Here is a 144,179-nt window from a genome sequence, read left to right as displayed (position 1 = left end):
TTCCCCACCATCCTGTAGCATGTAAGCCCGAAAGGGCAGGGTCCTCTCTCCCCTCTATATCAGTCTGTGATTGTTGGTTTGTTTCCTGTAAGTGATATCTGTAATTTGTATGTAACCCCCTTCTCATGTACAGCATCATGGAATCAGTGGTGCTATATAAATAAACTAGCTGAAGAGCCCGGCGTTGCCTGGGCATAGTAACCAACTGTGGTTAGTTATAACAAATTATAATGATTATATTGCACATAAAAACATTTCACATCATATATTCAACACTACAGATTTGCAACACAAATTAACTAAACGATTACCCAAGTATTGACAGTATTTTATTTTCAACTCATTCAAGATTTTTGGTTTTTCCTTTCGGTGCAAAGATGAAGATTTTTGGCAGTTCCAACTCTTGAACAGACCACGTAAAGTTGACCATGAAGAAAAGCATGGAGATTGCAAATCAATCCCTACTACTTTCAAGGACTGTCCCTGAGCATTGTTAATGGACATTGCAAATAGCAGTTGAACTGGAAACTGGAGGCGTTTAAAATAAAAAAACAAATTAGATGGAATGAGTGGAATTCTTGGAATGAAAATGTCCTCTCCTTTGGCACATCCTGTTTCTGAGCTGTGTATCTAACCCTATCCTGTTTGATATTGTCTGTTGAGCTGTGTACCTAATCCTCTCCTGTGTGATACTTTCTGCTGAGCTGTGTATCTAATCCTATCCTGTATGATACTGACTGCTGACCAGTGTATCTAATCCTATCCTGTGTGATACCGTCTGCTGAGCCGTGTATCTAACCCTATCCTGTGATACCGACTGCTGAGCAGTGTACCTAATCTTATCATGTGTGTTACTGACTGCTCAGCCGTGTATCTAATCCTATCCTGTGTGATACTGACTGCTGAGCCGTGTATCTAATCCTATCCTGTGTGATACTGACTGCAGAGCCGTGTATCTAATACTATTCTGTGTGATACTGTCTGCTGAGCTGTGTATCTAATACTATTCTGTGTGATACTGTGTGCTGAGCTGTGTATCTAATCCTATCCTGTGTGATACTGTCTGCTGAGCCGTGTATCTAATCCTATCCTGTGATACTGACTGCTGAACAGTGTATCTAGTCATACCCTGTGTGATACCATCTGCTGAGCTGTGTATCTAATCCTATCCTGTGTGATACTGTCTGCTGAGCCGTGTATCTATTCCTATCCTGTGTGATACTGACTGCTGAGCTGTGTATCTAATTCTATCCTGTGTGATACTGACTGTTGAGCTGTGTATCTAACCCTATCCTGTGTGATACTGTCTGCTGAGCCATGTATCTATTCCTATCCTGTGTGTTACTGACTGCTCAGCCATGTACCTAATCCTATCCTGTGTGATACTGACTGCTGAGCTGTGTATCTAATCGTATCCTGTGTGATACTGACTGCTGAGCCGTGTATCTAATCCTATCCTGTGTGATACTGGGATCCCCCTGCAGTCTGTGTCAGAGGGTGGTCTGAGTTGGCATGGTAATAAATTGCGTTATTTCCAGCTTTACAGAAGGACGATAACACCATGTGGATCTAGTGGAGTGAGCCCTTAGGCCCGTAGGTGCCGTCATGTTCTGGGCCAGATAAGATTCAGTTATGGCCCTTTTTATCCAGTTGGCAATTGTACTTTTCGATACTTTTTTGCCCTTGTTCTGACCAACCAGATGGACAAAGAGGTTTTGGTCAATCCTAATGGGTTTGGATTGTTCCAGGTAGTATAGGATTATACGCTGAACATCCAGCATGTGGAATTTTTCTTCCTTTGAATTCACCTGGTTTTGGCAGGACGGGAGGACTACGTCCTGTGATCAGTGAAACTCCGGCACCACTTTTGGAAGAAATGACGGGTCAGGACGGAATACGATGGAGTCGTCTCTGATGTTCAGGTAGGGCTCTCTGACCAATAGCGACTTTAGCTCTCCCACACGCCTTGCCGTAGAAATGGCCACCAAGAATGCTGCTTTGCACAGGAGGAGGTGGGGAGTACAGGAAAGGGGTTTGAATGGAGGTCCCGTGAGAACCAAGTTTAAGTCCCAGGATGGGACCGTGATTTTCCTACTGGGATGAAGCCTGAGCGCTGAGGCCATGAATCTCCTTACCATCACTGGAGCTGCTGCAACCCCCCAACATACTGTCTCCTTTCCCCACCATCCTGTAGCATGTAAGCCCGAAAGGGCAGGGTCCTCTCTCCCCTCTATATCAGTCTGTGATTGTTAGTTTGTTTTCTGTAAGTGATATCTGTAATTTGTATGTAACCCCCTTCTCATGTACAGCACCATGGAATCAGTGGTGCTACATAAATAAACTAGCTGAAGAGCCCGGCGTTGCCTGGGCATAGTAACCAACTGTGGTTAGTTATAACAAATTATAATGATTATATTGCACATAAAAACATTTCACATCATATATTCAACACTACAGATTTGCAACACAAATTAACTAAACAATTACCCAAGTATTGACAGTATTTTATTTTCAACTCATTCAAGATGTTTGGTTTTTCCTTTCGGTGCAAAGATGAACAGATTTTTTGGCAGTTCCAACTCTTGAACAGACCACGTAAAGTTGACCATGAAGAAAAGCATGGAGATTGCAAATCGATCCCTACTACTTTCAAGGACTTTCCCTGAGCATTGTTAATGGACATTGCATATAGCAGTTGAACTGGAAACTGAAGGCGTTTAAAATCAAAAAACAAATCAGATGGAATGAGTGGAATTCTTGGAAGGAAAATGTCCTCTCCTTTGGCACATCCTGTTTCTGAGCTGTGTATCTAACCCTATCCTGTTTGATGTCTGCTGAGCTGTGTACCTAATCCTATCATGTGTTACTGACTGCTCAGCCGTGTATCTAATCCTATCCTGTGTGATACTGACTGCTGACCAGTGTATCTAATCCTATCCTGTGTGATACCGTCTGCTGAGCCGTGTATCTAACCCTATCCTGTGTGATACTGACTGCTGAGCCATGTACCTAATCCTATCATGTGTGTTAGTGTGTTACTGACTGCTCAGCCGTGTATCTAATCCTATCCTGTGTGATACTGACTGCTGAGCTGTGTATCTAATCCTATCCTGTGTGATACTGACTGCTGAGCCATGTATCTAATCCTATCCTGTGTGATACTGACTGCTGAACAGTGTATTTAATCATATCCTGTGTGATACCGTCTGCTGCGCTGTGTATCTAACCCTATCCTGTGTGATTCTGTCTGCTGAGCCGTGTATCTAATCCTATCCTGTGTTACTGACTGCTCAGCCGTGTATCTAATCCTATCCTGTGTGATACTGACTGCTGAGCCATGTGTCTAATCCTCTCCTGTGTGATACTGACTGCTGAGCTGTGTATCTAATCCTATCCTGTGTGATACTGACTGCTGAGCCGTGTATCTAATCCTATCCTGTGTGATACTGGGATCCCCCTGCAGTCTGTGTCAGAGGGTGATCTGTGTTGGCATGGTAATAAATTGTGTTATTTCCAGCTTTAGAGAAGGACGATAACACCATAGAAATGATAATAGGCCAAATTGTTTGGTGAATTGGAATGCGCAGGGTTAAAATTTTGCCTCACAACATAGCCTTTGATGCTCTCGGGTTCCAGACGTGTGACTGTGCAAAATTTTGTGGCTGTAGCTGCAACGGTGCAGATGCCAATCCTGGACATACAAACATACACACACATTGAGCTTTATATATTAGATGATAATAATAATAATAATAATAATAATAATAATAATAATCCATCGGTGGTTGGCTACATCCTGGTCGAAAACGGAGCTTAGAGCGGACACCTGAACTTTTAAGGTACTCGGCTTCAGACCCAATTCTAGCCCTTTTTGCAAAAAGTCCAGTATCTGAGATATATTTGGGTGGAAGGGGTCTGGTGTATTAGGGTGACACCATGAAGAGAAATTCTTCCACACTTTATTATATATGGCGTTAGTAACGGGTTTCCTGGACTTTTGCAAGGTGGCTATCACTGGGTCCAAGAGACCTTTAGCCCATAACACTTGGGCCTCAGCAGCCAGGTTCAGCTTCCGGGGATCTGGGTGACAAAGGGGCCCCTGTAGGAGGTCGTGTGACAGTGGTAGAGGAGTTGGTCCGTCCACCTGGAGCTCTATGACTAGATGGTACCAGCTCTTTTGGCCATAGTGGGGTAACCAGGATAGTTGTTACCTGATCGGCCCGGATTTTTCGCAGGGTCCTTGCTAGCAACGGTATCGGGGGAAAGGCGTATGCCAGTCGAAATTTCCATGCGTGGGCGAATGCGTCCACTCCCTGGGAGGCGTCCCTGGGATTTAGCAAGAAGTAGGATCTGGTTTGCGCATTCTGGCTTGAGGATAGCAGGTCCACTTTGGGCAGACCCCATCTGTCTATCAACATGTTGAAGACTTCCTTTTTTAGACTTCATTCTCCTGGCTGAATGCTCTTGCGGCTTAGAAAGTCTGCCTGCGTGCTTGCGGACCCCTTCAGGTGTACCGCTGTCAAGGAGAGATGTTTCTCGGCCCAGCAGAATATTCGGCTTGAGACTCCTCTCAGACTGTTGAATCTTGTGCTTCCCTGGTGCTTGAGATGGGCTACAGTAGTCATATTGCCCGAGCACACTTTGACGTGGTGTCCTGAGATCAAATTGTCTGCTGCCAGAATGGCCTTCTCCATCGCCCATAATTCTCTGAAATTTGAGGATCTGGTGCTCTATTGTTGACTCCAGAGACCCTGGAATGGAATATGCGACACCACAGCCCCCCAACTTTTCCTGCTGGCATTCTTTATAACTGTCACTAGGGGGGATTGTATCCAGCGTATTCCTCTGCATAGGTTCACTTGACTTAGCCACCAGGTTAAGGAGGATCTCACCTTTGCCGTCATCTAGATTCTTTTGTTTAAAGAGTTGGGATTCCCATTCCAGTTTCCCAGAACGTGAGTCTGCAGGGTCCTTAGCCCAACACACCAACTGTATGCAAGCCGTCATTGACCCTAGCAGAGACATGGCAGTCCGTAGGGTGTGACCTCTGTTTTCTGAAGTTCGAGAACTTTGCTATCAGATTTTTGCAATGGTCTTCTGGTAGGAAGGATGTTTGATTCGCTGAATCTTGGATGACCCCCAGAAATCTTATTGTACTCGAAGGCTGAAGCTGGGATTTCTTTTAGTTGGGCACCCAGCCTAGGTCCTGGAGGATTTCAAGAGTTTTGGACACCTGGACCCTGAGGATCTCAGCGGAAGGACTAATAATTAGCAGGTCGTCTAGGTAGGGTATGATGGCAATACCTTGTCTTCATATGTATACCATCTCTGCCATGACTCTGGAAAAGACTCTTGGGGCCGAAGAGATCCCAAAGGGAAGCACATTGTATTGAAAATGCGACACCTCCCGATTCAACCAAACCGCAAATCTTAGGTACTTCCTGTGTTGAGGGTGTATCGGGATATGGAAGTAGGCATCTTTTAGATCTATAGTCACCATGAAGGAATGAGGTCCTATCGGGAATGGCTGATTTTATGGACTCCATCTTGAATTTGCGGTAGGTGATATAGCGGTTGAGATTTTAAGTTTATTATAATCCGGGCTTGTCCCGTGGGCTTTTTCACTATGAAGAGACGGGAGTAATGCCCTCTTCCCAGTTCATTCGTTGGAACTGGGGAAATTGCCCGAGACCACCAGCTCCTGCAGCCCTGATCTCATTACGACCTGAGCAACCCGAGAGGGAGGGGAGGTGACTCTCAAGACCCAGAGAGGGGAGGCTTCGAATTCTATTAGGAGGCCCTCTTGGATGACTTTCATAACCCAGCCGCTGCTGGCAATAGCCTGCCAATTGTGAGCGAACCTCGAGAGCCTCCCCCCACACCAGGTCAGTTTCTCTGGTTGTGGTTGTTTGGGGATGAGAATATTTTTTGGTTTCCCCTTGGTGTTGCTGCAACTTCCTGTTTTTCCTTTCCCTTTAGACTGGGAAGGCCGAAAAAATGCTTCCGAGGTGGTCTTTGTTCAGGAAGTTTTCTATCTGTGGCCTTTTCCAGGATTTGATCCAATGCCAGCCCGAACACGTACTCTCCTTTGAAAGGAATGGAACATAGCTTTATTTTTGACGTTACGTCCCCGCTCCACATTTTCAACCAGAGTGCCCTTCGGGCCAAATTAGTCTGGACTAAGGTTCTAGCAGCAACACGGATTGACTCCGTTGAGGCGTCCCCCAAGAATCCAGTTGCTTTTTGGAGGATGGGCAGAGTCCAACAAATCCCCCCAGGAGTTCCCTGGGAGATGTGGTTTTCCAGCTCCTTGAACCAACAGAAGAGGGACCTGGCTACACAGGTGGATGCAATATTAGACCTGAGGGCTGAGGTGGAAGTTTCCCAAGATTTTTTCAAGAAGTCTCAATTTTCCTAACCATGGGATCCTTTAAGTGGGAGGAGTCTTCAAAGGGTATGGCAGTCTTTTTTGCCACCTCGACATCCACCTTGGAAACACCCCAGGTGATTAGATCTTCATTAAGGGGGAACCTATGTTTGAAGTCTGAGGGGGTGGTTAGCCATTTTTCTGGAAGCTCCCATTCCTGATTAATCATGTCTATGATACCTTTATGTATGGTAAAGCAAATTTGCTAGTCCATATGCAGCCCACTAAACAGTTCATCCTGAATAGATTGGGGCATGTGTTCCTCCTCCAATCCCATAATGCTTCACACAGCACTTACTAACTCAATATGTTCTGAAAAAAGATATTTCCTGATCTCAGGATTTTTACAGGGTAGGGACTCTACCCACCTACCCAAGGACAATTCATAAGAGGCATCTGATCCTGACTGATTGTTCCACCTGAAGCCTTCTTTTTAGGCATCGATGGGCCAGGTGAAGGCGGTGGTGGGGGAGGGGTGAGTGCAGCTAGAGGTTTGAATCTCCTGCTTCACAAGCGTACAGATCTCCTCAATTAGTGAGGGGTGCTCTGCTCTGACCACTGTCTGTACAAGACCGGCATAACTTTTTTGTCGGATCCTAGGGACAGCTTTACATTGCAGATGGCACATTTACGCCTATTCTCGTCTCCCTATAATAATGGGAGATAAGTATAAGTAGGGGAGCTGATGTTTTAGCCATATCCTCTATCAGGACCCATCCCTGCCACACTTACTGGTGTGGCACTGGGCTCTGCAGGTGCAGGGCATATTCTCCATGCTGGGAATCAGTCTTATCTGGGAGAAGTCTTCAGGCAGGTATATATAAAATGCTGCCCCACTGTGGGCAATCTGCCCTCCCCTCCGGGGTCCAAAGCAGGAGTCGGCATGTTCAGCATGCTTTGCACGCCATTCGCAGGGCAGAAAACCCAGAAGTGACATATACCTCCTGGGTGATACAACTTCCAGGTTACTGAACAGCACACAGGGAGGGGGGAGCCAACAGAGCTCAGAGAGGCCTCTGTGAAGGGGATCACCAGCCCGCTTTATCCCTGCGAGGGGACGCAGGTGGGCCAGGAAACGGTCCTAGAGGAGTCAAGGACAAGCCCCCAACCACCACTGCCCGGCAGGATCAGACACGTGACACCACAGTTGCCGGCCACACAGCATACCAGGAACCTCTCTATGCCCCATGGGGGAACAGGAAAGACACTGGCTTATGGGAGGTGTTTTTAACCTCTTGTGCTTCCTGTCCCCCATTAGGGTATGGAGACAACCTCCCATGCTGTCGTAGAACACAACTAGAGAAAAATGAGCTAGATTATACTCACCCAGGGGTGTTACAGGTCCAGAGGGAGTCATGGTCTGGCACCTCCCATCTTGCAGCAATGACGTTGTCTTCATTCCTGGCCATTACGGCTCTGGTGCATTGCTCTACCCTGTTGAGCAGAGTCCTGCAGCGCGCAGGACCTCTTCCGGCACCTGCGCACTGCAGTAATCTGCTCTGCCCTCAACAGGGCAGAGCAATGCACCAGCACCAGGCAGGGATGTAGAGCACGTCATCGCTGCAAGATGGGAGGCACTGGACCCAAAACGCCTGTGGGTGATTATGTTCCAACTCATTGTTCTTCTCTTTCAGGTTACATCAGGGGCTTATCTTCAGCATTGCATATCAGGGTTCCCCAACATCAGACCATGTTTTCAGGATTTCCTTAGTATTGCTCAGGTGAGCAATACAAAGGAAATCCTGAAAACATGATCTGTTGGTGGACCTTGAGGACTGAGTTGGGCAATTAAAACATTGCATCTGCACATAAATAGTATCCTTAAAAACATCAGCTCGGCATGCAAAAAAAAAAATAAGCCCTCACTCGAGATCACAAAAAATGGGAATGATACAGGTCTCTGTAAATGGAGCGGTTTTTTTTTTTAGCAGTCTTGGAATTTTTACTCACCACTTTAGATAAAAAAACCCTAGACATGTTTGCTGTGTATGAACTTGTAATGACCTGGAGAATCATAATGGATGGTCAGTTTTAGCATTTAGTAAATGGAATTTTTTTCCCGTTTGAGAACACGACATGCTAAAACCATGATGTCTTCGAAAGTACAACTCGTCACGCAAAAAAAAAAAAAAAAACCCTCACATGGCCATGTTGATGGAAACAAAAAGAAGTTAGGGCTGTGGGAAGAAGGGGAGCGAAAAACGAGAAAAGCTGGGGTCATTAAGTGGTTAAAGAGGTTTCCCACTGTATGACATCTGCTGGTTTGCAATATTGGTCTTTGATTCCTAAAACATATTGCCCATTTGTATCTTTACTACTTATAAAAGTAACCTTTATTAATACATTTTGCAGTGTTCCGCTTTATTGGGTTTTGCCAATAAACAGAAGACTGCTTACTATGGTGTATCAAAGGCTAGTTTCACACTAGCGTTACCAAACGCAGCGTCGAGTGGCAGCCCTGCGCTGGGTAATGCTAGTGTGAAACTAGCCTTAATTGACTCAGGCTGGTTCAGAGCACAGATTATATTTTGGAAACGAAAGCCATCAGAAAGAATTTCTGCACAAAAAAAAAAATAGAGACTCAAATGTTAATTTTTGGAATGCATTAACTTTAATGAATTAAAAAACAAAAAGTGCAGCAGAAGCATGATTCAGAGTTCTAGGACAGACAGCAATGCTTCAGTTACCACCCCTCAAACGCAAGACAAGGTGAAGAGTAGACTCCTTCTGAATATTATAGTCTGATAAAGTGCGCCCATCTTCTAGCTGCTTTCCAGCAAATATCAATCTCTGCTGATCTGGAGGTATCCCTTCTTTGTCTTGTATCTTGGCCTTAACATTCTCAATGGTGTCACTGGGTTCTACTTCTAGGGTAATGGTTTTGCCAGTCAGGGTTTTCACAAAGATTTGCATGCCACCTCTCAATCTGAGAACAAGATGTAAAGTTGATTCTTTCTGGATGTTATAGTCAGAGAGGGTGCGGCCATCTTCAAGTTGCTTACCAGCAAAAATTAACCTCTGTTGGTCAGGGGGAATTCCTTCTTTGTCTTGGATTTTAGCCTTCACATTCTCAATAGTATCACTGGGTTCTACTTCTAGGGTAATTGTTTTGCCAGTTAGGGTTTTCACAAAAATTTGCATGCCACCTCTTAAACGCAATACCAAGTGAAGAGTGGATTCTTTCTGAATATTGTAGTCAGAGAGAGTGCGGCCATCCTCAAGCTGTTTACCAGCAAAGATCAACCTCTGTTGGTCAGGGGGAATTCCTTCTTTGTCTTGGATTTTAGCTTTCACATTCTCAATAGTGTCACTGGGTTCCACTTCTAGAGTGATTGTTTTGCCAGTCAGGGTCTTCACAAAGATCTGCATGCCCCCTCTAAGACGGAGGACCAAATGCAAAGTTGACTCTTTTTGAATGTTGTAATCTGAGAGTGTACGGCCATCTTCCAGCTGCTTCCCAGCAAAGATCAATCTCTGTTGGTCAGGAGGTATGCCTTCTTTATCTTGGATTTTTGCCTTTACATTCTCAATGGTGTCACTGGGTTCCACTTCTAGGGTGATTGTCTTCCCAGTAAGGGTCTTCACAAAAATCTGCATGTTCTGAAACAAAGTTATTTAGAAATTATTAAATCTAGTGAGATTAACACAACAGGGAAAAACATAGAACATTAGAGTCAGAAGGGACCTCCAGAGTCAGCATCCAACTCCATGTACAATTCACTAAACCCATCTCAGACAGATGACTGTCCAGCCTCGGTTTTAAGACTTCCATTGAAGAACTCACCACCTTTCGTGGCAGCTTTTCCCACCCATTGATCAAGCTCTGCTCACAGCCCAGTTTCTCAGTGATTGGACCTATAGAAATGCCACCCGAGTGCAAAACAGCCGTTGTCCACCTTTTCTCCCTGCCATACCGTTTTATGGATGTCCATACGAGATGAAATAAAGGAATTTTTAACCACCAAGGAAATGGTCAGTACCACTCCAAAAAACTGCACATGATTACTGTTTGCTATTGCACTACAAAAAAAAAAAAAAAAATATATATATACTTATCCATCTCTGGCAAACAGAAGTTATACTAGTGCCTTTTAATTTCCTACATTACATTTGTTCTTCTAAAACTACCCCACCCCCATATAAAGAACTCCAAGCTTTCAATAGAATCTGTACCCCGCTGTGTGCCAGCTGAGCTTTATTTCTATATCAATGTAAATGCAGATTTCTCAGTAACGGACTGGCCAGGTAGTTATTACTGGACCAGTACATGAACGAAGCTAAATAAACAGTTTGAGCCTGAGGTGTGAAGTCATGCTGTGAGATTCCTTTTTAAATGAGTTATTAGTTTTATATTGATGGCCTAGCCTTAGGAAGTGTCACCAATATCAGATTACTGGGGGTGCAACACATGGCAACTGCAGTTTAGCCATTACCTGCTAGATTTGATAGTTTCCAGAATGGAACAGCATTGATCTGTCAACTTTATAGCACCCTGCAGAAGGTTACTGCAGGTCAGCCTTTTATCATTTAACTAGGGGCAAGCCTGCAGTATACAGGTGACAGATATGCTGTTCCACAACTGATTAGAAGGGGGTATCCAGTGTGACATCCCCAGCAATTTGGTATTATGACTTTTCCTTTGAAAAGAAACAAAGGTTTGATCTGTAACAAAGCCAACACATGGAAGGTCAGAGCCGCAGCCACCATGGCTTCATATGGATGTTTCATTTCTTTAGATTAGACTATGAAGCAGCTGCTGGGATCACATCACTTGAGCTTGCAGGAGGACATTGTGAGAACAGCACCTGCATCACATGTGAAAAGGGCCATTTTGTAAGCAGGAGACATGTTGAGAGAGGAAAGTTTTTCCCAACAGTGGAAAACCCCATTAACAGTTTTAAGAGTGTTTGCTTAAAAGGGGAAACCATCATCAGGTTTGGCTGATATGAGTTATGGCCGTTACCTTTCATGACTGATACTCAGCATTATAGAATTGTGGTGGGCTTGCCTCAGAAAAAGCAAGCGACAGGTTCCCTTTAACAAAACGATTAATGGGCTACAGAGAAAGTTCTAATAATCATAGGAGTCAAAGCTAAACATGAAGTCACTGATTGAGTTGTCAGGAAACGTGCATCCTGACATGCTTCTATGTGCTGGTAGTGCCGCTCACTGGGCCGATCATGGCGTGAGCAGTCCGAACCCTTTAGTCTCCACCCCGGCGACGGCAGTGATTCACATCACATACGCGGCCAGTAGTCACAGCTGTGGGGCCGGCAGCCCGGAACCATTAGAGGGGCCTAATCACCAGGTCGGACCCCTTAGAGCCGTGCGCACACACCAGCCCGTAACAATGAATTCAACAGGTGCCTTGCACAGGCGCGAACTCCTCCCCCTTGGGACACGCCCCCATTGTCCTCCCGCTTACGTCACAGCCAACGGTCATGGCGTGAGCGGGCGGATAGAGTCCCGACCGCGCACCATAACGTCTACAGCAGGCGCGCATCAACTACACTGACGACCAATGTGCCCACTACACAGTCCGCGGAGCAGGGGAACCTCGTGGCGTGGTAGCCCTCAATATACACAGCAAAGACCCACGAAAACGTCTCGTAAACATTTCATGACAAAGTATTACAGTCTGTCTTTATAGAGGTCGCTAGCCAGGACGGGAAAGAGCAGAGCACGTTAAAGTATACTCACTGTCAGCTGTAATGCCGCCGTCAACGAACAACCGTGTCCTGTGAGTCAATTGGCCTCAATTCAACGGGCGGTGCTTATATAGTACGCTCCGGTATCCATCCGCGGAACCACGAGACTGGGACTATTTGACAGCATGCTGTGGCGCTGCTTACAACGTCACACAAAGGGATATAGAACATGAAAGACGGCCGGGGGGTTATCGGGGCGTGATTATTACAGTGCGGTAATGTGTCGGTCACTGGTCCTATGTAAACGATACACTATGAAGAGAGGTACGTCGGCGGAGGAAGACAGAAAAGTGGCGCCCTGTCACTCACTGATGTGTGTGTGCTGCTGACACTTCACTAGTGTGCTGCTGACACTTCACTAGTGTGCTCCGCCTCCCTGCACAGCACGTGACGTGCCGGGCCCTGTGTGCGAGTTACTGAGCTTCATCCACAGACTCAGTCAGAAGCTCATTGTGTGGACATGACACGGGGTGTTCCTGACAGCACGAAAATAAAGTGTTCCTAGACATCTCATAATAGAGGAGTAATGTTCCTAGACATCCCACAATAGGGGAGTAATGTTCCTAGACATCCCACAATAGAGGAGTAATGTTCCTAGACGTCCCACAATAGGGGAGTAATGTTCCTAGGCGTCCCACAATAGGGGAGTAATGTTCCTAGGCATCCCACAATAGGGGAGTAATGTTCCTAGACATCCCACAATAGGGGAGTAATGTTCCTAGACATCCCACAATAGGGGAGTAATGTTCCTAGACGTCCCACAATAGGGGAGTAATGTTCCTAGACATCTCATAATAGAGGAGTAATGTTCCTAGACATCCCACAATAGGGGAGTAATGTTCCTAGACATCCCACAATAGAGGAGTAATGTTCCTAGACATCCCACAATAGAGGAGTAATGTTCCTAGACATCCCACAATAGGGGAGTAATGTTCCTAGACATCCCACAATAGAGGAGTAATGTTCCTAGACATCCCACAATAGGGGAGTAATGGTCCTAGGCATCCCACAATAGAGGAGTAATGTTCCTGGACGTCCCACAATAGGGGAGTAATGTTCCTGGACGTCCCACAATAGAGGAGTAATGTTCCTGGACGTCCCACAATAGGGGAGTAATGTTCCTAGACATCCCACAATAGAGGAGTAATGTTCCTGGACGTCCCACAATAGGGGAGTAATGTTCCTGGACGTCCCACAATAGAGGAGTAATGTTCCTGGACGTCCCACAATAGGGGAGTAATGTTCCTAGACGTCTCATAATAGAGGAGTAATGTTCCTAGACATCCCAGAATACGGGAGTAATGTTCCTAGACATCCCACAATAGAGGAGTAATGTTCCTAGACATCCCACAATAGGGGAGTAATGTTCCTAGACATCCCACAATAGGGGAGTAATGTTCCTAGGCGTCCCACAATAGGGGAGTAATGTTCCTAGACGTCCCACAATAGGGGAGTAATGTTCCTAGACGTCCCACAATAGGGGAGTAATGTTCCTAGGCGTCCCACAATAGGGGAGTAATGTTCCTAGACGTCCCACAATAGGGGAGTAATGTTCCTAGACGTCCCACAATAGGGGAGTAATGTTCCTAGACGTCCCATAATAGGGGGAGTAATGTTCCTAGACGTCCCACAATAGAGGAGTAATGTTCCTAGACGTCCCACAATAGAGGAGTAATGTTCCTAGACGTCCCACAAAAGGGGAGTAATGTTCCTGGACATCCCATAATAGAGGAGTAATGTTCCTAGACATCCCATAATAGAGGAGTAATGGTCCTAGGCATCCCACAATAGGGGAGTAATGTTCATCCCACAATAGGGGAGTAATGTTCCTAGACATCCCACAATAGAGGAGTAATGTTCCTAGACATCCCACAATAGGGGAGTAATGTTCCTAGACATCCCACAATAGAGGAGTAATGTTCCTAGACATCCCACAATAGAGGAGTAATGTTCCTAGACATCCCATAATAGGGGAGTAATGTTCCTAGACATCCCATAATAGGGGAGTAATGTTCCTAGACATCCCACAATAGGGGAGTAATGTTCCTAGACATCCCACAATAGAGGAGTAATGTTCCTAGACATCCCACAATAGAGGAGTAATATTCCTAGACATCCCATAATAGGGGAGTAATGTTCCTAGACATCCCACAATAGAGGAGTAATGTTCCTAGACATCCCACAATAGAGGAGTAATGTTCCTAGACATCCCACAATAGGGGAGTAATGTTCCTGGACATCCCATAATAGGGGAGTAATGTTCCTAGACATTCCATAATAGAGGAGTAATGTTCCTAGACATCCCATAATAGGGGAGTAATGTTCCTAGACATTCCTAGACATCCCACAATAGAGGAGTAATGTTCCTAGACATCCCACAATAGAGGAGTAATGTTCCTAGACATCCCACAATAGGGGAGTAATGTCCCTAGACATCCCACAATAGGGGAGTAATGTTCCTAGACATCCCATAATAGGGGAGTAATGTTCCTAGACGTCCCACAATAGGGGAGTAATGTTCCTAGGCATCCCACAATAGGGGAGTAATGTTCCTAGACATCCCACAATAGAGGAGTAATGTCCCTAGACATCCCACAATAGGGGAGTAATGTTCCTAGACATCCCACAATAGAGGAGTAATGTTCCTAGACATCCCACAATAGAGGAGTAATATTCCTAGACATCCCATAATAGGGGAGTAATGTTCCTAGACATCCCATAATAGGGGAGTAATGTTCCTAGACATCCCATAATAGGGGAGTAATGTTCCTAGACATCCCATAATAGGGGAGTAATGTTCCTAGACATCCCATAATACGGGAGTAATGTTTACTAGAAGGGCAATGCTAAAAAAATATTTGTAAAAAAAAAAAGTAACAAAAGGAATGACCTCCCCGTCGGGGAATCGAACCCCGGTCTCCCGCGTGACAGGCGGGGATACTTACCACTATACTAACGAGGATTGGCTTGGGATGTTGTCTGTGCATGCCTCACTTGATCTGCAAGAAATTTTGTTAAATGAAATGAGTTGTCTAAGGGGAAAAAGGGAAAACGGAGAAAAGAAAAACAACTTTAAAACACGAAATGATACAAAAGTGTATTTTATTAATTGATCAAAAATACATAGACAAAACAACGGTAGGAGGGAGACAAATATTCCGGAGGCGCACAGAGGACGCACAGCCCAAGGGATTGTAATAATAGTAGCAGCATGAATATAATAATACAACAAGAAAGAGCAAGTGTGCAATTAATTCAGTGGAACGCTGCTGCTGTATCATAATGTGAGTATATATGGACAAAGTGTACAAAAAGGACCCTCAGAAAGAGTAAGGCTGTGTTCACACACAGTGTTTTTTAGTGGTTTTTACTGTGGTTTTCACTATAAAACCGCTAAAAATAAGCTTCCCAGTCATTTCTATGCTTTTTGCACTTTTTGTGCACATTGATGCGTTTTTTTACCGCGAAAAAACCGCATCGCGGTAAAAAGCTCAGCATGCTCATTAATTTTGCAGATTTTTCCGCGGTTTTGGCTTCTTCCATGCGGTTTGAAACCGCTGCGGAAAAAAACGCATCAGAAACGCATCAAACCGCTGTGGAAAAATAGGTGCGGTTTCTGGGAAGGGATTCAGGTTTTTGAGCAGAAATTTTCTGCAACGTGTGCACTTAGTCTTATACCATGTGGCCGAGAAATCAAGTGAAGTGCAAATGCTGCCTCTAAATGAAGTGGCCGTATAGAAAACACCAAGTGTACTGACGCCACAGTGAGGTGGTATCAAAGGATCATCACATGATTACCTATGAAGGTAATCTTCCCCTGACGCCAAAACGCGCGTCGGGGTGGACTCACCCCTGGGACTGTATTGGACCCCCACTCACCATCCTTCATAGGTAATCATGTGATGATACTTTGATACCACCTCACTGTGGCGTCAGTACACTTGGTATTTTCTATACGGCCACTTCATTTAGAGGCAGCATTTGCACTTCACTTGATTTCTCGGCCACATGGTATTACTCTTTCTGAGGGTCCTTTTTGTACACTTTGTCCATATATACTCACATCGTGATACAGCAGCAGCGTTCTATTGAATTAACTGCTTACTTTCACGTTATATTACTATATTCATGCTGTGCGTCCTCTGTTGCGCCTCCGGAATATTTGTCTCCCTCCTACCGTTGTTTTGTCTATGTATTTTTGATAATTAATAAAATACACTTTTGTATCATTTCAGGTTTTAAAGTCATTTTTTGCCATGTATTTTCCCGATATGCCCGTCATTACATCCATGTTATATGTGTTTTGCCAGTGAAATCATTCTACCTTTAGGCTGTGTGCCCACGTTGTGTATTTTAGCGTTTCTGCAGCGTTTTTTCCACAGCAGAAACGCTTAAAAACGCTTAAAAAACGCATTCCCATGGGATTCCGCTGTTGCTGTGCCAATGCTGCGGATTTATTCGCTGAGGAATCGCATAGCGGTAAAATCCGCAGCATGTCCATTAATTCTGCAGAATCGCAGCAATTCCGCACCCATAGCATTGCATTGAAACGCTCACTTTACACATGTGGCTATGCCCACCATGCGTAAAGTGAGCGCTTCATGTGCTGTTGGTACCCAGGGTCTGGAGGAGAGGAGACTGTCCTCTCTAAAAAATAGAATTAAAATAAAAAATAGGGATATACTCCCCTTCTGATGGCCCCCGCAGCCCTCCCGGCTCTCAGCGGTGCTGCCGGCATCTTCCGTTCCCAGGGATGCATTGCGCGAAGGACCTCTGATGACGTAGCGGTCTCGCATGATGCTACGTCATCAAAGGTCATTGTCGCAAGGCATCCCTGGGAACGGAAGATGCCGGCAGCATGGCTGAGGGGCGGGAGGGCTGCGGGGACTGACGGAGGGTAAGACTATCCCTATTTTTTATTTCTTTATTTTTTTTATATTCTATCTTTTACTAGTGATGCCGCATAGGCAGCATCAATAGTAAAAACCTGGTCACACTTGTCAGCACTATGCTTGACAAGTGTGACCAACCTGTCAATCATTTTTCCAAGCAATGCTTCAAATCGCTTGAAAAGTGCTAGCATTCTGCAAGCTAAAAACGCTTGTGTTTTGCGGAAAACACATGCGAATCCCGCATGCGGTTTACCCATGGCAGGGAGTTGCGGCAATGCTGCAGACATTTCCGCAGCATTTTTGCAACGTGGTCACTTAGCCTAATTGTTGTTGTCATTTATGATTATTGCTTTTGCACTTTACATGTATATTTTGCCTTCTGAGTTGTGAACTAAGAGGAAAAAAAGGTGAAATTGTGAGCGCAGTGTGAGTAAGATTGAAAAGTAATAGTTGAAAAATAAAAAAATAATTTAATAGAAACCTCCCCGTCGGGGAATCGAACCCCGGTCTCCCGCGTGACAGGCGGGGATACTTACCACTATACTAACGAGGACTGGCTGTTGTTTGCAATTCGAGTCTTTGTACTGACACCGAAAACACAAATGGAGATGAAACTACAACTTCATGTGTGAGATGCTGTTTTTCTACTGAATCCATGTGGAACTAATGACATTAGAGTAAACAACAGTATCAAAACAAAATCTGCCGAAACCCGGGATCGAACCAGGGACCTTTAGATCTTCAGTCTAACGCTCTCCCAACTGAGCTATTTCGGCAATGTGACTACATTTTACACTAGATTCTATTATTCTACATGTGACAAACTATCATAGTGCAAGAGTAATCCAAGCCCGTATATGTTGAGTTCAGCGTTGTCTTTTACCGAGAGAAAGGAAAAAACAAAACTGACCCTCCCCGTCGGGGAATCGAACCCCGGTCTCCCGCGTGACAGGCGGGGATACTTACCACTATACTAACGAGGACTGGGTGGTGAGGTCTGACATTCACTGTCCTCTTCCATACACATTTGCTTCTCCCTCACATAGTTTCCAATACAGCGTACAGTGATATGTTCTGCACGCAAAGGGGATGTAGCTCAGTGGTAGAGCGCATGCTTTGCATGTATGAGGCCCCGGGTTCAATCCCCGGCATCTCCAGGGGAAATTTTTTTTTTGTTCTCTCCTACTTTCTATAAGGCTGGTACTATAGGCTAGTACTATACAGTTATTATGGATGCAACATGTCAAGCAGTCAAAGTTTCCTCACTGTTGCTACACAAATGAACCCTGAGGGTACGGAAATGGCAACAAACAAGTTGCAAAAAATTCAATAACGTATTTATGGTGACTTGCTTACCGGGGTCTAAGCACCTTTTGGGTTGCAATGAGACCCCATTAATTTGTATGGCTCTGGGAGGGCAACTCCTAAAGAACCTTAGCCATGTGACCAGGGCCGGTTTTAGGCAAAGTGGGGCCCTAGGCAAAGTTTAAAATGGGGCCCCAAATGCTAACGTATTGCACATCACAGAAGCATTTCGATTGTAGTTACATGCGCTGAGTTCAGGCTGCTAAATGAGTGTGATCAACAAAATTGTTCAACACTTGTTTCCCGGCCTCTTTCCACCGTCTGAGAAAGAATGATAGGAACAGAACAATCACTAATGGATCACTAAGGGTGTGTGCACACGTTGCGGGTTTTGCTGCGGATTCACAGCAGTTTCCATGCGGTTTACAGTACCATGTAAACCTATGGAAAGCCAAATCCGCCGTGCACATACTGTGGAAAATTCTGCAGATTTGTTGCGGTTTATTTTCCGCAGCATGTTACTTCTTTTTTTGCGGAACCGCAGCTGCAGTGTACGTTCCGGGACATACAAATCAATCTCTCATCCGCACTGCCAAACCGCACTAGAATCTGCATCAAATCCGCTGTACACATGCTAGGAATCCGCAGGAAAAATGCATGTGTTTTACCTTGTGGTTTCTGCCAAGAGATATGGATTCTCTGCAGAAAAAGCTGCAGACTAATCCGCAACGTGTGCACACACCCTAACAGATCACCATACAGTATCATGTTATCAGCAGCACATCTACAGTTTACACCAAATAGTCCTCCATATAATATAATGTGCCCCATAGTCCTCCATATAGTATAATGCAGCCCTTCCATAGAATATATGGCAAACCCCTCATAGGAAATAATGCAGCCCCTTATATAGCATAAAGTAGCCCCTCCATAGAATACAATGTAGCCCTCCTCATAGTATAATGCAGCCCCCCATCGAATATAATAAATATAATACAGCTCCCCCATAGAATATAATGTAGCCCCAAATAGAATATAATACAGCCCACCTCCCCATAGAATATAATGTAGCCCCCCATATTATATAACACAGCCTCCCCCTATAGAATATGATGTAAAATGTACCCCCCATGGTATATAACACAGTCCGATAGTATATAGCCCAGCACCACATGGTATATAGCCCAGCACCACATGGTATACAGCCCACCATGGTATACAGCATAGCATGGTATACAGCCCCCCATGGTATAATACAGCCCACCATGGTATACAGGCTGTATACCATGCTGGGCTGTGTACCATGGTGGGCTGTATAATACAGCCCAGAATGGTATAATACAGCCCAGCATGGTATAATACAGACCAGCATGGTATAACAGACCAGCATGGTATATAGCCCCCCCAGAATGGTATAATACATTCCATCATGGTCTAATACAGCCCAGCATGGTATATAGCCCCCCGAATGGTATAATACAGCCCATCATGGTATATAGCCCCCCAGCATGGTATAATACAGCCCAGCATGGTATATAGCCCCCCCAGCATGGCATATAGCCCCCCAGAATTTAATAATACAGCCCAGTATGGTACAATACAGCCCAGCATGGTATATAGCCCCCCAGCATGGTATAATACAGCCCAGCATGGTATATAGCCCCCCCAAAATGGTATAACACAGCCCAGCACACTATTATACAGCCCAGCATTGTATATAGCCCCCCAGCATGGTATGATACAGCCGAGCATGGTATAATACAGCCCAACATGGTATATTGTCCCCCCAGAATGGTGTAATACAGCCCAGCATGGTATATAGCCCCCCAGCATGGTATATAGCCCCCCTAGACTGGTGTAATACAGCCCAGCATGGTATATAGCCCCCCAGCATGGTATAATACAGGCCCTCCCCAAAATGGTATGATACAGCCGAGCATGGTATATAGCCCCCCAGCATGGTATAATACAGCCCAGCATGGTATATGCCCCCCCCAGAATGGTATAATAAAGCCCAGCATGGTATGTAGCCCCCCCAGCATGGTATAATACAGCCCAGCATGGTATATAGCCCCCCCCCAGCATGACCCCACAGTCCAGTACTCACACTGATTTAAAAAAAAAACAACAAAACACTCCTTACCTTCTCCTTGTGCCCGCACTGCTGGCTGCTCCTGTCTCCTCCTGCTCTGTCTGGCACACAGTGAGAGCGCGATGACGTCATCGCGCTCCCGCTGTGTCAGAGGCAGGGCGGGGAATGATGGGAGAGGGAGCGTCAGCTGACGCTCTCTCCTCCATCACTGCCTCCTTCAATGTGGCGGTGGCGGGAGTCGGCGCTGGGGGCAGGCGGGCCCCCCTGCCTGACAGGGGCCCCATAGCGGCTGTGTGATGTGCCGCTGGCTGGGGGCCCCTGGAGGAGCGGGGGCCCTAGGCAGCTGCCTGGTCTGCCTGCCCATAACGCCGGCCCTGCATGTGACAGATGTCACAGCCAAAGTCGGATAGTTGCCCGACCCCAAAGACTTACAATTACAGGCTACCATTAAGAAGACGAGCACAATACACAGAAAATATCTTTAATGTTTTTAAAAGTTCATGAATTAAAAAAAATATAAAATACCATTACAAAGAGCTCACATACACTTCTGGTGAGACTTCTGCTTTCACTTCTTTTTGCATTAAAGGGTTTGTCCAATACTCAGTCAACCCCTTCTCTATCCTTATGTTTCCCCCCCCCCAAGTAAAATAATTTTTGCGGACTAGGCTGGCACCACTACTGACCTGAGCATGATGTAGCTCAGTGTCTGCCCCCTTATAAATCCCATCTGGTGCTGTTCCAACAGTGTCAGCACTGGATCTCCCAAGGCGACATTGTTATGTCACGCAATCCCTGAGGCAATCAGTGCTGGATTCACTCTACTCTCCTTAGGATAAATCAAGACATCTAGAGGAAGTGAGCGCTGCTGCTCTCTCACTTTCTCCAAATGTCAATTACGTCCGTAGTAGAGTGAAGTCATGGCCGATTGGCTGCAGTGATCGCGTGACGTAACGATCTGATGCAACTCATGGGAGAGTCAGCGCTGACACCAAATGTGAGTATGCGTGTTATTTTACTGGAGGGAAACAAAGATTAAGAAAAGGTTGTCCGAGTAGTGGAAACTAAAGGATTTGGATGGTAAAAAGGGTTTTATCTCAGCCTAAGACACAAAGGTTAAAAGGGACCTAAAGCTGATCATACACACGTGATAGCTGTGAGACACTTGTTTGGCTGAAAGCTTTATCTGCCAACTCCACGATACATTTGAAGAGTTCACTTGGTAACGCATTCACGCGTTTCCAATGGAAGAGTGAGAAAAAGAAGCAGCAGCTTATCTCTGTTGGCACAAAGGGTCTGACATTGGTATTCAAACTGCATGTTACCTATTGGAGGGGTCTCAGGAGACCCCCATATGTTTTAGAGGGTCAGGTGCTGTTCCTGACATGTAGGGCTCGGGTGCTGCACTTAGGTGCTGTACTCTGGCTGATTATGGACAAGTCATTTCTACACAACATCCGTCCTCATCAGACAGTGTGCTCTGCACTATAGAGGCAAGGTGATCACCTACACCACCTCAGCTCTGACAATGGACCCTCTCCTGTGGAGCTTCAGTATATGACTCACTCGAACAAGCAGGACAGAAAGAAAACTGATTAAAACATGCCTAATGAACTGCGTCAAAATTGTCATGAAACATGCACCATAAAACGTGAAACAATTTGCCGAGTTGTAAATTCATGCGTCTTTGACAAATATATAATATACATCTTCCCTATGTGCTACCACTACTCCTAATTAGAGATGAGAGCCTTTTTTAGGGTCGAGTCGGGTTTCATGAAACCCGACTTTCGCAAAAATCGGGTCGAACGAAATTGGCCGACTATCGGGAAAAGTCGGAGGCCGACTGAAACACGAAACCCAATGCAAGTCAATGGGGAAGCAAAGTTGGCAGGGAGTGGAGGACAGGAAACACACCTACAGTGCCCATTTCAATGCCAAAAACATCAATTCTTATTACTGAAGCTTGTCAACCTTAATTTACTTCGTAATAATAGTTACGCATTGAAAACTGGGGGTTATTTGGCTAAAGGTGTGGGGGGGGGTAGGGCTGGCTCCAGGTTTCCATGTGCCCTGGGCCAAAGAGTGTCAGTGCGCCCCTTTAACACATACCACAACTCATGATGCTCCGATACGGCACAGAAATATAGGTATAGTACAATGACAAATACTTCACTGCTTACATGACATGACTGATCTATTTTAAATTGTACAACAGCTCAAAAAAAGGACAGTATATTACTCCATACAGTATTATGGCCACCACATTTTGCACCATACAGAATAATGAGCCCCATATATTTCTCCATACAGAATAATTGGTCACATATAATGTTCCATACAGTATATGATGAGCTCCACATAATGCTACAGTATATAATGGTCCCTATGGACGATCCTCCAGTGTGTTATGGGCCCAAATAATGCTCCATATGTAATGGGCCCCATTTCTAATGCTCCAGTGTATAATGAGCCCCATAAATGCTGCTCCAGTGTATGATGTGCCCCATTTGGAATGCTCCAGTATATGATGGGCCTCATGGAAATTGCTTCAGTGTATGGATGGGCCCAAATAATGCTCCATATATAATGGGCCCCATTTCTAATGCTCCAGTGTATAATGTGCCCCATAGATGCAGCTCCAGTGTCTGATCTGCCCCAATCTGGAATGCTCCAGTATATGATGGGCCTCATGGATGATGCTCCAGTGTATGATGGGGCCTAGTAATGCTCCATATATAAAGGGCTCCATTTCTAATGCTCCAGTGTATAATGGGCCCCGTAAATGCTGCTCCAGTGTCTGATGTCCCCAATCTGGAATGCTCCAGTATATGATGGGTCTCACGGATGATGCTCCAGTGTATGATGTGCCCAAATAATGCTCCATATATAATGGGCCCCATTTCTAATGCTCCAATGTATAATGGGCCCCGTAAATGCTGCTCCAGTGTTTGATCTGCCCCATTTATAATGCTCTAGTATACGATGGGCCTCATGGATGATGCTCCAGTGTATGATGGGCCCTAATAATGCTCCATATATAATGGGCCCCTTTTCTAATGCTCCAGTGTATAATTAGCCCCGTAAATCCTGCTCCAGTGTCTGATGTCCCCCATTTGGAATGCTCCAGTATATGATGGGCCTCATGGATGATGCTCCAGTGTATGATGGGCCCTAATAATGCACCATATATAATGGGCCCCATTTCTAATACTCCAGTGTATAATGTGCCCCATAGATGCTGCTCCAGTGTCTGATCTGCCCCAATCTGGAATGCTCCAGTATATGATGGGCCTCATGGATAATGCTCCAGTGTATGATGGGTCCTAATAATGCTCTATATATAATGGGCCCCATTTCTAATGCTCCAGTGTATAATGGGCCCCGTAAATGCTGCTCCAGTATATGATGTCCCCAATCTGGAATGCTCCAGCATATGATGGGCCTCATGGATGATGCTCCAGTTTATGATGGGCCCAAATAATGCTCCATATATAATGGGTCCCATTTCTAATGCTCCAGTGTATAATGGGCCCCGTAAATGCTGCTCCAGTGTCTGATGTCCCCCATTTGGAATGCTCCATTATATGATGGGCCCCATTTTTAATTAACCCAGGCATGGTATGTGAAAAGAGTTCCATTGAGTAATCTGAAGTGTGTGCTGCCGCATCCTTCACTTTTGGTGTGGGTGAAGGACACAAGGAAAGGGGTTGCTCCTGACCAGAAGCCTGCACTGACAACTCAGTGCTTGCATTTTTTAAAACTTCAGAAGAGGAGGCAATAAAGCTGGAGGCTGTGTCAGCAATGTAAGCCAAAAACAGTTCCTGATGCTCCGGCTTTAAAAGCAGTCTACCTACTCCCAGAAAAGGGAGCCTTACAGGCCTTCCAGAGCTACACCATGATGCAGGCTCAACACCTCCTGCCTTAGCTGGTATTGTGTTTTGGCACTACCAGCAGATGCACCACCACCATCAGTACCAGGTAGCCCCCCACGTCCACGTCCCCATCCTCTTCCACCATACTTCCTCATGTTTTGGAAAATGGACCAAAAATACCAGCAGATATATGGTACTGTATCAGAAGCGTACAGCTCTATACAGTCTAGGGATAACAGTAAATCTCTGTATATATTTCATGAGTCATACACAGACGCTCACAGGCTCAGTATGGATTACACAATAAAAAAAGTTGAAAAAGGGTACAGTATCACCAGATACAAGGTATATATAGTATAGTGTAAACATTATGAATCTCCGTATACATTTCAGGAGGCAGACACAAATGCTCTCAGGCCCAGTATGGATTACACAAGAATATGAAAAGCTGTAAATGGGTAATGTAACACAAGCGTACAGCTGTATACAATGTTGGGGTAATCTTAAAGCTCCAAATATATTTCCGGAGTAACAGACAGACATTCACAGGCTCATTATGGATTGCACCAGAATCTAAATAGCAAAAAAGGTTACTGTATCAGAAGCGTATAGCTGTATACAGTGTTGGCCAAATTTGAAATCTCGGTATATATTTCCGGAGTAACCCTCAGACACTCACTCAGTCAGGGTTTGACCATAATGAAAAATGTTGTAAAAAAGGTACTGGATAACAAGATACCAAGTATATATTATAGGGTACAATTGAAATCTCCATATACATAGTCCCGTAGTCACTCTCAGACGCTTACTCAGTATGAATTTGACCGTAATACTAAATGTCGAACAAAGGTACTGTATAACAAGATACAAGCTGTATCGAGTATAGGGTAAAAATTGGTATCTCCGATTCACCGTGTATATAGAAGGTGTAAACCACACACGCTCACTCACTATGGATGATACCGTAATAAAAAATTTTGAACAAAGGTACTGTATCAGCACACACCAGATGTATCCAGTCTAGGGGTAATTGTAAATTTACGTCTATACTTCCGGAGTCAGACACTCACAGGCTCACTATGTATTACACCAGAATTTAAAAAGTAGAAAAAGGGAAAGGTATTCGAAGCGTACAACTGTATACAGTGTTGTGGTACTTTTAAATCTTCGTATATATTTAAATCTCAGAAAGCCAGAACAGACTCTCCGCTACTGGAAACTACATGGATACAAGTACAGACGGAAAGTCGAGTGTTAGCAGAAATTTGGGAATTACTCATAGCGGGAAAACCTCCCAGTAGATATTGAAGAGGCGATGCAGACCCTCAATTACTGTGTCTGTGGAGACAGCGAAAATGGTTCTTTGTGAAGAAAGGATTGCTTTATCGCAGTAGCGTGGATCACATCACTGTAACACGTCTCCATCAAATTGTGATCACAGGGAGAGATGTAGACATGGTCCTCACTGCCAATCATGATGTGTCTGGTCATTTTGGAGTGCAAAAGACAGAAGCCACAGGCCGTAGGCGATTCTATTGGATTGGCATGAGAGGAGACATTGTCTTTTGTAGGTTTTATATTTTATGGCCAATGTCAACATGCATTTATACGCTACATGTGTATCATCTCAAACCAAGCTCAATTTTTGTGTTTTTTCTTTGTATTTTTTGCATTCTGTGCAAGCTGGGGTGTGGCCTCCCTCTCCTGAGCTGGAAATTGTATATAAGGCTTCCCCAGACTGGTGTCTACTGTTTGGGACCCAGTCCTTTTGTCTGCCCTTGTTCACACACTGAGGTCAACTTTGACACAAAGCAAGGTTTTTAATATTAGACAGTGTAGGACTATCCCGAACAGAGTTACCTTGTCGTGGTGGGATGGCTTTCATGCTACTTTTGATCAAAAACAGTATTACTAAAAACTCTGTATTATTTAGATGCACTGTTGCTTTTACTTATTTAGTTACAGCAGGGTTTTTGCTCACTTTGTCTTTTGCAGGTTTTATATTTTATGGCCAATGTCAACATGCATTTATACGCTGCATGTGTATCATCTCAAACCAAGCTCAATTTTTGTGTTTTTTCTTTGTATTTTTTGCATTCTGTGCAAGCTGGGGTGTGGCCTCCCTCTCCTGAGCTGGAAATTGTATATAAGGCTTCCCAAGACTGGTGTCTACTGTTTGGGACCCAGTCCTTTTGTCTGCCCTTGTTCACACACTGAGGTCAACTTTGACACAAAGCAAAGTTTTTAATATTAGACAGTGTAGGACTATCCCGAACAGAGTTACCTTGTCGTGGTGGGATGGCTTTCATGCTACTTTTGATCAAAAACAGTATTACTAAAAACTCTGTATTATTTAGATGCACTTTTGCTTTTACTTATTTAGTTACAGCAGGGTTTTTGCTCACTTTGTCTTTTGCAGGTTTTATATTTTATGGCCAATGTCAACATGCATTTATACGCTGCATGTGTATCATCTCAAACCAAGCTCAATTTCTGTGTTTTTTCATTGAATAATGGTGGCAGGAATGTCACACGTCTGTGACTATCACAACTGTGAAAGGTCATCATAAAGCACCACTGCATCCACTTGTAAGTTGATGTCCATTACAAATGGTAGCCATTGATCATCTGAAGGTAGAGGCCCGCAGTACAGGCCATAGCTACATCTTAACCATCATCGATCAATACACCAAATTTCTAGTGGCCGTCCCTGTGAAGGATTTAACTGGCCAGACTACACAGCGGTGGAGCAGGGAGAGGTAAGTATTGCACCTTGCAAGTGCTGTGGCCATGATCAAGCACGGGGGGCACACTCGCGGGCTACAGTACTGGCACAGGGCCCCTCATAGTACGCTGGTGTGTCTGACGGCGAGTGGGCCCCCCCACCATCAGAGACACTGTATTGTACTATGAGGGGCCCTGTGCCAGTGCCGTCGGCCATCAATGGGCCCATCCACCTGTTCAGAGCAATGGCACTTGCCCGGGTGCGCCAGGTGTTGACCCCAGCCCTTGGGGGGGGATGTGCAGCCCAGTTAGGGAGGTTTAAAAAATGGCATATGTTGATGTGTAGGCTGGACATTCAGGTGCTGCAAATGGCGGAATTGTGCAAGTCCGAGGAAGAGGAGGACAAAAGCGAGGCAGTTTTCTGGCAACCTATGTGTCATCAGGGGAAGGTGGGACAAAATCCTTTGAAACCCATGCATGGTTCATTTTAATGAAGGTTAGATCTTCAACATTTTAGGTCGACAGACGAGTCCTTTTTTCTGTCAGGATTGATCCAGCAGCACTGAAGACTCTTTCAGATAACACACTAGCAGCAGGGCAAGCAAGCTTCTTGTAAGGCATAGTGTGCCAATTCAGGCCAGGTGTCCAGTTTAGAGGTCCAATAGTCAAAGGGGAATGACCTGTGAGGGAGAACATCGATATGGGAGAGAAGTAGTTTGTAACCATACTTTAGTTGACAGCAGTCGTGAGCGGTACTTGAGAAATCATTCCACAACATGGTCTTTAAACCCCTGTCTCCAACGCCACTTTGGCTGTGTTCACCACGAACACCTCTTCCATTGTGCCCACTTCGGCTCGTGGGTGAACCAGCACCGCTGCTGTGTGCTGGGAAAGCCTCAAACAAACGGTTTACCAGAGTTGCTTGTTTGTTAGCCAATATTATCTCTAGGTTCTCCTGTGGCTTGATGTTGTGTAATTTGCCTTTGTAGCGTGGATCGAGGATGCTGGCCAGCCAGTAGTCGTCATCCTTCATCATTTTGGCAATGCGGGGGTCCCTTTTGAGGATCCGCAAGGCATAATCACACATGTGGGCCAATGTTCCAGGTGTCAATAATGCACTGCCACTGCTGGGTGGAGGAGCACTTTCTGGCAAATCCACATCCCTACAGTCACGCACAAACACTGTACCTGACCTTGGAACGCCAACATTTTCTCTTGCCCCCTGAGAAGCATCCTCCTGCCCAAAATTATCACCCCCCTCATCTCCCTCCTTCCTCTTCTTCCTCCACCTCGTCCAGGACAGTTCCCTGACCAGACAATGGCTGACTGTCAGCAAGGCTTCCCTCCTCCTCCTCCTGTTACTCCTCCGCTGCAGACGCCAGATCCTTAATGTGCATCAAACTTTGCATGAGCAGACGCATAAGTGGGATGCTCATGCTTATGATGGCGTTGTCTGCGCTTACCAGCCGTGTGCATTCCTCAAAACACTGAAGGAATTTACAGAGGTCTTTCAGCTTTGACCACTGCACACCTGACAATTCCATGTCTTCCCTCAAACTGCCTGCCCGTGTATCCTCCCACAAATGCATTACAGCCTGCCTCTGTTCGCACAGCCTCTCAACCATGTGCAGGGTGGAGTCCCACCTTGTTGCAACGTCTATGATTAGGCGGTGCTTGGGGAGGTGGAGCAATCGCTGCAGCTTCTGCATACGAGTGGAGTGGACGTTTGAGCGACGGATGTGTGAGTACAGTCTTCGCACCTTATGGAGCAGGGATGTTAACTCTGGATAATTTTTAAGGAAGCACTGCACCACCAGGTTCAAAGTGTGAGCCAGCCAGGTATGTGTGTGAGTTTTGCACGGGCTATGGCTGCCACAAAATTACATCCGTTATCATTGACTACCTTGCCTGGCTCAAGATGTAGAGTGCCCAGCCATGACTCAGTTTGTCCCTGCAAGTAGTCGGCCAGTACCTCCGCGGTGTGTCTGTTGTCGTCCAAAGACATCACCTTTAACACAGCCTGCTGACGCTTACCACTAGCTGTTCGATAGTGGGACACCTCGTGTGCAACACCGCCAGCTGTGGATGGAGTGCTCGTGCGACTGCGCTCTGTGGACGAGCTTTCGCTTATGGAGGAGGAGGAGGGTCGAAAGCCTACAGCCAACTGTTTCCTATACAGTGGGCTAGGCAGCACTGTTCCACCGCCGCTGTCCCCTGTGGAGCCTGCATCCACCACATTAACCCAGTGCGAAGTGATGGACACGTAACGGCCCTGGCCATGCCTACTGGACCATGCATCTGTTGTGAGGTGCACCTTTCCACTCACTGATTGCTTGAGTGCATGGACAAAGTGGTCTTTCACATGCAGGTGGAGGGCTGATATGGCATTTCGAGAAAAGAAGTGCCGACTGGGTAGGTCATAGCGTGGGACTGTTTAGGCCATAAGCTCGCGGAAAGCTTCGCTTTCAACCAAACGGTAGGGCATCATCTCTAATGAGATTAGTTTGGCAATGTAGGCGTTCAAAGTGTACGTGGATGAGAGGATGAGGATGAGTACTTTCTTGTCCTACTCAGAGTGTCTGGTAGGGTGAGCTGGACTGGAGAGCTGCATATGGGGGAAGTAGCGGTGGACCGGACGGAGTGAGAGGGGGTTGGTGATGGTATTGGTAGTGATGGCCTAGATGCAGTGTTGTGTTGCAAAACCATTGGATTCCCTGAGTGCTTTGGCCTTGCGACGACACCTCAACATTTAGTGCTGGTGGTGTGCTTAACGGTGGCGGTGGTCTTACAGTGGGGGAAGCAATGGAGCGTTGCTGGCTACCTTCAGTCGGAGCAGGTGCACATGTGCTACCTGAGGTTTTGTAGTCCGTCCACGCTTGCAAGTGCATGTTGATTAAATGTCTAAGCATGCAAGTGGTATTCAAATTTCTGAGTTGTTTACCTCGGCTAAAGGTCCTTCCGCACTTCTTACAGGTAACCTTTGCCTTATCAGTAGGATATTGGACAAAGAAGTGCCACACTGCACTCTTCCTACTATGGTATACATTTTCTGGCCTTGCACGCTGTGCTAAGTTGACCGTCTGGCCAAGCTGTCCTGCAACTCTTTTAGTTTTTGGTCCACGTTTTTGGACAGCTACGGGCCTGCCAGATAACCGCTGCTGCGATGTCAATGCCTGCTGCGGATCCTTCTCCTTATCTGAACTATTGCCAGCGCCACCCTCCTCCACCAATGGATGCCAATCCAGGTCAAGAACTGGGTCATCCATCACCTCCTCTTCAAAGTCATCTGCACCTTCCTCTTTACCTTCCTCTGTGTCACCGTGTAAGGTGGTATAGTACGCGGGAAGGGGCACCTGAGTTTCATCAGGGTCAGATTCTGGCTCAATAGACTGCGAGGGCAATGTAGTGCTCTGTGTCAATGTACCAGCAGAATCATCTAGCAGTGTCTGTGCATCAGTGCACTCCATGTCAGATTCATCTTGGACTGGGGAATTCAGGATTTGACTGGATAACCCAGGCATGGTATGTGAAAAGAGCTCCATAGAGTAATCTGAAGTGTGGGCTGCCGCATCCTTAACTTTTGGTGGGGGTGAAGGACACAAGGAAAGGTGCTTTTCCTGACCAGAACCCTGCACTGACGACTCTGTGCTTGCAGGTTTCGAACGTTCAGAAGAAGAGGTAATAGAGCTGGTGGCTGTTTAGGCAATGTACGCCAAAACCTGTTCCTGATGCTCGGCTTTAAAAGCGGTTTTCCTACTCCAAGAAAAGTCTTAGTTACTCACCGGTTAACGGTATTTTTCGGAGTCCATGACAGCACCACCTGAAAGAGGGGATCCGCCCTTCAGGAACAGGAAACCTACAGATACAAAAAGGGCGGCACCTCTCCCACGCATCAGTTGGATTACAGAGCACAAGAGGACCTCCAAGGTTAATGGCATGATTTATGTACAATACTATTACCACTTAATTATTTATCACCAGTGGACATATACAAGAGGAAGACGTGCACACCCAAACTAACTAAGGGGCGGGAATCTACGGGTGCTGTCATGGACTCCGAAAAATACCGTTAACCGGTGAGTAACTAAGACTTTATTCGGTCGTCCATGACAGCACCACCTGAGAGAATTACAGAGAGTAATAACTACTTTAGGGTGGGACTACAGCCTGCAGCACCCTTATACCAAAGGAGAGGTCTGTGGAAGCACCCAGGTCTAGCCTATAATGACTATAAAAGGTGCTCGGAGAGGACCAAGTAGCCGCCTTACATATCTGGTCAATGGAGACTTCCGATCTTTCGGCCCACGAGGTCGCCATGGCTCTGGTGGAATGCGCCCTCAGCTTCCCAGGTGCCGACCTGCCTTTTGAGGTGTAAGCTATTGCAATCCCCTCTCTAATCCACCTGGCTAGTGTATTTTTTGAGGCTCTAAGACCTTTCCTAGGGCCTTGATGGGAGACAAACAGGGCATTATCTTTCTTCCAGGGATCGGTAACTGCCAGATATTCTATGAGGCATCTCCTAACATCCAGGGAGTGTAGTTTCTTTTCCTTCTCGTTAGCTGGATTAGGGAGGAAGGATGGAAGGACTATTTCCTGTGTCCTATGAAAGCTATAAGCTACCTTAGGTAAGTACTCTGGGTCAGGCCTAAGTATTACCCTATCGTCTTTAAACTGTATATAAGGAGGACGCCTAGATAAAGCCTGGATGTCGCTTACTCTACGAGCTGACGTCAGAGCTACCAGGAAGGCTACTTTGAGGGACAGGAATTTTATGGAAGCTGATGAGATAGGTTCAAATGGAGCTTCCGTCATAGCTGTGAGGACTAGGTTCAATCCCATGGCATGAATCTATCTTTCACTACTGGTCTGGATCTACCTGCCACCTTAATGAACCTACTGAACCAGTAGTTTGCAGCTAAAGAGGGCCCCCAAGGCTGATACCTGTACTTTAAGGGTACTGGTGGAAAGCCCCATGTCCAGACCTTTCTGTAAAAATTCTAAGATTTGAAGTATAGGCGCTGAATCCCCAGGTACTACTCCTGAGTTCTGAAGGAATTTTTTCCAAATTCTGACGTAAATTTTGGTCGTAATGGTTTTTCTACTTTTAAGTAGGGTGTTAATCAGGTCTGGGGAGAAACCTTTATCTTTTAGCAGTGACCGTTCAAACTCCACGCCGTCAGATGCAGGCCAGTCACCTGAGGGTGGAAGACTGGCCCCTGGGATAGGAGATCCGGGATGTCCGGAAGAACCCAAGGATCGGACACCGACATGGTCCTGAGGCATGAGAACCATGCCCTCCTGGGCCAAAATGGAGCGATAACTATAACCCTTGCCCTGTCTTTCCTGATTTTCCTCATCACCAGGGGTAGTAGAGATAGGGGAGGGAAGGCGTAGGCTAGCCTGAAGTCCCACTTTATCAGAAAGGCATCAACCGCCAGAGGATTCTCTCTGGGGTTTAGGGAGCAGAATTGTCTTATCTTCTTGTTCTCCTTGGTGGCGAAGAGCTCTACCTCTGGTTGCCCCCACTTTTGTACAATCAGGTTGAAGATGGAGGTTTTTAGGGACCATTCTCCTTGCTTTAGCAGATTGCGGCTTAAGAAATCTGCTGTGATGTTTTCTTTCCCTTTTATATGTAGCGCTGTTAAAGATAGAAAATGCTGCTCTGCTAGCTGGAACAAACGCTCTGCTACATTCACCAGGCGTTTGGAGCGAGTCCCGCCTTGGTGGTTGATATAAGTCACGGTGACTTGATTGTCGGAGAACACTCGCACGTGATGGCCCTGTAGATACACAAGGAACTTTTTAGCTGCCTGCTCCACTGCTGTCAATTCTTTCAGGTTAGACGACATTTCTATCTGATGATGCTCCCATAGGCCCTGGACCAGAATGTCACCCATGTGAGCCCCCCAACCGGAAGGGCTTGCATCCGTGGTGACTATGCGGGTTATGTTATACTCCCAGGGCACCCATCTGGATAAATTATCCTTCTCTAGCCACCACTCTAGGGACTCCCTTGTGTTTCGGGACAAGGTTAGCTGGCCCTCCAAGTAACCCCCAAGGATTCTTTGATGTAATAACACCTCGCCCTGTAGTTTCCTTGCATGAAACTGGGCCCACTTGACTGCGGGAATACAGGACGAGAGAGAGCCCAGAAGGGACATGGCTTTCCTGAGGGACATGGTGGGGTTATTGGAAGCGTTCAGGACCTGATAGTGTAGGCGAACAAGGTTCTCCGGAGGCAGACGGCATTCCTGTTTCTCAGAATCTAGGATTAGGCCTAAGAATTGCTGGACTCTCATCGGCTGTAACCGAGATTTTTTGATGTTAAGCAACCATCCTAACCGCTCTAAGGCAGACATTGCCCTTTGTAGCTGTTCCAAACAATGTTCCGCCGTTTTGCCTACAGTAAGGAAGTCATCCAGGTAGGGGACTACTAGAAGAATGTCTGATTTATGTAGATGGGTCATAACCTCTGCTATAACTTTAGTAAACACCCGGGGAGCGACTGCCACACCAAAGGGGAGGGCCGCATATTGGAAATGTTGGACTGACCCATCTAACTGAACCGCCACTCTGAGGAAACGCTGATGAGCTGCATGAATGGGTATATGGTAGTAGGCGTCTTTCAAATCTAACACCACCATAAAGCAATTTTGAAACAGCAATTTTATTGTGGAATTGATTGTTTCCATTTTGAACGGACGTATGACCAGAAACTCGTTGAGGGACTTAAGATTTATTATAGTTCTGAAGGAGCTGTCCGGCTTACGGACCAGGACTAGAGGGGAGTAGAAACCCTTTCCCCTTTCTCCCTCTGGAACCTCTGTCAGGACTTTCTTGCGAAATAGATCACGGACCTCGGCCTCCAGGGCAGCTTGTTCTGATGGGGGAAGACCTGAGTGGTGTGACCTTAAATCGATCTTGGGGAACCCGGGAGAACTCTAGTTGTAGTCCCGCAGCTATCAATCCCAGTATCCAGTTGCTGCTAGAGATTAGCAACCAGGCTGGGTAGAAGGCAGCTAGTCTCCCTCTTACCGGAGCAACTAGTCATTGGGGCGGCTTTTTAATGTCACGTGCTGGACCTTCCTGGCGCCCCCCTCCTCCAAACATAAATCCTGTACCTTTCCTTCTTTTTTCATCCCATCTGCTTTGATCTCTGGACGGCCTTCTACGGAAATATCCCTTCCTGATAAAGGGACGTCTATAGGAAGGGTTCGGCAGACTGGGGAATTTCTTTTTATCATCCCCGGATTTTTCTAACAGTTCGTCCAGGACTAGGCCAAATAGATATTCCCCCTCACACGGAATGGAACAGAGTCAGGACCTGGCTTGGATATCTCCCGGCCAGCACTTTAACCAGAGCGCCCTTCGAGCTGCATTAGATAACCCCGCGGTCCTAGCCGCCATCCTTGCGGAGTCTGCCGAAGCATCAGCTAAAAAGGCAGCAGCATTTTGGATTATCGGCACAGTTTTCCGGATGGATGCTCTCGAGGCTCCGTCTTTCAGCTGAGAATCCAGTTGATCTAGCCAGACCATCATGGATCTGGCTGTACATGTGGCAGCTATTGCTGGTCTTAGAGCACCCGCTGACATCTCCCATGTTCCCTTTAGAAAAGAATCCGCTTTTTTATCCAGTGGATCCTTTAAGAAGGCCATGTCATCAAAAGGTATGGAGGATTTTTTGGAGGCTTTGGCTACTGCCGGGTCCAGCTTAGGGGCCTTATCTCATCTGCTTACCACTGGGTCATCAAAAGGGTACCTCCGCTTGAAGGCTGGTAGCAAGGTGCCCCTTTTTTCAGGCCTCTTCTATTCTCTATCTATCAGGCTCTGGACTTTATCATTCAATGGAAAGGCCCTGCGCTTCCTGGGGTCTAGACCCCCGAACATCATGTCCTGTGCTGAGAGTTCCGGCTTTGTGTCTGCTACCCCCATGGTGGACCTTATTGCTTTAACTAGCCTATCCATTTGGTCTAAGGGGAAGCAGAACCAGCTAGAGTCTTCATCCGAAGAAGACGAAGAGGAGGCCGGGGACTCCGAGGAGTCAACGTCTTTCCTAGGGGCGACCGAGGACTCCGAGCCTGAAAAACTAGCCTCTCTTCTCCTAGAAGATTCCCCTTGTGATAGGGCTTTCATCTCTGTCCTGATTATCTCCCTCAGGCTTGAAGTGAAGTCAGGCGTCTCTTCCACTACCTGTATAAATGGGGGAGAGTGTAAGGGCCTGCCAATCTACCCATGGACCATCGTTCCCTTTTAAACCCTACCGTCTGTTGCACGCATGGCTGACACAGCTTTTTAGGGTGGCCATCTGGCAAGGGGCAACTACAGAGGGCACATTCCCTGTGCTTCTGTTTTCCCGTACTTTTCTTCCCCTGCGAAAATATATAAGGGAACACTGCATCAGGGTACATTCACGGAGATCTCTTACCCATGCAGATGAAGCAGGTACCGGATCATGGAGGGAGGCAGGGGGATCCTTCAGTCTGGAGGAACTTCTGCAGCTCTGTCCGCTCTTGCTTCTTTTGCTGGCCCCTTGTATGAGGCTTCACTGTGGCCTGTTTCTGCAGGCGCTCCTGCACCTCGTCCTGCTGATCTATGGGGGCTTCCGTTGTCTCCATAGCTGCAATGTGCCTTCAGAAGCACCCCAGCAGTGTCCCCACCTGCCTTATAATGCCTCCTCCTCCTGGTCAGCAGGGTTCTGGCCGAGGGCACCTCCCACCCGGGACCCCCCCCGCGACCTTCCCGCCCCGTGCTCCGACCTCCCCTCCCCCCCGCTCGCCGCACGCGACCCAGTACAGCCGCGCTTCTGCGGCGCACACCGGAAGCCGGCCGGCACCCGACTTCCGGTTTCGGCGTTCCCGGCTCCGCCCCTCTCCTGAGACCGCGGGAGCGCGCGGAAAGGAGCCGGCACGGCGCCCCCCCGGCTCGGCGATGCCTCCAGCCCCCCCGTGCACCGCCCTGCGCCCGCCGACCGGGCGCTAACATCAGCCCGGACGAGAAGACCGGACCCCGGGGGAATGCACCAGGAGGAGCCCAGGGCATACATACCTCCTGGTGCTGGCACTCTGGAGACGGCTGTCCTCCAGACCCCTTGCTCCACCTGCTCCGTCCACTGCCGTGGAGACTTGCCCGGTCCCACCGTGGCGCTTCCAGGGACCCCCCCCCGCTACCTGGGTCGGTCAGCCAGCCTGGGAATATCTTCGGCGATCCATGACGGACGATCTGTAGGAAGTCCTGTCCTCTAGGAACAGGAAACCAACTAATGCGTGGGAGAGGTGCCGCCCTTTTTGTATCTGTAGGTTTCCTGTTCCTGAAGGGCGGATCCCCTCTCTCAAGTGGTGCTGTCATGGACGACCGAATAAAGGGAACCTTACAGGCCTTCTTGGCACACACGATGACGCAGGCTCAACACCTCCTGCCTTAGCTGCTATTGTGCTTTTGCCAGAACCAGCCGATGCGCCCCCCTGCTCACGTCCACGGCCTCTTCCACCATACTACCTTATGTTTGGGAAAATGTACCAAAAACACCAGCAGAGAGATGGTACTGTATGAAGAGCGTCCAGCTGTGTAAGGTGTATTAAAAAATTTAAATCTACATATATATTTTGTTAGTCAATGACTCTCTCCCAGTATGTATTTGACCGTAATCCAACAGCAGATATACGAAACTGTATCAGAAGTGTACAGCTGTATGTTTTTTGTGTAACTAACAATCTCCGTATATATATTTACCGAGTGTCACACACACGCTGACTCTGTATAGATGTGACTGTAATGCGAAAGGCAGATATACAATACTGTTTGAAAATCGTGACACACGCTGTCTCTGTAAAGTTTTGACCGTGATCAAACAGCAGATATACGAAACTGTTTGAAAAGCGGACAGCTCTATAATGTGTAGGTCTGGAAAAATGGAAAACCTCCTCGGTTTGTTTTTCCCAGAGTCACACATAGATAGCATGTATTTGTCCGTGATACCAGTCGGTACACGGTAGTGTGTGAGGAGCGTACACCGCTATACGGTGTCTGTATGGAAAATTGACAATCTCCGTCTATTTTTATATGGAGTGACACGCTGTCTCTGTATAGTTTTGACCGTTATCAAACAGCAGATATATGAAACTTTGAAAAGCGGACAGCTCTATAATGTGTAGGTCTGGAAAAATGGAAAACCTCCTCGGTTTGTTTTTCCCAGAGTCACACACAGATAGCATGTATTTGTCCGTGATACCAATCGGTACACGGTAGTGTGTGAGGAGCGTACACCGCTATACGGTGTCTGTATGGAAAATTGACAATCTCCGTCTATTTTTATATGGAGTGACACGCTGTCTCTGTATAGTTTTGACCGTTATCAAACAGCAGATATATGAAACTTTGAAAAGCGGACAGCTCTATAAGGTGTAGGTCTGGAAAAATGGAAAATCTCCTCGGCTTGTTTTTCCAGAGTCACATACAGCTTGTATTTGTCTGTGATACCAGCCGCTACACGGTAGTGTGTGAGGAGCATACACCGCTATACGATGTCTGTATGGAAAATTGTCAATCTTCGTCTATTTTTATATGGAGTGACACGCTGTCTCTGTATAGTCTTGACCGTAATCAAACAGCAGATATACGAAACTGTTTGAAAAGCGGACAGCTCTATAAGGTGTAGGTCTGGAAAAATGGAAAATCTCCTAGGCTTGTTTTTCCAGAGTCACACAGATAGCTTGTATTTGTCCGTGATACCAGCCAGTACACGGTAGTGTGTGAGGAGCGTACACCGCTATACGGTGTGTGAAAAAATGAACGCTCGGTAACTCACCAGAACAAAATATTAAAAGTTGGAGTACTTTGAAAAAAGCAGTTTGAACAGCAGTGTGCACACAGCAATGCAGCTATCAGGTAGCCTAATCACCACCCTTTAAATGTACACTAACTGTACAGTGAAAAGCGCTATCAGCAGAAGCAATCTTTTTTTCTTCTTCCCTGCCCAACGCTCTCCCTTATTCGGAATCAGCAGCAGCACCTCTCCCTATTCTAGGATCGGCAGAAGATGGCGGTCGGCGATCACGGCCTTTTATAGCCACTGTGACGCCACACAAAGCCAGCCAATCACTTCAGTGCCCTTCTCTAAGATGGTGGTGGCCGCTGCCCATGTCATCGCGTTGCCCACAGTGTGCGCCCTCCATCATTGGCTGAGAAAAGGCGCTGGAAGCATTATTTGAAACGCGACTTTGACGCTCGGCTCAGGGACCTCATGGCCGACCTCACGCTATGGTCGGGTTTCGATCGGCGAAATCCGACTTCAGCTAAAGTCGGCGATTTTTAAATTTGACCGACCAGTTTCGCTCAACTCTACTCCTAATGTAGAATGTTCTAACATGTCTGATTTCTAAATACCAGGGAAGGAGGACATAATGTGTACACCCATGCCAGTGATGGCAAACCTTTTAGAGATCGAGTGCCCAAACTGCAACCCAAAACCAACTTATTTATAGCAAAGTGCCAACACGGCAATTTAAAGATAAACTGTCACCTATTTTTACCCTATGAGCTGCTGCCATCGCAGGCTTATCTACAGCATTTTGTAATGCTGTAGATAAGCCCCCGATGAAACCTGAAAGATAAGAAAAAAGTGTTAGATTATACTCACCCGGGGGTTCGGTCCGGTGCGATGGGTGTTGCGGTCTGGTGCCTCCCATCTTCTAGCGATGACGTCCTCCTCCTTACTTCTGCAGCGGCTCCGGCGCACTGCTCTGCCCTGTTGAGAGCAGAGTACTGCAGTGCGCAGGCGCCGGACCTCTCTGACTTTTCCCGGTGCCTGTGCACTGCAGTACTTTACTCTGCCCTCAACAGGGCAGATAAAGTACGCCTGCGCAGAAGCCCCGGCAGAAGTAAGAAGGACGTTATCTCTAGAAGACGGGAGGCGCCGGACTGGACCGCGACACCCACCGCACGCGCCCCCCGGTGAGTATAATCTAACGTGTTTTTCTTATCTTTCAGGTTTAATTGGGGGCTTATCTACATCATTACAAAATACTGTAGATAAGCCCCTGATGGTGGCCGCTGCCTATAGGGCTAAAAATAGGTGACAGATTCCCTTTAACCTGAATACTGAGGTTTTAGTTTACAAAAAAAGTTTTGAGAGCAGGTGGAGGCAGCAGAGAGCAGACACAGACAGGAACAGGGGTAACACATGGCAAATATAAAGGAATATGCTTCCTGGTATATGCACACCCCCTAATCCACGAGTATGCTCCCTATCCATGTATATGCTCTCCCCCAATCCAGTCATATGCCCTTCATCCCTGTAAATGTCACCCAGTCATTGTTTATACGCCCCCATCCTTGTAAACGTAACCCCATCATTGTTTAAGTGCCCCCATCCTTGTAAATGTGACATCATTGTATATGCGCCCTTATCCTTGTAAATGTCATCCATCAGTGTTTATACGCCCCCATTCTTGTAAACGTAAGCCCATCATTGTATAAGTGTCCCCATCCTTGTAAATGTCACCGCATCATTGCATATGCGTCCTTGTCCTTATATATGTCACCCCATCATTGTATATGTGCCCCCATCCTTGTAAATGTAACCCCATCATTGCATATGTACCCAATCCTACCTGCACCACTGTTCAACTCAGAGAAAGAAAAAAAACACTGCTTCTCCCCTTACGTCCTTCCTCTCCCCTGCCTACGTAGTCTTCTTAAGCCGGCAGCTGATTTCAGCATCCAAGTCATGGAGGCGCATGATGTCACTGCCATGCACCCAGTCGCGTGTACGCCGTCAGCTGCTGGCTTCTGATTGGCCAGCTGCATATATTGCGGTGCACGGACCTGGCAAGTTTGTGCGTTGCAATACACTGCAGCTGGATGTGTGTCTGAGGACAAAGATCCGGCTGAAGGGCTGGCGACACAGAGTTCCTCACCCGCCTGTCCCGGTACACTGCTGACCTATGCCCTTTTATTGGAAAAGGAGAAACTGTATGTATTTGAGGTAAGCAAGTGGGCAAATGATGACAATGCCCAGGCACCTCTGTCCTTCAGTTCAGCCACATCAATGCCCTCATCCAAAGCAGACGTATGATGAAATGAAATGATGCAATATGTTAGGTGTAGGGTCAGAGCAGACCATTCAAGATAATTCAGCCTCGGCACTAGAGACTTAACATGCTGCCAACAGTAACTTACCAGGACCTATGTAGAAACTGAAAGTTGAACTGGCATTGGCCGCTAGAGGCAGCAATATTCTGCAGGAGTTTGGAGCTTGCAGAAGCTATCCATAAAATCTTCCCCTGAATAAATTGTTAATACTGATGTGCAGGCTAATGAAGATGCAGGAGGGTGACACTGGTGGTAGTCGTTGCGGTCATCCACCTATCCCTGGAATGGGTATGCCCAGTTCCCTATTCACACCAGGTAGGCGGCTTCTTAGGATATGTTCACACGTTGCATTTTTATGCTGCTTTTTTATACAAGTTTTAAGCTTCGTTTTACAGGACCACCAAAAGCTATGAGATATCAGAAATCTCATGCATACACATTTTTTTCCTGACTGAATTGGAAAACTGCTACGTTTTTGAAAACTTGAGCATGTCACTTTGTGTTTTTTCATTCATAGAAAGCAATGAGTAAGTGCCAAACGAAGGAAAAAACACAGGTATCAGGTGGTTTTGCTGCGTTTTTGGGGCAAGAGTTTCATCATGTTTTTTTTGGGGGGGGCGGGCACTAAACTTTATCTGCATGCACAAGAGACAATAAAAATGCAGCAACAAAGCGGTGGCAGAAAAAAAAAAGGAGCAAAAACTCAACATGTAAACATAGGATTATAATGAATAAACAAGATGGAAATTGGTGGAGTCCTTGAAGAGCATGTGGCTGTACAGACAATCCTCATTATTTTACCAAACAAGATTAAACAAAAAAATATTTTAATATCATTTAGTATTTACATATTTTACAATAAGTAGCACATAGGAGAAACATGATTTCATGAAAAGATGTGATCCAATTACATTGTAAAAATGTATTTCCTGCCAAGAGAAGGGCAATGTCTGATAACGGGATTAGAAATTAGCAGCAATCCAGTAACGAGTCAGCAGCCATCCCTGTACAGTACAAAAAACATAAGCTGTTCATTTGTCCTTCAGATAGAAACAATTCCTGAAGTTTGTGTCTCAGGAAACAACATTCAATATGTTTCTTTCATGTATTCAAGGAGAGACTGGAGGCCAGGCTCGGGCGACATCTGCGTGTACAGCTTCTGGTATCCACTCACAAAACGCATGTAAGAGGTCTGAAAAAGAAAAAAAAGTCAATGTGTAAATATATTAAAAGACTAAAAGCAAGCTCTACATAGGCTACACCTCCACCTTGTTGGGAACCTGTTCAGTTTTCAGTACTCTAAAATTTGAACAGTCCCCTCCCAAAGCAATCTTCCAAATTACTAGATTTTTATTCCAATGAATGTAGGACAGCTTTCCAAGCAACCAAGCTGCACAAAGAAAGTTATGCTTTTTCACAGCAAGGCTCAGGAACAGGACCTATCATGTAGTAAGGAACATCTCAGCAATGATCAGCAAGGCTCAGTGGTCAAACCATACATTAGTCAAACAGTACAAAAGGGGAACGCTAGTGACCCATACATTCATTATGCCCAGACATATGCAAGAAAACTCCCCTACATTTCCCTAATGTACACCATTTAACTTTTCTAAAACTGTAATATAGTACAGTCACTATAGATATAAATGCCAATGGGGGCCAGATCATATGTCAAGCAGTATGCTTTTCATAACTGTGTAAGTCAATGGAAGATATAGGTAATGGAAAAGAATTACAAATGATTACATCACAGACATATCAAGTAGCGAATTTAGAAACTGCAGCCTATAGTAGGAGTGAACCTGGTCTAATCGATACTGGGATCCCAATGAGAATGAATGAAGTGCTGGCGTGGATGTTCGACGTCCGCTCCATTCACACAGGGGGGTTTTTGGAATATCATTTTTTGGATCTGTGGGGACCCTACTTGACTGGTTCCCCCAGCAACCAACAATGTACCTCCTATCAAATGAATGGGGGTAACCTCCTATCTTGGTACAAACCCCTTAATTGGCTGTGTAAGCATACTCTCCTGCTGATCTGACATCAGGTGTTTTAAGATGCCATTGTGCAAAGGACATAAGAAATGCCATGGCACGTTTGAAGCATGAGTGGTAATAACTCAAACTGTAGCCATGCACAACACTCCCTGGGCATCTGATGAATTCCCCCGGCAACTGTACCACCCAATGTGCAGCGGTGTCTCAATACACCCGAGGTCAGATAATGTGGGAGGATACAACTACACAACACGTTTAGCAATTATGAGTGTTAATAATTGTTAGTAGTGATGAGAAAAAGTGCTCGAATAAGGTGTTACGAGCGACTTTGCCTTTTTTAGGGTTGTGTCGGGTTTCATGAAACCCGACTTTCTCAAAAGTCGAGTCGAACGAAATCGTCCGACTATCGGGAAAAGTCGATGGTCCGACAAACACGAAACTCAATGCAAGTCAATGGGGAAGCAAAGTCGGCAGGTCTCTCTCTTTCTCTACGCTGCACATGTCATCTCGTTGCCCACAGTGTACGTCCTTGCTCATTGGCGGAGAAAAAAAAGTCACGCGGAAGCATTCTGTGAAATCCGACTTTGGCACTCGGGTCGGCGACCGCATGGCCGACCTCGCTATGGTCGGGTTTCGCTCGGCTAAAACCGACTTTGCCGAAAGTCGGCGACTTTTGAATCTGACCGACCTGTTTCGCTCAACTCTAGTAATCAAATATGTTCGAGTCCCGGTGGCTGCTACCAGTCAGGCAATCCCTGTGTGTGTTGCAGCTGTCTAACAGCCGTGGGGACTCGAACACATTTTTCAAGTACGCCGAAAACAATCGGATAGCACCTGACCAAACTCGGATAACATCTTATGTTTGCTCATCTCTAATTTTTAGTTAAAAGGTAAAAATAGCTTTGAAAAGAAAAAACAGCTTTTGAAAAATGAAAGAAGAGCAAGAAAAACAAAAACTTACATTTAGGATCATTTTTCCAGGCTGCAAGTAATGAGGATAGATTGTCTGCCTTTGCAGAAACCAATGCTCTTAATAAAACTTCAGTTCTAGGCTGAAGCCTATGAGAAATACAAAATGTTAATTAAAAATCACTAACATAAAACAAGTATATAACATATACAAGATATATACAGCGTCCTGTTCTTCTTGTAAGCCTGTGCCTAGACCCATGTAGCAACTACCTCTACAAGTACAGTGGGGAAAATAAGAATGTGATACACTCTCCATTTTGCAAGTTCTCCCATCTACAAAGAATGGAGAAGTCTGTAATTTTTATCGTAGGTACACTTGAACAGTGAGACAGAAGCTAAAAAAAAAAAAAATCTAGAAAATCACATTGTATGATTTTTACATAATTAGTTTGCATTTTAATGCATGGAATAAAGATTTGACACAATAGAAAAACAGAACTTAATATTTGGTACAGAAACCTTTGTTTGCAACTACAGAGGTCAGACATTTCTTGTAGTTCTTCACCAGATTTTCACACACTGCAGCAGGGATTTTGGCCCACTCCTCCATACAGATCTTCTCCAGATCTTTCAATTTTCGGGGCTTTCACTGGGCAGCATTGAGTTTCAGCTCCCTATTGGGTTCAGGTCTGGAGACTGGTAAGGCCACTCCAGGACCTTGAAATGCTTCTTACGAAGCCACTGCTTAGATGCCTTGGCTGTGTGTTTCAGGTCATTGTCATGCTGAAGACCCAGCCATGACTATCTTCAATGCGCTTACTGAAGAAAGGAGGTCATTGGCCAAAATCTAGCAATATATGACCCACCCATCCTCCATTTAATACGGCACAGTAATCTTGTCCCCTTTGCAGAAAAGCACCCCCAAAGTATGATGTTTCCCATCATGCTTCATGGTTGAGACGGTGTTCTTGGGGTTGTACTCATCTTTCTTCCTCCAAACATGGCGAGTGGTGTTGATACCAAAAATTTCTATTTTGGTCTCATGACCTTCTCCCATGCCTCCTCTTGATCATCCAGATGGTCATTGGCGAACTTAAAACAGGCCTGTGCTGGCGTGAGCAGGGGGACCTTGCGTGCCCTGCAAGATTTTAATCCATGATGGCATAGTGTTACTGATGGTAATGTTTGAGACTGTGGTCCCAGCTCTCTTCAGATCATTGACCACGTCCTCCCGTGTAGTTCTGGGCTGATTGCTGACCTTTCTCAGAATCATCCTTAACCTCAAGAGGCAAGATCTTGCATGGAGCCCCAGACCGAGGAAGATTGACAGACATTTTGTGTTCCTTCCATTTTCTAATAACTGAGCCAACAGTTGTTTCCTTCTCACCAAGCTGCTTGCCTATTGTCCTGTAGCCTATCCCAGCTTTGTACAGGTCTGCAATTTTGTCCCCAGTGTCCTTAGACAGCTCTTCGGTCTTGGCCACGGTGGAGAGGTTTTGAGTGTGATTGTGTGTGTGCGCAGGTGTCTTTTATACAGGTAACGAGTTCAGACAGGTGCAATTAATACAGGTAATGAGCGCAGAATAGGAGGGCTTCTTAAATAAAAACTAACAGGTCTGTGAGGGCAAGAATTCTTGCTGGTTGGTAGGTGATCACATACTTATTTCATGCAATTTAATTATTTGAAAATCATACTATGTGATTTTCTGGTTTTTATTTTTAGATTCTGTCTCTCACAGTTGAAGTGTACCTACGATAAAAATGACAGACCTCTCCATTCTTTGTAGGTGGGAAAACGTGCAAAATCGACAGAGTATCAAATACCGTACTTATTTTCCACACTGTATATAAGTAAACGAGATTTCATGCGGTAAACAGTTGTGTCTGCCTCATTTCCTAAAAGCATGACTTCCAACTTTCAATAGAGGCACTGGAGGTGGAGAGCTGTACTAAGTATTACTCCTGTGAATCCAATACTTATTGCTTGGTTACCCCACAGATTACAGCTGAACATGCAGATATAACCCCACTGCATTCAGAATTTATGGCTTAAGTAGAGCATTAAATATCATACTTGATCAAAACGGATTGCCAAAAATTAATGGATAACACACCACAGTAAATACAGATAAATCACTTACTTGGCCCATGTTTTAATCATTGTTACAGGGCTTGATAGTAAAATACTGGTGTAGGATCCTAGTTTTTGAATTATCTAAAAAGAAAAAAATTATAAATAAGAAATTGTGATTTACATGATGATCAGGTAAGTAAAATGACTACATCTTTATACCTTTCCTTCTAGTAAAAACTTTGCAAAATACTTGTAGCGCTCAAGACCTTCCGGAAAATCAACCTCCACAGTAGGCAGCTGCCATCCAACACGATCTGATATAAGATTACAAATTCAAGGACATCATATAAATTATATACCGACTACATCCACGTACTGATAATAGTACTCTAAGAGGGAGAATAAATCATTTTTCTTTCTTTTTTTTTTTTTAAATAGCTTGAATAACAATACCCAACATTGGAATCGCCTTATAGACATTTTAGAAAAATCCTTCTGAGAAATGATATTTTTATGGTATTATAATCACTGAACCAGGTTTTGCCATTAGCCTTTTGGAACATAATATATTTCATGTATTTTTGGACTATCAGACGCACCTTGGTTTTAGAGGAAGAAAATAGAAAAAAAAGAATTGAAGCAAAAAATATGGTCAATTCTGTACTAATATCCCATCCTGGTATACACAGTTGAAATCAGAAGTTTACATACACTATATAAAAAGACACATCTGCATGTTTTTCTCAATATCTGACATGAAATCAGAATAAACCTTTCCCGTGTTAGGTCAATTAGGATTACCATAATTATTATTTGCCAAATGCCAGAATAATGAGAGAGAGAGAGAGAGAGAGAGAGAGAGAGAGAGAGAGAGAGAGAGAGAGAATGTTTTAAGTCATTTTTATTACCAAAAGTTTACATACATTTCATCAGTATTTGATACCATTGCCCTTAAACTAAATGACTTGGGTCAAATGTTTGGGATATCCTTCCACAAGCTTCTCACAATGGTTGGTGGGAATTTGGGCCCTTTCCTCCTGACAAAACTGGTGTAACTGATCCAGGTTTGTAGGTCGCCTTGCTCACATCTGCCTTTCCAGCTTTGCCCATACATTTTCAATAGGATTGAGATCAGGGCTTTGTGAGGGCCACTCCAAAATATTGACTATGTTATCCTTAAGCCACCTTGTTACCATTTTGGCAGTATGCTTCCGATCATTGTCCTTGTAGAAGACCCATTTCCTCCCAAGCTTTAACTTCCTGGCTGACGTCTTGAGATGTTGCTTCAGTATTGCTACATAATCAACTTTTCTCATGATGCCATCTATTTTGTGAAGTGCACCAGTCCCTCCTGAAGCAAAACGACCCCACAACATGATGCTGCCATCCCCGTGTTTCACAGTTGGGATGGTTTTCTTAGGCTTCCAAGCTTCTCTCTTTTTCCTCCAAATGTAACAATGGTCATTATGCTCAAAAAGTTAAATTTTAGTTTCATCAGACCACAGTACATGTCTTCAGAAATTAAGGTCTATGTTCCTGTGTGCATTTGCAAACGTTAATCTGGCTTTTTTATGTTTCTTTTGGAGTAATGGCTTCTTCCTGGCAGAGAGACCTTAACTTGCCTTTTTGATACAGTACTCGTTTCACTGTGTATATTGACACAATATTACCAGCTTCCGCCATCATCTTCACAAGGTCTTTTGCTTTTGTCCTTGGGTTGATATGCACATGTCGGACCAAAGCACGTTCATCCCTGGGACACAGAAACGGTCTCCTTCCTGAGCAATATGATGGCTGGACATTCCCATCTTGTTTGTACTTGGGTATGTATAATTGGTTTGTACAGATGAACAAGGCACCTTCAGGTATCTTAAAATCGTACCCAAGGATGAGCCAGACTTGTGCAAATCCACAATTCTCTTCATGATATCTTGGCTGATTTTTTTTTTTTTTTAGACTTTCCCATGATGCTACACAAAGACGCAGTGTTCTTCAGGTGTGCATTAAAATACATCCACAGGTGTGTGTCTAACTCAGATGCGGCCAAAACATGGATTTTTGTGAGTACTCACCGTAAAATCCTTTTCTCCGAGACGCTCATTGGGGGACACAGAGACTGTGGGACACAGAGACTGTGGGTGTGTGCTTCTGCCGTCTGGAGGCCGACACTAAGTGTACAAAAAAAGAGTTAGCTCCTCCTCCGCCGCATACACCCTCGCCCCTAGGCCGGGCGTAACTCAGTTTAGTGCATAAGCAGTAGGAGAACGCGCCTTAAACTCAGGCAAGAAACTATATGTCTGAAAAAGGGGGCCACCCTAAACCTTGTACAAGGATTTGTAAAACTCAAAATAAGTAAATGCCAACTGGCTGATAGGGTGGGTGCTGTGTCCCCCAATGAGCGTCTCGGAGAAAAGGATTTTACGGTGAGTACTCACAAAAATCCATGTTTCTCCTTCGTCTCATTGGGGGACACAGAGACTGTGGGACGTCCTAAAGCAGTCCTCTGGGCGGGATCTTAGCTCACCCAATCCCTGCTAATTTGCGCCCCTGATTAGAGGTGCGCAACTGCTGCCTGGAGAATCTTTCTTCCCAGGCTTGCATCCGAGGATGCCTGGGTATGTACGTTATAATGTTTGACAAACGTATGTAAACTGGACCAGGTAGCTGCTTTGCATACCTGCTCCGCTGAAGCCTGGTGTCGTAGTGCCCATGAGGCACCCACTGCCCGTGCCGAGTGAGCCTTGATCCCTGCCGGAACCGGCGTGCCACTGATTTGATAAGCTTCTTGGACCGTCAGGCGAACCCATCTGGCCAAAGTCGCTCTGGACGCAGCGAGCCCCTTCCGCCGTCCCTCTGGAACCACGAATAGAGCGTCTGTCTGGCGGAATGGCGCCGTCCTTGTCACATACCTCCTAAGAGCTCTTACCAGATCCAGGGTGTGCAAAGCCTTCTCTACCCTGTGCACCGGTGCCGGGCAAAACGAGGGTAAGACGATGTCTTCGTTGATATGAAATGCAGACACAACCTTCGGCAAGAAGGGGGGAGCTGGCCTTAAAACTACCTTATCCTTATAAAAGGTTAGGAACGGTGGTTTACAAGATAAGGCCGCCAATTCCGAAACCCGCCTAATAGACGTTATGGCTACTAGAAAAACGACCTTTCTGGACAGGTAAGGTAAGGAGACCTCTTGCAATGGTTCGAAAGGGGCCTCCTGAAGGGCTCTGAGCACCAAGTTCAGGTCCCATGATTCCGTCGGCGCCTTATAGGGGGGTACTAAATGTGCGACCCCCTGCATAAACGTCCTAACCTGCCAGACGGAAGCGACTTTTCGTTGGAAAAGTACCGACAGGGCCGAGATTTGCGTTCTGAGGGAACTCGGGGCCAACCCTGCGTCCAGCCCTGCCTGTAGAAAAGCCAGTACGTTGGGGATCGAAAAAACCAGAGGAGCCACTTCACGATCCCTACACCAACGGAAGAAAACTTCCCAAGTTCGATGATACACCCTCGCCGAGGAAGGCTTTCGGGCACTCACCATCGTGGCCGCCACATCGCGTCTGAATCCTGCCTGTGTTAACAGCCAAGATTCAATGGCCACGCCGTCAAACACAGGGCCCCTAAGTTCGGATGGCAGATCGGCCCTTGGGACAGTAAGTCCGGCCGATCTGGAAGACGCCAGGGTACGTCCACCACTAGTTGGACCAGATCTGCGTACCAGGCCCGCCGGGGCCAGTCTGGGGCCAGCAGAATTGCTGGAACCTTCTCTCTCCTTATTTTCCTGATAACTCTTGGAAGCAGCGGCAGCGGGGGGAACAAGTACGGGAGACGAAACTGGCTCCACAGGAGCACCAGCGCGTCTGCTGCGATTGCCTGCGGATCGAGGGATCGAGCGACAAACCTTAGTACTTTGGCATTCTCTCTGGATGCCATAAGGTCCACGTCTGGTGTCCCCCACCGTTGGCAGATCTGCTGAAAGATCTCGGGGTGCAGGGACCATTCCCCTGCCGCGACCCCCTGTCGGCTGAGAAAATCTGCCGCCCAGTTTTCGACTCCTGGAATGTGCACCGCTGAAATTACCACGCGGTTCTTCTCCGCCCAACGTAGTACCAGTCCGACCTCGCGCATGGCTGCCTGGCTGCGCGTGCCCCCTTGATGGTTGACATATGCTACTGCTGTAGCATTGTCCGTCTGGATGCGCACCGGCCGGTGTCTCAGGAAACACTGGAAATGTTGTAGGGCCAATCGTATTGCCCGTATCTCCAGAATGTTGATCGGGAGAACTATCTCCTGAACGGACCACCGCCCCTGGGCTATGTGACTCTGGAAAACTGCTCCCCAACCTTGCAGGCTTGCATCGGTCGTCACCACCAACCATTGTTCCGGGGGAAAGGGTTTCCCCTGGACCAGAGACGAGTCGCGAGTCCACCACCGGAGTGAACCCCGTACCAGCGGAGACAACTTGCACTGATGACTGAGAGACAGCAGCCTCCGGTCCCATGCTGTCAAGAGCGCATGCTGAAGCGGACGGAGATGGAACTGGGCAAACGGGATTGCTTCTATCGCCGCCACCATTCTGCCCAAAACACTCATGCCATACCGGATGGATCTGGAGCCCGGCTGTAGAAGGTTCCGTATCCCTTGCTTGATTTTTTGCGCCTTGTCCTGAGGGAGGATCACCAGCCCCCGGGAGGTGTCGAAAATCATGCCCAGGAACACGATTTTTTGGGCTGGAACCAAAGACGACTTGCTCCAATTGATCAGCCAGCCCAGACGGGCCAGGGTATCCAGAGTAATACTGACATTGTCCTGGCACTCCTGAAACGACGGCCCCTTTACCAAAAGGTCGTCCAGGTAAGGTAACACCGTTATGCCCCGTGCATGCAGGATGGCCATAACCACCGCCATTATCTTTGTAAAGACTCTGGGGGCAGTGGCCAGACCGAAGGGCAGAGCCACGAATTGGAAGTGACGTCCTCCGATCGCAAATCGCAGGAACCTCTGGTGTGGGGGGAATATCGGAATATGCAGATATGCATCCTGCACATCGATTGAGGCCAGGAATTCCCCTGGATCCATGGCTGCAATGACCGAGCGGAGGGATTCCATCCGGAATCGCCTGACCCTGATGAATCTGTTTAGGATCTTTAAATCCAGAACCGGCCTCACAGTCCCGTCTTTCTTGGGGACCGAAAAAAGATTGGAGTAAAACCCCTGCGACTCTTCGCCCTGCGGCACTGGGGCGATGACCCCTTTGTGCTGTAGCGATGTTACAGCCTGTAACAAACTCTCTGCCTGCGAATCTGTTTTGGAAAGTCGCGAACGGAAGAATCGCTGAGGTGGCCGTCCGACAAACTCTATCTTGTACCCGGACGATACAAGTTCTGCCACCCAAGTGTCGCGTGTCACTGCGACCCAAACGTGGCTGAACCTTAGTAGGCGTCCGCCCACTCTGTCGTCCGTAGGTACGGAGTGCCTCCAGTCATTTAGCTGGAGGCTTTTGGGGCTTGGCCCCCTTCGCTCTGGGTAAATGGCCTCGGCCTCTACCCAGCGGATTGGCCCTGTAAGAGACTTGTTTTTCCCTACTCTGGCCATCGTTTGCGGAGGAGTACGCCCTGGCCGAAGTCCCCCCCCAGGGGCTACGAAAGGGTCGAAAACGCCTTTGCGTTTGCCTGAATGCCGGGCAACTTCTCTGCTGCGGAAGGAAACTACTTTTCCCCCCTGTGGCTTCTGAGATAAGCCTATCCAGCTTCTCACCGAACAGTCGATTGCCCTGAAACGGCAATGAGGTTAAGGATTTTTTAGAGATAGAATCCGCTTTCCACAGTCTCAGCCATAATGCACGCCTAATGGCGATCGCATTCGCCGCCGCCACCGCCGAGCACTCGGCCGCGTCCAGTGAGGCGCTGACAAGATAATCACTTGCTCCTGACATCTGATTTGCCACCTCTAAGACCTCCGCGGGGAGATCCCTGTCCTGGAGGGCCTTATACAGAGCGTCCCCCCACGAAACCATGGCCTTAGCCACCCAAGTCGCCGCAAAGGAGGGGGCCAGAGCCGACCCTGCTGCCTCATATACCGAGCGGGCAAGCCCGTCCATGAGGCGATCAGTTGGGTCCTTTATAGAGGAAACACTGGGTATCGACAATAGCGATCTTGATGCTAAACGTGATACCGGAGGGTCCACTACTGGCGACTCTACCCAAGCCTTATGGAGCTCAGGAGGAAACGGATACTTTGCCTGCAGCGCTTTTTGCATTGCAAAACGCTTATCCGGGTGATCTCTATGTTTCTGGACTAGCTCCTCAAACTCCGGATGCGTGGCAAATCTTCTATGTGGTCGCCTGGATTTCTTAAAAGAGACCTTGTGACCTGAGGCTGTGGGCACATCGTCCTCGATCTCTAATGTCTGGTTGACTGCCTCAATGAGACTGTCCACCGAATCCTGGAACCCCAGACTTTCTAGATTCCAGGCCTCTTCCTCCTCTCCTTCATCCTGATCGCTCCCAGAGCTCAGTGACGGGGAACGGGATGCCCTAATACCCGCCGCCGAAGCCCCGGAGGGTCCGGCTGACGGGGAACGAACCCTCTTGATATGAGCTTGCCTGGTACTGGAGCGACCTCTAATGGTTGGAGGGTCCTGAGACGAGGACGAGCTCTCTTCCGCCGGCAGACCCCCCTCCCTGCTCCTGCCCGGGCCCTGAAGGGATTCAATTGCCCTTGTAAGGGACAGCATAGACTGCGATAAGGACACCGCCCATTCCGGGGGGTCCTGACCCCTGGGTTCAGAAACAGTGGGGGGCTCCTGGGCGCGCTCCGACTCACAGGCTTCACAATATTTACCCGCCTGTGCCTTTGGCAGCCTGACCCCACAGGACACGCAAACCGCGTAAAGGAAAGAGTGAGCTTTCCCTTTGGCAGACATACTTGCACAGGCTGAAGGCAGAGTAGAAGGAGGAGGAGGGTAACCTCTTCCCTGACAAGCAGCGTGGTTCTCCAAACGGAGATACACTCACCCACCGGCTCCTGTCTGCAGTACCCCTGCGTGGATGCGAGGTGTTAGGGCGGAAGTCTCTCCGGAACCTATATCGCGCGTCTCCGCATTCGCCGCCGCCACCGCCGCGTCAGCGGGCGGGATTTCCGGCTACCACCGGAAGTCAGCGGGCGGGACTTCCGGCTACCACCGGAAGTCGGCGCGCGACTTCGCGCGATTGCAGCGGGGCCGCGACCGCCGGCGGGCTTCCGGCCGCGCTCCGATACACGCGGCGTGCGGAGCCCGGGTGCAACGCCAACTTGCGGTGCGCTCCAGGGGCGGATCCCCCATATATTAAAAGGTGAGCAGGACCATCCGCCGTGCAGGCGGGGGGGGGGGGGGGGGGGGGGGGGGGGCTCTGTCGGTTTTACTCGCGGCCTCTTCCCCCTGTACCGGAACCCCCGCTCCCGCTCTCACCTGCGCCTCCGATTCAGCCCCCTGGACTCACAACCAAGGGGTGGACGGGGCCTCCATACACTGCTGTTGTAGGAGAGGAACAACGTGGAGGCTGACCACTGGTTCTGCTCACACGCGCCTGATGAAGTTGTGGGGAAACCGAGTCCTCTAATCAGGACGCGTTGCCCCTCTTTCGTTAAAAAATAGATGTCTGGAAAAAAGTCCCAGATGTGTCCCTCGGTGCGGGAGAGGACACGTGGAGGGTTACTCACACGTGGTCGCCCGTTGGTGATTTGGGGAGATCGGATCCTCTCTATAGGATCCGTCGCCCCTATCTTATCTTCATAGAAAAAAGGGAAGGGAAAAAAAAAAAAAAAAAAAAAAAATCTAGTCTGGAACTCCAGACTGCGTGTGCCTCCATCAGACACTAAGCAAAAACTGAGTTACGCCCGGCCTAGGGGCGAGGGTGTATGCGGCGGAGGAGGAGCTAACTCTTTTTTTGTACACTTAGTGTCGGCCTCCAGACGGCAGAAGCACACACCCACAGTCTCTGTGTCCCACAGTCTCTGTGTCCCCCAATGAGACGAAGGAGAAAAGTTATTAGAAGCTTCCAAACACATGACATCATCATATGGGCAGTCCAGAAATGTTTAAAGGCATATTAATCTTAGTGTGTGTACATTTTTGACTTTGAAGTAATAAAAATGCCGTAAGACATTCTCTCACTCTCATTATTCTGGCATTTGGCAAATAATAATTATGGTGATTCTAATTGACCCAAAACGGGAAAGGATTATTCTTATTTCATGTTTAATACTGAGAAAAACATGCATATGTGTCTTTTTATATAGTGTATGTAACTTCTAGTTTCAACTGTATATGTCCCCAATCCAGGTATATATGGTTCCCTCATCCCCATTCTGGTAGGCATGCATGGTCACCTCATCTCCATCTGACAGGGGACATAGGGAATAAAGCAGAGGGCTTCAGAAACCCAGTATAGATTTTTTTGTAATATATTTAGAACCTTGGTCCCTTAAGTAAGGATTTCCAGTAGTGGGCAAACTCTTTAAGCCTTTCATCTACAACATTACCAACCATCCAAAGTATGTACAAATTCAGAATTAGCTACTAAAACCAAGAACAAATCTGAAGGTATCTTCACTTTTACATACAAAAGGTGCTTTGTCTGTGACACTTCATCTTTCCTGATGCTTGACAATAGGTGGGAGATGGATCGTCCAGTGGGTCTCCAAAATGGCAATACTGTGGAAGTAAGGCAGGAATCCACTCTGGTTCAATGGAGGAAATGCCTGGAAACAGAAGATGGTTCAAATGATTGCTGCATTTTCTAACTAATAGATACAGAAAAGTTATAAAAAAAAAAAAAAAAAAAAAAAAAAAGCACGGCAATGTGACCATGCAGCCGACTAAGTAACACCTCCAAATTCTGACCCACTAAATAATGACGTCAAAGTGATACATTTGTCATCCAGTCATGTAAACGGGAAGCACCTAGTTGTTTTTTTTGTTTTTTTTTAAAGTGAAGGTTTAGGAATTCGAAACATGCATCTGGTCACTTAAGTTTCTAGCAAAAGCTAAGACGTTTCAGAAGTCCTGTTATGTCTAATTAGACAAATATATGTATCCTTCATAAAGTAACGGTCGTGGAGCATCATTCATGTAACTCTGCAATGCACAGTTATGTTCCAGAATTGTTGATTCATGGAGAATACAGTTTCTTACTAAAACAAGTCAGGAATGGTTCCAGCTACTTCATAAAAACGATACAGGAAAGAAATAGAAAGTGACATTCACTATGTTAAGCAGCTGTTTACCCTTCATGTACATCTTGCTTGTTTCCAAAATTTCTTGAAAAACTACAAAATCAGGAAGTTGTCTGAAGAGAGCAGAATTTGGATGAATAAAAACAGGATCTTCCAGAAGAGGAGTCTGGGAAAAAAAAAAAGAACAAAATCATTTATTGATGGATTCAAATATATAAATGTAAAAAACAAAATCAGAAAATCGGACTTGTCCTCTACAGAAAAGGAAACATGGCAAGATTACTACTATTGGTCAAAACACTGCGCAAGTTGGACAAAGGCGATAAATCATTATCAGATGATGGAAGAAATGCATAGCAAAACAACAAAGCTGCTGAATGCCATGAGTAGGTCTGCACACCTTATAAGCGTTCCTCCATTTCTCATCAAGAAGCTCTTCAGGACGAATCCGTCTGGCTATGTGATCGCCCAGACCAGACATTACAATCTGCCTCAGATAGTTCACTTGGCTTTCTGTAGGGGGTTGCATCTTTGAGTCAAGAAAAATGGAGACTTCAGGGCACAAGGAGTTAACTGTAGAAGGAAGAAGACCATTTACTAGCTATAACATAATATATATCTTCCTCTAGCATTCTAGATCAGTTCTCCTTACCTGCTGTGGTTAGCTGTCCTCTTAAACGCCTTATCTCCATCATGGCTTTAAATCTGAGGCCATTACGTTCACAAAATTTGGGCATTAGTCCTGAGAATTCACAAGCACCCACAGCTCCTGTAAAAGGGAGAAATACAAAAAAATATATACAGGGACATTTATTCCCATAAAGTTACTATATCCACACATTATATGAAATATTTAATCAACCAAACACATAGTCATGATTCCAGAACACTTCAATTTTTACATGGGAACTCACTCTCTCGAAAGTCATTATTCAGACAAGGCCTATAGGTAAGAGCACGGAATATACACACTTTTGTGCAGATCCAGTATTGTTTTATACAGAGGGAAAGTGCTGGAGATAAGAAAAGAGGCCTGGGCTCAGCACTGTATCACCGATTACTCTGAGTATATGATTTTTTTCCCATTTCCTGTTTATCAGAGGTGGAAGTGGATGTTTTAGCCATATTTTAACAGCAGGCATTGTCATCAGCTCAGTATGACGGATACCCGCACTCCTGTGGTGACCACAGAGGTCACCATTCCGGATAAGCATTTCTTGCAAGGAAAGAATTCATTTTTTGTACTCAAAATCCTTTTTTCATCTAATACATTGGGTGACACAGGACCGTGGGAATACACCCTGCCACTAGAAGGCGCAACACTAGCTTAAAAAAATAAAGTGTTGGCTCTGCTCAGTGGGTATACCACCTCCTTAGACATAAGGCACTAAAAACCTGAAAATTAACCTGCGCCATATAAACCTAAAATAAAAAACAATCTGTGACCAACATGACCTCAACCCGGGGAAGAACAGCACATTGGCCTGGGACACCAGGAATAGGATGGGAGCTGTGTCCCTCAATGTATTAATGAGAAAAAGATTTACAGTTGTGGCCAAAAGTATTGACACCCCTGCAATTAGACCATTTTTCTTTGGCAAACTGCTCCAGGTCCCTGATATTTGAAGGGTGCCTTCTACAAACTGCCATTTTTAGATCTCTCCACAGGTGTTCTATGGGATTCAGGTCTGGACTCATTGCTGGCCACCTTAGAAGTCTCCAGTGCTTTCTCTCAAACCATTTTCTAGTGCTTTTTGAAGTGTGTTTTGGGTCATTGTCCTGCTGGAAGACCAATGACCTCTGAGGGAGACCCATCTTTCTCACACTGGGCCCTACATTACGCTGCAAAATTTGTTGGTAGTCTTCTGCCATGCACATGGTCAAGCAGTCCAGTGCCAGAGGCAGTAAAGCAACCCCAAAACATCAGGGAACCTCCGCCATGTTTGACTGTAGAGACCGTGTTCTTTTCTTTGAATGCCTCTTTTTTTCTCCTGTAAACTCTATGTTGATGCCTTTGCCCAAAAAGCTCTACTTTTGTCTCATCTGACCAGAGAACATTTAAAAAACGTTTTAGGCTTTTTCAGGTAAGTTTTGGCAAACTCCAGCCTGGCTTTTTTATGTCTCGGGGTAAGAAGTGGGGTCTTCCTGGGTCTCCTACCATAAGTCCCTTTTCATTCAGACGCCGACGGATAGTACGGGATGACACTGTTGTACCCTCAGACTGCAGGGCAGCTTGAACTTGTGTGGATGTTAGTCGAGGTTCTTTATCCAACATCCGCACAATCTTGCGTTGAAATTTCTTGTCAATTTTTCTTTTCTGTCCACATCTAGGGAGGTTAGCCACAGTGTCACGGGCTTTAAACTTCTTGATGACACTGCGCACGGTAGACACAGGAACATTCAGGTCTTTGGAGATAGACTTGTAGCCTTGAGATTGCTCATTCTTCCTCACAATTTGGTTTCTCAAGTCCTCAGACAGTTCTTTGGTCTTCTTTCTTTTCTCCATGCTCAATGTGGTACACACAAGGGCACAGGACAGAGGTTGAGTCAACTTTAATCCATGTCAACTGGCTGCAAGTGTGATTTAGTTATTGCCAACACCTGTTAGGTGCCACAGGTAAGTTACAGGTGCTGTTAATTACACAAATTAGAGAAGCATCACATGATTTTTCGAACAGTGCCAATACTTTTGTCCACCCTCTATGTTTGGTGTGGAATTATATTCAATTTGGCTTTAGGACAATTCTTTTTGTGTTTTTTCATTTAAGACAAATTAAATGAAGATAATAATACCAAAGAATTTGTGTTTGCAATCATTTTCAGGAAGAAACTGAGTATTATCTGACAGAATTGCAGGGGTGTCAATACTTTTGGCCACAACTCTAAATGGCAAGTACCAAAATTCAACTTTCTCGTTAATAGCATTGGGGGACGAGACATCCTAAAGGAGTTCCAATGAGTGGGGAAAAAACTACAGATAATGCAGACCCTTCTAGTAGTCAGCGGCCTGAGGTATCCTACACCTCAAACTGGCATAAGCAGATGCCATAGAGCAGAACTTGTGGAACCTGATTAAGATGTGGATGGAGTCCCAGAAACAGCCTTGAGGGCTTGACATGCAAGGCCTGATTCCTGACTGCCCAGGAGGGTCTTACTGCCCTAGTGGAATGAGCAGCCGGGTTGCTGATGGTCATTTGCCTTTTGCGCAATAGGTTTCCACATCACAGACATGATTCAATCTGAAATGGTTGTCATGGAGGCTGACAGTCCTCTTATGTGGCACATCAGGGATCACAAATAGAATCTAAAACATCAAAAGGGCTTCTAATTAAAGGGATAGGCCACAATGTCCTGTTGCAGATACAGAAGGTGGAGTGAATGCTCACAGAGAGAAATAGGGCTGGGGACAGCCAAAGAGGAGGAGGATGCCCTCACTGACATGGAAGTCAGAGACCAATTTGGTAAGATAGTAAGCGGTTGCAAGACCACCTTATCCTAAGGAGGACAAGAAAAAAAGCGAAGCAGGAAAAAGCAGACGGCACAGAAACCTAGCTTATGGAGGTTATGTTCCCAAGAAATGCCACCTTCCCCAAAATCAAAACTTTGGGGGAGATGCAGTGGAGAAGCTCAAAGGAGCCTCTGGGAGTACAGACAGAATAAGGATAAGGTCCCAAAGTACCACTAGATGCCTGAAGAAGAGGAGGAATGCTATACTCCCTGAAGGATGGTCTTATCCTGTTAGTGAAAAGCCACTGAATGCTGGAAATGAATGAAGAAAGCAGAAAAACCTGAATTTTCAAGAAGGCAAGTAAGAGGCCTCCATATAGACTGAAGTCAAGAAAAATAGAACTCTAGGAATGGAACGAAGCATTGGATGGAAGTCCCACTGTTCACACCAACCAAAGAAGGATCACCAGGTTTGGCAGTAACTCTCAGCAAACTGTGACTTATGAGCCTTCAGAAAATCTAGATGACAGAGTCAGACAGACCCAAAGAATTTTAGAACCTTGTCTTCAACTGTCATGTCTACAAATGCAGTGGGATGGAATAAGGTAATTTAAGAAGAAGGTCAGGATAAGAAGGGTGGGGGCCCATGGAGCATCTGCTACTAAATGGATAAAGCCAGAGTACCATGCCCTGCGAGGCCAATCCAGAACTATACGAATCGCCCTTCTCCTTGAGCTGCTTGAGAAGAGGCGGAAAAAGAGGGAAAAATAGGACATTGAGAACTTTGTCCATGAAGCGACGACAGTCTTACAGCAAGGCCTCCTTGACCTGGGGCGAATCAGGAAGGATCTACTGGTGATGGCAGGACTTGAAGAGGTTCATCTCCGGAGTTCCTGGAAAGGTCATAAATGGCTGAAAAGATATGGGAAGAAAACCACTCCCTGGATTTGGAGTCTTGTATCTCAGAAAAGTAAGTGGCCCTGTTTTTCACATAGACTGTAAACTGGGACACAGAGCAACATCCAAATAAAAATCTTGGTTTTCCCAATGCTGCAAAGCTTCTGGTGTCCTACTGATGGTTTAGGCAAGTTGTTGGTCTGTACTTAAAAAGAGAGGTCCTTGAAAAGGGAGGACCAGTGAGAGAAAAACATAAGATGGATCTCAGTTCCAGTATGTTGATCTATGGTGGGCTTCCTTCGGAGAGCCATGAGTAGAGAAATTCTCCATGCTGGTCTCCCATTCAAGGTAGAACCAAGCTCACTCTTGTTTAGCTTCAAAACATAGGGTGGATCACGTGAGTGAGGCTGCTGGCTATGACTGTCAAATGCTTCTCAAGACTTGTGTTGATAAATACCTGCCATTGAAGGGTAAAGAATATTCTGCTAGAAGCATAGAGGAGACCAACAACCACTAAGAGGTTTGCACATGGATCAGGAAATAGGATGCGATGATTAAGGAACCTACTGATGTGTTTCAGATGGAGCATGAAGAACAATATCTGAAGTAAGACACTAACTCAAGAGGGGTGAGAGTCTAGTGGGAAAAAAACACTCAGATGTCAAAAGACATGTCCAAAAATTCCATTTGCTGTTACAACATCAGTCTTCATTCTGTTGGTTGATTATTCAACAAAAAAAGTAAATCCAAGGAGAATTGAAGACCATATACATATTCATCCATGGATTGATCCTTCACCAGAAGATCATCCAGGTAGATGGTTTGCTACTTCTCTGGAGTGGAGGAATCCTGTTAAGGAAGCGATTACCTTGGTGAACACCAGGGGGCTGTTGTAAGCCTCAAGGATAATATGATAAATTTGAAATAGAAGCAGCGAATCAAGGGAACCACCGGTGGAACTCATTGATGGTTAATGTGACGATACATATTGTGTATGCCTACTGAAGAGAGGGATTCTCCTCGTTCCAGTGATGTAATAACAGACCAGAGGGTGTTCATGTGACATCTTCATACAAGTGCCAAGTAGCTGAGCCTGTTGAAGTCCAGGATTGTTTTCTAAGTTGCCCTTCTTGGGAACTGTGAACAGGTTGGAATAATATCCCTGGAAAATGTTCCTCACTTGGAAAGGACATGATGAATTCTTGACTTCATGTAGTTGTTAGCTCGAAAAAATGCAAGCGCAAGGAAAGACCCTTCAGAGGAGCCGAAGGAAAAATCTGTTCCTTTCACTGGCTGAGATTTTCCCAGTTCGGTGAAAAAGCAGTAGAAGTATTAAACAAAGAACAATAAACTATGTCAAAACCAAGGACGACACAACAAGCCAATAGGCTAACAGGGTGGGGTGCTGTGTCCCCCAATGATTGGCTCAGAGAAAAGGATTTTACGGTGAGTACACAAAAATCCCTATTTCTCCTATGCCTCATTGGAGGACAAAGGACCATGGGACATCCTAAAGCAGTCCCTGGGTGTGGAGCAACACAACTGCTAATACCCCATGTACCACTGGCTTACAGCTGTGGTACTGCCGATTGCAGAATGCACCTGCCAAGAGCTGCATCTGCAGAGGCCTGAGAATGAATGTGGTACTGTTTTGTAAATGTATGCAAGCTGGACCAAGTTGCAGCCTTGCAGATCTGTTCTGCTGACGCCTGGTGCCAAATGGCCCAAGAGGCACCCACTGACCGAGTAGACTGCGCCTTAATCCCTGCTGGGACAGGTGTGCCCCTGACATGGTAGGACCCCTGAAGAGCCGAGCGAATCCACTTGGCTAGTGTAGCCTTTGAAGAGGCTAGACCCTTCCTATGCCCTTTTGGAAGCATGAACAGGGCATTTGATTTGCGGAAGGGAGTCGTCCGTGAGATGTACCGTCTAAGAGCCCTAACCACATCCAGGGTGTGGAAGGCCTTCTTGATACGATGGACTGGTGCCGGACAGAATGAAGCAAAACAATCTCCTCATTGAGATGAAAAGACGACAACTATGGGCAGAAAAGACGGGGACGTCCTCAAGACTGCCTTGTCCTGATGAAAATTCAGGAACTGAGGCCGGCAGGACAGGGCCGCCAACTACAAAACTCGTCTGATTGACATAATCGCCACTAGGAAAACCACTTTCCATGAAAGAAAGGCTAGCAATACGTCCTGCAGTGGTTCGAAATGGGCTTCCTGTAAGACTCTGAGGACCAAGTTAAGATCCCATGATTCCGACGGCCTTTTATAGGAAGGCGCCACGTGGGAAACTCCCTGAATGAACGTCTTCACCTGTAATCTGGTGGCAATCTTTTGTTGGAAAAGAACTGACAAGGCTGAAACTTGTCCTTTGAGCGAGCTAAGAGCGATACCCGACTCTAATCCGGATTGCAGGAATTCCAATATGGAAGCAATGGAGAACACCAGAGGAGATCATCCATGGTCCTTGCACCACGAGAAGAAGGTTCTCCAGGTGCGATGATAAATGCGCATGGACATGGGCTATTTAGCACTAATCATGGTGGAGATCACTTCAAGAGAGAATCCAGCTTGTGCTTAAATCCAGGATTCAACGGCCACGCCATCAAAGACAGGTCCCCAGAGTTCTGGTGGTAAATCGGGCCCTGCAAAAGTAGATCCATGCGATCTGGTAGTCGCCAGGAAACGTCGGGGACAAGTTGAACTAGTTCCGTGTACCGTGCCTGGCGGGGCCAGTCCGGCGCAACTAGGATCACTGGTACCCCCTCTGGTCTGATTTTCATGATGACCTTTGGGAGTAAGGGAAGAGGGGGAAAAATGTACGGGAGTCGAAACCGATGCCAAGGCAGAACTAGGGCGTCTGCTCCGATGGCGCATGGATTACGTGATCGGGTAATGAACCGGGGGGGGACCTTATTTAGTCTTGAGGCCATGAGATCCACATCCGGAGTCCCCCAGCGACGGCAAATCTGCTGAAAGACTTCCGGAAGAAGAGACCACTCTCCCGAGGCAAGGCCCTGGCGACTGAGAAAATCTGTTGCCCAATTCTTTACACCCGGGATGTGGATCGCCGAATGATTGGTCTCGGCCCAACGGAGGACGTGACTCACTTCGTGCATGGCCGTCCTGCTGCGGGTACCCCCCTGACGGTTGATATACGCCACAGCCGTGGCGTTGTCGGATTGGATCCTGATGGGGTGACCTGCGAGATGTTGAAAACTCAGTAGGGTTATAGCCTGATCGCTCGTATCTCCAAGATGTTGATGGGGAGACTCGACTCTCGAATGAACCAATGATCCTGTTCCGTATGGTGGCGGAAAACCGCACCCCAGCCAAGAAGACTGGCGTCGGTGGTCACCACCAACCAACGTACTGGGAGAAAGGACTTTCCATGGTTCAGGGAGGACTTCAGCGTCCACCACCTGAGGGTCTGTCTGACCCGCAGAGACAGACGGAACCGACGGTCTAGGGAGAACAGATTCTTGTCCCAAGCCAACAGCAGCGCAAGTTGCAAAGGGCGGAGATGGAACTGTGTGAACGGGACAGCTTCTATCGCTGCTACCATTTTTCCGAGAATCCCCATGCTGAAACATATGGAGTGAGGAACCGGGCGGGCAAGACTCAGTGCTCCCTGTTGTTAGTACAAGGCCTTTTCTGGAGGGAGAATGACCAACCCACGGGAAGTGTCCAGGATCATTCCCAAGAAGGAAATTTGCTGAGCCGGTACTGGATAAGACTTTTCGAAGTATATTTTCCAGCCCAGGAGAGAAAGTGTATCCACCATGATACCTACGGTTTCTTCGCAGGCTGAAAGGGACAGGCCCTTGACGAGTAGGTCATCCAGATACGGAAGTACCACCACTCCCCGAGTGTGATGAATGGCCATGACAGCTGCCATGACCTTGGTGAAGACTCTGGGGGTGGTGGTGAGACCGAATGGCAAGCCAACGAACTGGAAATGTTCTTCGCGAATTGCGAAGCGTAGGAACTGTTGATGGGATGAAATAATTGGGATTGGAAGGTAAGCATACTTGATGTCGATGGATGCTAGGAACTCTTTTTTGTACCTTGACAAACCTGTTCAACAGCTTGAGGTATGGGCCGCAAGGTTCCGTCCTTCTTCGGAACCACAAATAGGTTTGAGTAAAAACCCTTGAACATTTCATTTTGAGGGACCGGAATAATGACTCCGTCCCTTTGCAGCGCAAGTACGGCCTGAACGAAAGCTGTTGTCTTTGTTTTGGGAGGGGAGGACCGGAAAAACCATGTCAGGGGGGGGAATGAAACTATCTTGTACCCGGAGGACACCAGCTATCTGACCCACTCGTTGTGGACGACCGCGAGCCAGGCCTGACGGAACGAAAGTAGGCAACCGCCTACTTTGTCGGTGTCCACCGGATACCACGAGTCATTGTGTAGAGGATCTATGGGATCTGGCTCCCTTAGTTCCAGATGCCCTTGGCCTGGGTTTCCAGGTGCGGTTAGGTCTGTATGAGACCTGGGATCCCCTGTCTCCATGTGGGGCCTGACCTGATCCAGAAGAGAAGGTTGTGGAGGACCAACTGGAATTGTTGCGAAAAGGCCGAAACCGAGTCGGATGTTGATTCCGAAATGGCCGGACGGGCCTTTGTTGGGGAAGGAATTTACTCTTCCCTCCGGTAGCGTCAGAAATGAGCTGGTCCCGTTTCTCTCCAAATAGGCAACCTGTGCAGCGCAATTGGCCGCATCTAGAGAAGCGTTAAATACAAAGTCTCCGGCATAAGCTATCTGACTGGCGAGGCTGGCTGCCTCCGGGGGAAGATTGCTATCCTGAATGGTTGTGACTATCACCTCTGCCCAAGCGGCCATAGCCTTAGCCATGCAAGTCGCTGCGAAAGATGGAAAGAGCACCGCTCCGGAAGCCTCAAAGACTGAGCGAGCAAGGTAGTCAATTTGACGGTCAGTAGGGTCCTTCTCCTTAGATTGAAACATAGTGTAGCCATAGAGGTTATAGGCAGAATATGGGCCGCAGGCAGAGTAACGCACGTGCAGAGAAGGGGTTAATGTCACTGCTGTGGCACAGGGCAGCTTACCCAGGTCCTGTTCTTGATGTCCCCAGGGGAGAAATTGTGCTCTCCACAGTCCTTTTGAGGCTCCTTCCAGCGTTATCCACGCAGCAAATAAGTGCCCCCCTCAGCCGTCAGGAAGCAGGCTGAGTGAAAAGGTATGGCCACAGAGATTAGGAAAGTGCTTCTCGTTCAGAACGAGAAGCGCCAGTAACGTGGGCGGCATCCGCTCGCGGTGGGCGGATCTAAGGGACTGTGTTGTGAACTCATTTTTTGCTTTACCTCTGGCTTCTGGTGAGGGTGGTGGAGCTGGCTGTGTTGACAGAGGAGTCGTGAGTTCTCCATCCGGGCTCCCTCTAGTGGTGACAGTAGGTAATGAAGCTGATCTAAATGGCAGAGACCTGCCACCTGAGGAGGACGACTGTGAGTGGACATCAGGAGTCTCTGACTGGATTTAAGACAGCCGACTCCTTAATTTTGTGCTGGTGATTTTTTCCTGCCCTGAGGTTCTGGTTTCCATTTCTGTTCCTGCCTTCTCAAGCTAAGTGTGCTCTGCTATTTTTTCACATGAGATTTGGTCTGGTTTACTCAGTTTTTGCGGTCAGCCAGCCCCTGCTGGGGCTGTGCTGAATTTCCATTCTTATGTCTCTGTTTATGCCAGTTTGCTTTTTGTCCCTGATCAGATTGGTCTCTTTTTGCTCTGTCTTCAGAATATACCAGAGTGCTGATATAGGGAATTGAAGGCTAGCGACTTCAGGGTTTTTGTTATCAGAAAGCGTTGGACATTTTTTGGCAAGGTTTTGTGCGTGATTGCAGACAGCATCTTTCCTTTCCTGTCCTTTCTAGTTAGTGTGGGCCCCATCGTTTGCTCAGCCTATTTTTCTATCTTTGTTTGTGTTTTCATCTTGTCTCACCGACAATACATGTTTGCAGGCTGTCTATTGCTTTGGGGTCTGCTCTGGGGCAGTTTAGATTTCCCCTTTTCTTGCTTTAGGCTTATTTAGTTCTCCGGCTGTGACGAGGCATCTAGGATCATCGTAGGTATGCTCCACGGCTACTGCTAGTTGTGTGGATAGGATCAGGGGTCTGCAATCCGCTTAGTTACCAACCTCTCTGGTTTTCTGTGGCTTAGCTTGTTTTTGTTTTTCCTGCTCGGTGACTCATTTCATAACAGGACTGCGACCTAGACTGGCTAGAAGCCGGGAGCTCAATTTATAACGGCCGCCGGCAATGCGCGCCGGCTGAAAAGGGGCCGTGGCGAGACACAGCGCAAACGCCGTTGGACACCGGATCAGCGCTCCCCCTGCCCCCCAGGGACCAGGACCCATTGCCTGTTGCGCGGTCATGACGGCTGTGCAGTGACAAGCCGTCTCAGATCAGCCCGTCATACTCACGGAGGTGGCATAGCAGAGCTGGAACTGCGCTGTCTTTAAAGGTATATTGCTCAATCGATCCCCCTTTACATAGGATGGAGAGGTTGCCGATTGCATCGGTGGGCTGCAGGACGTCATTACAGTGCCTGGGTCCGGGGGAGGAAACATGAAGGTGAGCCTCCATTTGCCTCTGCTGCCGTTGGGAGACTGGTACCGGCAGGAACCGTCGCCCTAAATGAGCCTAGGCATGACCTCTTTGTCGCAGGAGAGGGTACGGGGAGGTATACTCCGCGTTCTCACCTGTTGATGTTTCTTCGGAGATCGGACCCCAGAAAAGGCCCGTGGCCCCTTTCACTCCGTTACTTAAAAAATAAAAATTTACAGAAAAAAATTTAAAAAGGAAAATAAAGACGGTGGGGTCTGAAGCCAGACCCAAGTGCCTCCTACAGACACAAATCAAGAACTGGGTAAATCTCAGCCAGCGATAGGGTGTATACTGCAGAGGAGTTGTTAACTTTTTCTGTTATTCACTTAGTGTCCTCCTAGAGGCAGCAGCATAACACCCATGGTCCTGTGTCCCCCAATGAGGCGTAGGAGAAATACCCTCTTCCCGATCTTGTGAGCCTTCAAATCTCTCTGAGGGAGTGATGCAAGTTATAAAGACCTCCTTTATCCATTCCGGATATATGATGTGTACAGTTATGCCATATGCAGACTCCTTTACTTTGATGAGCCCGCACATTTCATGGTGGATCATCTGCCTTTAACAGTCTACAAACCCCATCGGTTTGGGAGGCAGATAACGCTCGTTCTTAGTGGCATGATTGCTGATGTCGTGAGAACGCTTCAACGTGCCACAAGGTTTCATTGGAAGGCATGAGACACCTGGGCGTTTTTGCCCCTTCGCTGGAAGATTGTCAAAATCCTTATAGGGAAAGGCAACTTGTTGCTTGTAGCATCAACAGAAATACGTTTCCTGGGAAGTGGAAATGGACTCTCATACTCAGAGTCTGAGTTAGAGGTGTTCCTCGGGGATTTTGACCAGGCGGGGGAAGGCGGCTTATCCACTGTGGCTCTCTCCCAGCAGTGGCCCAGGCAGGCTGAAGAGGAGCTGTGAGACGACAACCTATGTTTCAGGTGACAGTGTCTGTGGGGAGGTGCAACAGATACCACAAGTTTTTACTGCAGAGGGTGCTGATTGAGCAAGACAATACTCAAAGATGAGCTTGGCTGGCAATTGCTCCAGGGAAACAAACATCTATATGGAGAGGCCTGAGTGAAAGACCTCACACCTTTGGGGAGACTCAGGTCCTGAGGGGGGGTCTGCGCGGTTCTAGGTGGGTGGGAGGTTCAGGCACGTGGGCAGAGAGGTAAATTGTTTGCCGCTATGATAAAGTATGTAATCAGCATAATGGGGTCTGCGTAGGTGGGGAAGTTTTCAGATAAAGGACATCGGTACATGGAAACAACAATGTAAATAGGTACAGAAGAGTGCCTACCGGTACCATGAGTTGCTGGGTCCAGAAAACCACAATTGCACAAAGGTGCACAGTGTGGACAGGCAGATGGATCTTTGGTCCAGATGAACTTGCAACTTGTTTCAAGGAAGGGTGCCAGTACAGGTGAAGAGAACCCCAAAAAGAAGCCTCTTCGAGCATGCAGGCACAGCCTGGGACGAAATCCTGAATAAATAAGCTTCTTTTTTAAAAGTGCGCAAAGTGCTTATGTGGTCGAGGAGACAACCCACTCTCCGATTGCCCCTTAGCCCAGGTACTGGGACTGTGGGAGGATGAATGTTGGGACCTAGCTGCATGAAAAGCCGAGGTCTTAATTAGTAAGGTATCCCAGCATCAAGGCACCCCGAAAGTTGGAAAAAGGCCCCTCCATTCAGAGAAGGTTGTGGGGAGGCACAGTGGGACCACCAAAAATTGCTCGGACAATAGATGCACAAGGTTGACAAAACTAGTAAAGTAGCCGCAGAATGCAGCAAAAGAAGAAATAAAGTCAGGCAAAAGGGAGACAGGCAAGATGGTCCAGGTGGAGAAAGAGGAGGGAATACCCAAGAAAAACATTACACGGGCTGGGGAGAGGGGGGTAAAGAGAAAAAAGACCCTTAGGTGAGAAGTCCTAACTAAAACCCATGGAAAATTTGGGGAGTGGGAGAGTAATTATGAGGGGATTATACTCACCTATCAGTCGTCTTTGATCACCCACAGAATCACACCTTCGGTGGCCTCACACTGTTGTGTGGACACCAGCACTCCACTGCGGCAGCCGCCATGGTGGATGGGTAATAGGCGACAAGTAGTGTCTACAGAGAGGTCCTTTACTGTGGAATGCACGCTTGGGCCATTCCTGAACAATAAGAAAAGTGGAGGACACCATAACATGGTGAGGGGAAAAAAAAAAAACATGCACAAGATCTGATACAGATCATGTCTGCCTCCTACGGTCAATAGGTTTAAATGGAGCTGCCTCATGTAAGGAGAGGGTACATCTATTTTTTTTCTTCTTTGTGTCGAGCCTCCTAGTGGCAGGGCATATATCCACGGTCCTGTGTCCCCAATGGTATTACATGGACACAGAGCACCTAGTGATAAGTAAACATGCAGCTACCTAACTATCACATAGTCCTCCAATTGCATACCTAGCATAACCATAAGATCACCAAGTTTTTGTGCCGGGCCCTGTCCTGCCCATATCTTCTGCATCTGCAGCACTCGGGCTTTCTTGCCTTTTAATACTATGTTCTCGTCATCATTAAGTGCAGGTCTAAAAAAAAAAAAAAAAAATCAAGTCACATAACATTCCTTTAAGCTTATTATTGAATCATCCAGTAGTGAATCCTTCGGCCATTACATTAACCCTGTAGATATGCTTTGCGGACTTACAAGCAGAATCTTGCTAATGTCTATAAAGATTAAAAAGATTACAAGCGTCTCACTTCTCATCACACACGTACACAATATATTGTGTTATCTTCCATGTGTAAAGAGTAGAGAACCTTTATAGCTGTAAAAACATTCTAAAGGCCCCTTAAGGCCCCTTTACATTTAGCGATGCACCAGCGATCCTGACCACGAAATGACCCGGTCAGGATCGCTGGTGCATCGCTAAATGATCGCTAGTGAGCCGCCATACAGGCAGATCTCACTAGCGATGCAGCAGCGGTCGGGGGTCGTACTTACCTTTCAGACGCGGCGAGGGTGTCCGTCTTCAGCCTACGTCCATGACTCGCTCGTCGACGCCAGCAGGAAGCAGACGACGAGAAATGGACCAGGCCGATCTCGCGCGATAGCCAGCGGGGGAGCCGGTCGGAGGTAAGTATCACATGTAGCGATATCGCTAGCAATATCGCTGCTGCGTCACAAAATCGGTGACGCTTTAGCGATATTGCTAGCGATATCGCTATGTGTAAAGCCCCCTTTATTGCAAAGGGCATTACATTGTCTGGGCAAGGTAAGTCACTGCACACAGAATAGACAGAAATGGAGACAGGAAAACAACGGTGTCTAGTTTGCTAATAATATACAAACTCTACTGAAATAATAACTGAAGCTATTAATATATTGAAATCATAGTCTAGAAGCTATATATACACATACAATTTAAAAGGGTTGTACAAATTTTGAAAGGTACCCCCTATCCAAACTATAAATGATAACTTCCCAAGGGATTATCTTGAGAACCAGGGTAAATGTAGTGCTGGTTTATCATGCACACTGCCGCTCCATTCATTCACCTTAATTCTCGCGATCTGGGAGTTATCCCCTAATCCTGTGGATATGGGATAACTTGTAGACTTGGTACTATGTTTTTAATAGTGAAAAAAATGACAACGTATCACCTACCTGTCCAGCTCTTCAAACAGCTCTCTGACCGTCATGGCGGCCACAATAGTGATAACGTATGGTAAACAATCATACTGCTTTCCAAGAGAAAGCATTTTAGCATATCGTGGTGCAACTGGAAAAGATGCCATTGTCCTTCCTAGGGGTGTAATTGGGCAACTGAGTTTAGCTTTCTGCATAGCTATTAATCTGTAGAAAAATGAATATTTTCTGTTAAAACTCATCCGTAGCATAAATAATGTAATCTTTTGATGGCCATAAACATTAAAGAGGGTCTCCCACAGTTATAACCTCACAGGAAAAGTGATTTGTTTCATTGATTGGTGATCCCTCACCAACCAACAATAGAGAGATCCTGCAAATCCTGATTGAATGGTGCAGTGGTCTCGCATGTGCACTGGAACACTATTCACTGTCTATGGGAACAATGAAGAATATAATGCAAATATTGTTCACACATTGTGTCTGATATTTCAGCTCAATCAGATCTAACTAAATGTTACTGTTCAGCCATAACAAGGAGTGATGGTGTTTGTGGAGATAAGGCAGACTTCAGTTCCTAATGACAAACCACCTCCTTAGATACTTATTAGTGTGTATGCAATGACAGAAAATATCCGAAAGTGACACCATTCTAAAAACTGCACCCATCAAGGTGTTCAAAACCACATTCATAAAGTTTTATTAACCCTTCAGGTGCTTCACAGGAATTTTTGGAATGTGGAAGGAAAAATAAACATTTACTTTTCTTTCACAAGAATTTTCCTTTAAACCTAATTTTTTTTTTTACTTTCGCAAGGGTAACAGGAGAAAATGGACTATACATTTTGTTGTGCAGTTTCTCCTGAGCATGCCGAAACCCCATAAGTGGGGGAATTCTGCTGTTTGGGCGCACGGCAGGGGCTTGGAAAGGAAGGAGCGCCATTTGACTGACTTTTTGAATACAAAATTTGATGAAATAATTAGCAGACGCCATGTCGCGTTTGGAGAGCCCCTGATGTGCCTAAACAGTGGAAACCCCCCCACAAATGACACCATTTTACAAACTAGACCCATTTGGGACCTTATCTAGATGTGTATTGAGCACCTTGAACTCCCCAAGTACTTCATAGAAGTTTGTAATGTTAAGCCGTAAAAATTAAAAAAAAAAAAAAAAAAGTGTGAAAATTGCAAACTGCCGTTGTAGCGACTCGTACATTATGCCCAGCTCATGCTTCTGGAGACACTCAACTGTAAACTAGGCAGGTTCTCATCACTACAGAAATGCCAAACGTGGGCGCTAAATGTGGTTTAGAAACACTGGGACTCAAACGGGAGGGGGGCATTTGGATTTGGGAGCAGAGAATTTGCTGAATTTCTTTTGGGTGGTGAGGAGTCATTTCGCTTTTTCAGAGCCTTTTTGCTACCAGTAACGTGGAAACCCCCTACAATTACATTAACAGATGACAGATCTGAGTGGAGACTTGCTTTTTGTGTGGATTGAGTGGAAGCTTTTATTGGGAACATTTTACATAACGTTTGGGATCACAGTTATCCGGCGCTCTACACTGACCATTTACTTTGGGGTTTCCATCTAAATCTCTGCGTGACGTGATTCAGATATAACCCCTAAGGGATCCATTCACTATAATGAGGCAGCAGCGTTACTCAGGACTCTTTCTGGCCTCTGCTCCGCGGTGTCCTTTTCAAATGTACACAGAACTGTGGCCAACGGCACTTTTATGCAGTCCTAAAAAGACGAACACTGCCGGATCACAGGTCAGACAGCGTCCACAGCTGCCTCCATCTGCCTCATTATAGGGAATCTTCTGCCAGGAGTTCTGTCTGAATCACGTATTTCAGAGATTTACATGGAAATCCCGGTGTAAAGGCCCAGTCACACATAGCGAGATCGCTGCTGAGTCACAAGTTTTGTGACACAACAGCGATCTCAACAGCGAGATCGCTGTGTGTGACAGCGATCAGCGACCAACCCCCCTGACGGTATCGCTGATCGCTGCAGGAAAAAGTCCAGGACATTTCTTTGGTCACTGGGCTCCCGCTGGCCAGCACGCATCGCTGCGTGTGACCGGCGGGAGCCCAGCGATCAGCTGGTAACTAATGTACACATCGGGTATCCAAGGGACGTGCGTGCCTTGGACACCCGATGTGTACATTAGTTACCAAGCGCGCTGATGCAGGTACCTGGTAACTAATGTACACATCGGGTATCCAAGGGACGCACGTCCCTTGGATACCCGATGTGTACGTTAGTTACCAGCTGCCTGCATCAGCGCGCTGGTAACTAACAGAACACAGCGATGCTGCGCGCTCTGCATCGCTGTGCTAATCGCTGGTGAAGCTGTCTGTTTGACTGCTCACCAGCGATCACATAGCGACTTACCAGAGATCCTGACACGTTGATATCGTTGTCGGGATCGCTGGTAAATCGTCATGTGTGACGGGGCCTTAAGAGCTCAGCTCAGAGCGCAGGATAAATGTGCACCGAGCCTTACTGCGATCTTTGGGAAGCAAAATGAAAAAAAAAATCAACAGCAAGTGAAGAATTGGTTTTATTTTTTTTTATGCCGTTCCTCGTGCGGTGTAAGTGATTAGGCGACTTTATTCTTTGGGTCGATGCGATTACAGCGTTACGAGATTTATATCAGGTTTTTATGTTTGGATGCTGTCACACACTAAAAAATGCTTTTTATTGCAAAAAAAAAACAGCAATTCAGATTTTTTTTTTTTTTTTTTTTTTAATACCTTTCCGCGTGTGGTAAAATTGGTAAGGCAGCTTTATTCTTCGGGTCAGTATGCTTTGGTGCATTTACACAAAAACTATTTTATAGAAAAAATAATTATTTTTGCATCGCTTCAGTCAGAGCTATAACTTATTTTTCTGCTGATGGAGGAGCTGTATGGTGGCTTATTTTCTGCGGGACAAGATCACGTTTTCAGCTGTACCATATTTATTTACATCAGTCTTTTTGATCATGTTTTATTGCACTTTCTATTCAGCGGAATGATGATAAAGTATTGTTTTTTGCCTAGTTTTTTATGGTGTTCACTGAAGGGGTTAACTAGTGGGACAGTTTTATAGAGCGGGTCGTTACGGACGCGGCGATACCAAATGTGTGTACTTTTATTGTTGTTTTTATTTACATGTAAATGTACATTAAAATGTATTTATTGGAAAAAGAGGGATTTTTGGTACTCACTGTAAAATCACTTTCTTGGAGCCTTCATCCAGGAACAAAAAGTAACCATGGGGGTGTGATTGTGTCGCTAGGAGGCTGACACTAGGCAAAAGGAAATTAACTTCTCAGCAGTATACACCCACTGACAGACACAAAGCCCTTCAGTTAGTGTTAAACCAGTAGGAGAAGCAACCAAAACTCAACATATGTACCAACCTAACAACGAAGGCACATAGGCCCAATAAAGGTACAAACAGTTAGGGAGGGTGCGGTGTCCCTCAATGAAGGCTCCAAGAAAGATTTTACGGTACCAAAAATCCCTTTATCGCTTCATTGTCGGTCACAGGTAACCATGGGACGTCCTAAAGCATTCCCAAGGGTGGGAACAGAGAGAATGCAAAGAAAAACAGACTTTAGGGAAACCGCTGCCTGCAGCACCTTTCTTCCTAGGCCTGCATCAGACGAGGCATGAGTATGAACCCTGCAAAACCTCGCAAAGGTGTGCAGAGACCACCAGGTCACAGCCTTACAAATCTGTAAAGCCGAGTCCTGGTGACGATCTGCCCAGGAAATCCCACCGCCCAAGTGGAGTGAGCCTTCAACCCCGGAGGAGGCTGTATGTCTTGAACACGGTATGCCTCCAATATTGCCAAACAAATCCAATGGCAATAGTGGACTTAGAAGCTGGAAGCCCCTTACAATGACTTTCAGAGATGACAAACAAGGAATCAGAGTGGCGAAAGGACGCAGTCCTTGACAGGTAGACTCGGATAGCTCTTACCAGATCCAACTTGTGAAGGGACTTCTCCTGGAGATGGACCAGAGAGGGGCAAAGAGAAGGAAGAAAAATGTCTTCATTAATGTGAAATGAAGAGACCACCTAAGGCAGGAAAGAAGGAACAGGTCTGAGAATTACCTTGTCCTGCTGTAGAATCAGGAACGTAGAACAGCAGGATAATGGCAACTAAGAAGGCAACTTTCCAAGACAGAGAAAACGCCTTGAATGGGCTCAAAAGGAGCACGCTGGAGTGCGCCAAGGAAAAGGTTAAGATCCCATGGATCGGGGAACGATAAGGAGGTGTCAGGTGGGCGACTCCTTTAAGAAAAGTCTCAACCTGGGAACGAGATGCCAGATTTTGTTGGAAAAGGTTTGACAGAGCAAGGGGCCCCTTAAGGGTAGTGAGTGATAGACCCGAATCAAGACCCGCTTGTAGAAAACCAAGCATGGAAGGAAGGGAAAAGGACATAGGAACCAAATTGTTGTCCTCACACCACCAGAAAAAGGCCTTCCAGTATCTGTGGCAGATACGCGACGATGCTAGCTTTCTCGACCTAATCATGGTCTGAATGACCTGATGGGAAAAACCAGTCTCCCTCAGAACTGCGGCCTCAACAGCCATGCCATTAAACTCAGACTGTGAACTCTGGTGGAAAGAAGATCCGGACGCTCTGGAAGCCTCCAGAGAGTATCCATGAGCATGTTCACCAGCTCCACGTAGCGGGCCCGCCTTGGCCAGTCTGGAACGATCAGGATTACAGGAATCCCTTCTGCCTTTATCTTTTTCACGACTCTCGGAATCAAGAGGAGAGGCGGAAAAAAAAAGGCAGTTGGAATTGTGACCAAGAGATTACTAGAGTATCGCAACCGATGGCTACAGGATCCCGAGAACTGGCTATGTACTGAGGAGCTTTATGGTTCATCCGAGATGCCATCAGGTTGACGTCCGGTGTGCCCCATTTCTGACACATCTGGTTGAAAATGGTGGCACTGAGAGACCACTTGCCCGATGCGAGACCTTGACAGCTCAGAAAATCGGCTGCCCAATTTTCCACCCTTCGGAATGTGCACTGCTGATATGGCGGGAACGTGACGTTCCACCCATCACAGAATCCTTGCTACTTCTAGCATAACCTGTTTGCTGCGAGTCCTGACCTGATTGTTTATGTAGGCCACAGCGGTGGCGTTGTCCGACTGTACGCGGACCGGCTGGCCTGCAAGAAAAAGAAAATTGCCCTGATCTCCAGGAGATGGGGAGAGTAGCTTCTTAGGCATTCCAGCGACCCTGCGCTGTGTGATGTAGAAAGACCGCTCCTCAACCGAGGAGACTGGCATTGGTGGGGATTACCTGCCACTGGAGAGGAAGGAAAGACTTTCTTCGTAGGACTGATGCTGATAGCGTTCACCAGGTCAAAGACTGCCTCACCTTGAGAGGCAGAAGCACGGGTCGGTCCAGGGAGATGGCTTGGGACAAGAGAACAGACAAGAGGGCCAGCTGAAGAGGTCGGGTATGAAACTGGGCAAAAGGCCCGGCTTCCATAGCGGCGATCATCTTCCCCAGAACTCTCACGCAAGACCGTAGAAGACCGGGGGAGAGGAGCTGGTCGCTTTAGAGTGCGGATCCCCTGGTAGAGAGGAATAAACATCTCCTTTGGAAGGAAGACACGGGCTTGGGCCATGTTGAACCTCATGCCCGGAAAGACCCGGTGCTTTGCTGGGGTCAAGAAGGACTTCTTCCTGTTGACTATCCAGCCAAGACAGACCATAGGCTCCAAGGTGATCTGAAGACTCTAATCGCAATCTCGACGGGACGGCCCCTTGATCAGAAGATCGTCCAAGTAAAAGTACTGTCACACTTAGCGATCTACAAGCGATCCCGACCAACGATATGACGCGGTCAGGATCGCTGGTACATCGCTAAGTGGTCACTAGTGAGCTGCTACACAGGCAGATCTCACCAGCGACATCGCAGGGGTCGGAGGTCGCTACTTACGTATCAGACGAGGCGATGAAGACGTCCTCCCGCCCGCGTCCACGCGTCGCTCGTCGTCACAGCAGGAAGCTGACGACGAGAAACGGTCCAGGACGTTCTCGCGCGATCAGCGATAACCAGCGGGGGAGCGGTCGGAGGTAAGTATCAGACATAGCGATATCGCTAGCAATATCGCTATAACGTCACAAAAACCAGAGACATTATAGCGATATCGCTTAAGGTGACAGGCCCTTAAGGGATTATGAGAATCCCCTTGCAGCGAAGGATGGCCATGACCTTCGTGAACACTCTGGGGCAGAGACCAGGCCAAAGGAAGGGGCCGTGAACTGATAGTAATCCTCCTGGATCGCAAACCGAAGAAATCTCTGATGCTGAACACAAACAGATATGTGAAGATAAGCATCCTGAATGTCTACAGAACAAAGAAATTCTCCCGGTCCCATGGAGGCGATTACTGAACGCAGGGAATCCATTCTGAAATGACGGTTCCGAACGTGATGGTTCAATCGCTTGAGGTCCAAAATTCGGACAGAGCGATCAGTCTTTCTTTGGGACTATGAAAAGATTGGAGTGGAACCCTGAAAATCGTTTGTTCTGGGGAACGGGTACAATTACTCCTGTGCGTAGTAGGGAAAAGACGGCCTGTAGAATCCCTGGGCCCGAGACGGATGTCTTAGCGGGCGAGACCGAAATAAATGTCTTCCTGGGGTGGAATAAAAGTCGATTTTGTAACCAGGTGTGACCATCTCTCTCACCCAGGCATCGCTGACCACCGACACAGTCTATCCGTAGAATCGCTAAGGGATGCACCATCCGGTTGAGACAGAACTGTCTTAGAAGACAGGCAAGAAACTGGCGGATCAGCATTAGGGTATTCTGCCCATTTGCCAACGGAGTCTGGGCTAATGGGATAGAGAAAATCGAGCTGCTTCCTTCCTGGGAAGCGCTTGTCAGGGTGTTCCCAGTGTTTGGACATAATTGCTTCAAATTTCCTGTGATAAGGGAAATTCCAGGAAGGATGTTTTACCCGTTTGAAGGAGACGTAGTCCTGAGCAGGTGCCTCGTCTTCCTTTATGTTCACAGTTTGGGTAATTGCCAGGATAAGGCTATTGACCATATCATGCATCTTTGAGGTCTGGTCCGTATCAGACTCAGACTGGGAATCCACATCTGACTCAAAAGCCGCCTCCAAGGAAGGAAAATGGGGGGAGGAGTGTATCCAGGAGGATGCAGAGGGACCCGGAGAACTGGAGGAAGAGCAGGAAAGAGCTCGCTTCCTTTGCCATGTACCTATGAAGGTCGTGGTCAGGTGCGTGCGAAATCACCAGGAGAGGCATTTGGAGTACTGGTGGCATTGGACAAATGTGAAAGTCGTTCCAGGACCTGGACCAGGGACTGTGAAACTTTGTCAGGTTAGACACCGACTGTGACATGGCAACAGCCCACTCCAGAGGGAGGGGAGTGCTCTCATCCCAGGCGTTAGAGGGCCCCTGTGGGGCAGACAAGGCAGAGGAGCTGCAAGACAGGCAGAAAAGGGAGGACTGGCCTGAAGACCACTTTCTTTTGCAAAGGGCACAGGCGTTCTGAATCACAGTGGGCTTAGGGGCAAGAAGAAGCTTCTCTAGGTTTGGGCATAAGTTGAGCCTTGAGGATACTGCTGTGGAGGAGCCAGACAAAAATAGAAACAGAGCCTACCCGATACCAGCGACGACCAGCAGAAGGAACTGTGGAAGCTATGTCCCCTTTGTACAGAGCGCCCACAGGTCTGTAGAGAGCGCAGGATTGCAGAGCGCACAGTGATATGCAGAGTCTCCTCGGCCTGTCCCACAGCGCTGCAATCCGACAGGCTGACACGTCAGGGTTGTGAACAGCCAGGAAGGAGAAGCTCTGTGATAGGAGCAGAAAAAAGCACCTAAAGAACGCACGTTGCGGAGTACATGACCAGACTCAAACGAAGAGGCGAAAGAAGACTCCTATTGGACAAAAAGAGAATGCGATTTAAATGAGCGACGGTGACTGGCTAAAAGAAGACAGGAAAGGGGAGCGGCCAGCAAAGGGAGGGGGAGTGTCCGCGAGTGCTGGGCATGGGAAAAATGGCCGCGGATGCCGGGTGAACCCTACCACTAACACCGCCCTGTCCCTGAAGGGACAATGTACATTTGGATGGCGCCTTCTGCTGCGGAGGGAGACATACGTGCGGCGAGTCCCAGTCCCTCTGCAGTGATGAGGATCACATCCAGGAGCCCTCGGATGGGAGAAGGTCGCTGGAATCCGGGATTCTCCATCTCGCACCATCTCCAGACGGTGCAGAAGACTGCATCAACCCCTTACAAGAAGGGGGGAGGCCACCGTTGGTCACCACCGTCTACCTACCAGCCCGCTCTGAGGATAGGGGTTGGGTGGGAAAAAGGCAAAAGGACTAGCCACCGGGGATCACCATGAAACACCCGTAAGGTGACAGGGGATTAGGGCCTGCCTGCGGAACTGAGAGTGGGCGATGTGGGTGACACCAGACTGCTCTCTAAGTCGCAAAAGTAAGGGAAAACAGGGTGAGAAATTACACCCTGTTACCCTAAGAAGAAGAACCAGAAAGACAAAGGGAAAATGTTAATAAACACAAACAGGTAACCTGAAAAGGAAAATGCAGTAGCAGATCCAGGTCCGCCTCTTACAGACATTAAGCTTAAACTGAAGGGCTTTGTGCTAGTCGGTAGGTGTATATTGCTGAGGAAGAGCCGCAATGCTCTGACGAGGTCAAGCGTATGCAGAACCTTCTCCACTCTATGAACTGGAACTGGACAAAGGGATGGCAGTGAGATTTCCTCATTTAGGTGAAAGGTGGACACAACCTTCGGAAGGAAGGTACAGTACGGAGAACCACCATGTCCTGGTGAAAAGCTAGGAAAGGCCGTCTGCAGGAAAGTGCTGACAATTCCGACACTCTGCGTAGCGAGGTGATTGCCACTAGAAAAAACACTTTCTGTGACAGAATGCAGAGTGGAACTTCTTTAAGGGGTTCGAAGGGTGGTGCCTGCAATGCTGTCAGGACCAGGTTGAGGTCCCACGTTTCCAGTGGACGTCTGTAGGGGGGGAACCAATCGGGAAAGTCCCTGGAGGAAAGTCCTTACTTGCGGTTTGGTAGCAATGCGCCTTTGAAAAAGGACTGAAAGCGCTGACACCTGACTCTTAAGCGAGCCTAGGGATAGCTTGGCGTCTAGGCCCGATTGAAGGAAACCTAGTACCTTCGGGAGGGAATAAGGGAGTGGGACTTGTCCGTGAGATTCGCACCAGGAAAAGAAAGCTCTCCAGGTACGATAATAAATCTTGGCGGAGGCTGGCTTCCTTGCCCTGATCATGGTCACAATGACATCCGGTGAGAACCCTGCCTGGGTTAGAATCCAGGTTTCAAGGGCCATGCCGTCAAATTGAGAGCCCCTGAATTCTGATGGTAGAACGGCCCTTGTGACAAAAGGTCGTGACGGTCGGGGACATCTGTAAGTTGTACGATGTCGGCGTACCATGTACGTCTGGGCCAGTCCGGCGCGATCAGGATGGTTGGAACTCCCTCTTGTTTGATCTTCCTCACGACCCTGGAGATCAGGGGGAGGGGTGGAAAAATGTACAGGAGCTGGAACTGGGTCCAGTCCTGGACCAGGGCATCCGCTCCGAGCTACCGCGGGTCATGTGTCCTGGCCATGAAATTGGAGACCTTGGCATTGAGATGGGAAGCCATTAGGTCCACATCCGGGGTTCCCCAGCATTGACAGATCTGGTAAAAAATTTCAGGGTGGAGAGACCACTCTGCCGAGTCCATTCCTTGCCTGCTGAGGAAGTCGGCTTCCCAGTTTTCCACACCCGGAATGTGGACCGCAGAGAGTACCAACCTCGTGTCTTCCGCCCAGTGGAGGATATGTGCCACTACTCTCATCGCCTGGGTGCTGCGGGTCCCGCCTTGGTGATTCACATATGCCACCGCCGTGGCATTGTCCGACTGTATCCATATGTGCGAGGCTGCAAGCAAGTGATGAAAGGCTCTCAGTGCCAGGAAGGAGGCCTGGATTTCCAGGATATTGATGGGCAAGGTCGCTTCCATTGGTGACCACTTGCCTTGTGCCCTGTGATGCAAGTGCACCGCACCCTAACCTGTTAGGCTTGCATCGGTGGTCAGGACCTTCCATTGACCTGAGAGAAAGGGTTTTCCTCGTGCAAGCGAAGTTGGCTTGAGCCACCAATGTAGGGACCTCCTGGTTGACTATGTCAACCGGAACTCCCTGTCGAGGGAGAAGGGATTCCTGTCCCAAGATCTGAGGATGGCTAGTTGAAGAGGCCTGAGGTGAAACTGGGCAAATGGCACTGCCTCCATTGCTGCTGCCATCCTGCCGAGGACTCTCATGGCAAACCGGAGAGATTGGGGAGGATTGCGGAGGAGTGTGCGAACTCCCAGATGGAGGGCCAGTGTCTTGTCCTTGGGAAGGAGCACCAGACCCCTGGAGGTGTCGAATAACAATCCCAGGAAGGTTAGAGTCTGACTCAGGGTAGACGATGATTTCTGAAGGTTGACTAACCATCCCAGATGACTCAGTTTGTCTATTGTGATTGAGACACTGACCTCGCAGTCCTTGAAGGTGGAAGACTTGATGAGGTCGCCCAGGTATGGAACGACTACACTGCGTTCCAAATTATTATGCAAATTGGATTTGTGTGTCATAAAGATGTAATTTTTTGTTTTTCAAATAAACTCATAGATGCTATTGTGTATCAGGGCTCTTTGGATCACTGAAATCAATCTCAAACGCCTGCGATAATTAGTTTACCAGGTGAGCCCAATAAAAGGAAAACTACTTAAGAATGATGTTCCACATTATTAAGCAGGGCACAGGTTTCAAGGAATTTAGGAAAGAAAACGGATCTCTCTGCTGCTGAAAAGCATCAAATAGTGCAATGCCTTGGTCATGAGATGAAAACATTAGATATTTCCCAAAAACTTAAACGTGATCATTGTACTGTTAAGAGATTTGTGGTTGATTCTGAGCAAAGACATGTTTGTGCTGATAAAGGCAGAATGAGGAAGGTTTCTGCCAGGCAAGTTCATCGGATTAAGAGAGCAGCTGCTAAAAAGCCATTACAAACCAGCAAACAGATATTTAAAGCTGCTGGTGCCTCTGGAGTCCCTCGAACCTCAAGGTGTAGGATCCTTCAAAGGCATGCTGTGGTGCATAAACCTACTATTCGGCCACTCCTAAACAGTGTTCACAAGCAGAAATGGTTGCAGTGGGCCCAGACATACATGAAGACTAATTTTCAAACAGTCTTGTTTACTGATGAGTGTCGAGCAACCCTGGATGGTCCAGATGGATGGAGTAGTGGATGGTTGGTGGATGGCCACTATGTCCCAACAAGGCTACGACGTCAGCAAGGAGGTGGAGGAGTCATGTTTTGGGCCAGAATCATGGGGAAACAGCTGGTAGGGCTCTTTAAGGTTCCCGAAGGTGTGAAAATGACCTCTGCAAAGTATATAGAGTTTCTGACTGACAGCTGTCTTCCATGGTGTAAAAAGCAGAAATGTGCCTTCAGGAACAAAATCCTCTTCATGCATGACCCTGCACCAAGTCATGCTGCAAAGAATACCTCTGAGTCATTGACTGCTATGGGCATAAAAGGAGATAAACTCATGGTGTGGCCACCATCTTTCCCTGACCTCAACCCTATACAGAACCTTTGGAGTATCATCAAGCGAAAGATCTATGAGGGTGGAAGGCAGTTCACATCAAAACAGCAGCTCTGGGAGGCTATTCTGACTTCATGCAAAGAAATACAAGCAGAAACTTTCCAAAAAATTCACAAGTTCAATGGATGCAAGAATTGTGAAGGTGATATCAAAGAAGGGTTCCTATGTTAACATGTAACTTGGCCTGTTAGGATGTTTTGGAGTTAAATAGCTTTTTTGTTCGGTGAATGTGACCTCCTAATGCTGCAAATTCCACAAATGAGCATTTTCAGTTCTTTAAAACATATCAAATATTTAGAAATTCTACTGTACATAATTTGGAACAGTGCAATTTGAGTTTTTATTCATTTTGGAGATTATACTGTTATCATTGGGAGGTTTCTTCAATAAAATTCGATGCATACTCTAACGGGTGATGACTTTTATTAGACTGACTGTCATTTGTACCGACTATTTAGGAAAATCAGAGAAAAATATCATTTGCATAATAATTTGGAACACAGTGTAGAATGCCTCTGGAGTGTAGAACGTCCATGGTGGCTGCCATGACCTTGGTAAACGTTCTTGGAGCCGTGGCGAGTCCGAACGGGAGGGCGACAAACTGGTAGTGGTTTTGGTTGACCGCGAACCTGAGAAACCTTTGATGGGTGGGAGCAATTGGTATGTGCAGATATGCGTCTTGTATGTCTATGGAGGCAAGGTATTCTCCCTGCTCCATGGATGTTATGATGGACCGGAGGGACTCCATGCGGAAATGACGGACCCGTACATATTTGTTGAGCTGTTTTAGGTCTAGTATGGGCCGGACGCTGCCTCTTTTCTTGGGAACTACAAATAGATTGGAGTAGAACCCTCGGAATCTTTAGTTCGCAGGAACCGGCACCACGACTCCTGCTTGAAGGAGAGAGGAGACCGCTTGGTGGAAGGCACGAGCCTTGTCTGATGGTGTTGTGGAATAGAGAGGAAGAACCGGTTCGTTGGAGTGGAAGTGAACTCTATCTTGTATCCAGAAGACACTATTTCCCTGACCCACCTGTCTTCTGTAATAGGCAGCCAGACTTGCTGAAAGAGTAAAAGTCGCCCGCCTACTGGTGGGATGTATTCCGGAGTTCGTGAGTCATGATGAAGCGAAGTTCTGAGGTTTTCCTCCCTTGGGTTTCGCTCGGCCTGCTTTCGACTACCAAGTCTTGTCCGGTTTCTGCGCCGTCCGTGGGTTGTCCCTGCATGGAGAGCGGTTACAATTTTGCGCTGGGCGCGAGACGGACCAGCCCGAAGAGTTCCGAAAGGATCGGAATCGTGTCTGGTTTCTCCGTTTAAACGTGCGTTTAGGTTTCAGTTGAGTGAGAGTTTTGAGGAGATCATTTGCATATTCCCAGTGCCTTCTGGGATAAGTGAAGAGTCTCCGCGAGCTCAACGATCACTGGGTTTTGGCCGTTGCAGCTGAAATGAGGAAATCGGAAAACCAGGGGAAGAGTTTTGAGGAGATCATTTGCATATTCCCAGTGCCTTCTGGGATAAGTGAAGAGTCTCCGCGAGCTCAACGATCACTGGGTTTTGGCCGTTGCAGCTGAAAAGAGGAAATCGGAAAACCAGGGGAAGAGTTTTGAGAAGATCATTTGCATATTCCCAGTGCCTTCTGGGATAAGTGAAGAGTCTCCGCGAGCTCAACGATCACTGGGTTTTGGCCGTTGCAGCTGAAAAGAGGAAATCGGAAAACCGCGCGCCGAATTTCGGCTCATCTTTCATCATTTTTAAGAAATCTCAATATGGAAGAGGCCAGGAGCCATTTGGTGAGCTGCATTTCTTGCTACATGTTCACAGACTTACCAGTGGAAAAGCCAAACTTCACATGCCACAAATGCAAGCTTGTGTCCCTGTTGGAGGAAAAGTTGCAAAATTTCGAAGAGAGGTTAGCTACATTGAAGATCATTAAGGAAGGTGAAGAGTTCTTTGACAGAGCAGAATTATCTCTTCATGTTACAGAAAGAGAAGAAATTCGAAGTGCACCTGAAGAAACAAAGGAATGGAGACATGTGACCCAGAGAAGCAGGAGGATCAGGAGGCAGTCAGCACCCATACTGCTCAGGAACCAGTACCAGGCTCTCACGCAGGAAAACGATGAAGAAATACATCAGGATAAGACTTTGCCAACAAACAGCAACCTTGTACGCCTTCAGAGTCCTCCTGGATAGAGAAAGAAAAATGTTGTGAAGAAGAAACGGAGAGTGGTGGTCATGGGGGATTCCCTGTTGAGAGGAACAGAGGCCGCTATCTGCAGACCGGATATAACTTCAAGAGAAATGTGCTGTCTTCCAGGTGCAAAAATTAAAGATATGTCAGATGTGTCTGACAGGATATCAGGACTCTTCAGACCTACAGATGACTACCCATTCCTGCTACTACATGTGGGGACAAATGACACCGCAAGAAATGACCTGGAAACTATCTGCAGAGACTTTGAAGACTTAGGCAAGACAGTGAAAGAACTGGGAGCGCAGGTGGTCTTCTCTTCCATCCTCCCAGTGGATGGCCATGGAACAAGGTGGTGGAATAAGATTCTGCAGGTGAACAACTGGCTACGTCGATGGTGCCGTCAGCAAAGATTTGGATTTCTGGATCACGGAGTGAATTACTTATACGATGGACTACTTGCTAGAGATGGGGTGCACCTTACGAAGACTGGAAAGCATGTATTTGGAAGTCGCCTTGCTACACTTGTAAGGAGAGCTTTAAACTAGAACAACATGGGAAGGGAAGCAAAAGACCAGAAAAAGTCATACACCTGACAAATGCTATTGAGAACTCTGCTATTAGAAGTGGAAAGGAAGAACAAAGACAAAAGAATCTAATTAATAAAAATATTGGAGAAAGAGAAACCAATCACAAACTAAAATGTTTCTATACTAATGCACAAAGCATGGGCAACAAACAAGGAGAATTGGAACTACTAACGCAGGAAAAGAAATATGATGTCATTGGAATCACTGAAACTTGGTGGGACAATACACATGATTGGAATACAAGACTAGAAGGATACAACTTATTTGCAAGAAACAGACTTGATAAACGAGGAGGAGGTGTCGCATTGTATGTTAGAAACGCGTATATCTGCACAGAGATTGAAGATTCAGAGACTGGGAGTTCTGTGGAAACTGTTTGGGTAAGAATACAAGGACAGAACAATGGAAAGGACACCATTGTAGGCATTTACTACAGGCCGCCTGTGCAAGCTGAAGATATGGATAAACTCTTTATGCATCAAATGGCCAAGTTCTCCAAAAAAATATGACATAGTTGTCATGGGAGATTTCATCTATCCAGACATTTGTTGGGAATCTCTCTCAGGCAAAACTAACAGGTCAAGGAAATTCTTATCCTCTCTTGCTGACAACTTTATCTTCCAAAAGGTAGGGGAGAAAACAAGGGGAACTGCTACCTTGGATCTAATCCTTATAAACAGGGAGGAAATGGTTGAGGAGGTAAAATTGGCTGGGACCCTAGGAGGTAGCGACCATGCTATTTTAGAATTTTGGATAACTAGAGGCGGAAGACCTGCGAAGACTCAGACGTCAAGGTTAGATTTCAGAAAGGCAGATTTTAAGGGATTCAGAAAGAGAATTGGAGGGATCCAATGGCTGGATATCCTTAAAGACAAAAATGTCCAGGAAGGATGGGAAATCTTGAAAAATGAAATTCTCAAAGCACAGTTGTTAACAATTCCGAAAAGAGGGAAGAATAGGAAGCATTTAAGGAAACCAGGATGGATGAACACAGAACTTAAGCACGTGCTAAAAAGGAAGAAAAAAATGTTTATAAAATTGAAAGAGGGAGGCATATCTAAAGAAGAATATAATGCTGTCTGCAGAATCTGCAGGGCACAAATCAGATTATCTAAAGCTGAAAATGAATTGAGGCTTGCAAGAGATGTCAAAAGCAATAATAAAGGATTTTGGGGATATGTCAAAAGTAAAAGAAAAGTCAAAGATGCTATAGGATTTTTACAGGATGGAAATGATGAAATGGTAAGACAGGATGTTGAGAAGGCTGAACTTTTAAATTCCTATTTTGCATCTGTTTTCTCTCAGAAAGGAAATGTAACATCAACTGTTCTTCACTGTCCTATTAAGGGAATAGAAGAATCCAGGATATCTATAAACAGAAAGATAGTGAGGAAACACTTAGCTAACCTAAATGAATTCAAGTCTCCAGGTCCAGATGAATTACACCCCAGAGTACAGAAGGAGATAGCAGAAGAAATTTTTGAACCCCTCTCCATAATCTTTGAAAATTCTTGGAGAACAGGAGAAGTGCCAGAAGACTGGAGAAGAGCAAATGTTGTTCCCATCTTCAAAAAGGGGAAGAAGGTGGACCCAGGCAACTATAGGCCGGTGAGTCTGACTTCTATACCGGGAAAGATCTTTGAACAAATTATTAAACAACATGTATGTCAGTACCTGGATAAGAATGAAGTGATTAAACAGAGTCAGCATGGGTTTGTAGCTAATAAGTCATGTCAGACTAACTTTATTTCCTTCTATGACGGAATCACTGATTGGGTGGATCAAGGAAATGCTGTAGATATAGTATATCTTGACTTCAGCAAAGTATTTGACAAAGTATCTCATACAATCCTTATTGAAAAAATGACTAAGTATGGAATGGACAAGGCAACTGTTAGGTGGATTCATAACTGGCTTAGTGATCGGACCCAAAGAATGGTCGTAAATGGCTGCACATCCAGTTGGAAGAATGTCTCAAGTGGGGTACCACAGGGCTCTGTCCTGGGCCCTGTATTGTTCAACATCTTTATCAACAATTTAGATGAAGGAATTGAGGGTAAACTGATTAAATTTGCTGAAGACACAAAGCTAGGAGGGATAGCTAATACTAGAGAAGAGAGAGAGAGGATTCAAAAAGATATAAATAAACTGGAGAAGTGGGCAGCAACTAACAGAATGGTTTTTAACAGGGAGAAATGCAAAGTACTACATCTGGGCAATAAAAATGAAAAAAGCATATACAGAATGGGAGGAATAGGGCTAAGTGACAGCACATGTGAAAAAGACTTGGGTATACTAATAGATCACAGACTGAATATGAGTCAACAGTGTGATGCAGCAGCAAAAAAGGCAAATGCAATTCTAGGATGTATTAACAGAAGCATACAGTCTAGATCACGTGAAGTCATTATTTCCCTCTACTCCTCTTTGGTCAGACCTCATCTGGAATATTGTGTCCAGTTTTGGGCACCACATTTTAAAAAAGACATCAACAAACTGGAGCAAGTTCAGAACAGAGCGACCAGAATGGTGACCGGTCTGCAAACCCTGTCTTATGAGGAAAGGTTGCAGGATTTGGGAATGTTTAGTTTGCAAAAGAGAAGACTGAGAGGAGACTTAATAGCTGTCTACAAATATCTAAAGGGCTGTCACATTGTAGAAGGATCAACTTTATTCTCATTTGCACAAGGAAAGACTAGAAGCAATGGGATGAAACTGAATGGGAGGAGACACAGATTAGATATTAGAAAAAACTTTTTGACAGAGTGATCAATGAGTGGAACAGGCTGCCACGAGAAGTGGTGAGGTCTCCTTCAATGGAAGTCTTCAAACAGAGGCTGGACAGACATCTGACTGGGATGATTTAGCGAATCCTGCTTTGAGCAGGGGGTTGGACCAGATGGCCCAGGAGGTCCCTTCCAACTCTACGATTCTATGACTCTTACCCCCAGTGGCATTGGATATCATTGTGTCCAACTTTTCGTCGAAAAGCCTTCCACTAAGGTACGGAAGATGCGTGAGGGACTTCTTTGAGGCCGCATCCGCTTTCCATTCTCGCAGCCAGAGGATATGCCGAATCGTAATGGCGTTTGCCGCTATCCCCGCTAGACCTCTTGCTGAGTCTAGGGCTGCATGCAGCATGTAGTCTGCTACCACTGCTATCTGAACCGCTTGGTCCGAGAGCCCGGTATTTGAAGCTTGAAGACCTTCCTGCAGTTTTTTTGGCCCAAGCCAGGATGGCCTTGGCCGCCCAAACTGAAGCGAACGCATGGGCCAGGGAGGCCCCTGCCGCTTCGAAAACGGAACGAGCCATGCGTTCTACTTGCCGGTCTGCTGCGTTCCTGAGGGTTGAGCTATCTGGCAGAGAGAGTAGGGTCTGCGCTGCTAGTCTAGATACCGGGGGTTCCACTTCGGGTGGATCTGTCCACTGTTTGGTGTCCTTCTGTGAGAAGGGGTACTTCGCTTCCAAATATTTGCGATTGGCAAATTTTTTCTCAGGCTGCGAAAACTGCTTAGTAAGTATCGTCTGAAACTCATGGTGATTAAGGAAGACCTTAGGTGGTTTCAGAACACTTTCGAAGCAAATCTTATGTTCTGGGGCTTCCGGGGCTGGCTTTCCAGCACCCGATGGATGGCAGAGATTATGTCCTCAATTAGCACTGTATTGCTAGAGGGAGAAGGTACCACGGACCTCTCCGTTTCGTTGTCGGAGTCACAGATGCCTTCCGAATCCTGTGTATCGCTAAGGCTAGTTTCACACTAGCGTTTATGAGCGCAGCGACGGCCTGCGCACGGCCGCCGCTAAGCCCCGCCCCCTGCCGCGCCCCGCCGGTAGCTCCGCCCACCGGCGCATGACGCTGCATGCGCCCTGCGTCCCCTATCTTTATCACAGGGGGCGCAGGCCGTGCGCAGTATGCGTTTGGCGGCCCATGCGTCCTTTTGACGGTGCGCCGACCTGCGCCAAACGCAACCTGCTGCAGTTTGGTCGCGTCGGCGCACCGTCAAAAAGGCGCATGCGCCGCCAAACGCATACTGCGCACGGCCTGCGCCCCCTGTGATAGAGATAGGGGACGCAGGGCGCATGCAGCGTCATGCGCCGGTGGGCGGAGCTACCGGTGGGGCGCGGCAGGGGCGGGGCTAAGCGGCGGCCGTGCTCAGGCCGTCGCTGCGCTCATAAACGCTAGTGTGAAACTAGCCTAAGTTGTTCCCTGGTGGGCGATCTGGGGCGGAGGTCTTCTGTGGTGGGGGATCTCTGTGGTGAACTGCATTGTCTGTCTGACAGGGGACTGCCTAGGAGACCTGGAATGACTGTGTCTCTCCCTGAGGGGGGGGGGGGGGGGGATGAGCTTGTGCTACAGGACGACTCAGGTGATCGTGACCTGTGGGTCCGCTTACGTCTGTGAGAGTCGGAAGCAGCATGTTCCTGAGACAAGCTGTCCGTTTGCTGGGTAACGTTCATAGCCGGGACACGACCCTGCAGAGCTTGCAGCAATATAGCGGTTAAGTTATCTATGGACTGTGTCATAGACTGCGACATCGGAGTAGCCCATTCCGGCGTGGTATCTGACACTGAAGCGTTGGTAGGGACTCCCTGGGGTTCTGACCCAGAGTTCTGGATGCAATCCCGGCAGTGTGGATACGTGCTGCCACTGGGGAGCGTGGCTTTGCAGGCTGTGCAGAATGCATAGAAACATTCCTGCCTGGTTCTCTTTCTTGAGCCCGGCATAGTGCACAGAGGCTGGATATCAGGGATCCTACAGGGGTGACTACGCAGAGGGAACCCATAGAGATCCTTATAGGTAGAATGGATTCACAGCTGAGTAAAGAGAACCCAGCTGTGAACTTACCCCACCAGTGTGCCCCTAGGTCCAGCGCCGACAATTCCCAGTTCTGTGCCCCCCGGAGACTGCTGTGGTTCTCCTTCTTGCTGGAGGCGTCCGTTGTCAGGATGTCTGCAGCCAAAAAAATGGCCACCGGGACGCTGAGGAGAGGGAGGAGGGGGCGGAGAGCTGAAAAGGGCACGCTGGGCTATGTAGAAACGCGCCCTTTCTGCCTCAATCCGTCCCTTCTATGACACTATAGAGTGACATTTTAGTCATCCGGGGGCGGAGAAAAGGCGGCGGCTTCAGCTAGGCCGAAGCCGCGGTCTCAAGTAGAGGTCTGATGCCCAGGAGGGCTCCAGGGCGGCACGGTAGTCCGGGAGGGGGTCGGATCTGTACCAGACCCCCCCGGAAAGGGCGACTCGCTAGCGGTGGGGGCAACAGGGGTAGCGGTTCCTGTTTGGGGGGGTCCCTCTGGAGCACTATGAAGCCGCTGCTGCTGCAGAGACAGGGGCACAGAAAGCCCTGTCTCTGCTGTGCCATGTCTGCCTGCACCCTCCCCCGGCCCCAGCAGGATCCCACAGCTGGTCTGGGGTCCCTGGTGCAGAGTGCCACCTATTCACCGACCCTACCTGAGGTGTCTCAACCTAATGCCCCCTGAGGGGGATTAGGGAGGGTGCGTCTGTCACCGTCAGGGGGTCTTCATCCTCGCCTCGACCTCAACCCAGACCCCAAAGGGGTTGGGGAAGGAGGGGGGGTCTCAACTTCGGACCAGTACCCGAGGGACTGGGGAAGGAGCGACATGGGAAATAGCAGTCTCCACTTCAACTGGGCACCCCTAAAAAGGGGGCCAAGGAAGGAGCCATGCCGGGATTCTCGCTGGAGACCCACTTTTCTTCATCTGTATTCCGGACGAAAAAGGAAAAAAACAGACGAAAAAAAAGGTGTGCCTCCTTGCGACACTAAGCAAAAACTGGAGAAGGCTGACACTGTCCAGGGGTGTATACTGCAGAGGAGGAGCCATAGTTAATCTTTTTCAGATTATGCATAGTGTCGCCTCCTAGTGGACAGCAGCATAACACCCATGTTTCTGTGTCTCCCAATGAGGAGTAAAATATTTTTACACTTTATATTTTTTTTAACTTTATTAAATTACTATTTTACATCAGATCACTGATCTGACACTCTTCACAGCAGAGTATCAGATCAGGATCTGACAGGTAGGGAAGGAGGCATACCGGCGCCTGCTGAGAGCAGGTGCTCACAAGTCACCTTCCCTGCAGGATCTGGAAGGACTCTGCAGCCATCTTAGTGCTGGGGGTCTCCATGGAGACCATCAGGACATCGCGACTGTATCGCGATGTCATGATGGAAGCGCACAGGGAGCCCCCCCCCCCAGCGCGATGCTTCTCTATGTCGCTGTCACTACTAACAGCAGCATCAGAGGGGTTAAATGCCCATGATAGGTGCTAGCACCGATCGTAGGCGTTGCTGCGGGTGTCAGCTGTCACATACATCGCGGTTGGCACGAATACACCTCCCGCCGAGCAGTACTAGAATGGCGCATGTCGTGAAGGGGATAATACAAGTTGGATCGAGCAACAATGTAATGCAGTGAAGTCCATATAGTCCCCACACACTAATTACTGAACTTATAAGCACAGAAATACCATTGCATTGAGTATCAGTTATCTGGACATACCTGCCAGTTTTCGGGGGGTCCTGTAATGCACCAAGAGCAATTAATAACTCCTCTGCAGCTTTCAAAGCGTCAGCTGAAGGTGGAGTGGGAAAAGGAAAGTTTACTACCTATGAAACAAAATCATTAGGTAAATTATAAAATATACAACATTAACTTATCAAACAGAGGACAATAGATAGCTGTTCATCACATAGAACTAGGCTATGCACTATTGTGTTCTCAATCAGGAGCGGAGAAAATGCCTCAAGACACCCCTAATGGTGAGTAAAATCCTGAGACATGGCAGCTCCTTTTTTTTTTATCCCTCAACATATGTTATAGGAGGAAAAGTCTGGATTCCCACAAACATTAGGTCAGAATCAGCCAAACTCGTCAATTTTCAATTTCACGTGTATGTCCACCCCAAGATATATTGCTTATATCCGTGAACAGTATATCATATATCTACACTTTCTATGTTGATATTGCGATCATCTTTAAAGGAGGGTGACCATCCGTGTGGACTTTTTTCTACTTAAATGTATGGAGGACGAAATTAATTTTTTTGCAATTCAGTTTAATTAAAAATGTGAGATTTTGCCTTTTAAAGGGTTTGTTTCCCTGCATATTTAACTTTGATGTGGTTTGCAGTCATAAATCAGCTGAGGAGCACAACACAGACAGATAATAAAGTTAGAAACGTTCCCATGGGACAGTTAATGAGACATTCTCAGTTAACCCATTCTGCAGTCAGCAATAGACAGTAAACAAAGGCCAAATGGTGCAAATATTATCGAAACCCAATTGGAAAAATTATTTTTAGCCAAAATACGTTTGAAAAAAAACCCAATTGCCCTCAAAAGGTGGACGACTCCTTAAAATGTTTATTTCTGAGCATTATTTAGCAAGATTAGCTTTTTGTAGCTGAACTACAACAATATAAAAATAATACATCAGTAGTATTTTTCTCTCACCTTCTCAATGTTCAAATCTTTCATTTGAAGAACTAAATCTTCTACAGGACGTCTTGTTATTTCAGGTTGTGAAAACTGTTCAAAATCACTGAAGATGGCTGAAGAGTACAACCTAAATGTGTGAGGAAAGCGGATATTGGGGTTATACCAACCGATTGGCCTTGGATTCATAAAAATATGTCAAGAAACAGAAGCATGGTACAAAATGATATGACTGAGAATACTGAGATTGTTTAACTGATACAAGCTGAAAATAGGTAGATTGACCATATTCATAGACATGAAGACGTCGGTGGCCGAGTAAGTCACCTGTAGCAGTGGCCGGGCTCTGTACGTCCTGCTCTTCCTGCTCTCTGATCAGCTGAAGCTTGTGAAGTCCAATCCACACGGAAGGAGGAAACACCAGTGACTTTATCATAGTATCTTTTCTTAACTTTTCCACAGTCAACAACATATTTTATCCCAGGAATAGTAAGAGATGTTTCGGCTACATTGGTTGCCACAACGCATAGTCTAGTTCCACTCGGAGGAGGGCGAAAGACCTGCATAAAAACACGCGTCAAAGTATAAGACATCAACTAAAGACAGTATGACTTGCATATTAAAAATTTTACTTTAAGAAATCGATTACCTTGGCCTGCTTTCCAGGAGCCAGCAGAGAATACAATGGTAACACATAAAGAGGGAGGGAAGAGTCCGATTCTTCAGCTAGGGAAAAAAAAATAAAATAAAATTGAACAATTGTCTAATATTGCCTAATTAGAAGTTTAATTACAAAAATAACCCATGTATCTAAAATCTGGGTCATTTTCTATACAAGCCATTATGAATACATTGGCACTCATTATGCATAAAACAATCAGAAATAAGAGTAATCAATACCATCATCTGATCCCGCATCTCCTAAATCCAGGTCAAAGTCTGACCCCTCTCCCTCTTCATCTCCACCAGTCTCTCGGTCTTCATCCCCTTCATCCATGGGCAAAGCTGAATAATTGTCTAAGTTGATTTTAGGCAGGTTCTAAATAAAAGTAAGAAATGGAATGGCTTATAGGCCAATGTACAGACATTAAAAGAAACGTGGTAGTTATCAGAGAAAAAAGTCACATCATAGGGTTGCCAGGCTAATACTGATGACCCAATCTTGGGGTTGGTCATCATCATTATATCGGTGGAGCCGTGACACCCCACTCATCAGCTGCTGAGAACTGCAGCTCAGCTTGTGTTCTGGAGTACAAGATCTGGAGCCCTCCGCAGCCCTGGGGATGTTCTGTCCAGCTCCGCTCATGGTTTACAGCCACCCGCTGCAGCTAATAGCAGTTGATTGTGGGTTTCATACCTGGCATCCCCACCAATCTAATATTAACAACTCATTTTGTGGATAGGTCATTATTACTAGCCTAGATACACTCTTTAAGTTTGTTTTGAATCCAATATAAAAAAGATCCACCTTCTTTCTTTTTGACTTCTTAAACTCTTTCAGAGCTTCAGCATCCCGGGCATCCTCGTAATTTTCAACTACAAATGAAAAACAATGTTTGACCCACCACTTGGTAAAATTACTAAAAACACATTTTAAAATATTTTTAAAAAAAAGTTATCAATTTTGTAGATTAATTAAGTCAATCAATGCATAAATGAAAATTATCTAATTAGCAATGAGTAAAGACTAGGCTAGTCAGCATTAAGAAATTATAGGAACTTATTTGCATTCCACTTTATGCAAGAGTAGCATTGGCATAAGGGCAACAAAAGTAACTTCATAGAGTACTTCTATGGAGCACCCCTTCTGAGGAAGATATCAATAGAAACGCGCGTCAGGGGGTCCCTGGGTGACACTGCATTGTGGTAATTATAACTTACATTTACTTTTCTTTACAGCCATGAGGTGCACTCTTTTATACCCGGCTTTCTCAGTTTTTTATTTACATTCTTTATTTAAGGGTCCTTTGATCCCTTTCTGAGCAGGCTGGATTTGGGTATAATCAGCAATATCAACATAGACTAATATAGATGTTTAAGACTTTTTAAAGGATATATTTGCACTAAGGCACTTTACATATATGTATATAATTGTCTTGATGTCAATTTTCTGTGCTCCTACATGTGCCGTTTATAATGTAATTCATTTTTAATTACTTATATAGTCACCCAGTGTACTTATTTCTTGCTATCTTATTTCTGTATGGTCTGCCTAGTCTTATTTTATCTTGCATTTACTTGATTAATAAAATGTATAATTTTTAAACCTTCTTTGGAGGTCCTTTTCTCTTGTTCTTTACTTCTATGGAGGCTGAAATAGACAGGGGAAGTACATGCAACAATTCTTGCTACTAATATGGCCATTCAGAGGTTAAATGGGTCATCTCAGAAGAGGTATTATTGGCATATCACTAGAATATGTATAAATGTCTGACAGATGCAAATCCCACCAGAAAAAGGGTCCCTGATTTGGAGACAGATGTTGATCACTGCTTTGAGACCTGCACTTATCAAGCATTTATGGCTAATCTAATTGACATGTATTACTTACCGGGCTGCCTGTGACAGTTTTGATAAAATCAAGCACTTGTCTTCTGCAGACCCACTAGTACTTTGAATTATGAGAGCTGCACATCCCTGCCCACACCATTAATTTACAGCTTTCTGTGTACACTGTGCATAGGCAGAAAGCAGACAATCTGTGGTGTGGGTGGGGTTATACAGAGCTCATGATTATGGAGGACTGCATAGAAGAAGGTTTAGGGTGTTTCCTTCTGATAAAATAGTGATTTTATCAAATCTACAACAAGTAGCCAAGTAAGTGATGCACTGCTGGAATCAGGGTCTCTTGCCACAATCTGAAAACATGTTCGAGAGAGAACCTGGTGACACATTAACTTTAATATCTCTCGTGAGATGACCCCTTTAAATCAAGCTCTTTCCTCTACAAAGTGGGGCATTTTCCCATTATCGTTCAAATTTGTTTAAACAGAATAACCCACAATACTTTACAAATCAAAAGCTCTACAACTTTCTATGTACTTTATGACTGATTAATCAGAGATTCTACGCCATCAAACTGCTGTAAACCGCTTTAAGATACAGCAAACTTGGAGCTATGCAATCATTTTGCGGCTTTTGAAGTTTTCATACCTGTTTAAAAAAGCTTCCCCATAATGGGAAGACCCTGGACAAATGAGAGCGTAGCTACATCTACCAATCAAATTCAGCAAAAGTGCAGACACCAGAAATGTTACTTCAGTCCCTGACCAGAGTACCCATTCTTGTGAGGCGTACGCCACTGAGAAAATGCAACAAACTCATTGAGTGTTGGAGGCGCAGCGGACAGTTGCTGTGAAACTCCGCCCCCTGTCGCGCCTCCTCCGGTCAGCTCCGCCTATGGGCGCATGACGCTGCATGCGACCTGCATACCCCATATTTAGCATTGGGTACGCAGGCTGTGCGCAGGTATGCTTTTGCCGCTGCATGCGTCCTTTTGATGGTGCGGCGACGTGCGCCAAACGCAACGTGTGGCATGTTGGTGCGGCTGCCGCACCGTCAAAAGGACGCATGAAGCGGCAAAAGCATACCTGCGCACGGCCTGCGTACCCAATGCTAAAGATAGGGTACGCAGGTTGCATACAGCTTCATGCGCCCATAGGCGGAGCTGACCAGAGGAGGCGCGGCGTTTCAAGGCGACCATCCGCTGCGCCTCCAAACGCTAGTGTGAAACTAGCCTTAGGCCCATAATCTGGGATATAGCAGCGTTTTGAACGCAGCGCATGTTCGCTATTGAGCACAGGTAAATCCACATGTGTTCACTGAGCAATGCGTATTTACCGCATTCAATACATTTCTATTAATGCAATTTCTGTTGCGGAGACTAGCGTCACCACAAGAGAAATAGACATGCTGCGGGGTCTGGAAAGACGCTCCGCATGTCCATCTCCGTGGGTGAGCCACAGGCCTCTGTGCATGCATAGTGGACACAGGACTTCTAGAAATCCCATCCACGATGCTGTAACATCTGGATGCTGCGGTTTGACGCCACAAATACACAGCGTCAAAACTGCAGCAATTCCTGATCATGGGCACGTACCCTTAATGAATTTGGCACATTCGTACTCCATGGAGCGCTTCATTAAGATTACCATGCACAACAGAAGTCTTAATACATCCGCCCCTTGGTGATTTACTTTACCACCTTCTCAATATAATTTTGCACTCAATAGTAGAGAATGTTCTTGCAGAGGCAGGAAACATCCTGCTAACAAATGAGAAAAAGAAACAATTGTATCTAGCCTTGGCAATGTTCTATGTGTGAGCTACATACATCAGCAGTAGCCCACAAATCTCCCAGTTGGTTTGCTACAATGACTCTAAATGCAAACAGAAATTTCTCACTGACAGTAATAATATCTGGAAAACTGTAATTGAAAAAAGTGTATTAGATAGGTAAATGAATGTTCAATTTTTTTAAATGTAAATAATGATTAATCACGATTCTCATTAATGAGAATCGTGATTAATCATTATTTACATTTAAAAAAATTGAAAATTCATTGACCTATGCGCACCTGCAGAAAAAGCAAGTGCTCTGAAGCCCTAGGAATGCAGGCTTCATTGTAAAATTGATCTCTATCCAGTAATCATCAATTTATTGAGAGAACAGTACGGTGCTTTCACATTGCGTACGTGGGTCCCATTGGGGAATACATTCGAAACCACCTCCCCCTCACCTGCAAAATGGGGTTCCGATGTATGCCCCGACGGGGAAATAGACTGTAAAGGTGATGGCAGAGCGAACGTGCGCTCTGACATGCACCATATTCGGGGGTATATGTCCACAGGAGGCAGACATTCAGTCTTACTATTGTGTATACTCCTTAAAATGGGGCACGTTTGCGCTGTCTGCATCATAAGAGCCTATGGCCCCATCGGCGCATACCTATGAATCCCGATTTGCGGGAGGGTTTGGGCATATGTCCCAACAAGAACCATGAACACAACGTGAGCAGGGCTGTGGAGTCGGTAAGCCAAACCTGCGACTCCGACTCCTCAATTTCCCTTACACCGACTCCGACTCCAACTCCGACTCCACGACTCCGACTCCCACACATATTGCTTATATTTAAGTGAAAAATTTATTGTAGTACAATGTGAACCTCAGACATTTAATCATTTTTATGATCCAATAATCAAGATATTTAGATAGAACAGAATATATATTGGTGTACTACCCGGTTTTCATTCTTTTTGGTACAGATACGATATGGATAGACAGATATGGATAAATGGATATATAGATAGAGCAGATTTCTAATCTGCTTTTGCTATTGAAAACATTATCTATGAGCTCAAAAACCTTTCAGGTGATGCAGTTTTTTTAAAAAGATGATCAGCTTTTGCAGCTGAAAAACGTATCCTCAAAAAACACAGGAAAAATGCTGTGTGTGAATGTAGCCTTAGATCAGGAATATAACAGCCATTTATAGGACATTTCATAACTTTCCCAAACTCCTATGAAAAAATATTCAGCACATCCTGCATTGAACTACTGTACTCAATTTATTATATATTTTAGGAGTCGGTCCATTTTATACCGACTCCGACTCCACCAAAATGAGCACTGACTCCGACTCCGACTCCACAGCCCTGAACGTGAGAGCACCCTAAGATAAAATACTAGCAGACAAGTAAAAAAAAACTATTATTCCTACAATTCTCACCAAATATGGGAAAAAATTTTAAATTTGAGAGTCCTCAGTGGTTGATTCATTTAATGGCTAACTGATCAGATGATAAACAGCAAGCTTTTGAGGCTACTCAGGTCTTGTCATCAGAGACTCATGGAATGTTAGAGTTGCAAGAAACCTCCAGGGTCATCGTGTCCAACCCCCGCTCAATGCAGGATTCACTAAACCATCTCATACAGATGTCTGTCCAGCCTTTGTGGAAGACTTCCATTGAGGAGAACTCACCACCTCTCATGGCAGCCTGTTTCAATCATTGATCACCCTCACTGCCAACAGCTGCTCAACAACCAGCTCAGTAGAACACAAAATCTAAAGAGTCACATGTTTATACACAACAGGACATAGAATAGTGCAGTAATAAGACAAGTGATGTGACGTATAACTATCAGTGTGGGAAAGGGAGAAACAGTGGTGGCAGTAAATATTAGAGCAGTTCATAGATAAGGAGTACAAACAAAGAAATTCAGGTGAGGACCCCAGAAGTCTTGAGGAATATATTCCGCAATATGGAACAGCGTGTGCAGGTGTCATTGAATGTGAATGGTGGACATTTTCAGGAACTACTTTAAAACATCAATTTCCCATGAACCAAGGTGTGTACAGTCCTAATTTCAGTACGATAGATCGTCTCTTTTAAAGGTTACAGCACTATTTGCGGGTGAAGTAGCGAGTGAATAACCCTGTACTATGACTCATGAAGAGACCCAAGTTGTCTCAATAGCATGCTATTTGTTACCTTTTCAGGGTGCCAATAAAAAGGCATCAACCACTGAGGATTCTTAAAATTTATTATGTTTCTATCTCCTGGCTAACACAGAAGATAGATATATTTTCCTGAATATAATGGGGGGGGGGGGGGGGGGGTTGTGACTTTTTCAAGACCAACATGTTAGGCTATAGGTTGAACTTGATGGTCCTGTGTCTAAATTCAATTTTACAACTATACATGAATCTTACAAACAACACATATTCACAGCTCAGTTTTGCATCTATGTATACGCCAAGAACAGCGGCTGAACAGATCTTTCTCCGGCCTCCTATTTTCACTCCTGCAGCCTAACAAACTGTTAGATGTGTGAGAGCAATGATCGGCAAGAGCCATTTTCAGTCCTGCAAACTTGAAAGTCTTAAAGGGTTATTCCCAAGACAAACTAGTTACTTTCTAAACTCTGGGGTCTGACCACTGGGACTCTCAACAATCCTGAAATTCATGGCTCTGCTAACACGAGAGTGGGGCTGCGAGTACTGTCTTGAATGATGGCAGGGTTGCGCATGCTTGACTTTGGCTCCGTACATTGTCAATGAGTCTGTCGAAGCCAAGCACTGTACTCAGCTTTTTAAGGGGAAATTGGAAACAGTATTTTTCTATGATATCTTAGAACAGTGGGATGTAGGGACTAAGAGCCTGATTCCAGTGATGTGTCACTTATTAGACAATGTATTGCTATTTTATTGAAACAAGTGTTTTATCACCAGGAGATAATCACTGTAGGACTAGTTGTGCCGTACCATGTTGTTCTCCTACTTACTCATACCCCTATCTATGATTGGCCGCTTTCTACCAATGTACATTGTAGAAAGAAAACTGCCAATCAATGAGGAGGACAGGGCAGCATTCAGAAAACTGGCAAACATGCAGCAGAGAACAGTAATTTTTATTGAAATCATAAGAAGTAGCCCAAGAAGTGACACATGGCTGTAAGCAGGGTCTCTGACCCTACATCACGTTGCTCTCAGATTAAATTGCAAAAAGCTGCTGACCAATTCCCTTTACAGCAGTCCCACTCACAATTTATGCAGAAGAAGCATGCATGTCCCCGTCCCATTCAACACAGGCCAACTGTTGACAAGCAAACTCACCTTTAGATACTTGTTTTCCCTGGCAAGGGAACATTTTTCTCAACCGCCTACAAAGGGAATGTACTTCTGCTTGACCTGTGAGAAATACCAAGATGCCCCCTAAAGATAAAAAAAGATTTTACATGTAATAAACCTTCTCTTTTAAATCATTGGGTTACAGTTTACTACTGCCAGAAAAAAAATCAGCACATAAAAACTGTATATATATCTGTCTTATGAATATCTATGGCGCCTTTTAAGGAATCATCCATAATGCAAGGGTTTCAGAAATTAACTTTAATACTACCTGATGGGAGCATTCTGTGAATCTTGCAGACCTTTCTGAAACATTCCCCTGCATAGTCATCTAGTGGAGTACGTTTATTAAAGTGGACCGTGACCGGAAACTGCCTGGAATCCACCTAGAGATAGATATATATATGACAGTGAGCAACACATTCATAAACAATTGGGATGAGAATCAAAGAAATCTGAAAATTAGGAAAGCAGTTCCATTTTGTTAAGTAAAACATATGATTTGCAAAATGTACTGATCGTGTGGAATATTAAGGTGTTAGCATGAATTAGCTGTAATGACAACAGACAGCTAGAAGCCTCATATTCAGGCTGTGTGCCCACGTAGCGATTTTTAAGCGTTTTTGCCGCGATTTTCGGTGCGAAAACGCAGCGAAAATGTTTAAAAATCGTGCACAGAACGCCCCCCATGCATTCCTATGGCATTCCGCACATGCTGTGTTAATGCTGCGCTTTTTTCCGTGGCGGAATCGCATCGTGGAAAAAATCGCAGCATGCTCATTCTTTTGTGCGGAATCGCATAGAATTGCCGCGATTCCACACCCATAGGAATGCATGAGAACCGCTTACTTCCCGCATGTGGCTAAGCCCACCATGCGGGAAGTTAAGCGTCTCATGTGCGGTTGGTATCCACGGTGTGGAGGAGAGGAGACTGTCCTCCAGGCCCTGGGTACCATAGAAGGAAAGTTCTGCTCCAGCTGCTATTAAAATCTTCTTTAATGAAAAACCATTAAAACATACAATGGTGAAGACTCTCCATGTAACCACACCACAACAGAGATGACAGGCTTGTGGTGTGGTTACATGGAGAGTCTTCACCATTGTATGTTTTAATGGTTTTTCATTAAAGAAGATTTTAATAGCAGCTGGAGCAGAACTTTCCTTCTATGGTCTATGACGTTGGTCCGCACGGAGCTCCGAGTTTCTGCTCTTGATCTTTGGTGAGCTGGCTATTTCTTTCTATTTCTACCTGGGTACCATACCCCTGTAAAAAAAAAGAATTAAAAATAAAAAAATCGGGGTATATTTACCTTCCGGCGTCCCGCGCTGCATTCCCGGCCTAAGCGTTCCCAGTAATGCCTTGCGGCAAGGTCCTGTGATGACGTGGTCTCGCGAGATCGCTATAGCAACGCGAGACTACGTCATCACAGGTCTCGCAAGGCATCGCTGGGAACGCTGAGGCCCGGGAATGCAGCGCGGGACGCCGGAAGGTAAATATACACCGATTTTTTTTTTTTTTTTTAGCATTTTAACATTCTATCTTTTACTATTGATGCCGCATAGGCGGCCTCAAAAGTAAAAACCTGGTCACACTTGTCAAACACTATGTTTGACGAGTGTGACCAACCTGTCAATCACTTTCCAAGCGATGCTTCAAATCGCTTGGAAAGTGCTTGAATATCACACACGAAAATCGCGATCATAATCGCGGTAAAATCGCAGTGAAATCGCGCGGAAAAAAAACACGCGATTTCTGGGAAGCAGTCCGGTTTTTGGTGTGCGTTTTAACACGCACCGTGAGCACATAGCCTAAACCTTTTTTTTCTTTTTATCATTGCTGCATGTGTAAAAGTAAAAGTTAGGCTTGTAAACAATTTAGGGAATACCTGTGTATCAATTCAATAAGACAAAAAAACAAAGACATCAGGAGCCCTTTAAGTCAATTTGCTATGTTGGTATACAATCTTCATGGAAATATGTATATCACCATAGTCTTAAACCATAACAATATAGTTTATGCTCAGTTCCTACGTCCCTCACCTTAATCACCGGAGGAGCAGTAGGGAACAGTCGCTTGTTTTCAGTGAAGTCCTCAATACGCAGAGTAGCCGACATGATAATCAACTTTAATGGGAGTCCTTTCTGTAAAAGAAAAGCACATATTGATGTTTTATTACATATTATATGGTCATTTATACAGGAACATATAAATCTATGGCAAAAAGAAGTTATAAGGTCAAGTAAGATGTAAGAAAATCAGACCTTTTTTCGAAGAGGGACAATGCGAGATAGGAGTCCAATCAAAATGTCAGTGTAGACACTCCGCTCATGAGCTTCATCTATAATTATTACCCTGTACCTCTGAAGCAAGAAATCCTACAAATAAAAAAAAAATAAAAAATTGAGAATTACATTAATGTGGCCTTCCCATCATAGGCTTCCATGGCATACGCATAGAATATGCCATAAATGTCCGATAGGTGTGGCACCAGGCCATATAAATATTTATCAGAAATTACTCAGGGAGAACAGATGGAACGTAGACTTTCCAAGTAGGTTACAACTTAAATTTTCCAAAAGCCTCTGAGAAAGAAAGGAGAGCTGGAGAATAATTGGTTGCTGTATAATATACTCCACTAACCTTTTTTAGACTAGTTTTGATAAATCTCCCTATACAGTTAAAGCAATATCTCAAACTACATACGGTATATCACCTAGCCACAGGATAAGTGGCACATGTATGATATCTGGGGTTCGGTTGATGACACCACCGCTGATCACAGGAATAGAGTAAGTGAACATGTGCGACCACTGCTCCATTCACTGCCTATAGGAGTGGTGGTCAGACGTGCGAACTACGGCTCAATTTACAGAGGGGATTTTGGGCACCTCGTTTTATGAATTGATGGGAGGGGTCTTAGTAACCAGACTCCCAGGCCTGTGGATATGTGATAAATGTTGTTCATGGGACAAACCCTTAGGTTTTACATGAAAAAAAGATCTTTCTCTAAGCAGTGGGTTGAATAGGGGAATTTATGGTAAATTACATCAACACTAACCGGTTGCTATGGATAGCTCCTCCACTGTACCTACTCCCTAATTTCATAATACAGTTGTGCTCAAAAGTTTACATACCTGGTCAGAATTTTTGCTTTCTTGGCATTTTTTCAGAGAATATGACTGATAACACCAAAACTTTTTCTCCACTCATGGTTAGTGATTGGGTGAAGCCATTTATTGTTAAACTACTACTTCCGGATTAAATACGCAGGGGGAATTGATATAGTGCACACGGGTATTAGGGGACAAAACATTAAACAGCTCTTGGCAAGACGTGAATTTAAGTGGATAGTAACATTGGGGACAATGAAACCGGAAGTTTAAAATGATTCCTTGAACTTCACACCTTTTCTATGAAATATTGACTTGTGGATCACAATTGGTTATTCCTTCTATCTTTTTAACTTGTTGTGTGGTTTTCCTGTTTTTAATTTTTTTATTATTTCTCTTGTATAGTTTGTATCTTTTAGCATATCCTCCTACAGTGCGTGGATCTTACTATATGTCCATATGCTTGATTCCTATGTCAACTTTGAATGTGGGATAAGGACCTCATGAAGAATTGGTTACATCATAGGACCCCTTGAATATGAGAAGATAATTAAACAATGGCGGCATAGTTGTTACATTGAAGACTATTTGCGGTGGATGAATTTTGATGTCATTATGCACATTATAAAGTTTTTCTCAAAACAGTTATTTATCTATTATACTGCTGTGGTTGTGATGCGCATGCGCTTGCTTTCTGTTGCTGCCCCACGCCATCCGGCACCTCGACGTCGCTGGCGCTCGACTAGGAGTCTTGGCAACCGCCTGGTTCCTGCTCGGGCGCGCGACTATGCCTGGCTGGGTCATGTGGGTATGGTGCGGGCGGCCGTTTGCGCATGTTCCGGATATACACAACCCGGCGGCGGTCGGTGACATGCACGTGACCGGTTGCTAGGGATAGATAAGGCCCTGCAGTAGACATCAAAATACACCTCTCCTTGATAAAGCACGGCTAACAGGCAGCGAAACGCGCATCGGGGTGCGTCCAGGGTGTACCTCAGTACTGGGTAAGTCTACCTTTTGCCCCATATTAGGCAGGCTTATGAGATGGCCTTATTTGTATTGATGACGTTATATGGGATGGATTTCTTATGATGACTGAGTCTACAAGGGTTATGGGAACATTACATAGAACTAGAGCTTACTTTGTTAGTGACAGATGGGGACATGTTCTTGCTTAATTAATCCCTATGGTAGTCTCTAACCTTAAAGCCATTTGTATTGGAATTGACATCATATTTATACATTGTACTGAGTGTGACATGACTTTTGGTGTTCTTTTTTGAACATTTTTTTAACCTTTGTCTATATGACTTGGATTGTGTCAATAAAGATTTTTTGATATTTTTATAAAACCTCCTATAGTTCACCTTGATTTGGTAAAGGATACTGTGCATGGAAAAAATTTACCCAATGGTCACTCAGTGTTAACAAGGGTGTATTAGGCTAATTTCACATTTGCGTTTCAGGTCGCAGCGACGGCCTACGCACGGCCGCCGCTGAGCCCCGCCCCCACCGGTAGCTCCGACTACCGGTGCATGACGCTGCATGCGTCCCCTATCTTTATAACTGGGGACGCAGGCCGTGCGCAGTATGCGTTTGGCGACGCATGCGTCCTTTTGACGGTGTGGGGACCAGCGCCAAACGCAACCTGTTGCAATTTGGTTGCACTCGGCGCACCGTCAAAAGGACACATGCACTGCGAAACGCATACTGCGCACGGCCTGCGTCCCCAGTGATAAAGATAGGGGACGCAGGACGCATGCAGCATCATGCGCCGGTAGGCGGAGCTACCGGAAGAGGCGCGGCAGGGGGCATCGCCCTGAAACGCAAATGTGAAACTAGCCTTAAATTAACACGTATATGCATGCTCTGGATAGTCCTTCCTCTCGTCTTCCACACAAGAGGCATTTGTTTTTACATTAGTTTATTAGAAATATTATGGCAACATTAAATCATATATTAATGTATACACTTTTCTAGTGTTCACTTTGCCTACATAGTTCCCCTGGTGGAGAGTCTTTACTGAGCGGCATTTTGATCTATACAGATAAAGAATAATCTCACCTTCTGAATTTCTTTTAGCAGAACACCATCTGTCATGAACTTAATTTTTGTTTCGGGAGAAACATTTCCTTCATATCGGATTTGATATGAAACAACACTTTAGAATAAAAAAAGAAAAACAAGAAAGCTTACAGTAAAAAGAAAACAAACAAAACAAAACCATGAATGCTCACCAGACCCATGCTCCTGATGTCCCTGCCAGTTCAGCAAGTCGAAATCGCATCACAATCCTCAGACTGGCCATCAGCTCTCCTGAGCGTGACAGCATGAACTTCTATGCAGCTGTCACGCTCAAGTGAGGAGAGCCTACGACCATTCCGAGGGTTGCAATACGATCCTCACAGGAGCAACACGGCCATCTGACTGCACCCTTACGGCCCGTAACTGGCTGCAGTATTCACAAGTAAATAAAGCATGTCATCGTGTCTTGAAAGTAACAGACTGGAGATGGACTACCAAAGCATCTGCACTGGAGTACAGCAAGAATGTAAGTATAAATGTGATATTTTCAAATTTTCCGACAGCTGGGCATGTCTCTCTCCTTGTATACAGGGTATAAGCCTACTACCCTTACACAGTGGTCACACCAGGGAAATGGCAAAGCATCTACAACTATAAAAACTATTTGAAAGTCCCAAATTAACCTTGTTTTCTATAAATATGACACCATAGAAATATGCATATCTACGTACATGAAAGGTTATAACGTATTTAGTAACTTATAGGTCAAGCAGGCAACAGCTTAGCAGCTACAACTTACTTCTGAGGGAAGTTCATTTCATGAGCCACTCTTTGCGACATGGTCACTGCTGCTACACGGCGAGGCTCGGTGATGCCGATAAGATCATTATTACTGAGAACAAAAATAAAGGAAATTACCAAAGTCTAACTGCTACCTTGCTTCATGGTCCTGTGTAAGTATGAAGAACGGCCAAGGAAACATGAAGAAATATTTCTAAAGTAGTGAAAATGTAATCATATAAACTATTTAGCATTGATCTGCGACCGGTGAAAACATTTCCTTCAATAACCGTATTGAAACTTGTCCAAGGATTTCTGTGCAAGAACAATCTATGCTTTGTCTTCTAAAAGACCAACATGCAAAATGACTGTAAGCTGTCAAACTAACCTAAGAGCACGGCCATGTGAGTTCTATGTAGGAATTAGAGAAGACAAGAAACACACTATACATTACACTATATGGCTAACATCAACCCCTTCCCGTTTAGGACGCGCTAAAACATCCAAGGCAAGTGTGGAGGGAATTTAGGAGCTGAGCTCCGTTCATACAAGGTAGAAACTGTGTCACACAGCTGGCAACTGTGACCAACAGCAGTGAACTTGCTGAACACGACTATGGCTGCCATCTCTGTCCTCATGTGATGCTCAGCCACAAGCTAAAGGTCCATAGAAGTGCATGAGATACATATAAAAATACATATACATACACACATACACACACACACATACAAAACAAAAACATGAATATCCTGAAATAAATTAAAAAATAAACTGCAAAACAATGCACAAAGATAATAATAATAATAATAATAATAATAATAGGTATTTAGTATACATAATTTCTTTTGATCAAAATTCTGTTTACTAAATACCCTTATTATTACCTTTATGCATTAGTCGCAGTTTTTTAAAAAAAATTATTTCAGGATATTTGTGTTTTGTAACGGTCATGTGTTAATATGCACTTACATTGTGCATACACATTAACTTACTTTCTCAGTTCACACTCCAGTTTATTTATTTCATTGTGCATTCTGTGCATATATGGGTGTGACCGCCCTCTTTCTGAACTAGGAAAACCATCCTGTCTGGCCTATGCTTTTACTAGTGGTTCCCCTGGTCATTTAGCGTATGATGTTGATACACTGACACCTGGTGGTGTCTTTTGCAATATATATACACTGACACCTGGTGGTGTCTTTTGCAATAAAAATATATATATATATATATATATATATATATATATATATATATATAGTTGTCTTTGACTTTTTTTAATGTCTTTTTAACACTTTATACGTTTTTTCACTCAGATGTAATCCATATCTACTTACTATATACAAACTGGATAGTAGCGCTCTTGTAGTAGCATACAGACTAGTCTTTTACTATTCTACATTTGATCTTATATTATTGTTTCAAACCTGCTATACTAATAAAAATGTATTATTCTGAACTATTTGGATTTTTTGGTAGGCTTTTTTTTACTGTGTTCTAATCTTTAGAAAAGGTACTAAGATTAGACCAAGTTGCGGCCCTGCAGATTTGGTCTGCTGATGCCCCCCCCTTTTTTTTGCCCATGAAATGGCCATAGCTCTAGTAGAATGGGCTCTGAGAGTACAGTGCCTTGCGAAAGTATTCGGCTCCCTGGAACTTTTCAACCTTTTCCCACATATCATGCTTCAAACATAAAGATACCAAATGTAAATTTTGGGTGAAAAATCAACAAGTGGAACACAATTGTGAAGTTGAACGAAATGTATTGGTTATTTTAAATTTTTGTGGAAATTCAAAAACTGAAAAGTGGGGTGTGCAATATTATTCGTCCCCTTTACGCTCAGTGCAGCAAACTCACTCCAGAAGTTCATTGTGGATCTCTGAATGATTCAATGTTGTCCTAAATGACTAATGATGATAAATATAATCCACCTGTGTGTAATCAAGTCTCCGTATAAATGCACCTGCTCTGTGATAGTCTCAGGGTTTTGTTTGAAGCACAGAGAGCAGCATGAAGACCAAAAAACACAACAGGCAGATCCGTGATACTGTTGTGGAGAAGTTTAAAGCCGGATTTGGATACAAAATGATTTCCAAAACTTTAAACATCCCAAGGAGCACTGTGCAAGCGATCATATTGAAATGGAAGGAGTATCATACCACTGCAAATCTACCAAGACCCGGCCGTCCCTCTAAACTTTCATCTCAAACAAGGAGAAGACTGATCAGAGATACAGCCAAGAGGCCCATGATCACTCTGGATGAACTGCAGAGATCTACAGCTGAGGTGGGACAGTTTGTCCATAGGACAACAATCAGTCGTACACTGCACAAATCTGGCCTTTATGGAAGAGTGGCGAGAAGAAAGCCATTTCTCAAAGATATTCATAAAAAGTGTTGTTTAAAGTTTGCAACAAGCCGCCTGGGAGACACACCAAACATGTGGAAGAAGGTGCTCTGGTCAGATGAAACCAAAAATCGAACTTTTTGGCAACAATGCCAAACGATATGTTTGACGTAAAGACAACACAGCTCATCACCCTGAACACACCATCCCCACTGTCAAACATGGTGGTGGCAGCATCATGGTTTGGGCCTGCTTTTATTCATCAGGGACAGGGAAAATGGATGGAGCCAAATACAGGACCATTCTTGAAGAAAACCTGTTGGAGTCTGCAAAAGACCTGAGACTGGGACAGAGATTTGTCTTCCAACAAGACAATTATCCCAATTATAAAGCAAAATTTACAATGGAATGGTTCACAAATAAACGTATCCAGGTGTTAGAACGGCCAAATCAAAGTCCAGACCTGAATCCTATCGAGAATCTGTTGAAAGAGCTGAAAACTGCTGTTCACAAACGATCTCCAACAAACCTCACTGAGCTAGAGCTGTTTGCCAAGAAAGAATGGGCAAGAATTTCAGTCTCTCGATGTACAAAACTGATAGAGACATACCCCAAGCGACTTGCAGCTGTAATCGCAGCAAAACGTGGCGCAACAAAGTATTAAGTTAAATGGGCCTAATAGTATTGCACGCCCCACTTTTCAGTTTTTGAACTTCCACAAAAATTTAAAATAACCAATAAATTTTGTTCAACTTCACAATTATGTTCCACTTGTTGATTTTTCACCAAAAATTTACATTTGGTATCTTTATGTTTGAAGTATGATATGTGGGAAAAGGTTGAAAAGTTCCAGGGGGCCGAATACTTTCGCAAGGCACTGTATCTGGAAGAGATCTACCCTGCGCTTCGTAAGCTAGACTTCTAGTAGACCTGATCCACCGGGCAACTGTGGATTTCGCTGCTTTCCTACCTCTATTTGGACCCCCGTACTGTACAAACAAATTTAACAAAATTTGAGTTGGATGAAACTGGTCCGACTAGGGCAAAAAAAGTCAGAGTTTCGTCCGAGACCCGACCCCCAATGCAAGTCAATGGGAAATAAAAGTCGGCATTGAGCGGATGACATTTATCCACTCAATGCCGACTTTTATTCCCCATTGACTTGCATTGGGGGTCGGGTTTCGGATGAAACTCCGACTTTTTTTTGCCCTAGTCGGACCAGTTTCATCCGACTCAAAATTTGTTTCATTCGGGTTTCACGAAACCCGATCCAACCAAAGTCGCTCAACTCTATCTCTAACGTCTAGGTTATGATAGGCTCTCTCTTTCAGGTTTCTAGGGTGTTGGGAGAATGAGGGGAAAAACGACTTCCTGATTTATGTTTGAGTTTGAAACAACTTTTGGGAGAAAGGCTGGGTCGAGCCTCAGAACTAAACGATCTTCAAACACTTGCAAGTACGGGTCCTGGATGGATAGGGCTTGTAGTTCCAGTAGCCTTTTTGCCGACGTAATAGCAACCAAGAAAGCAGTTTTCAGAGAAAACTTGCTAATGTCCATGTCTTCTGATAGATCGTATGGGCGCTTACACAGGGCATTAAGGAACAGATTAAGATCCCATGGTGGAACCGACCTCCGTATCAAAGGCTTCAGCCTCTGTACAGCTTTAGAGAACCTAGCTATTCAGGGGTGCAAGGACAGAGCAGAGGCAAAGAATACACTAAGGGCTGAGATCTGCACCCTAAGGGTACTGGGTCTAAGGCCTTTCTTAAATCCTGTTTGCAGGAAGTCAAGAATTTTAGGGATGTTTGGATGGGTAGTATCTACTGACGCCTCTCCACAATAACTGCAGAATTGTTTCCATATTTTGTTATAAATGGCGGAGGTTACTGGTTTCCTACTTGCTTGAAGCGTGAAAATCACTTCATCGGACAGTCCTTTGGACTTCAGGACCTCCCGATCAGGATCCAGGTTTCGAGTTGAAGAGCGTCCGGGTTGTGATGAACAAATGGGTGTTATAATTGGGTCACCGAGGAGGAGAGCAAGCCCAAGCTAAGCCACAGAAAACCAGAGAGGTTGGTAACTAAGCGGATTGCAGACCCGATTCCTATCCTCACAACTAGCAGTAGCCGTGGAGCGTACCTACGATGATCCTAGACGCCTCAGTACAGCCGGAGCGCTAACTAAGCCTAAAGCAAGAAAGGGGAAATCTAAACTGCCCCAGAGCAGACCCCAAAGGAAGAGATAGCCCCCAAACATATACTGTCGGTGAGACAAGATGAAAACACAAACGCTGGCAGGAAAATAGACTGAGCAAATGATGGGGCCCACACTGACTAGACAGGACAGGAAAAACGCTGTCTGCAATCACGCAAAAAACCCTGCAAAAAAACACTGAAGTCGCACGACTTCGCCCCACACTATATCAGCACTCTGGTATATTCTGAAAGCAGAGCAAAAAGAAGCCAATCTAATAAGGGACAAAAACAAACTGGCACAAGCAGTAACATATGGACGGTGATTCAGCACAGCCCCAGCCGGAGCTGGCTGACCCACACAAAACGGAGATAGACAAAACCAGATCAAATGCAAACAGAATAGTAAATGAACACTTAGCTGAACATGCAGGGACTGAGCTGGAAACATCAGACCTCAGGAGGCAAGAAGAAAATGACAAGCAGGGATAGAGGGAGTCAGCTGTCTTAAATCCCAATCTGAAACCCCAGATCTCCAATCGTCGTCCTCATTATCAGGTGGCAAGCCTCTGTCAATCTGACCAGCTTCACTACCTTCAGTAATAACCAGAGGGAGGCCAGAAAGCGAATTCACAACACTGGGCCTTGGTGAAGATCTTCCCTCCTTGGCAGTAGGATGGGGGTCTTCCCTCAACATCTTCCTTAGCAGAGGAAACCAGCTCCTCTTCGGCCAGAAGGGTACTACTAAGATAACCGTTGCCCCTTCGTCGTGTATTTTGCTGAGGATTCTTGGAATCAGAGGAAGAAGTGGGAATGCGTATAAGAGGCCCTCTCCCCAAGGCTGGGATAGTGCATCAAGTCCTGCTGAACCGTCCAGAGGATCTAAGGAGAAAAATGTTCTGACGCTTGCATTTTCTCTGGTGATGAACAGATCCACATCTGGTTTTCCCCAGCTTTGGCACAACCTGTAGACAGGGCTGTGGAGTCGGTAAGCCACAGTTGCGACTCCGACTCCTGGATTTTATCAGGCTCCGACTCCGGCTCCTTCATAAATGGCCAATTCATAACAACAAATTTACTGTTGTAAAATACTAAACATCGTGCTTATTCAGTTTCTCACCATCATATAAGTAATCAGACCACTTAGAGCAAAAACTACATTTATTAGAATACAATTAGAATATAGCAAATAACTTTTATAAACTTTTCTAAACTGTAAGTAAATATGCAATAAACACTATTATGCAGTTAATAAGAAGAAATCTATACATTTGTCCTCAGAAAAAGTATTGCCTCTGTCAGATCCTCCTTCATGGATGCCCTCAAATCTGATCTAATTATTTTGAGAGCAGAGAACAACCTCTCTACACTAACTTGTGTTGGTGGCAAAGCAGTAACCACTCGGGCAACATCTCTGACAATGTCAGGATACAGAGGAATCGCTTGTTGCACTGTTATTTTTGATGAACGGTCAAATTTCTCAATTTCTTTTAGTGCACATGAAAAATTCTGCTGAAATGTACTGGCTGTGTTCCTTGATGGGGATGACTCTTCTTCTATGCGGGAACGCTTTGCACGGTCCTTGTGATCCAAATATTTTTCGAAATTAAATTCTTCATCAGTTGATGATGAGGGTGAAGATGTTGCAGGACGACCAAATTCTTCTTGTTCCTCCTGACTGTTCTGCAACCCTTTCATCCTTACTGCTATTTCAAACAGAGCTTCTTTTCCTTTACTTAGCTGTTGATCATCTAGAAGAATCCGATGTATTGGGTCTACATAAACAGCTGCCAAAAGAATGTTATTTTGTAATAGTAGCTCCTCTCTCCGTTTCATTGATGTAGCAATGCCACTTGCAATTAACCCTCCTCTTTGGGACAGGCGAAACATCAGGTTCTTCCACTCCTTTAAGAAAATACCTGGAGTTAAGTCATCTGCTTGTAATTTTTTAGTCACTGTAAATGGGTGCTCTAGCAATTTTTCCAGCTCAGTCACCTGATTCCACTGACTTTCATTTAGCGTCAGTTGAGGGTTAGCCATGTCTACAAGAAAGGTTTTCAGTTCAACCAAGCGCTGAATCATTAAGTAAGTACTGCCCCATCATGTGGCTTGATCAATAATTGCCCCTTTTCCAGCACGTCTCTTCAAAATTGAGTCAACTTTAGGGGTTCTGGCAACAGTAGCCAATTTTCTCACCTTGCCAATCAGTGCAGCAGCATGTCCTTCTTGCAGACTGTCTCTTATAGCCAGCTGTAACGTATGCACAACACAGCGCATGTGATGAATGAAAGAACATATTGACACAGTTTCAACAAGATCATCTAAACTATCATGTTGCTGTTCATCTGAAGCAACTTGTTTGCTCCTGAGTTACAATACTGTGTTCCTCTATTTCAAACATTTCTGTGTCTGTGGACCCAGAATGTTCTTCTAGCTGCTGGTCACCATCATTACTCTCATTCATTAGCTTAATAGTACTTATCATATTTGAAGCATTGTCAGTTACGACAGAAAGAACTTGCTCTTTTTTAAGTTCATAGTCTTGCAGAACCTTTTCCACCAAGACCTGGAGAAACTCACTGGTGTGATGAGCTTTGGTGTCTTTTACTGCCAATGTCTTGGTAACTATTTCATTTTTGTCACAAACAAATCGGACATTGATGGCAAAATAGTTCACTCTGTGACGTGTGCAGGCATCCATTTTAAGAAACAGAAAGCGTCCCTTGAGAGTTTTTTTAAGTTCTTCCTTTTGTTTAAAAGCTTCTTCGATTACTAATTTTCTAATACTCTCTCTCTCCAGAGAAACACCAAGCTTGCGGGCCATTTCCCCATTCAGACACATAAAAGCTGGTCGTGAAAATAATGAAATAGTGTGCCTATCCTTTACAACAAGCTCTATGATCTGTTTTTTAAATGTATCTACTGTCATTGTCACAGTAACTTTGTCACTGACAAAATATCTTGCAACTGATGGCTGCAAAGTTCTCTGCTCCTTTGTTTGGCTGGAAGAGCTGGGCACTGGTTCATTGGTTTGGATGCAGTCTTTCTCATCCACTGCTTTCAGTACTGCTGGATGAAAGCGCTGTAAATGTCTCTTTAGATTAGAAGCTCTGGTAGGAGCATTTTTATCTTTGCCTGAATATGCACTCATCTTGGCTTCACAGCATTTGTTTTCATCTGGATCATTTGTCATACACTGACAGACATAATGTTTTCTATCTTGAGTGATGGTGAAATGTTCAAATACAGCTGATTTAATGTGATGCTTCTTTGACATTCTCAGGTTTTTAATTCTGCATTCACAATCCAAATGACAATTGTTTTTCCTAAAAACAATTGTACAAAATTATTGCCAGGTCGTACAACTGATATAGTGGTCAGTAATACTGTTATTATTCCTCATGTACTCACAGTTAACTGATGCAAAGTTTGTTGAAAGGATAATACTTCTTACAGTCTTCCTCTTCTGAGTAGCAGGCAGCTGTGAGATGCTTGGAAGACGCACACCTAGTATGATCTAGTCTAGAGGAGGAGCTTTACTACTAAGAATTTGCAACACATTTTCACTTTCAGTTTCATACATTGTAAGTAGTGGGTTTGGGGCAGCATGAGGTTAACCAAGTATAAGATTAGATAAGGGCAGTGGAGAACAGTGACACACAAGAAGTAAGAAATGTCTCTATCTCCAGCAGAACTGCTTATCACTGTTGTTCATAGTTTGATAGAACATATATATTTGAGTAACATTTATAAAATTCATATGAAAGTTCAATTATGAAATATTAATACATTTTTTTTTTTAAAGCTGGAGTCGGAGTCGGTACATTTCTACCGACTCCGACCAAAACTAACTCCGACTCCACAGCCCTGCCTGTAGAACACCACCTCATTCAATTCCCACTCTGTGGGGGCTACTTTCTTCCTGCTCAGAAAATCTGCCGAGACGGATAGGACAGATCCTTCTGCCCATCTGAAGATCCGCTTTGCCAGATGTTGTAGTGCCGGATGCTTCGGACCGCCCTGGTGATGCAGAAATGCTATGGCCGTTGTGCTGTCGGATAAGATCTTTATATGTTTAACTTTGACCAGCGACCGAACTTGGAGAAGCACTTTCCATACTGCGTTTAACTCTCTGAAATTCGATAACTTGGCTCTTATCCCTGGGCTCCATTCTCTTTGGAAGAATCTGCCTTCCAAGTGAACGCCCCAGCCTAGCTGACTTGCGTCGGTGGTGGTGATGACATACGGGGAGAAAATCCACGGAACGCCCGCCTGGAGGTTTTCCGGAATGGTCCACCAATGCAGAGATTTCCTTACCAGAGAGGATGTCCCATTCCCTTGTCCAGCGAGAACTGACTTCTGTCCCATGTTGATAGGACCGCCTTCTGTAGTTCTCAAGAGTAACTGACTCCACCTCACGCAGGGGATGCAAGATGTCATCTGTCCCAGAATCTTCATCGCTTCCCTGATAGAGCAGCGGTTCCTTGTGATTTGGTGAATGCTTTCTACTATCACCGTTTGTCTTCTGGTAGAAAAGATGTTCTTAAATGGGAGTCTAGCAAGACCCCCAGAAATTTTATCCTTGGTTCTGGGACCAAGTTTGACTATTCCCAGTTCATGCTCCATCCTAGATTCTGCAGCGTGGAGATTAATGTATGGCAATCGGCCCTGAGCTGTTCTTTGGAGTTGGCCCCTACCAGGAAGTCGTCTAAATGAGGTATAACTGTGATGTCGCAATTCCTCAGATAGGCGATTTGTTTGGTAAACACCCTGGAAGCTGAAGCTAGGCCAAAAGGAAGGCACAGAAACTGGAAGTGATGGACCCTGCCCTGAACTCTCAGGGCAAATTTCAAATATTTCTGGTAGGATTCGAGAATCGGGACGTGATAGTATGCATTTTTCAAATCTAAAGTGCACATCACCATATCCTTGTCTAACAGGGGTATTGTGGACCTTATGGACTCCATCTTGAATCTGTTGTACCTGACGTATTTGTTTAGGGGTTTGAGATTTATTATTGTCCTGGTTTCTCCCGAAGATATCTTTCTCGAGAAGAGGCTCGAGTAATGACTTCTGCCTCTCTCCTGAACAGGAACCGGGACTATAGCCCCAATTCTAAATAGGTACTGAATGTCCAACCACATCGGGGAGGTTGAGGGAAGGCAAGGGTTGGTTATCAGGAACCTATCTGGGGTAGACGAGCGAACTCTATCTTGTAACTTTGGGAGACGGTCTGTAACACCCAAGGATTCTGAGAAACTTTTTCCCAGGCTCCCAGGAACCCTCTTAGCCGACCCACTATTCTGATGACGTCATTTCCTACATGAACCTGAGCCTGAAAAGATGGAGTCTCTATCCTTCCCTACTTTGGTGTAACTCCATCTACCCGTCTTCCCCTTTCCCTTGTAGTCTGACTTCTGACTAGGTCAGGGTCTATGAAAGGGCTGGCATTTCTTTGGCCTCTCTTCCGGGAACCCTTTCTTTTTATCTGAGGCCTTTCCCAGAATGTCATCTAGAACAGGCCCAAAACACCTTTCCCCCTGAGAAGGGGATGGAGCAAAGTTTATTTTTAGATTGGGTGTCCCCTGACCAGGTCTTTAGCCAAATAGCCCTCCTAGCTGCATTGGACAATGACCCGTTCATGGCTGTGAATTGTACCGACTCAGCAGATGCGTCAGCCATGAAGCCGGTCGCTAGCTTCAGGAGGGGCAAGGATTTAAGAATAGTGTCTCTGGGAGTCTTAGCTCTTAAATGTTCTTCCAAGTCGTCCAACCATAAGTGCATAGAGCGAGCCACCGATGTCACGGAAATGTTGGCCCGTATTATGGCTGCTGAAGTCTCCCAGGTCCTCTTCAGAAGTCCGTCTGCCTTCCGATCCATAGGGTCCTTCAGGCTTGAGGAGTCCTCAAACGGGATAGCAGGGCTGTGGAGTCGGTAAGCCAAACCTGCGACTCCGACTCCTCAATTTCCCTTACACCGACTCCGACTCCACGACTCCGACACATATTGCTTATATTTAAGTGAAAAATTTATTGTAGTACAATGTGAACCTCAGACATTTAATCATTTTTATGATCCAATAATCAAGATATTTATATAGAACAGAATATATATTGGTGTACTACCCGGTTTTCATTCTTTTTGGTACAGATACGATATGGATAGACAGATATGGATAAATGGATAGATAGAACAGATTTCTAATCTGCTTTTGCTATTGAAAACATTATCTATGAGCTCAAAAACCTTTCAGGTGATGCGGTTTTTTAAAAAGATGATCAGCTTTTGCAGCTGAAAAACGTATCCTCAAAAAACACAGGAAAAACGCTGTGTGTGAATATAGCCTTAGATCAGGAATATAACAGCCATTTATAGGACATTTCATAACTTTCCCAAACTCCTATGAAAAAATATTCAGCACATCCTGCATTGAATTACTGTACCCAATTTATTATATATTTTAGGAGTCGGAGTCGGTCCATTTTATACCGACTCCAACTCCGACTCCACCAAAATGAGCACCGACTCCGACTCCACGACTCCGACTCCACAGCCCTGCGGGATAGCAGTTCTTTTTCCTACCTTGGCCACGGGAACATCTATCTTGAGAACATCCTCCCAGGTTTTGACATCTTTAGAATCAAATGGTATACACAGTCTGAAGTCCCTCGGGATCACCAGCCTTTTTAAGGAGTCTTCCCATTCCTCCAGGATCATGGAGCGGATGTGGGCATTCACCGGGAATACTCTACTCATCTGGGAACGTAGACCGCTGAACATCTCGTCCTGAACAGAGCGGGCTTTCAGGATTTCCTCCACCTGCATAATATCACGCACTGCAACGAGGAGTTCATCTGTGTCTTCGGATGAGAAGAGGCACAGCTTCCCCCCTCCGGTGAATCGATAAGGGCTTCCCCCTCCTCCTGGTCGGATCCCTCTGATAATTCGTCTTCAGAGGATATGTCAGACTCCCTCCGTCTCTTCCGAGAACCCTGTAGTTCTGACTGCATGGTCTGGGGATACCCAAGGCCCCAAATAGACGCTTGGACCTCCTGCCTTATGATGGATCTCATATTGGCCCATTAAGGAGGCTTGTTCCTCTCTGACAATCTTCATAGTACAAGCCTCGCAGAGGTGCTTCTGCCAGGTTTCAGGTAGCTTAGCAGTACAGATGAGGCATTTCTTATTTTTCCTCGACTTTTTGCTATCCTTCTTAGCAGCTGTCAAGGCAGTTTTTTCCCCCTGGAATACAAAGAGTACGGGCTATGTGTTCCTAAGTGTAGGGAAGGGGTTAAAGGTGGTAATGCTTTGGAAGTCCACTCACGTGCCCCTGGATTTGTTCTGAGCCAAGCTCTGCTTTAGTGGGATCCTCCATGCTAGCTAATGGAAGCAGTCCCTTTTTAACAGTAGGGCAGCCTGCACGTCGCAAATGACCCTATTTATACGAAACCCCATCCTGTAGAGGCGGCCTCCTGGAACGCATGCGGTTGCGCACCGCTGACCGCGACTCGGAAGTCCTCTGGCGGGGCCTGCAGAGGTGACGCTGCCGCAGTGTAGACTGATGCCGGCCACGACCTGGAAGTTTAGGGAGGATGAGGCCGGAAATGCGCATACGCAAGGACCCACCGCTGGAACACAAGCTGGCCGTGACTCGCCGCGGGGAGGAAGCAGCCGGAGGTACTCACCGGGGCCACAGCATGCCTGGAGGCAAAGTATTCTGAGCCGAGAGCCCCCAGGTAGGGAGAAGCGGCCCGACCCTCAGAAGCAGCGCTACACTGAGGTAGGCTGAGGGACCCTTAGGAGGGGTGTCAGACGCAGATCGCTTGGCGACAGGAAGGGAAAGGCTGGAACCCCTGATCCTAGCCGATCTGCCCGGTACAGTCAGGGATAGGAGCTCCACTCTCATCGTTCCTATACTCAGTGGGACAGGAAAAAACACTGAAGGGTGGTAAGGGGAGGGTCCTTTTAACCTCTCGTCTCCTATCCCAATGAGGAGAAGAAGGGCGTCCTCCATGGTGCTGTTAGGTGGTGAACTGGAAATCAATATTTTGTGGAAAAACCATGATTTTTAATCACAGCTTTCATGCATATTGGCATGCTTGCCACCAGTCTTTCAGACTGCTTCTGGCAAAAAAATTTAAGCAGTTCTTCTTTGTATGATGGCTTGTAACCATCCAATTCCAGAAGTTTTCAATGGGGTTCAGATCTGGAGCATGGGCTGCCCATGACAGGGTTTTGTTGTTGTGGTCTCTTAATTTTTGCCAGAACTGTATGTTTGCTTATAAATTACTACCACTGGAGGTTCATGTTTTTTACTGGGAACATATGAAGTGTCCTTTTAAGAAGGTATTAATAAAGCATATATTTTTGGATGAGGTTTTTATTGCTTTTGTGATTTGAAATTGTGTTTTTTTTCATTTTTTTTAAAACTTTTTTGTTTTTAAACTATATTTTTTATTAGTCCCAATCGGGAACAAGATCCTGCGACCATCTGATCGCTTGTACTATGTATGTGCAGCAATATCACAGTATTGCTGTATATAGTAAAAATCACCGACTCCTTTGAAGCCTGGCCACAGGCAGGGTTCCAAAGGAGCTTTTTAATGACAAACACAGACGTCTTTAAGAGACCCCCAACTGTCAGAGCAATCCATCGGCAATCTGTGTTCATGGTAGAAGAGCGCCAAAGGGAACATAAAATCCTGTGCCCCCATGTGTGTGCTGTTAATGCTGCTGCATTTAACAGAAACAGTCATGAGGTGGGCCTCATTCATACGTCAGAATTTGGTCAGTATTTTTGCACTAGAGTTTGTCTGCCAAAACCAGGAGGAGAACCTACATAGAAAAACTAATTGAAAGATTGACACCTGTTCGCTGTTTTGGGAGACATTCCTGGTTTTGTCATACAAATACTGATGAAATACTGATCAAAAAGGCAGATGTGCGAGTGAGGCCTTAGAGGAAGGTTCTGGCTGTAAAACACAGCCATTACCTTCTGGGTATGAGGTGCGCTCAGCCTGAGAGCCCACTCCATACACCTACTTCTAACTTGCACTGTACATGTAAGGCCGGGATCACACATGTGAGAAACTTAGACGAGTCTCGCATCTAAATACCCGGCAATGCAGCTGGCACTCGAAACCGGAGCGTGCGGCTGCATGTATTTTTATGTAGCCGCGCGCTCCGCTCCCGAGTGCCCGCGGCAGTGCCGGGTATTAAGCTGCGAGACTCATCAGAGTTTCACGCGTGTGTGATCCCGGCCTAAGGGTGTGTGCACACGCTGCGGATTTTGCTGCGGTTCCGCAGCGGTTTTGGCCGCTGCGGACCTGCAGCAGTTTTTACTGCGGTGTACAGTACCATGATTCCCTATGGGAATCAAAAACCGCAATGCAGACGGTGCGGAATTTTCCGCGCGGATTATCTGCGGTTTTCAATTCTTTCTGCGGATTCTGCTGCGGTTTGCCATCTCCTCCATTGAGGAGATGAAAAACTGCAGGGCAAAACCGCAGAGCAATCCGCAGGTAAAACCGCAGGTATTTTCACCTGCGGATTTTACAAAATCCGCGCGGATGAATCCACACCTAATCCGCAGCGTGTGCACACAGCCTAAGGCAGATGTCGATAAAGGGTCAAAGTTCCTAACAAACACTTGTAAATATATCTTGGGGCTTTTTTGTATTTTCAGGAATGCTAGAGCAGAAAGAAAGGATCCTGAGCTGAACACTGATATCTAATATATTACGTTTCATACGGCATGCGTTTTTATTTGCACCCCTTTTGATCATTTATACTAGACTTCATTTGGAACAATAAGGGCTTACCTTCCATAGCCGGCTTCATAGAGAAACTGTGGCACCTGAGTGGTTTTCCCACTGCCAGTCTCCCCACATAAAACAACAACATGGTTTTCTTTAATGGCTTCCATAATGACCTGTTCTTCAGCCAGGATTGGGAGATTTAACCTAGCCTCCTAGACAATAAAAGTTAGCTTTCAGTATGTTACATACCATCTACTATTCACACTGTAAAACAGCACATTGTTTTGACAACTGTATTGATTCTGCCACGGTTATATTCCTTCTTCTGAATAAGTAGTCACTTTATAGAATCCATTTTAAGTATAGCTGTCCTTTTGGCTATCAATCCCTACTATGTTTGCTTTCATAACCTACTAGCAGTAGGTTTAAGTGGCCATATGAAAAAATGGGCCAGACCTATCTGCAAACGTGTGCCTGGCTCCATGTGCAGCTCTCTGTGCTCATCTATTTGGCCAGGAGATGTTGGTTATTACATGCACCAGACTGGTCCCTAAAATAGACCAGACTTGTGCAGGGAAAAAAAAAAGCTGGAGTGCACTGACATACCAGTTATCATTGCATCAATGTGGTGTCTGATAAGCACAAGAAAACAGCACGATTGAAAAACACCAGTCTAAACTATGCCTACGCGAGTTACAATACTTGCCTGAATTTCAGGTGACCGGTCAACAGGAATAAAAATTGCTGGCTGTGAGGGTGGAGAAGCAGGTTTGTCTATAGATGACCTCTCAGTATCTGCTGGCTTAGCTACTGCTGGGACACTCTGTGAGAAATCTGTGTCTATAGGTTTCACAGGAGAGCTTACGCTCTCCACAATCTTGTCTTCCTTCTCTGGGGCGTCACTCTCCTCTTCCTCACTAGAACTGTCAGAAGACATGACCTTGTCGGTCTGTTCCTCATCTGTTAAGACTTTTCGTCTACGCTTCTTGTTCGCTCCGCTGATGCTACTTATACATCCCAATGCTGGCCTATTGACATCTTCATATGTTCTGTAGAAGAAAAGTGATGTAAATGTCAGCAAAAATGAAGATTGATCCGTACTATAACCGACATCTAAGAACAGTCTGTGGATACAACATAAAGATGTAAGAAAACCCCTTGACAGCAAAATGTCACTTGCCTGAATAAATCCTAAAATTCATGGCAATTTATTCTTATATTAAAATAGTCTACCTAAGGTTTGCCCAGTAAGTAAGCAAAAATAAAAACCAGACGTATATATTGCATGGGGCTCCTTTGGAAAATCTTACCGTTTAGTACAGTATAATCTATCCCCGGTGCCCAACTTGGAGGTTGTATACAACAGGCTCAGCTCTTTCTCGGAGGCCTGCACCTCACTCAGCTTACTGAGGATGTCCGATCTCTGCCAGAAGGAAAACAAATCATTTATTGCTTTTCTTATCACTACAAAACTAAGCCAGAATTGTGCCTCAGTGCAGACAGTAGGCAACAGTAAGCCGTATGGGCTCAAATATGTGCTGCTAAGATTTATCTACATCATTTTAAATATACTTGTCATTTTGTTTTGGAATTCACCCTGTACATATTAGGCTGGCAACGGGAGCAGAAATATCTGATAGTGTAAGATCATTGGGGAGGTTCTCAAATCAATTTGCTAAAATTCTGGAGGCATTTGTACCATAAAAATATTGTAAGTGCCTTGAACAATTAATGGGGCAGATTTATCCAAATTGTTTAAAAGAATAAACATGTTGGTTGACATTTGCGGCTAATTACTACATAGCTTTTATTTTACTAAAGCTGCTTAACAAAAATGAGGACAAGGGCTGCTTGAAAGAAGGGCATGTTGTAGTACAAAACATTTTTTTTTTTTAAATTCGTTTATTAAACCATAAACAGGTGTACAATACACATACTGGTATATAATGTTAAGCATAATACAAAAACATACATATGTTTCATACGACATTGAAATGTGGGGCAAAATGTGCATACCAGTTGTATACAACATAAAGCAAAATATAATGTCAATTAAATCACAATGGTCCTGTGTTATTACTCAAGTGATGAGATCTACCTAACTTTTAAACCGTACCTACATCTACAAGAACAAACTATTCCGCAGCCTACTTCCACACAATTAGCTATTTATTATGTGACATCTCCACCTCTCCCAAATCTTTTCAAATTTACCCGGTCACCCTCTGTTTTGATATAAGGTGCGTTCATATGGGATAATCAAATTCACTAAATTGATCCAGGACCCAAGAGATGGAGATGAACCTCCCATCCACCGCAATGCCAGTACCTTTCGTGCCATAAACAGTGTCTCCCGTAGGAAAATCCCAACATATTAACCCCATGTCTCCTCATCCCATACACCAAACAGACAGACCTGTGGTTCAAGTGGGATGGGAATTTGTACCAGAGATGTCAATAATGATGTCACCTCCCTCCAAAATTGTGCAACGATAGGACAGTACCAGATCATATGAATAAAGTCTGAATCTAATGAATGGCATCTCAAACATTCCGATGATTGGTATCGACCCATCTTGAAGAGTCGAGCTTTTATCAACCCTTCCACCTCCCCTCTCTGTTGGAGGGATTGCGGGCATCATGGTAGCCTTTCCCATTTTTTTTGGTATTGTCCACGTCTTTGGCATTTTTGGGACATCTCTCTTATTTCTCATATTTTAAATCAATCAGATTTTTCACTGACTCCTCAGTTCGCCCTGCTCTCGTTGGACGCAAGTCGTTTGAATCCTTCTGTTAGGAAATTGGTTATTCATTTACTTTTGGTTTCTAAAAATGAAATTGCGTTTTATTGGAAAGCCACTCGAGTGCCCTCTTCACTCGATATTATTGCAAAGCTGACTTTACATAAGACAAATGAGCAAAAATTGGCGTTGCTGAATGGCTGTCTTCCTTCCTTTATAAAAAAAATGGTCTTGCTGGCTGGAAATGTTTCCATGAGTTATTATTTATAGTCTGGTTGTGTTTTTTTATTTTTCATGTGAAATGTTAATAAAAATGTTTGGAAAAGAAGAGTCGAGTCGGAGTCAAATATGATTGATTTATAATATATAATTGTATCATCCTGTTATTAACAGATGGAGATACCCTGATTGATGACTCCAGGATTTCTTCCCACTCCTCTCCCCGTGTATCCGGGATGAGCCTTTCCCATTTCTTCTTAACGGAGTCTATAGTAGATTCTGTCCCTACGGACAGCATATATGTGTACAGAGAGGAGATGAGACCTTGGGGGCCTTGTGATTTAAGGATCCCTATCAAGGGTAGAGACGAAATAGCATTATCTATACATCTCGTGTGTGATTGAAAAGCTGACCTTAGTTGTAGATATCGAAAGAACTGGGATCTCGGGACATTGCGATTAACTTGTAATTGTTCAAAAGATATCAAAAGTTCCATGATCATATAGATCACCTATCGTAAAAACATTATACTGAGCCCAAAACTCGGCGGATGGGTGTTCAAGTAACGCTGGAAGGTAACCATTATTCCATAGGGGCATTTCAGCTATAATATTCTCAAATCCAACCACACTTTTAATCTGTTTCCATACTGATCGTGCCAGACGAAGCAGGGGTAATAGCCGCGGGACATTTATTTTCCTCATTTCCAAAAATCCAAGCAGGCAATTAGTTTGTGCGGCATGAAGCAAATGATCTTCAGAATTAGGGAGGTGACCGCCGGGCATCCATGTACTTATGGCTCTGGCCTGTCCAGCCAGATAATACAGAAAGAAATCTGGTAACGCTGCCCCCCCCCTCCTTTCTTGGGTCTCTGCAGAGTGGATAGTTTAAGTTTGGGCCTGGTTTTCCCCATATAAAAGATGTGATCTGGGAGTTCAGATTAGCGAAAAAGGATCTGGGCACCACTACAGCACTATGTTGAAGAAAATAACTAAGCTTGGGGAGTAATATTTTAATTAAATTAATTCGTCCGGCTACAGACAGTGGAAGTTTACCCTAGATCGTGAATTTGGCTTTGACCATCTCCAGCAGTGGATGTATGTTAAGTTGCAGATCAAACTTACTATCTTGAGAAATATGGACACCCAGATATTTGAAACTGGTTACAATGGGTAGTGAGGAGAGAGTCTCAAGTCATGGCATTGGAGCATGGGAAAGAGGCATCAAAGCAGATTTCTCCCAGTTTATATACAAGCCAGAATATTTACCGAATTTATTTATAGTAGGGATCACTCGTCAGGGTTTCCCCAGCTTTGTCCATAAATATCACCATATCGTCAGCATATAGGCCTATGGTGTCTGTCCGACCCGCTATTTCTATACCAGCAACATTAGGGGAAGATCTTATACGAACTGCCAGTGCCTCAATTGCAAGAGCAAAAAGGGCCGGGGAAAGGGGGACACCCTTGACGAGTTGCCCTATGTAATGAAAAGGGTTCAGATATGGAACTATTTACATTGAGCCGGGCCTTAGGCTTCATGTAAAATATACTGACCCATTTTTGGAATCTATCACCGTATCCATACCTCTGCTAACATGCACGGAGAAAAGGCCATTCAAGAGAGTCAAAGGCCTTGGCTGCATCAAGCGATGCCAATGCCCATTCATTGTCCGGCACCAGAGAGCTATATTAGACAACCAACTGGACTCGTCTAATATTTATGGAAGTGCTCTTACCAGGCATAAAGCCAGTTTGGTCAGAGTGTATGAGGTCTAATATGACTGAGTTCAACCTGTTTGCCAAAATTTTTGTAAAAATCTTGTAGTCCACATTTACTAATGATATGGGCAGGTAAGATCCACAATCTAAAAAGGGTCCTTCCCCTCCTTTTTAAGAACTATTATATTAGCCTCATAGAAGGATTCCGGCATGCATCCCCCCCCCTCCCAAATCCCACGAAACACCGTCAACAAAAGGGGCGCCAGTATCTCCCGATATTTCCTATACAGTTCGACATGAAATCCATCCGGTCCAGGGGCTTTCCCAGAGGCCATATCCTTCATGGCATCCTCTATCTCCTCCAGAGAAAACTCAGCATCCATAAAGGCCTGTTGGGAAGGACTTAGTGTGGTAAACTATATATCTGACAGAAAATTTAGACACCCCGGGCTATCAACATCAGTCTTAGAATTGTACAATGAACTATAATAATCATAAAAGCATTTCAGTATTTCCGCCATTGAAGAAACCAAAGTACCATCCGAGTTGCGAATCTGTAAGATTGTGTTAGTTGTATTATGTTGCCGCACTATGTAAGCCAAAAATTTGCTTGCCTGATTCCCCATCTCAAAATAAGATTGTCAGGCAAAAACAGGATTTTTGGGTTGCTTACCGTAAAATCTGTTTCTCGGAGCCTTCATTGGGGGACACAGCACCCTCCCATGTTCTACAACTCCTGTTCTTACATTGGTTGTTTGAAAACAGAACAAACAACTCAACTGTAACCAATCAACCAAAGAACAGGAGTTGTAGAACATGGGAGGGTGCTGTGTGCCCCAATGAAGGCTCCGAGAAACAGATTTTATGGTAAGCAACCCAAAAATCCTGTTTTCTCGTTCACCTTATTGGGGGACACAGAGACCATGGGACGGCCCAAAGCAGTCCCTGGGGTGGGAAACAAACTTCCATTAGGCCAGTGGACTTACCACCACTGCCTGCAGAATCCTTCTACCTAGGCTGGCGTCCGCCGAAGCGTAGGTGTGGACCCTGTAGAATTTCACAAATGTGTGAACCAAAGACCAGGTTGCAGCTTTGCAAAGCTGCAGCGCGGAGGCTATGTGGCGTACCGCCCAGGAAGCACCCACTGCCCGGGTAGAGTGCGCTCTGATCCCCGGAGGGGCCACTCGATGCTTAACCTGGTAGGCCTCCAAAATTGCCGATCTGATCCAGCGAGCAATAGTAGCTTTGGAAGCCGGGTGACCTTTCCGCGCCCCATCTGGAATAACGAAAAGAGAGTGTCTTTCGCAAGGAAGACGTCCTAGACAGATAGACTCTCATCGCCCTGACCAGATCCAGCTTGTTCAGGGACCGCTCCCGAGGGTGAGTTGGACTCGGACAGAAGGACGGCAGAACAATATCCTCATTGAGGTGAAAGGAGGACACCACCTTCGGAAGAAAAGAGAGCGGAGGCCGCAGAACTACCTTGTCCTGGTGAAGTACCAGGAAAGGAGAGCGGCAAGAAAGAGCCGCCAATTCCAACACGCGCCGGATGGAGGTGATGGCCACCAGAAAGGCAACCTTCCAGGAGAGAAGGGAAAGGGAGACTTCGCTGAGAGGTTCAAAGGGAGAACCTTGCAGAACCTCAAGAACCAGATTAAGATCCCATGGATCCACGGGCGCTCGATACGGAGGAGCCGTGTGAGCCACGTCCTGAAGAAAGGTTTTGACCTGAGGGCGGGAGGCCAAAGTCTTCTGAAATAAAATGGACAGCGCCAAAACTTGACCCTTCAAGGAACTGAGAGCAAGCCCCGCATCCAGCCCTGCCTGAAGAAATGCCAGAACGGAAGGGAGCGAAAAGCTCATAGGCGCGATGTTATTGGCCTCACACCAAGTGAAATAGGCCTTCCAAGTACGGTAGTAAATTTTGGAAGATGATGGCTTCCTGGCTCGGATCATGGTATGAATTACTCGACCGGAGAATCCTGCTCGTTTCAAAACCTCGGTCTGAACAGCCACGCCGTTAAATTGAGTGGCCGAGAATTGGGGTGGCAAATCGGACCTTGAGACAGCAGATCTGCCCTGTCTGGAAGCTTCCAGGGGACGTCCGCGAGAAGGTTGACAATGTCTGCGAACCAAGACCTTCTGGGCCAATTCGGGGCAATGAGAATGACTGGAATTCCTTCTGCTTTGATCTTCTTCAACAGCTTGGGAAGAAGAGGCAGGGGAGGAAACAGGTAGGGGAGCTCGAACTGTGACCAAGGAATGGCCAGAGCGTCGGCGCCCACTGTGAGAGGATCTCGAGCTCTGGATACAAACTGCGGGACCTTCCTGTTGAGGCGAAAAGCTAGCAGATCTACGTCCGGGGTTCCCCAATGACGGCAGAGCTGAAGAAATACCTCTGGATGTAGGGACCACTCTCCTGCCGCAAGACCCTTGTGGCTGAGAAAGTCGGCGGCCCAGTTGTCTACGCCGAATGTGTACCGCGGAGATTGTCGGTGCCCACTGAAGGATCTTGGACACTTCTGCCAGGGCTGAGACACTCCGTGTCCCTCCTTGGCGGTTGACATATGCCACCGCTGTGGCATTGTCTGTCTGAATCCGGACAGGCAGGCCCTGAGGAGCCTCTCCCAGTGGACGAGAGCCAGATGGATCGCTCGTATCTCTAGGACGTTGATCGGCAGAGCAGATTCTTGAGTCGACCAACGACCCTGAACAGTGTGATTGCGGAACACTGCACCCCAGCCGAGGAGGCTGGCATCCGTTGTTACAATCTGCCAGTGAACAGGAAGAAAAGACCCCCCAAGCGGATGAGAGGTGACGTCAACCACCAGTTGAGTGACCGCTTGATCCGGCATGAAAGACAAACAGGGCGATCCAGGGACAGAGCCGACCTGTTCCACCTCGACAGAATGGCGTGTTGGAGAGGTCTGGCATGAAATTGGGCAAAGGTAACTGCCTCTATCGCCGCCACCATCTTTCCCAGGACCCTCATAGCTGTTCGGAGGGACGGAAATCGTGTGGTCTGCAGCGATCGTACAGCCTGCTGCAGGGAGAGAATCTTCTCTTGTGGGAGAAAGACCCTTGACCGACGAGTGTAGAACAGTAGGCCCAGAAACACAAGACGTTGAGTAGGGACCAGACAGGACTTTTTCCTGTTGACGATCCACCCGAAATCGGAAAGAGTGTCCAGGACGATAGTCAAACTTAGGCGTGCCTGTTGGAAAGAGGGAGTTTTGATCAGAATATCGTCGAGGTACGGAAAAAGAACGAGACCTCTGATCCTCAACAAGGCCATCAACGCAGCCATGATCTTCGTGAAGACTCTGGGAGCGGTGGTGAGACCGAGGGGCAGCGCGACAAACTGGTAATGTTCCTGGCGAAGCGCAAAACGCAGGAACTTCTGATGTCCGGAGAATATGGGAACATGTAGATAGGCATCTTGGATGTCTATCGAACACATGAATTCCTGCTCCTCCATGGAAGCGATTACCGAACGAACCGACTCCATCCGGAAGTGGCGAAGACGAACTCTCTTGTTGAGCAGCTTGAGATCCAAGATGGGTCGGACCGCCCCGTCTTTTTTCGGCACGACAAACAGGTTTGAATAAAACCCTGTAAACCGCTCCGATTCGGGAACGGGCACAATCACCCCGGAACTGAGGAGAGAGTGGATGGCCATAAAGAACCCCGGGATCAAAGCTGGATCTTTTGAAGGACGGGATTCGAAGAAACGATCCCGTGGAAGAGAGACGAACACTATCTTGTATCCTGACGATACAACCTCCCTGACCCAAGCGTCCTCTACTGAGGCCAGCCAGACGTCCTTGAAGAACAAGAGTCGACCTCCCAATTGGAAGGGATCCTCGGGAGTCCGAGGATAGTCATGCTGATGTGGGCCGTCCAGATCCGGATCTGGATGGTCTGCCCTGCGAAGAGTGGGAGCGCCAGGAGGGAGTGGGTCTGAAGGAAACTTTCTTCCTATCTTGGCGTGCCTGCGGTCTTTGTTGGTTGAAGAAGGTCTCCGCCGTATTGAAACGGCGGTAAGCCCGAAAGGGTCGAAACTGACACCTCAGTGGGGGTCTGCGAGGCTTTGACTGAGGCAGGAGAGAACTCATGCCTCCGGTGGCGTCCTTAATAATTTGGTCCAATTGGAATCCAAAAAGGCGCCCTCCCTGAAAAGGCAGATTAGTAAGAGACTTTTTAGAAGACAGGTCCGCCTGCCAGGCCTTGAGCCAAATTGTACGTTGGATTGCCACAACGTTACTTGACACCTGAACTGCGCAGGATGCGGCATCCAAAGAAGCAGAAAGCAGATAATCCCCTGCATGGGAAATCTGATTGGCAAGATCGGCCAATCGATCTGGTTGTGCTTTCTCTAGGATGCCCTGACGAAGATGCTCTGCCCAAGTGGCTATGGCTTTTGCTGCCCAAGATGAAGCAAAAATTGGGCATACCGCCGTCGAAGCCGCTTCGAAGGCAGACTTCGCTAGGGATTCTATGATCCTATCATTAGAATCCTTAAGAGACGCCACGCCTGAAAGCGGGAGAACCGTGTTATTAGAAAGCCTGGACAGGGGCGGATCGGCCGAGGGAGAGGCAGACCAGTTGTCCGTGAGCTGTTTAGCAAACGGGTACAGAACGCCGAGACGCTTCCCTCGTTGAAAGCGTCTGGTCGGATCCCCTCTTTCCCTGGTAAAAATCTTTCCCAAACTCGGAATGTAAAGGGAATACCCTGGAGGGTGTTTCCTCCCGTCTGAACGAAACCTCCTGATCTGAGGATCTCGCAGGGGGGGGGGGGGGGGGTCAGCAATGTCGAAGGTCTGATGGATTGCTGCAATGAGGTTCTGCACAGTAACCCTCATGTTTGCATCCTGGTCCGAATCCAGCTCTAAGATCCCCTCAGATGACCTGTCCGAGAGCGCTTCACCTGACTCGGGAGAGGAGGCCCGGGAGGGAGGCTGCCGAGAAGGACTATGTGGTGACATGGGGCGAGGAGAGGATTCCGGCTGGAGATCCTGCCTGGGTCTTTTGCGACTAACGCTGGCCGACTCAGATGGAACCTCTTGAGGCCTGCTGGACCCTGTAGAGGTGTCCAGGGGCAACATATCCAGGACGGCTACTAGGGACTGAGACACCCTGGTGAGGTCTGCCACTGACTGTGATAGAGACGAGGCCCAGCCAGGCATGGGGGGTTCACTCTCGCCTGGGGCCCTAGATGGCTCCTGGGCGGCGTCAGGTTGAATAGGATTGCTACAATCCAGGCAGAGGGAAGTGGACTGACCTGAGGGAAGTTTGCGATTGCAAGAAGAGCATGCAAAGAACTTGACGAGAGTGCAGGAGGGAGCCGCAGGGCGGTTACGGTCAGATTTGGAGTTAGACATAGTGAAACCTGAGGTAGTGCCGGAAGGTTGGGGGACAGGGTGCAGAGAAGGGTGTCAGCCTGCAGATGCAGAGCTACTCACGGTCCGGTGACCCCAGAGAAGAAGGTATCCACCTCTCTGCAGCTGCAGGTCAGAGCGATATCCAGCTGACAGGCCCAGGGAGCGATATCTGGCTGCCAGGGGAGTCCGGCTGTGCGGCTGCAAGATGGCGACCGCCTGAGAGGAATCAGGGAAAAACGCGCTCCCAGGGGAAGGAGGGCGGAGCTAACCGGCTGCTAAATCCGGCACCGCCCCTGGCCAGGAACAGGCTGAGAAGAGCGGCGGGAGGGCCTGGAACGGGCGGGAGAGAAGCCCGCTTAGTAGAAAGGGGCGGGGGGCGTGGCTGCGATACAGGAGTAGGCCCGAACTGAAGCCGGAGCCTAAATTAATCGCGGCGGCCGCCTGTCAGCACAGGGGCGGCGCGGAGGAACCGCAACATGAGCGCTGCTGGGGAAAAGACCCCTGTCCGGGATAGGGACAGCGGCTGACCACAAAAAAGGCTGCCTGGAGGCGCGGGACGGCCACGGAGACCCGCAGTGCTACCGCATCCTAGCTCCAAGGGAATCTCTCCCGACCAAGTCCAGAGACGAGTGGGGATCTAATATTCACCCTGTCCCGGGCCCGAACCCTGAAAATAAAGGTACCATCTGATTGAAGCTTGTCTGCGTCTCATCCGACCGACAGGCGAGTGGGTGGGAGACGGACGACCAAGACTCTCAGAAAAGCCGACACGTATACATGTTGGCGTCCGTCCGGAAGGCTGCTGGTCCTGGTGCAGAGAGCTGCGAGGATACGGGGCGGCAGTACGCGCCGTACTCGCAGCCTCTTCGTGGGACTACAGAGGTGACTATTCACCCTGTATCCCTCCGGAGAAACCTGAAAAGGAACGACGCACATCGAGGTAGATATGGGTCTAATGAAAGACCCGTGTCCACCTCCTACTGACACTAAGCTAATCTGAGGAATTCCCTGCCGGTCGGTGGGGTGTACACTGCGGAGGAGGAGCTAACCTTTTTTTGTGCATAGTGTCAGCAGCATACACCCATGGTCTCTGTGTCCCCCAATAAGGCGAACGAGAAAAATAGTTTACGCTTAGTTTTAGTGTCAATATGTTGAGTATATAACCTTTGAGCAGTCAACCACTCCACCCTATTACTATTAGTTTGATCAGATATGTAGGCTGTCTCCGAATCTTTCAGACATCGCTCCATCTCGCCATCCTCCTCCAATGTCACTCATTTAATGTAAGAGATCGTAGAGGATAAACAACCCCTCAGATAAGCCTTAAGAGCATCCCAAAATAAATTAATATTTCGTGGTTCAGGGTGGGACGAGACGAAGCAACGTAACTGATCTATCGGGCGATTTTATCAACTTCAGCCAAAAAGGGTTCAATTTCCACGTTATCCTATTGTTCAATGGTCCATAATTAAGTTTAAGAATAACCGGACTATGGTCTGAAATCCCCCTACTGCCATGTTCAATATCATCCACCCATATCGCCAGGCTGCTGGAACCAAAAATGTAATCTATACGAGACAGGGAGCGTTTAGTGGAAGAATGGCAAGTATACTCCCTCATCTCAGGATGGCGTGTTCTCCATAGATCCAGCCACCCGGTACCCGCCATGAATTGTGACAGCTGGGATGTAACCAGGGGGGGGGGGGGGGGGGGGGGTCGTCCCACTCTGCACTCCATCACAATCTCAATTTATCAAGATGATTATTCGTGACCAAATTAAAATCTCCAATACAAATGCCGTGTGCATCTGGATAATTCAGGGCGAAACTCAATGCCTTCTGGATAATTGACATACTGGCCGGGGGGGGGGGTTGTAGATACACAGAATTACGTATTTCTTAGAGATGATCAGCGCATGAACCCATTCCCGCCTATCCGGATATGTTGCACAGTGGAGCCCGAGCAGAATGCAGAGATAACACCTAGAAAACAAAGTTGGCATCGGCTGCGGAATTTACCTAAGTAACTATGAAAACTAAAACCTTTGAAAAAGAAAAAACAGAACAAGAACCTAGGAATATAGGAGCACAGTCTCACGCCCCCATCAAAAAATAAGCAAGGGGATACCATCACTGAGCACAGCGTCCGGTATTGTTGTTAACTGGGTACTCGCCGAGAGAGCTCCAATTAGACCTTTGAAAAGATCCGAATTAACAGCCGTCACATTAGGATTCCTTTGCAGGGGATCCCCCATGGGACCGCAGCCAGTCGCCTCCACTGGATCCGTGAAGAACACGGAGGTACCTCCGTGAACAACCCGAAGCCGGGCCGGATAGATCATTGAGTACACAATGTTTCTTTCCCTGAGCAGTTTCTTGACCTCGATGAATTGTGCCCGCTGCTTCTGCAGTTCCATGGATAAGTCCGGAAAGATGGAGATCACAGCACTATTAAACTTGATGGGACTTTTTAGTCATGCAAGACGGAGAATGGTATCTCTGTCCTTACAATTGAGGAGGCGTGCCAGGAAAGGCCGAGGCGGGGCCACTGGAGGCAGGGGTTTTGTAGGGACCCTATGAGCTCTTTCAATAGCGAACACTGAAGAGAATTCATCTCCCAGGGAGGCCTTAAGCCAGTCTTCCAGAAACTGCTCAGGATGCTGACCTTCCGAGTGCTCAGGCAGACCAATGATGCGGATATTATTCCGACGCATTCTGTTTTCCAAGTCGTCCGCCTTCTGCTTCCAAGCATTCATAGAGCCCACCACTTTCGTTAATTTGGCCTCCATAGGTGTAATAGTATCCTCTACCCTGGACACCCTCGTCTCCACCTCCGTAATGCGTCCCTTCATGGCCTGCATATCTTGACGGAGTCTCCCAACCTCCGTGTAAACATCCTCAATTTTCTCAGTTAGGGATGTCCTGGTTAGGGAGATAGCCTGCATCAATTGCTCAGACGCCTGTTTAAGGGTCAATTCCTCCTGCTCCGTCTCCTCCTCACCCCCAGAAGGACAATTTTTACGTTGAACTTGAGAGGAAGGATTTCTATAAGGTCGTGCACTTTCAGAAGGATCGGATCTTGCAAACTTTTTAAGTTTTTCCGCTACTCCTGACCCCTTAAAACGACTCATGGTTAGCTGCAGTGTGATCCAGTGAGATAGCTAGGAGGTGTATGTTTCAGATATTTCCCACCACAGATGGCGAACACAGCAGGGCTATTAATAGATGATTATAGCTCAGGCCACAGAAAAGAGGCCACGTGAAATTGTGAGGACAGTGACCAGCACTATGACAATAAAGTTCCTTGCGGCCAGGGGAGGGAGAGGGGTCCCCACAGAAACAGCAGCTGGTGTTCAGAGCCTCTCACAGTAATGGCGCCAGCCGGTGCAGTGATTAATTAATGGAGGGGAAAGAGCACGCAGGGCCCAATCTTTCAAGGCACTCACCGCGTGTCCCCTCTAGTCTGCAAGCCGATATCTTCACTACCCGAGCAGCGGTGTGTGCCGACGCCGCAGCTCTCAGTGGCAGAGCCGCGCATCCAAGATGGCCGCCGCCTCGTGGAGCATCAGCCGCCCGCCCCGGTCTCCCCGGTCGTCTGCTCACAAAAGCTGCTCCACGTCCCCCTGCGGAGGTCCAGGGGGATCCTGATGTCAAGGGGGGTCCAGACAGTCCCAAATATATTGTGAAAAAAGGGTCCAGAGTCCAGGATAATGTAGGATTCTGAGGAGCTCTCCCATCAAGCGTCCTCTCTAGCTCGCTACATAGCCACGCCCCAGTACAAAACAAGCTTAATTAAAAGTGCGACCACATGTGCAAAAATTGTCCCAAATTTTTGGTGCAAACTCGTAAAATTAAAGAGAATTTGTCATTACTTTAGACCTATCTAAACTATTAATATCGGCATACAGGTTATTGATTGCTGAAAAGAGTCCTCCTGTATGTCACATATCAGATGCTGTGTTGCTGAGAAATCCTCTTATCGCTTTATATAAATTACCTCTTTCAGGTTACGGGGAGGATGGTGCCTGGAACATAACTCTGCCTCCAGAACTTGTTTTAAACATAAAGGGGAGTTACTAGTGTAATATGTAATGGCCGCTCTCTTTATCTCACTGCAGAGCTGTGTGTGATTATAACTGACACATCCGCAAGTTCCTCCCAGCTTCAACTTGCATCTCACAGGAAGACAGGGTTGCAATATTGTTACCATACTGCAGAGCTAGGAGAGAAGTAAAAAATGTGTTTGCAAGAAGAAAAATGTTATTTCTCCTGTTCTGTGTTTGTTACACATCTCACTGGTAACTCCCCATTCATGTAAAATAAGCTCTGGAGGCAGAGTTATCTTTCAAGCAACATGCTCTTCAGAGCCTGGAAGAGCTTATTTATATAAAGTGATAAAATTTCTCAACAACAACACATCTGATATGAGACACACAGGTATCATTTTTTGCAGGATTCTATAACCTGAATGCCCATATTAAGTTTAGATAGGTCAAGCTTGGTGACAGATTCCCTTTTAACAAAATTGTCTAAAGACTTGACAAATTTGTCATCCACTGCGGGCCTTTGATATAAATTTGGCTCATTGTAAGGGCTCATGCAGACTTCCAGGAAACTCGGTCCGAGCATGGATCACAATAATAGACTGTCCGTGGGTCTTCCGACCTGAACTCGACAGCCTATTAGACATAAATGAGGATTTCAAGTTTGAATATGGTAGACCCACGGTCAGTCTGTGCATTGCGAACCATGCTCGATCAGAATTCCACAGACATCTGCTTGAGCTCTAACAATGTTAAGTTAACTGTCAGAAATTTGGATCAGTAACTATGTCCCAGCGTGGACAAACAATTGAAACAGACTGACCTGGCTCTTTTTTTCTTTTTGTTCCAAGATCTTCTGTAGAGCTTTCTTCTGTTTTCGACTTAGAGGCTTTTTTGTGGGAGCAGTCGCAGTAATCTGTTTCTTTTTGGGTTTTTTGGAAGGTAACACTAGAGCGTTGCTCTCATCCACACCTTTCAGTTTATCAACTCCTGGAATATACAATTTTACCAGAAATAAATCTAGTTGTCATTTACACTGGTACAACCTCGGAGCATGGAAATAATGTCTCACCTTCTAATTCAATCTGCACATTTTGTATGGCTTCAGCCTTGTCCTCTGTGTACTGCACGTGTTGTCTCGCTTTCCAGTTATGCCCCTTTTTCTGTTTACCCATGCTGTTATTTCTGTAATAGGTCACAAGAAGAAGACAATAACATTTCATATACTGATCTTATGGAAAATAATGCAGGGCTGAACATAATGGTGGTTATACTGCTACCAGCTACTCAGCTCCACAGAGGAGATGATACCAAGAAATCAAAAAAATGAGACAGATCAACATATTTGCTACAGGGAAGCTCCTGACAAAAAAAAAAAACTTTTGCCCTGGGAATCTGTACCTACCAGCTATTGTGCTTGCAATGGTCGTTGCACAGAAAATGTAGTATTACAGTACAGTCACATAGGTAATATGCAGATACCTCAGAGGAATCCCCTATATCAGTCCACGACAGTCTATACTGCAGATCTGCAGCAAAATCCACAAGGGTGAAATACAGCTTTCTTCCCTCTGGCCATCTGATCAGCTCTCACCCAAATGATTAAACTTGTGACCCACTGGGGGGTCTTGCAGTGCTTTCACATTGTCAATGCCACTTCTGTTGGTCCAGTCGGGGCTTGAGTCCACTCCACCCATGCAAATTGGGAATAAGGCACATGCACCAACGGGCCATAGACTATAATGGTGATGACAGTCAACCTGTGCTCTGCCGTACATCATTTTTGGGCATATACACCTACAGCAGGCACCCAGACGTAGTAGGCTGCATCTGAGTGTCCACCTCCAGTAGACATATAAGCCCGAAAATGATGCACGACGGAGAACACGTTCGCTCTGCTGTCAGCATGATATGTATGTACCAACGGGGCCATAGACTAACAATCCCATTGAGGGTATGGCCAGAAGCCCCGATGGGACCCACGAATTTCGGCAATAGCCTTAGGCCAGGGTCAAACTTGCAAGAAATTTGCACGAGTCTTGCGTCTCAATCCCCGGCACTCGGGACCGGAGTGTGCAGCTGCACGTATTTCTATGCAGCTGAGCGCTCCGCTCCCGAGTATTGAGACACTTGTTTCTCGCAAGTGTGACCCCAGTCTTACCCAGAATCAGACCACTGGCCCTTAAGTTATTTAATAGCAGCCACCATTTACATTTCAGATATCAGAGGAGAAAACACGAGGGACAACATCTAGAAATGCTGTCTGCAACGGTCTCAGTTACTGTCTATGGGCAGTGACCCATATGAGACCCTGAGTGGGGGAAGAGAACCCACGCAGTCAGTCTGGTCATGGTGCCTCTCACTACAAGCGTCAGCCCCGGACACGCACGGACATACACGGGAAAGTCACACTCACGAGAAAACCCGAACACGGCGAAATCACTTTGAGCATGGGACACACATGGAGCAGAAGCCGGAAGAGGAAGTGACGTCGTGGTCCTTAGCGAGTGCTGCACTCCGGGAACTAGTGAGGACGCTGCTTAGGTTCCGGCCTCAGTAGTGGACGTGCTGGGAATGTGGCTCCGCCCTCAGTGTCTGTGCAGCCATGGGGTCCACACTGGCAGCGGCTCCTGTATACGGGGGAGGCCTTGTTACAGTCCGCTCGGTGGGCCGTGTGATGGAGCAGAAATGGCTGGGCCTACCGGACACATCAGCCGCCACTCAGGCTGTGCAGCTACAGATCGTTATAGCCGCGGCTCACGGCTACCTGTCGTGGTCACTGTGCAGCCTGGGGCTGTGTTCACACTGCGGCTTTCAACCGCAACATCCATGCGGCTTTCAACCGCAACATCCATGCGGCTTCCCCCAGACTCCAGCACAATCCCTTTACCATTCTGATGTTTCCTTCACCACAGGCTCAGTGTCAGTAATATGCGCCTGAGTGTTGTAAAATACATGTGGCCCTAGTCCACAGTTTCCAGTGCCCCTCACCACTAGCCCCAGCGCTGACTGGCCTGCAAGACTGTAACTTTCTGTCAGAACCTGCCAGCAGTATCGTCCCGAGTCCAGCCAGCCATATTGGCTCTGTCATACTGGTTACAATGACACCTCAGGTGAAGAAGAAATCGGGGCGATTCTGAACTCGGCGATACCAAATAGGTGTATATATTTTTTTATTGTTTTATTTTGAATGGGACAAAAGGAGGTGATTTGAACTTTTATATATTTTTTTCATTATTTTAAATATTTGTTAAAAACTTTTTTTTTACTTTTTCCATGCTTCAATAGTCTCCATAGGAGGCTGCGATCATCTGATCTCCTGTACTACACATAGTAGGGCTTTAAAAACTAATCACTTTTGTAATTCACGTCATAGTAAAATTCCCTGCAACTTCAGCTGCGCTTTGTGTAGCAAAAACGCTCATCCACTATGAGCAACGCACACGGGGCAGTGCTCATAGCAATTCGGCATTGATAACCACAGGGGTCTCTTGCAGGTCCCGGGTTGTCATGGCAATTTATCGGCACCCCGTGTTCATGTGACACAGGCACATCCGATTTGCTCGAGTTAAATGTCGCTGTCAGAAATTGACAGTTGCATTTAACATGTTAACAGCCGCTGGTGGATCATGAATACACCCACAACATGGCTGTTAGGGGCACTTGCCAGCTGATCAGATCAGCTGTCATGTGCCGGAAATGGTGCGGGCTCAGTAGCACAGCCCGCACCAAAGGGGGGAAGCAACCTACAGGTCATAAGAGGGTTAGATATACATGTAACATTTTTTATTGTTACATCACATCACTAGATATGTCCTTTTCAAGTTTTTTTTTTTTAAAGTACAGTAGTTAAATCATCAAGCTATAAAATAAAACAATATGTAGCTGTCTATAAATATCTCAAGGGCTGTCACATTGTAGAAGGATCAACTTTATTCTCATTTGCACAAGGAAAGGCTAGAAGCAATGGGATGAAACTAAATGGGAGGAGACACAGATTAGATATTAGAAAAACCTTTTTGACAGAGTGATCAATGAGTGGAACAAGCTGCCACGAGAAGTGGTGAGTTCTCCTTCAATGGAAGTCTTCAAACAGAGGCTGGACAGACATCTGACTGGGATGATTTAGCGAATCCTGCTTTGAGCAGGGGGTTGGACCAGATGGCCCAGGAGGTCCCTTCCAACTCTACCATTCTAACTAGTCTTAAACAATTAATAGTAAGTCTTTACACAGTCCTTTTATTACCAATTTGTCCCTTCTACTGGGTGAAATGTCATCTTGTCCACAATCTCTTACTAACAATGGGCATTCCCTTGTGTGAGTATGTACTGCTGTCATGGGGTTTGGGTTCACCTGAGTTAATATTTGATGTTTGTTCACTATTAAAACGTCTCATTTTCTTGGATAGGCAAAGGATGGGGATGACCAGAAGGTGCAGAAAAGTCGCTTCTACTTCATTGCCATAATCTTTGGAGAGTACATTATCCAGCAGTGCCGACCAGATTCACATAACCAGTTATATCATCCATTGCCAATCTTGTGCCATCTTCAATAACTTCATGGACGGCACTGTTTTTGCTGAATGAAAAAATCCTTGTTTGTATTTCTGTTACACTACGTGGAATGAAAGTGTGGTATGGCTGAATCCCTTTGATGGGTTCTGCTTCCCAAATCCAATGTTTTAACAAACTCTCTTCTTCTTCGTAGTCCTGGTTTGTACAGTACATGAAATGGATGTTAGAAATATTTTTCTCATTCCAGTTTGAAAAGTTGCATGGATGATAAGATTTGGTCTGAATATGGCCTCTGGAGGCTAGCCCGAGCTGTAAGACTTTTCATGGTGCCTCCTAGATCATCACATACACCTTTGCCATGGGCTGTGGCAACAAAAGTGCCATTCAGCTTCCACTCCAAAGTCTTTCTTCTGATGGCATACATTTATAAAGTTTTTCCTGTTTTTATACTGTGCAGAAGAGCCATCCGAGAAGTAGTAGACCTTGCTCAAACTTGGTAGGATGTCTGTTTTTATCACTGAAATCAATTTTTTTTGGAATAAATGAACAGCTATTTAATCGTGAAGTAAGCACTCAGATATCATAACTACACTTTTGCACTTTATTTCTCCATTCTCATTGTACTAGATCGCAAAAGGGTGCACAGTTGCTTGTTCATTGTTCCAGTGAAATGACTGTGCTTCATCCTGAACAACAAAGGAATAGTTCTCTGAAAAGTCTAAGCTTATTACTGCCTCATTCTGTTTGATGCTTTCTTTGAGGTGATTGTAGTAGTCAGACTGTTGGCGAGCTATAAATGAGTGTTTCTTAAGGACTATCAGCTGTTCACAAAAACATTCTACAAAAAGTTCTGCACTTTTAAAAACCGTCAAAAGTACAACGTCACTACTTCCCTTCCGAGCCCCGACGTGTGTCCATACAGTAGTTTTCTCCCACATATGGGGTGTCAGCGTACTCATGACAAACTGGACAACAACTTTTGGGGTCCAATTTCTCCTGTTACCCTTGGGAAAATAAAAAAAATTGGGGACTAATTGATCATGTTTGTGGAAAAAATACGATTTTTTTATTTTCATGCCCGGGCATTATAAACTTCTGTAAAGCCGTTGGGGGTTCAAAGTGCTCACAACACATTGAGATAAGTTCCTTAGGGGGTCTCGTTTCCAAAATGGGGTCATTTGTGGGGGTTTCCACTGTTTAGGTACATTAGGGGCTCTCCAAAGGCAACATGACACCTGCAGACCATTCCATCAAAGTCTGCATTCCAAAACGTCACTACTTCCCTTCCGAGCCCTGACGTGTGTCCATACAGTAGTTTTCTCCCACATATGGGGTGTCAGCTTACTCAGGACAAATTGGACAACTTTTGGGGTTCAATTTCTCCTGTTACCCTTGGGAAAATAAAAAAATTGGGGACTAATTGATCATGTTTGTGGAAAAAATAAGATTTTTTTATTTTCATGCCCTGGCATTATAAACTTCTGTGAAGCCCTTGGGGGTTCAAAGTGCTCACCTCACATCTAGATAAGTTTCTTAGGGGGTCTAGTTTTCAAAATGGGATCATTTGTGGGGAGTGTCCACTGTTTAGGTACATTAGGGGCTCTCCAAAGGCAACATGACACCCGCAGACCATTCCATCAATGTCTGCATTCCAAAACGTCACTACTTCCCTTCCGATCCCCGATGTGTTCCCATACAGTAGTTTTCTCCCACATATGGGGTATCAGCATACTCAGGACAAATTGGACAACAACTTTTGGGGTCCAATTTCTCCTGTTACCCTTGGGAAAATAAAAAAAATGGTGACTAAAAGATCATGTTTGTGGAAAAAATACGAATTTTTTATTTTCACGCCCGGGCGTTATAAACTTCTGTGAAGCACTGAGGGGGTTCAAAGTGCTCACCACACATCTAGATAAGTTCCTTGGGGGGTCTAGTTTACAAAATGGTGTCATCTGTGGGGAGTTTCCACTGTTTAGGTACATCAGGGGTTTTCCAATCGCGACATGGTGTCCGATCTCAATTCCAGCCAAAAACGTCAAATGGCGCTGCTTCCCTTCCGAGCTCTGCCATGCGCCCAAATAGTGGTTTACCCCCACATGTGGGGTATCAGCGTACTCAGGACAAATTGCACAATAACTTTTAGGGTGCTGTTACCCTTGGAAAAATAAGAATTGAGGGTGAAAAGATCATTTTTGTGGAAAAAATATGATTTTTTAATTGTGCGGCTTTATGTTATAAACTTCTGTGAAGCCCTTGGGGGTTCAAAGTTCTCACCACACATCTAGATAAGTTCCTTAGGGGGTCTAGTTTCCAAAATGGTGTCATTTGTGGGGGGTTTCCACTGTTTAGGTACATCAGGGGTTTTCCAATCGCGACATGGTGTCCGATCTCAATTCCAGCCAAAAACGTCAAATAGCGCTGCTTCCCTTCCGAGCTCTGCCATGCTCCCAAATAGTGGTTTACCCCCACATGTGGTGTATCAGCGTACTCAGGACAAAATGCACAATAACTTTTAGGGTGCTGTTACCCTTGGAAAAATAAGAATTGAAGGTGAAAAGATCATTTTTGTGGAAAAAATATGATTTTTTAATTGTACGGCTTTATATTATAAACTTCTGTGAAGCCCTTGGGGGTTTAAAGTTCTCACCACACATCTAGATAAGTTCCTTAGGGGGTCTAGTTTACAAAATGGTGTCATTTGTGGGGGGTTTCCACTGTTTTGGTACATCAGGGGTTTTCCAATTGCGACATGATGTCCGATCTCAATTCCAGCCAAAAACGTCAAATGGCGCTGCTTCCCTTCCGAGCTCTGCCATGCGCCCAAATAGTGGTTTACCCCCACATGTGGGGTATCAGCATACTCAGGACAAATTGCAAAATAACTTTTAGGGTCCTGTTACCCTTGGGAAAATAAAAATTGGGGTGAAAAGATCATTTTTGTGGAAAAAATATGATTTTTTAATTGTACCGCTGTACGTTATAAACTTCTGTAAAGCCCTTGTGGGTTCAAAGTTCTCACCACATATCTAGATAAGTTCCTTGGGGGGTCTAGTTTCCAAAATGGGGTCACTTGTAGGGGGTTTCCACTGTTTAGGTACATCAGGGACTCTCCAAACGTGACATGGCGTCCGATCTGAATTCCAGCCAATTTTGCATTGAAAAAGTCAAACGGCGCTCCTTCCATTCTGAGCTCTGCCATGCGCCGAAACAGTCGTTCCCCCCCACAAATCAGGTATCAGCGTACTCAGGACAAATTGCACAATAACTTTTGCAGTCCAATTTCTCCTGTTACCCTTGGTAAAATAAAAAAAATTGAACCTGAAGTATTTTTTTTGTGAAAAAAAGTTAGATGTTCATTTTTTTTAAATATTCAAAAAAATTCCTGTGACGCACCTAAAGGCTTAATAAACTTCTTGAATGTGGTTTTGAGCACCTTAAGGGGTGCAGTTTTTAGAATGGTGTCACTTTTGGGTATTTTCTATCATATAGACCCCTCAAAGTGGCTTCAAATGTGATGTGGTCCTAAAAATAAAATGGTGTTGTAAAAATGAGAAATCGCTGGTCAACTTTTAACCCTTATAACTTCCTAACAAAAAAAAATTTTGGTTCCAAAATTGTGCTGATGTAAAGTAAACATGTGGGAAATGTTAGTTATCAAGTTTTTTGTGTGCCGTATCTCTGTGATTTAAGGGCATAAAAATTCAAAGTTGGAAAATTGCGAAATTTTCAAAATTTTTGCCAAATTTCCGTTTTTTTCACAAATAAACGCAAGTTATTTGAATGAAATTTTACCACTAGCATGAAGTACAATATGTCACGAGAAAACATTGTCAGAATCACCGGGATCCATAGAAGCGTTCCAGAGTTATGACCTCATAAAGGTACAGTGGTCAGAATTGTAAAAATTGGCCCGGTCATGAACGTGCAAACCACCCTTGGGGGTGAAGGGGTTAAAGATATATTAATTAACATTTACTTTTGGGTTTTGGACTATCCCTTTAAGGATTATCAGCTGGTCAAAAAAAGTTCTACAAAGTCTTATGCACTTTTAGAAAAAGTTTCAAAAGTCCATCTGTCACCAGATATCCACTGTTTAAAAGTAATACTATCTACCATGGCCTGTTCAAAATTATGTAATATTTTTTCTTGGAGAGCCATTACTGGAGGACATTTTTTGCCAATATTTAGGTAACAGATTGAAGTCTTTTCCCGACACATTATTGGAGACACATACAGTCATATGTTAAAGTTTGGGCACCCCTATTAATGTTAACCTTTTTTCTTTATAACAATTTTGTTTTTTCCAACAGCTATTTCAGTTTCATATATCTAATAACTGATGGACTCAGTTATATTTCTGAATTCAAATGAGGTTTATTGTACTAACAGAAAATGTCAATCTGCATTTAAACAAAATTTGACCGGTGCAAAAGTATGGGCACCCTTATCATTTTCTTGATTTGAACACTCCTAACTACTTTTTACTGACTTCCTGAAGCACTAAATTGGTTTTGTAACCTCGTTGAGCTTTGAACTTCATAGCCAGGTGTATCAAATCATGAGAAAAGGTATTTAAGGTGGCCACTTGCAAGTAGTTCTCCTATTTGATTCTCCTATGAAGAGTGGCATCATGGGCTCCTCAAAACAACTCTTAAATGATCTGAAAACAAAGATTATTCAACATAGCTTTTCAGGGGAAGGATACAAAAAGTTGTCTCAGAGATTTAACCTGTTTGTTTCCACTGTGAGGAACATAGTAAGGAAATGGAAGAACACAGGTACAGTTCTTGTTAAGCCCAGAAGTGGCAGGCCAAGAAAAATATCAGAAAGGCAGAGAAGAAGAATGGTGAGAACAGTCAAGGACAATTCACAGACCACCTCCAAAGACCTGCAGCATCTTCTTGCTGCAGATGGTGTCACTGTGCATCGGTCAACAATACAGCGCACTTTGCACAAGGAGAAGCTGTATGGGAGAGTGATGCGAAAGAAGCTGTTTCTGCAAGCACGCCACAAACAGAGTCGCCTGAGGTATGCAAAAGCACATTTGGACAAGCCAGTTACATTTTGGAAGAAGGTCCTGTGGACTGATGAAACAAAGATTGAGTTGTTTGGTCATACAAAAAGGCGTTATGCATGGAGGCTAAAAAACACAGCATTCCAAGAAAAACACTTGCTACCCACAGTAAAATTTGGTGGAGGTTCCATCATGCTTTGGGGCTGTGTGGCCAATGCCGGCACCGGGAATCTTGTTAAAGTTGAGGGTCGCATGGATTCAACTCAGTATCAGCAGATTCTTGACAATAATGTGCAAGAATCAGTGACGAAGTTGAAGTTACGCAGGGGATGGATATTTCAGCAAGACAATGATCCAAAACACCGCTCCAAATCTACTCAGGCATTCATGCAGAGGAACAATTACAATGTTCTGGAATGGCCATCCCAGTCCCCAGACCTGAATATCATTGAACATCTGTGGGATGATTTGAAGCGGGCTGTCCATGCTCGGCGACCATCAAACTTAACCCCTTAGCGACAGAGCCAGTTTGCAGCTTATTGACCAGGCCAATTTTTACAATTCTGACCACTGTCCCTTTATGAGGTTATAACTCTGGAACGCTTTAATGGATCCCGCTGATTCTAAGACTGTTTTTTTGTGACATATTGTACTTCATGTTAGTGGTAAAATTTCTTCGATAAGTCTTGTGTTTATGAAAAAAACGGAAATATGGCGAAAACTTTGAAAATTTTGCAATTTTAAAAATTTAAATTTGTATGCCCTCAAATCAGAGAGATGTGTCACACAAATTTCTTAATAAATAACATTTCCCACATGTCTACTTTATATCAGCACAATTTTGGAAGCAAAATTTTTTTTTGTTAGGAAGTTATAAGGGTTAAAAGTTGACCAGCGATTTCTCATTTTTACAACAAAATTTACAAAACCATTTTTATTAGGGACCACATCATATTTAAAGTCATTTTGAGGGGTGTACATGACAGAAAATACCCAAAAGTGGCACCATTATAAACACTAGACCCCTCAAGGTGCTCAAAACCACATTCAAGAAGTTTATTAACCCTTTAAGTGCTTCACAGGAACTAAAGCAATGTGGAAGGAAAAAATTAACATTTAACTTTTTTTTGCAAAAAATTTACTTCAGAACCAATTTTTTTTATTTTCACAAGTGTTAAAAGAGAAAATCAACCACAAAATTTGTTGTACAATTTCTCCTGAATACGCTGATACCCTATATGTGGGGGTAAACTACTTTTTCAGCACATGGCAGAGCTCGCAAGGGATGGAGCGCCGTTTGACTTTTTCAACGCAGAATTGGCTGGAATTGAGATCGGATGCGTTCGGAGAGCCCTTAATGTGCCTAAACAGTTGAAACCTCCAACAAGTGACCCCATTTTGGAAACTAGACCCATTAAGGAACTTATCTAGATGTGTGGTGAGCACTTTGAACCCCCAAGGGCTTCACAGAAGTTTATAACGTAGAGCCGTGAAAATAAGAAATCTATTTTTTTCCACAAAAATGATCTTTTCGCCCCCAAATTTTTATTTTTACAAGGGTAACAGGAGAAATCATACCCATACAGTTGTTATGCGATTTGTCCTGAGTACGCCGATACCCCATATGTGGGGGTGAACCACTGTTTGGGCGCATGGGAGAGCTCGGAAGGGAAGGAGTGCCATTTTGGAATGCAGACTTTGATGGAATGGTCTGCGGGCATCATGTTGCGCTTGCAGAGCCCCTGATGTACCTAAACAGTGGAAACCCCCCACAAGTGACCCCATTTTGGAAACTAGACCCATTAAGGAACTTATCTAGATGTGTGGTGAGCACTTTGAACCTTCAAGTGCTTCACAG

The 144,179-nt window shown here is 45.8% G+C and overlaps 2 protein-coding genes and 5 non-coding genes across 9 annotated transcripts; 1 reads left to right on the top strand and 6 right to left on the bottom strand.

The window, feature by feature from the left end:
- Positions 1-9,015: 9,015 nt before the first annotated feature.
- LOC141060735 (polyubiquitin-B) lies at positions 9,016-12,274 on the bottom strand. The gene is made up of 2 exons (XM_073557092.1): positions 12,128-12,274; positions 9,016-10,027 (listed from the first exon to the last, which is right to left on the bottom strand). The coding sequence occupies exon 2, from the start codon at positions 10,022-10,024 to the stop codon at positions 9,107-9,109; it is 918 nt and encodes a 305-aa protein (XP_073413193.1). The 5' UTR covers positions 10,025-10,027; positions 12,128-12,274; the 3' UTR covers positions 9,016-9,106.
- Positions 12,275-15,025: 2,751 nt separating this feature from the next.
- Positions 15,026-15,097, bottom strand: TRNAD-GUC (transfer RNA aspartic acid (anticodon GUC)). Its single transcript has one exon. It is a non-coding gene; the product is annotated as a tRNA-Asp (tRNA).
- A 2,411-nt stretch (positions 15,098-17,508) lies between these two features.
- On the bottom strand, positions 17,509-17,580 carry TRNAD-GUC (transfer RNA aspartic acid (anticodon GUC)). Its single transcript has one exon. It is a non-coding gene; the product is annotated as a tRNA-Asp (tRNA).
- A 150-nt stretch (positions 17,581-17,730) lies between these two features.
- Positions 17,731-17,803, bottom strand: TRNAF-GAA (transfer RNA phenylalanine (anticodon GAA)). Its single transcript has one exon. It is a non-coding gene; the product is annotated as a tRNA-Phe (tRNA).
- Positions 17,804-17,938: 135 nt separating this feature from the next.
- TRNAD-GUC (transfer RNA aspartic acid (anticodon GUC)) lies at positions 17,939-18,010 on the bottom strand. The gene has a single exon. It is a non-coding gene; the product is annotated as a tRNA-Asp (tRNA).
- A 102-nt stretch (positions 18,011-18,112) lies between these two features.
- On the top strand, positions 18,113-18,184 carry TRNAA-UGC (transfer RNA alanine (anticodon UGC)). The gene has a single exon. It is a non-coding gene; the product is annotated as a tRNA-Ala (tRNA).
- A 22,738-nt stretch (positions 18,185-40,922) lies between these two features.
- Positions 40,923-135,406, bottom strand: DHX37 (DEAH-box helicase 37). 3 transcript variants are annotated; one of them, XM_073557091.1, is made up of 28 exons: positions 135,206-135,406; positions 133,862-133,974; positions 133,613-133,779; positions 119,996-120,108; positions 119,392-119,734; positions 118,749-118,897; positions 104,411-104,503; positions 103,651-103,747; positions 100,738-100,851; positions 100,516-100,617; positions 98,747-98,861; positions 98,461-98,559; positions 92,313-92,380; positions 91,745-91,883; positions 91,494-91,570; positions 91,172-91,404; positions 90,863-90,974; positions 89,910-90,016; positions 68,930-69,118; positions 67,726-67,850; positions 54,961-55,077; positions 54,709-54,881; positions 54,360-54,474; positions 53,697-53,834; positions 45,318-45,412; positions 45,166-45,239; positions 43,074-43,171; positions 40,923-41,304 (listed from the first exon to the last, which is right to left on the bottom strand). In XM_073557091.1, exons 2-28 carry the CDS (start codon positions 133,962-133,964, stop codon positions 41,222-41,224), a joined length of 3,438 nt encoding a protein of 1,145 aa, XP_073413192.1. In that variant the 5' UTR covers positions 133,965-133,974; positions 135,206-135,406; the 3' UTR covers positions 40,923-41,221. The 3 variants fall into 3 exon arrangements, with proteins under 3 accessions (XP_073413192.1, XP_073413191.1, XP_073413190.1); XM_073557090.1 differs by lacking the exon at positions 135,206-135,406 and adding an exon at positions 135,124-135,155; XM_073557089.1 differs by lacking the exon at positions 135,206-135,406 and adding an exon at positions 135,002-135,054.
- Positions 135,407-144,179: the final 8,773 nt, after the last annotated feature.

Source organism: Dendrobates tinctorius, unplaced genomic scaffold (assembly GCF_039654945.1).
Source record: "Dendrobates tinctorius isolate UK_male_01 unplaced genomic scaffold, ASM3965494v1 ptg000243l, whole genome shotgun sequence".
Taxonomy (NCBI): Eukaryota; Metazoa; Chordata; class Amphibia; order Anura; family Dendrobatidae; genus Dendrobates; species Dendrobates tinctorius.
The sequence above is the reverse complement of the archived record's forward strand: the minus strand, read 5'-3'. Positions and strand labels throughout refer to the sequence as shown.

What these genes read in the sequence shown, in the direction of transcription:
- LOC141060735 (XM_073557092.1), bottom strand. Translation starts at nt 10,024, where the DNA reads ATGCAGATTTTTGTGAAGACCCTTACTGGGAAGACAATCACCCTAGAA.
- DHX37 (XM_073557089.1), bottom strand. Translation starts at nt 135,039, where the DNA reads ATGTTGTCCCTCGTGTTTTCTCCTCTGATATCTGAAAT. An exon ending in ACCGGTCACCTGAAATTCAG is followed by an intron (nt 118,898 to 119,391) that starts GCAAGTATTGTA and finishes TTTATTGTCTAG; the next exon opens with GAGGCTAGGTTAAATCTCCC. An exon ending in TATGAAGCCGGCTATGGAAG is followed by an intron (nt 104,504 to 118,748) that starts GTAAGCCCTTAT and finishes TTTTGTTCTCAG; the next exon opens with TAATAATGATCTTATCGGCA.